We start from the raw sequence: 134,768 nt of genomic DNA on the forward strand, positions 1-134,768 counted from the left end.
TTAGGGGCCTACTAATTGATATTCGGCGTCTACTGAATTTTTAAGTTGAAAAGTTTTGATGTAATATAAAAAATCAGGACCTGCGGAAAGGGTGGGGTGGGTGGGGGGGGGGGGGGTCATAGGGATCTGAGGGGCTGGATGCCCGCACACTGTGGGTCAAGTTGTTCGAAAGTTGCCTCCAAAATGAGCCCAAGGGGGGCCGGGGGGGGGGGGGGTTAACCTCCATGATCCGATTGTATTCATTAATTGTATTATATTGTATTCCAAAATGAGAACATAAAATTATTTCTCTTTTCATGATATGCAAATGAGAAACCTTAATCTTGGAGGGTAAATCGTGATGGCAAATCACAATAAATCAACTTGGTTGTTGGTATTGTATGATTATCATACATTTTTGTGTTTATTTGTATGTATGTGTTCATGCAGGGCCTCCAAGAACAACAGTGTTTAACCCACTGACGGAGCCACCCTGTGAAAATAAAACATATAAATAAATAAATAAAACTTTATATTTAGCGATTGTAACTAATACATGTAACCATTTTGTTATAATTTTATTCCATAAGAAACGTCACTATTATTCACAATGTTTAATGAGTTCTGTTCTTTTCTATATTTCGTATGTTTTTCATCGCTGCATTAGTTTCAGTTTAAGTTTGTTTTATTGTTTAGTATTAAGTTTTGTCCACTTGATACAATAAAAAAATATGGGGCCTAATAGAACAACAATCTCACCATGTAATTACAATGGACTCGCCTATTGAGTGACCGTTACATAATATACATAGGCCTACGCAAGATGTTTAATGAGATGCAGTTTGTTTTTCAGTATCAGTTTATTTGCTATAAAACCCCCTATACTTTTGTGTATGTTTTGACACATATTATGTAGTTTACACTCCCTTGCCCTTGTTAATCTTCATCTAAATGTCGGACATTCCTTATCCTCGAAACTGTGACATATCCATGTTAAAACTTTGTCCTCAGAGGCGGATCCAGGAATTCCGTAAAGGGGGGGGGGGGGGCTGGGCGATACTCTCTGGTAGTGCCACTTTCGGGTTTAATCAGCTAAAAAGAAAAAAAAAGGGGGGGGGGCTCCCGTGCCGTTTCGTGCCACTTCCGGATTTAATCGACTGACCACGTAAGCAAGAAAAGAAAAAGAAAAAGAAAGAAGACATCAACAACAACAACAACAACAACAACAACAAAGGCCTCAGAGCAATTTTCTGGTGCCACTATTATATACAATCAAAAATTAAAGGGGGAGGCGCAAGTGCCCCTTTTGGTGCGCCCCCTCTGGATCAGCCACTGGTCCTATACCGGTTAATACTTCACAAAGAAATTTATACGTAGTCAGACATGATATTCAAAATGAAGACTATCATCAAGACAGCAAGGAAATATCTTGGAGAACTCAAGTGTAAAATCATATAATATCAAGAGTGGATGTGGAAGAAAAGAAAATTCAAGAGGAAGAAAATAAAATAATAAGAGAAAAACAAGTTGAGCGCAAGTAGGCCTATATAGGCAAAAAAAAAAAAAAAAAGAAGAGAGAGTGAAAATGGGCATTGTATTGAATTTGGAAGTAAAATAGAGTCAAAAGGGGCCTGAGCTTTCGATCCCAGCAATATCTTCGTCAGAGGCAAAATGACAAACATAACAGGCAGGGACAGCAATCTTATAAAGACTACACACAACGAGAATAGTCAGGGGAGGGCTATAAGGGATACATAACAAAGAAAACAAAAAGGGGGTGGAGGTCACGGGCAAGGAGCCCAACAAGTAAAGGGAGGGGGATTAGATGTGGACAGACAAAAGGTAGAGGAGTCCCTCCTCTGCCTTTGATGATCCCGAGGACCCGAAGGGCAAAAGCTGAGGGGGGGGGGGGGGGGTGCTTATGAGCAAGCAGCCGGAGCCCTAACCTGGTGTACCAAGAAGCAACAAAATAAAAGTGAGAGTCAACCAACAAAATGCGTAATCCAAGTTATCAAACATATCGAAGTGTACATAAAATAATAATTATTGAAGCAAGACTGGATATATCATAAAACAGGAAAATTTATATGGTTTTGGCTGACACGAGTAAAAATGAGCGAATGTATGAGAAAGAAGGAGACTAACTGAAATGATAAAGTATAAAGTAGAAGGAGTTGCAAGATATTTGAATTGCATGAGAGTGAAAAAAAAAGCATGAGATGAAAAACAAGTAACGACCTGAAATAAAATTTGCAAATTAATTAAGCGGAGTAATGTGGAAGAAAAGACTTTCTAAAAAGTCCTATAATTGCTCGGAGGAGGGTCGAGTAAAAAGAGGGGATGATGAAGAGTGAGCGGGAATGTCATAGCATAATGATTATAAGCCAATAAAAGTTGACATAATAGGCCCTATAATGAAAACCCTTGTTCAAAATCCCGCAACGTTGCTATTTTTATTTACTACCGCGAAAAATTCAAATAAAGTACTGAGATCCCAGAAAAGAGCGCGCCGGCGCGCCGATCGATCAACCACTTAATGAAGCATGCCCTCAACGGTACACTCGAATAAATTAGCATGGCGGTAGCCATTTGCCACCGAGATTTACCGTGGGACAGCTATCAAAAAGGTAAGGTTAATTCCAAAACTTGCTGCCCTATGAGTGTAAGCGTGTCCTGTTTTAAGAGGAAAGTGTTCACTGAAGTGTGTGAAGAATTTCCAATGGGAGATCGAGGTGGGAATCATCTAACGAAGCAGTGGAATTGCTACGTTTATGCCCAGTAGCTGCGCGGTGTCGTGTACCAAGCAAGAGTCGAGTTGCGTGGACGAGAGCGAACTTCCCTTGACCGTGCGATGCGCGGTAGGCCGGTACACGACTCCCTCCATCATCGGATCCATCGTACACGCCTACAGTACACAACACAATTTAGGTACACAGGCCACACAGTTGACAAGTTGTATTGCTTGTAATAATGTAGATTCTAATATGCATTCTTTAGTAGGAGCCTCATAGGATAGGATCTCTTATCCGGGCTGGGGTCGTAGCGTCAGTCAGTCAGTGGTCTAGATTCAAGACCTATTTGGCATCTTGTTTGGCGTAACTCGAATGTTAAAGAGGTTATGTTTTGCTGGCGTTGGTTTGTTTGTTTGTCTATTTGTTCGTCCGTTTGGGCGCTAGATCTAGTCACTGCTACAAGTTTAAAAACTGTCTGTGTATGGTTGGACCTACTAGTACTCATCGACCGCCTAATGTTTATTTGCTTGATAAGAATATTTAACACTGAAATTCACGTACAAACTTGACCTAGGCCTATGTGCTACGTGATTGAGAAAATCCAGCACTATCAAAAGCTGTTGTTCCCTTTTCAATTCGAAGTTTCAGTGCAAAAATATCACCGTCGAACTTGCGTGGCCTCTTTTCAGCTCCCCGTGGTGCCGCTCCTTATTGAGATTGACCGCTGTTTTTGCATTGACAATACAATGCACACAAACTGAATTGAACACTGTGTGGTACGAAGCTTTTAAGAAACTTCCATCATGTCCATAGACAGTAGGCCTACATTGTGATTCGGTTAAAATATTCATTTGAAATTTTGTCCTTGATTAAAACCATGATTAATGAACAGTGAATTTTCGCGTTTTCCCACACATCCTCATCAACAGTCAAACTAAAGGCAATCCATTTTTATGTGCTCTGCGTGCAGTGCAGTGCGTACTGAGCGTTCTATGCGGTCGGTTTAAAAAAGGGTGGTCGATATGTCGTAGAGCTACCATTCTACTACTACTAGTGCTAGAGTAAGTGTTGCAGTTAGCGGCCGTCCGGCGGTTTGCGGCCACTACAGCATATTTGGTTATATAACGCTGAACACAGCCACACACTTTATACATGTATACCACACACTCACTAACACACTATACTATCATTCTACAAAAACCAACCAATAACATGGAAAAAATCTCCAACAAAAGTGAAATTTTCTCACTTAAATGATGACATCTCGCATCAAAAACTTCATTTTCGGTACTTCTTAACATCACAGTTAAGGGTTAAGGGTCTAAGAAACTGGATATTTTGTCGTTTTCCCGATGTTTGCGGATTTTGAATACATGTCCTCATGTAGAAATAGAACTTTCGCGAGCCGATGTGGGCCGTCATTTTTTTCCGGAAGTGGATGTTACGACCGAAAAAATAGGAAAAACATGAGAAAGACAACAATAACACCGCCATGCCTGCTCGCGGTCAGTGCAAGCGCGCGAGCCCTTTTCACGTGCTTTCGCAATGGGACTTGGCGCTTACGCAACGTTCGCGAGCCAAAATGAGGCATTCAGCAGAAGATCGCGGAGCGCACGCGTATCGCATAGGAATTGTACATTGGGCCGCAAACCAGGGGACGCTCTGCCGGATCACGGCCGTGGTCTTTTTTTTTACTATCGCGATGGACAGTGGTCTTGCGATTTTCACAATATTGTAAACTGGAAAGTGGTCAACCGCTATCGGCTATGATATACAGTAACCTGGGTTAAAGCAATTAGCAAGTTTTCGTTTCAGAGTGGAAAAACCCTTATGCGGCCGCAAACCGCCACTTTTACTCTAGTGTACTTTTGTTTGCACCTCCTTGTCAACTGATCTCAAACAAATCTGAGTCTCCAAACAAAGTCCAATAATAGGGTAGGTCTACTGTTGGGAAATCATTGGAAAATCTCAATCGCTTGAAATGCTGCTCCCTGCGCAAGCAATCAGCACAGCGACAGTACGATTCTACGAAAATATCAGATTACATGCTCTAAGCTAAGGCCCAAGGGTGAATCGTTTTGGTCCGAGTGTAGCGATCACAGCGGTTTTTTCTAGATCTATATATGCCACTTTGTGTATGGTGTATCTTCTTTCATTTTCAGGTTTTCCTAAATTTTCCTTTCCTTCCTATCAATCATTTCTTTGTGGGTTTCCTCTTAACTCTTGTCTAACTTTCTCAATGTCCTATCTGATTGTACTTTAAGTTGTTCTTTCATTGTTTCCTTCATGGGTCATGGTCTTTCTCTATAACTGCCTTCCTTTCTATCCTCTCCGATATCCTTTTCTTATGTGTCGTTCTTAATGTGGATTTTATTTCCTCTTCAACTGGTATAATTCTTTCTCTCCTTCCATTGCTTTTATCCAGTTGTGATTCATCTCTCATTCTATTATTCTACCTAGTGATTTTTTGTTTACAATCTTTTTAATTTTCTCTTTGCTTTCCTCTTTTCTTTCCTCTTTTCTTTTCCAATATATCCATCTCTCCCTTGCATTCCTTTAATGTTACTTTTCTTACCAACTTGACTAAAACTTGTCTGTCCTGCAGGTGCTATTTTCCAGAGCTGATCCATGAGTAGACCTACTGTAATATAGCACCGGTATAAACCTGTGACTCAAACATTGACTGGCAGAAGGCGGCGACGGACGTCAATCATGTGGCCGGTCAACCAGTGGCAGATGCAGGGACAATGGGGAATGCAAGCCCAGCAGCAGTATCAAGCTAATGCTGGTGAGTCTAGGTGCTTTTTAAAGGGATGATATAGTATTGGTGGAGATGAAGATAGGGCTTTTAACCTTTTGCAAGGTACCAAGAAATCACTTATGAAATACGCTGTAGTACGGAGCATACCATTCTATCTAAAGAGGAATTCAAATTTCATTTCATGAAAATCAGTTTTGGAATGGCTTAGACGTCCAAAAACAAAGTAAAACAAAGCAACCTGAATAAAAGGTGGGCTCCACCTTTTATTAAGATTGCTCTGTTTTGGATATTTATAATCCAATTCATGTCAAAACCAATTTCCATCAAATAAACATTGAATTCTCCATATCGCATATAGACGATATCCAGCGATATCTGCTATCGATAGCAAAAATTCCCTTCAAAGTACCCGGATGTGCTGGGAAGGGTACTTCCGGTGCTGGCGGGCCAGTTGGCGATCGATGCTTTCTTGCTTTTATACGGCTTTCGTGGCGAGTGTCTCGAGTTCTTGTCGTCGTTTCACCGCATTTGGAACACCGCGACTGTTCAAAAATTCTCTCAGTTGTGGCACTGTCATTCCCTGAAATTCATCCATGATGAATGTGTGAACAGTTCAGAAAAAGAACGATGAAACTTCGCACTTTCATTGAGGATATAACGTTTCAAAGCTGTTACCGGAAGTGAGCTTCCCAGCAAAAATACCAGGATGTTGATATCGATAGCTGATATCGCTGTATATCGGCTATATGTAGTTCGATTCACTGATTCCATGTCATCCAATCTATTTCGTTCAATTACTTATTATAATGTCATGCAATGTAATGTAATATAACGTAATTTAATGTAATATTATGTAACGTAATGTTATATAATTTTATTATGTTTTTCAAAATCCTTATACATGTATTAATTTAAGATTTAAATGTTAAGCGCTTAGAAACTACTGTAATAAGCGCTATATAAATGTACATTATTATTATTATTATTATTATTATATGCGATATGGAGAATTCCTCTTGGAATTACATGCTTTTTCATATTTCGTAAGAGGTTTCTCAGTATCTCACTGAAAAATGTGAGAATACTGAAGTAAGGTCCCAACCAAAACTATACAATCCCTTTAATTCTTGTAGCTTGCAGACCTGTAAAGACTACATAAGGGTCAAGGGTAATACTGTGTAAGCTGTTATTTTCGTGCATTTTGCGAATCACTGTGGGACCGCAAATTTAACAACACATAAAAATGTCGCCATATGCTAGGGTGATAGTGCAGTTACGATAGCCACAGTGTCAATTCGCGAAAACAACATCGCGCAGAAATGTCTGTGACCTCCTCATTTGCGAAAATATCTGTTCACAAAAATAACAGCTTTTTTGGTATGCCGATAGTCCTTTAATTATGCAGTACTATGCATTTACTTCACTGTTACTTTGCATTGACAACATGATTGAAGTGTAATGAAATCCAAAAGAACCCAAATTCAAAAACAAAAACAGTGCAACAAAACAAACCTAAAAACCACAACAAAATAAAACTAAAACCAGAGCATAATATTTCATAGTATTTTAAGTGTTTCATGTCAAATCTCAGATGAAATTTTAAAATCTGATATGAAATGACAAAAGTTTACCTGTCTGCATACAAAACAAAAACAAAAACAAAAACTACAAACTAGGAAATGGGCATGGGCTCAAGCTCAGATATGTCTCCTTAACAGCAGTTTAAAACTTTGATTTTTTTTTTTTTTAGAAATGAAAAAAAAGAAAAAAAGATGCTTTGATATTGAAAGATATTGCCATAATTTCTTACTGCCATCCCCTTCCCAACAGCAACTGACTGGGCTGCCCTGGCGCAGGAATGGATAAGACAGAAGGAGGCTGCAGATGTGCAGCCCGCTGCACCACCGGTCTCCGAGCCACCACCCCTGCCCCCAGTTGGCGACTTCAACAACCAACCACCCCTTCCCCCACAGGTAGGGTGGAAATTAATTGTAGTAGATTGCTCTGTCAACACTTCTTGGAACTGTTCAGTTGTGTTCTTAGTTTTTTCTTTTTAAATATATATCTTTGTAATAGGCGAGTTTACTAGTGTGTTCAGATTTATGATACTTTTCCCTGAAGACTTGGGATCAAGGAATTTAATTCACCTCTATGTGGAAAGTACATGTGCTTTTCAATAGTTTAATTTTCACAAATTTCATTGGGAGCCAAGACTCGTGACAGTAAAACGTACACAAAAGTGTTTGTTTACACAATGCATTAAATGCCTGTGGCAATTTGCAAAAGTTTCATGCTGCCAAAAAGGACATCGGCTCCAATTCGTAAAAGTTTTATGAAGCGAATGTTTCTGGTTTCACAGTACCTTTGTTGACTTTACCAGTACATTGTTTGTAATAACTGTAAACTGTACTATGATTTTGTGATAATGATTCTTCAGTTGTTATCCGCATATTGCAGCTATACAAAACAGGAAGTAACTCTGAGCTTTGATGCAGGGTTGATGAGATAGAATATCTTGGTAAATATTCTAAATGCAAGTATTTACATGTCACAGATACGCTGTACTGTAATTACCATGTTATATGTTGTGTGTGAATATGTTTTCCATAGATTCCCCCGCCAGCCCCACCCCCTCCGCACGATGATGGCGATAAGCAAGGTAATGTAAAATTTTCACCAAATAAGCCAGTTCACAATTATATAGCTCATGGGGTGCATAATGGTATAAATGACCTTAGTTTTGTTGTTGTTGTTGTTGTTGATAGTTGTTCTGCTCTTCACTCATTTTCAAAGCGGGTTAATGCATTTAAGCTTACCTGACATAACAATTTCTACAACTCATGTTCAAACATATGAACTTGCATACAGACGAGGTGACCAGTATGGTCTGACAGTGGACACTTTGGGGGGCATCCGTTTCATTGTTTTGCATTGAATGCATTAACAACCCTTTCTATCAATATTCCCAAATACTTGGCTTGCTGTCAGGTGAATGCGCTAGCAAGCACCATCAAGGTCGCATTGATATAATAATTTACTGGTTCATCACGGATGCCTTTCTCAATGAATTTAAAAAAACCGACAAGCCTGATTGTACAAATTACCCTTTTCTGTTTCTGCGCATAGTCAAACTGTGAACTGGCTTATTCCGTGAAATGGTGCAGTTATTTTCTGTGTAGATGTGTTCAGTCTGTGCGTTTTGTAGCAGAACCCGCTCCACAAAACAAACAATGATGTCTACACCAAGGTGATGATTCTCCTTGTGCATTGTCTTTGACTGTGAGAAGGAGCTAGGCCTCTGCTTCAATTACTGTCCAGCTTGGACATTAATATTTGAGGTCTCAAGTCCTTAATTAGATGCTTGTCGCATAAGAATGCAAGCAATCTGAAAAAAAAAAATGAAATAAAATGGGGAAAAAAACCCAGCTAAGCAAGAATTGGTGATATGTAACACAGTGACAGAAAGTAGTGCATGTTGTGGCACATTACTGAAGGATAACAGCATTTTGACTTCGCAAAGTATACACTTAAAGTTTTTGAGATATCTGTATGGAAACGTGATGTATATGTAAACAAATGCTTGTCGTGCTTGTAAATTTGTATCCAGATATATACATGGTAGAATTACTGGAGCTTTGAGAGAATTGAATTGTGTTAAATTGCAGGGTTTGATCAAATGGCCCATCAACTGCCAGCCCCACCCCCACCACCCCAGATGCCTGACGTGTCTCAACCACCCCCGCCCATGTCATGGGACTGGAACCACCAGGCACCCGCTATGCAGTTCCAGCAGGGCTCTTTCTCAGGACCAGACGCAGACTCCGGCTCCATTGGGCAGGGAGGACGGATGGCGCCCTCGCAGCCCCCACAGCGCTTCGACTATGCCCACGGCAGCGGCCACGGCAGCGGCCATGGCACCGGCCACGGCACCGGCCACGGCGGTGGCGGCGGCGGCTCCGTGCAAAGGTTTGATCACCAGCATGGCCTGGAGGGAGGGGGAGAGGCGCAGGACCAGCACCTGGCCCCCTCCTTTCACCACCAGCCCCCTCCTCCCCCTCCCATGCAGCAGCCCGAGAGATTTGACTACAATCATGGTGGGCATAGCAATGACTATCACCAGGAGGTATGTACCGTACCCCTTTACTCTCTACCCACATCCACTTGTTGACCCTATTCAAACTTCTTTTTTTGTAATTATGATATGATACCAATCAAAGATTCAGAAGTGCTTTCTCATCATTCCATGACACTACCTACTTACTGCTCCAAAATATTGATCTTTGTACATTTATTAAGATAAAGGAGTTAACCAATTTGTCCTTTTTATTTGGTGAAAGGCCTATCACCATGGTTACCAGCCCCATCACCAGCAATGGCACGCCCCGCCCCGCCAGGAATACCAGGACATGGGCATGGGGAGGGAGCGCATGCCCCGCGCTCAGCACTACTTTGAGGAGAGGGGCCACGACAGCAAGAACCACCACCGCGATTACCACCAGCAGCCCGACTTCATGCGGGAGATGCAGTACTCGCATCATCCGTACCACGAGGTGGAGGAGGAGGAGCCACGCCCCGCCCTGGGTAAGATAATGCTCACCAAAAGGGGGAGAGTTCTTTGGGGATAGAAACTCAAATATTCATGTGGATTGAGTGACTGCAGCAATATCACAACACATCAGTGAAGTTTGACGTCACATATGTACAGTGATATCAAGAAAATATACTGTAAAACGAGGAATGTTCGCGTGCATTTTAATTTCGCGAGAGCGGAGTTTTGCGAAATTAAAATACACGCTAAAGATCTTGTCTAAACTATATGCAATGAATGTTAGAGGCAACTCACAAAGATTTCATGCTGCGAATAAATCCGTCGACCCCCATTTGCAAAAATGTAATGCCGCGAAATATTGTGTTTTACAGTAAAGAGATTCCACAGCAAGGAAATGGGGGGGGGGGGGGGTGTTAAAGCCCCCGTCACACTACAGCGTATAAATCAGCGAATGCCTAGCGGATGGGCAAAATTTGGCAAAGTCCAGATACGCTCGAATCCGCTCGAATCTGCAAGCAAAACGTCGTTTTCGAACGTTCGCCTAACGAATGATGAGCATATGCTAACCGTGTTACGAGCGGATTAGGTAGCAAATGAAAGCGAATGCGTACAGTCCGTCCAGCGGATGCTGAGCGGACAAAGCGAATGAGGAGCGAATGCCCAACATATGCAGAGCGATACTGCGGCAGTCACGTGACGGATCTCGACTGACGCACATTTTCCCAAATCATTTTGAGTAGTGACAGTGTCGAGTAACGTTGTGATTGTGAGAATGGCCCCCAAAAGAAGGAAGGAGAAGTCACCACCAAGTGCTGCTGATGTCATTACCCTCGACAGTCCTCAAGATTCCTGTATTCCTTCTGATGATCACGTTGACGATGATGTGGGGAGTCCAACATCCTCCATTACGTCTGGTGCCTCCAACTGTTCCTAGCCTGGACCTTCAGCGAAAAAAAAAAAAGCCAGAGGCAAACGCCGGGACTTTAATATCCCAAAAGTTCGATGAGAAGCTGATTATACAACCCGAACTGCCCTCGTCTTCTGATCCAGGCCCTGGTCCACATCGTTCTTCGATGTTTTCCTCTCCTCCGTTTTCTCTTGTCTTGGATGTATTTGGCGATTGCCAGCTGGTTTAGGTCATACTCATGTTGATGAACAGCTAGAAGATATTGCATCTGAAATCTCTGAGCGTCCTCCATTTCTGATGACCAACTGATAAATGCTACCTGTGCTGTCCAGATTTGCTGTGCGAATTTGGACGAACGGCGAACGAATGAGAAGCGAACGCAGAGCGACCACAACTTTCGATCAGCGGGCGCTAAGCGACCACGAAGCGTATTGTCATTCCGTTCGTCATCCGCTCAAGATTTTGGACATGTCAAAAATCAAAATTTGTCTCCGGCGGATCTCTGCGAATCTCTGCGAACAGCTAGCGGATACAGCGAACGCCAAGCGGGTCACGAACGATGAGCAACGGATGTGAGCGTATCTCCAAATTTTCGGATCCGCTGGGCATTCGTTGGCTAGATACGCTCTAGTGTGACGGGGGCTTAAAGGACACACATGTACTCTGTTTAAGTCCTTTTTCTATGGTTTCCTTCTATATGTGCATGCACACACGTAGACACACTTACCCTGCATATTGTTTGAAATCTCTCCCGGTACCTTTCCTCTCCACCCGCTCCCCCACAGATGCCCAAAAGATGAAGCTGCTCCCCGCCTGGATCCGAGAAGGCCTGGAGAAGATGGAGCAAGAGAAGCAGAAGAAGCTTGACAAGGAGCAGAAGGAGAAGGAGAGACGGGAACGCCTGGAGGCAGCCAAGCAGGCCGAGCAGGACATCGTCAACGAGGCCCGCATCGCTGCCGGTCTCCTCCCAAAGTCAAAATATGATGTGAGTGAAGGCAGAGATGCCAACTTTTACTTTCTGGGAGCAGTATTTAGAAACATCCATATTAAGCGCTTTATGAATGTATTGTATTATTATTGTTATTAGTAGTAGTATTTTATACTGTTTTATTACCAAAAAATACAGCAGGTTTCATGAAGCCTCATACAAGGATATTTTGTTTGGAACCAGCACTTAAACTATACCAAAAGATTTTGACATCATTACTTTGATACTCTGTAGATTTCTTGAATTTATTTTGATGATTCACAAACACTCTATGCTGGAGAGGATTGATAACCAACATCAATAATTGATCATTATTCATCCATATCCCTCGATTTTGACCATCACCCACCCCTGTAAATCGAATTTCAGGATAGCGATGATGAAGCAGACAAAGAAGGAGATAAAGGGCCTAAGGTGAAGGGGGAAAAACCAAAGGAGTCCCCTCCCGCCAGAAAACGATCTCCAGCCCCAGAGTCTGAAGAGGAGGAGGAGGAGCCATACATGACGGAGGAGGAAAAACAGCAGCAGATGGTAAGATGTCATCTTTTATCTGATAACATGCCAGCTACTCCTTACATTCGAATAGTAAAGAGCATCACATTTTCACTTTGACGAGCATTCATATTCATATTCGTGCTGTAGAGCAAATTACCAAAGGCATCCCTTTGTTGTAGATGAAAATACAAGTACAGCAGGACAGTCTAATTTGCAGTGTCTCGTGACCATGTGGAGTTGGAAATTCTTTGAAATTCATTTAATCCTTGTAACCTTAAGAAGAAGAAAACCAAGAGAACAAGTAGTCCAGGCCCTGATTACGACAATGACAGGACATTTGCTCCTGCGACAGTTACTCTGGTCTTATTTTCTCCAAGGACTTAGGTTTAGGATTAGGGTTGTGATAGGGTTTTAGGTTTAGTTTTATGTGAGGATCAGGGTTATGGTTAGCGTTATGCTTGTGGGTTGAATTTATGTTTGGCCTAGTGTGCAGATATTTCATGACAGCAATTGTCGCATGGGCAAATGTCATTGAACCTTGACTACAAGGTCAACAATTATGGTTGAGATGCCACAATTGCAGTTACTCAATGGTGAGAAACCCTTTTCTCTTCTCTCTTTGCAGATGATGAAGATCCGAAAGTGGATGACGGAAATCCTCCTGGAGGTGACCACCCAAGAGATGAAGTCTATATCATCCGAGGTTTATCGCAAAGCAAAGCTAAGGGCTGCTAAAGGTAGGAAGGGAGCGAGAATCCATTCAGAATTTGCATATAGTGACCGTCGTTTGGGAGATTACATTAATGAGTTCATGTCCATAATTTGATTTCTTGTTTATATTGTATGGCACATGATTTCTTCATTTTTTTTTTCCTGCAGCTGTACCTGATGTACGATATCATGTTGCTTTTCTCTCTTTGATCTGTTTTAACTACTTCCAATTGTATTTGATTGAAATCTTACACATTTTGCAATCAGTATATGTGCATACATACTAGAACACAGGTATCCAGCTATATTATATATTATATAGAAAATATATTGTCAAGACAGCTGTTTATTCTTGACATGGTTGAGAAATTAAAAGAAGAAGCTGAAGAAAAACAGAATAATTTTTATCGGGTTCCCTGCAATTTGATTCATCGGATCTGTGATTTCATTTTATTTTGTTATTTGTTCTAGTTGCACTGAAAAATGTCCATGCTCTGTATCTTTACACACACTTTGTCTTATTAACAATTGAAAATACCGTCATAGTTTATTTTTTGTTTTATTTTTCCTTATGATGATGTCAACTCCGGTATTTCTCATTTACAATTCAGAGCTTAAAGGGGATGGCTAGTAACCGATCAGTGGGAGTCAGTGGGAATGCTGGGGGATGATTGTTCCAATCCTTGTGGGATTCATTTAAGAGTACATTATATATCTACTGTTGTGTGAAAATCATTTGCTTCAGAACGGTCTCATATTCAAGTAATTTGCAGATTAATGCCCCGTCACTGACCAGGCACGCTAACCTGGAAACACTAAACTGCACATTACTTGAATATGAGACCATTCTGAAGCAAATAATTTTCACACAACAGTAGATATATAATGTACTCTTCAATGAATCCCACAAGGATTGGAACAATCATCCTCCAGCATTCCCACTAATTCCCACTGATCAGTTACTAGCCACCCCCTTTAAACTGTGCTTGTTGAAGCATCCTGTTTGCCAATGAAACTTATTTTGAATGGATGGCAGAATATTTCTCTGTTTACATTGCTGCACAGGTCCACTGGCACTTTTCCAATAGAATTTGACAGTCTTGTGCGTAAGGGGTCAAATGCCATTGTCCTCTGTTAACGTCAGTTTTTCCTTGGTTTCTAGCTCTCTAACGATTTCACGTGCAACTCTCATGGCGTGTGTTATTTTATAGCCCCAGCTCGCCAACTTTCAAATTCCACTGCATTGGCTTCCATTACTGGCCTCTCTGGTAAGTACCGTATTAAAATTGAGTATAAAACATGCTTTTTTTCGTGTGTGGATGCTGTTTGTTTCTGTAATTAGCTGAGTTCAGTTGTTTAAGTAGCTACACCAAAGATTTTTGCTCCATTCTTGCCCCCACCAAACTCATTAATTAAGATAACTTTTCCAAAGGCCCAGCTTTTTGTCACTCGTATCAATGAAATCAAATTATGTGTAGCTTGTAGAGCTTGATGTAATGGTCGCAGCAAAGTCAGGAATGGTTTGCCCGACTGGGTATAGTAGCTATTAGTACCATAAGTGATGGGAAATTATTAGCATGTGACATAGTTGATTCATCCTTTGAAACTCATATTGCATGTGTGTAACATCTACCACGCAAGACCTTAGAGACAACTGTTCTGTCTGAGTATATGACCTTTTTTTCTTTTTTCTTTTTTTTTTGTGGTAGTATTTGGAGAGGATTTGATGATATGCTATACCTTTTACACTCCACATTGAGAAAAATTTATTGAGAAAGAGAAGACAGGAACAAAAATTCTGAATTTCTTCACAAAACCTGTAGAGAGTTACTTAGGTCATGATGTGTGTTTTGTGAACACTGCAGATCGTAAATGTCAGAGACTCAAATAGAAGAGTCAGGAATGTAATATTGTAAACGAGTGCTGAGATATGAAGTGGTCAACCCTTTGCAGGTCTGACGTCGTACGGATCGGACAGCGATGAGGACAAGAGTGAGGGGGAGGAGGAGAGAAGGGATGAGGACTCGGACAGCTCGGACAGTGACCAGGAGCTTCAGAACAGCATCAAGGAAAAGAAGAGGGCGTGGCATCGCAAGAAGCATGAAAACAGTGAGTATTTGGCCGCCAAGCTTTCTTAGCTTTCCTCGGACTTGAGATGGCTACACAACGTATGTCGAAAATTCATGAAAATTGACTTAGTCACATATTTCAGTTTGTTTTAGTGTAATCTAACTCTGAAACAAATCCGGAAATCAGAACGCAGTCCGTGACTGAGATATGACAATCCCTCCCAGTGGGACTGTTATGATTTTGTTGACAAAACAACGTAAGCAACTTGCCCCTTCTCAACACGCGTTGTACATGAACTTTACAAAACAACGCATCTCCAGGATCTGCATGAAACACATTGTTTTGCCATCTAGTAATAGGCTGCGCGCCGTGTGTGGACCTCGGAATCGTGCACAGTCCATTGTGTTACATATATGTGCGCCATTGACAACATTTACATTATTTTGCTGTAGCAATACTGAAGTAGCATGGTTAGGTTGATGCAGTAAAACAACTTATGTTTCAATTTATGCAAATTATTCTTGAAAATAAGGGGTCTAGTGAAAAGAAATTTGCATGCAATATATTGTTGATACAATTGCTCCTTTTAGGGTAAGATATGAAGTACTATAGAAAAAGAGCTGTACCTATGCAAAACTTTCAACTCAATTTACTGGAAAAGAGGTTGCATGTAGATACACTGTTTTGCCATTCAAGGCTGTCCTCTCTTGTGCAGTGTCTCTATGAAGATGATCACTCTTGGTTGGCTTGAAAAGATGATGAGGATGTTCTTGCCATACCAGTTGTAGGTTTTATGTATCAAGGAAGTGATGACATAGAGTTAACTGTGGCATGTTCTCACAAAAATTGATGTTACTTGGCCAGTAGATCTGTGAAATTCTTGACAGTGTAGGTGTCTTGAAAGTTGGGCCTCGACTCTTATTCGGACCACTTTGCTTCTGAATATTTCAGCCATGTCAAAACCGATTTTCATCAAATAAACTTTTCTTTCCTTAAAGAATTGTATGCTCTTTCATATTTCTTAAAGGACAAGTTCACCTTCATAAACATAAGGATTGAGAGAATGCAACAATATTAGTAGAACACGTCAGTGAAAGTTTGAGGAAAATTGGACAATCGATGCAAAAGTGATGAATTTTAAAAAAATTTTGAGTTGGAACCGCTGGATGAGGAGACTACTACAGCTTGTGAGTCATATGCGTACAACAGTATAAAGAAAATGTAAAGAAAATTCAACATATTATTTTCACTTTATTGCGCATAATAAAAGAGCACTTGACTTGCCTCTTTCTAAAGGCAGGGGGAATAATATTACCCATAACATTTGTCGGTAACGAGTCGGGGGAATGTGTACTTTTTTCAAAAGATGAAATTTTGTGAAATTCTCTTTATATTTTCCTTATACAATTTGTATTGTTGTACGCATGTGACATCTAAGTTATTCACACACTGCAGTAGTCTTCTCATCCAGCGGTTACTGCACAAAAACTTCAAAAATTCATAACTTTTGAACGGATTGTCCGATTTTCCTCAAACTTTCAATGATGTGTTCTACTAATATTGCTACATTCTCTCAATCCTTATGTTTATGAAGGTGAACTTGTCCTTTAAGTAGTTTCTCATTATCTCACAAATAAATCAATAAATAAAATCTGATGCCCCATCTCAACCAAAACTCTACCACCCCTTTAATCATTCATAAAAAGTATCATTATATTGTCCTATGTGAAAAGACAACCTAACTGATGACCTTGCACTACATGTTCAGATATTAGTTGAGATTTACGGATGTTATGCTATAATTGTGTTGAAACTGGTGAATTTAGAAATAGGAACATAACATAATTATATATATATATATATATATATATAAAACCTATGCAGGGAAATGTACAGGAAATCAGCTGTTCCCTGCCATGTGACAATACAGTTCTTGTATGGATAAAGAAAAGGCTCCATCACACTGCGATTAGACAATAGTCATATGATGCATAGTAACAAAGAGCTGTATGTGTTTGTGCATTCCTCTCAGTGTTTGCAGATTCCGATGAGGAGGAGGAATCAAAAGACTCCAGGAGGAGGGCTGAATCTCCTGTCGAGGAGTCCAGCGACCGACCCGCGTTCATACGTCCAAAGGAGGAGGAGGAGGATCCTGGGGAAGGCAGGGGGAACAAGAAAGAGTCCAAGACCGAGGGCTCGAGGGAGGGAGAGGAGGGTGGGGATGGGGAGCGGGATAGGAAAAAGAGCGGCGACAGGGACAAGAAAGACGGGGGAGGGGGAAAGACCAAGCGGTTTGGGAGGTGGGACCAGAAGACCAAAGTGGTTCCAGAGAGCGAGTCAGAAAGCTCTAGCTCAGAGGACAGTGATAGCAGCAGCAGTAGTAGCAGTGATGATGAGGAGGAGGATGAGAATGAGGGGGAGAACAGCAGCGATGGGGCTTCCAGTGAAGTGGAAGAAAAGAAGGGGAGCAGGAGGAGGGAAAGGAGTAGGAGTAAGGAGCGGAAAGGCGGGAGGGACAAACGAAAGGACGCTGAGGATGATGACAGGCATAGTGACAGAGAGAGCAAGAGGGAGAGAGATAAGAAGAAGAAAAGGGAAAGGGATAAAGAAAGAGAACGGGCAAGGGAACGCGAGAGGGAGAGAGAGAAGGAGAAGAGTGAAAAGAAAAGCCATCGCAGTAAGGATCGAGAGGACAAGTATGACGAGAAGGAGAGGAAGAGAAGCAAGAAGGACTCTGAGAAGAGTAGCAGTAAGGAGAAGAGTAAGAGGAAAGACCAAAGGACTAGGGAAGTGGACGAGGAAGAGAGGATACGGGACAGGAACCCCAGTCGAGAGAGGGAGGTGGAGAGGGGTGGAGATAAAAGTAGAGACAGGAGCAGGGAGAGGAGTAGGGAAAGGAGTGTTGATAGAGAAAAGGAGCGGAAGAAAGATCGTCGCAGGGACGAGGATAGGGATAAGGACCGCGAACGCGACTCTCGGGATGGGGAAGTTAAAGAGCGCAGCAAGAGCAGGCGTCGCAATCGCTCTCGGAGCTCAGATAGCAAAGACTCTGCCGATAGTCCCAGAGACAGGAAGCGACGTCGGTCCCGGACTCCCGACGACCGCAGATCGAGGAAGGACTCGCGCCGCAGTCGATCCAAGGAGCGGTCCAGCAAGCGCCGCAAGGAGAAGCGGAAGAGGGACTCGTCCGACGAGGACAGCAATGCGTCCGCGTCGAGGGATCGTCATAGCAGCAGGCACAAAAAGTCCTCATCGAGGCGCGATAGAGACAGGAGGAGATCCAGGTCTGACTCTGAGGAGTCTGAGCGCCGAAGCTCGAGAAGGAAACGACACCGAGATGTCAGCGAGGACTCCTCTGACTCTAGAGCGGACTCGCTGGAACGTTCCCGTGGGAGCACCAGGTCCGGTAAGGCGTCGAGTCGCAAACGAAGGTCTAGATCGTCGTCAAGGTAGCTATAAACTTTTTCTCACTCCTCAGAAGAATGCCTTCTTTGCTGTGTGTGTGTGTGTCTCTGTCACCAATTCTTGATGTCAACCGTTTCATGTCATTGTAGTTTTTACATCAAATTTTCAGTATTATGACTATTGAAGTTCATTTGATCATTTCACTTTTAATGTGAAGATCATCAAATGCTGAGAAATCTGTTTATTTGATGACTCTGTGATGGTGAATTTGCAGTTACCTGAAAACAATTGCTCATATGTTTGAAAATCCATATTCCAAGGGAGAGGTATCCGTGAGAGTAATTGTTCAACGATATTGCATTCACGTGACAGAAGTGACAAAGTGTCTGTTAAATTTGCGCCCTATTCAAAATGTTTTCTCTCTCACGGAGCTTTCCTCGTACTCTCCTTTTGAAGTCAGTATGCTGTGAGTGAATATGTCTTGAAGAGTGCACATATGGATTCACAATGAAAAACATATGAAGTATGCCTGTCTTGACTCATGGTTCTAAATGTGAGATGCTTCTTAACCAGAAATGCTGAGTGATTCGCCATTTTTACACCAACTACTTTTACGACTGTTTATTTTCCATTGCAGTTACTGAGCTCAGTTATGTCAGTTTGGCTTGGTTAGTCAGGTCTTACTCAAAGCACTTTGGTTGCATTGTGAAGGAATTCTTTTAAAGTTTGGTACACTTACTGCATGGTTAGGGCTGTTTTCTTCATATCTTTGCTTTGTCTGTATATTTCTTTCAATTGTAAGAAGAATGCTATTGATATATTACTGCTCTTCAATTTCACTGATTCTATCCTTTGACATGATTGATGTCATTGTGAAAAGCTCTCTGTGAAGCTATCATGTGTCTTCATGCATGAAGAGCATGGGGTATCACAGCCAAAGAAAGAGATATAATAATCCATTTTCCCTGTTTCCTCTCATCTCATTTGTGCAGGTCTCGACGACGATGAGATCTAGACTGTATGGCGACGCCAATTTAATTCCACATGCGTGAGTAGAATGTAAACAAAAAGAAAAATATAAAAATCAGCGTGATATATGCTGTAGAGCATGACAATTCAACATATCAGTATCGAGATAAGCGTTAGGCTATGCAATTTCTAAAAAAAAATGAGAAGATCATATCAAACAGTTCTTGTTGATTGCAAGTGTACCTGTCTCTTTTTCGTTGTGACTATGCTTCTTTTTTTTTTTTCCTTTTAGAGAAAAATGTATTGTTTTCCTTCAGCTGCAGCCAGAAAAGTACCAGGAAATATCTGTAATAAAAACCGGTTGGTGAAAAATATCAGTCATGTCCAGGTAATAGATTAGATAGAAATTTCTGTTTAGGGAACAGTCATAAGTAGCAATGCAAAAGACTGTAAAGGCAGATTAAATTTCAGTATTTACATCACCAATTACTTTCTAATGACACCATTGCACTTGTGTTTTAAGTGAAATATGGGGGGGGGGGGGTGGTGGGGGATGTGAAATCTTGTTCTTGTTTTTTTTTTCCCTTTACATTTAAGTTTCATTAAGTTGTACGTTTAGCTGAAGAAACCAGATTTTTGCTCTTCAAATACAAGCATTATTGCTGAGTTTGTAACACAGCTGGCCAGTTCATAAGAGGAATCTTTGTATTCAAAACATTGCAGTTTCTTTTGTTGTTGTTGTTTTATGTGATGTGGTCCACGAATTTCCCCCTACAAGAGTGATGCACATTGCTGTCATCACATACCCGGTACACAAAAATGATTCGCCACCATCGACAAAGATGTGATTTGTAAGTTCAGAGTAAGAGAGTTATTTAATACACCAATGATATTCTTTTGTTGAAAAAACAACAACACCATGATATGTAGTGTATATGTTTTTGGAAGAACTGGGAAAGGTCCATGGTACAACAGGGCTTGACACTAATTTTTTTCTCTGGTAGCCTGTTGAGGCCACAAAAATCTTTCAATCTGAAATGTTGGTGGCCCCCAAAAAAGGAATTTAGTGGCCCAAACTATAAGGAAACATATTAAAGGGACTGTACAGTACTGGTTGAGGTGGGGATTCATGTTTTGAACATTCCTAAGTGAGATAATGAGAAACCACTTCTGAAATATGAAAGAGCATGTAATGTTAAGAAGGATTCAATGTTTATTAGATGAAAATTGGTTTTCAAATGGCTGAGATATCCAAAAAAGTGCTAATAATAAAAGGCGACAGGCCACGCCTTTTATTAGGATCTCTTTGTTTCACCTTGTTTTTGGATATCTCACCCATTTCAAAACCCTTATACCCCTTAGAATTGCTTGCTCTTTGACAGCTCATAGAGTGGTTTCTGAATATCTCACAAAACGTTTAAAGCTAAATCCTCACCTCAACCAGAACTGTACACACACTTTAATAAGCCATTTTGAATCTTAGTTGCCCAATTGGGCCACCAAAAGATAACCTTTCCTGAAGTTTGGTGGCCAGACATAATTTGTTAGTGGCATCGGGCCTCTGTTAATGTGGAGCCCTGGGTAAAAAAATCAGAACAGGGACACTTGACAAGTTAATTGAGGTGTCTTGAAAACAAATCTTATTTCATCTTAACTGCTACATTCTAAATCTTGGGCAGAACTCAAGAATATCCTGGTTTGCATTGTGTATCTCAGTTGATTTTCCCCAAAGTTTATATTTATTTTGGACAGTTATTATTTTTTCAGCCATTTTTGTTTGTTTTGTTTGTTCATTTATTTATCTTTTTTTGTGTACATGAATATGATGATGGAGTGTTAGCCCTCATAGTATGTCAGTTAGGGTGTCAAGAAGCATACTGACCTGCGAGTTTCAATAAACACACTTATTCACTGAGAAAGTGCAAAAACGCACACTTTTGTGTGTCTGCAGAGGAAGAACCAGAAGTGGGCTGAAAGGCTGGACAAGAGTGGAAGTAGGTTGATGGATCACAAAAAGTCGTCTTGAAATCGAGCATTGTAATAGAGAGTGGAGAACAGTACAAATGTTAATATTCACATGTTATATGTTACTGTAAAGGTGGATATTTTCCAGTGACTGAATTTTCACGCTCAGCCAGGTGAGGTGAGTTGCGCGTCTCTTTAAAGGACAAGTCCACCTTCATATACATGTGGATTGAGTGAATGCAGCAATATTAGTAGAACACATCAGTGAAAGTTTAGGGAAAATCGGACAATCCGTTCAAAAGTTAGAATTTTTTAAAGTATCTGCACAGTTACTGCTTGATGAGAAGACTACCACAGTGTATGATGTCACATGCATACAACGATATAAGGAAAGTATAATGAGAATTTCACAAAATTTTACTTTTTGAAAAAAAGTGCGCACTTCCTCGACTCGTCACTGACGTATGTTAAGGGTAATATTATTCCCTTGCCTCCTGAAAGAGGGAAGTCAAGTGTTCTTTTATTATGCAAGAGAAGTGAAAATATCTTGAGTTTTCTTTATATTTTCTTTATATCATTGTCCACATGTGACATCACAAGCTGTCGTAGTCTTCTCATCCAGCAGTGACTGAGCAGAAACTTCAAAAATTCATAACTTTTAAACGGATTGTCCAATTTTTCTCAAACTCTCGCCAATGTGTTCTATTAATATTGCTGCATTCACTCAATCCGCATGTCTATGAAGGTGAACTTGTCCTTTTATTCTGTGGAATCAAGACATCAACTACTGGAACATATGGCAAGCAAAAATATTTGCGTGCTTTTATTTTCACGCTAGTTTCTGGTTGTGCGAAATGTGCGAAAATTTCCACTTCTACAGTATGTTCTCATTTTGAGAGAGTTTTATGTGGAAGATACTCTACGAACTATCAGGTGACAGCCCAAAGGGCATTAAATTTGTGCAAGGTCCACTGAATTATGTACTGTAGCCCTTGTGTTTGCCTGACTGTATTTCAAGTGTATGTTGATAACCCATCAAACTCTGGTGTAATTTTGTTGCAGAAATTATGGTTTGTTCTGTCCTTCCCAAATGTTGAAACTTGACTAGATGAAACTGGTTAAATTAAATTATCTGCACAAAATGAGAAAAATGCCCCTCAAGGTTTGTCAATACAAGAGAGAAATACTACCTTTAAATCTTCTGAAATTTGTTACACAAGTGTATTAAAAAAAAGGATAATTTATTAAGCAAAAGTAGAACAAAGCATGTCCTTTCACGCCTCCCATTGACCTTATTTTGAGATGACACAGTACTCTATCAGTTGCATGAGGCTTACTCTTTGGGTACCATACAGCTGACCAATTTTGACTTTCAAATATCTGAACTCTCACTTGTTTGACTTTGCTAATGCCTTTGCAAAGTGTTTTGTATTTCTTGTCCGCCTGTACACTGTATTCATTTCTGATTTTCTCTTTCTTTACGTAGTGGTCCTTCTTTGTGAAGGTCGCTCTGGTTGCGTCCCTTTGGTATTAAAATCATGAGCGTTGGTTTGACTTCTTCCATGAAGAGGGTGCTGAGGTAGTGAATAATAACAGGGAACTTGTTGCTGAGCTGTACATGCTACCTTTTTGTTTTAAATGTCTCTGAATAAAATTGCACTGTCCCTATTATGTTGATTGTTTAGGTCTGTACAAAGTTTATACATTAAATGAAATTCAAACACATTCACAAACTTTCGAGCCTGTTTCATGGGTTGATTTGGAAGGAGTGGTGTACTTGTACCAGTTCCATGAAATTTGCTCTTGCAACAGTTGCTCCCATGAATTATCTGCACACTTATCCGAGCGTAAATGCCATCCACAAACATAACCCTAACCGTAATCCTAATCCTCGCTTCAAATTAAACCTGTTCCTTATCACAACCGTAACCCTAACCCTAAGTCGTTGAAGAAAATAAGACAGGAGCAATTGTCGCGGGAGCAAATGTTGTGTCGCCACTTGTACCATGCAAGAAATTTGCTGCTCATTCAGACTGAGCAACCTTCCACCAGTTTCTTTTTATTATTATTATTTTTTAAAAGCAGATTGATGATACATCAACAAGGTCACTTGAACCAAGAGGTAGTCTTGTAACCCAGTTTTTAGGCAGTCGTGACTGAAGCATGCTGGGATATATCGACATGTAGAACTTAAATGACAAGTTCACCTTCATACATATGGGGATAGAGAGAATGCAGCAATACAATAGAATGCATCAGGGAAAGTTTGAGGAAAATCAGACAATCTGTTCAAATGTTATGAATTTTTGAATTTCAGTGCCACCATCGCTGGATGAGAAGACTACTTCAGCTTGTAATGTCACATGCGTAGAACAATGTAAAGAAAATATAAAGAAAATTTAACATACATCAACTTTTCTTGCACAATAAAAGAGCATTTGACTTGCCTCTTTTCAGAAGGCAAGGGGAATGTGTACTTTTTTCAAAAAGTGACATTTTGTGGAATTTTCTTAATGTTTTCCGTATATTGTTCTATGCATGTGACATCATAAACTGTACAATGTGTGTAGTAGTCTTCTCATCCAGCAGTGACTGCACAGAAACTTACAGAGATTCTTAACTTTTGAACGGATTGTCTGATTTTCCTCAAACTGTCATTGATGTGTTGTGCTGAAGCTGTATTGTTGCATTCACATAATCCACATGTACATTCAGGTGAAATTGTCCTTCAGCGAGTTGTGCTCAAGATGATTAAAAAAAGTGAAGAACATTCTGTTCATGTAACCTATTATGTAAATAAGTGAGGAAAGACTTTAATGGCCAGTTCTGGACCAGTTAAAGATTAGGCGTAAAAGAAAGAGTAAAGTTTTGCAGAATGTACATGCTTAAAAGTGGAATGTGATTAAAATTGGATCACAATGTAATGAGGGAAGTTTTGAAAATGTAAAAATTTTCAATTTTTTGCCAGTTTTTGAACAGTCCATATGCATGTGCAAATAAGTAAAGCTGATGATGTAATCACTCACAATTTCCCATTCATAGGCACAATAACATTACCAAAAAAAAAAAGAAGAAAAACTGACAAAAGTTCAATTTTTCTGCCACAAAAGTGTAAAACATAATGTTAATTTCTAGTTTACTGACTTTAGAATAATTATCAGCTGGGTATATGTTGCATTGGGAGTTGAGACCAAATCATAACTGCGTAAAAGAAAAAAGGTAAATGTGAAGATTTGTGCCCAAGCTACTTATATGGCAAGTTATGTGCATACTGTTAAACCTTGTCTGTTTTGTGGAAATGAGCGAAAGTTCAAAATGTCAGTGAAGTCCTGAATTACAATTGTATCTCATTTTGATCAAATTTTCACACAATGTACTTGTGACATTATCAAATTTTACTCTTTCTTTTCAGACTAATGTTCAAGTGGTCCAGAATTGCAGTACATGTACTGGGGAGAATGTGCACTATATATTTCTTCAGAGCAAATGAGGTGTAATTTCAAATGATGACCGCATATGATCCAAGTCGCTTGTCAAACAGTTATACATACACAGATGACCTAACATTAATGGACTCACTAGTTAGGTTCACACGCTGTTCCTAAACTGTAAGTTTAGGTTGAAAACTTAACTCTCGATGATTAGCTTGTAGTTTAGTGCCATGTGGACGCACTCGAAAGTTAGTCGATGATTAGAACCACAAGACATCTTAAAGGTAGGGATACCTTTTACAGACCTCCCAAAATGCAGCAAAACATTAAATATGAACCTCATGGGACTTGCTTAGGCCACTGCTTAGAAATTTGGAAGTCAACAGTTACCTAAAATTTGAATAATGCACAAAACTCAACAACTCGGTAGTTCTGTGTGTCAGCCAAACTTAAAGGGAAGGTAAACCCAAAGAGCAATGTGGATTGAGTGAAAGCAGCAACATTAGTAGAATGCATCAGTGAAAGTTTGAGAAAAATCGGACAATCGATGCAAAAGTTATGAATTTTTAAAATTTTGGTGTTGGAACCGCTGGATGGGGAGACTACTAGAGGATATGACGTATGAGTGGACAACAATACAAAGAAAATATAAAGGATATTCAACAAAAATTCACTTTTCTAGAATTATGAAAGAGCAGTGGACCAACCGATTTCAGAAAGCAGGGGGAATAATTGCTATCCTTAACATATGTCAATATCAAGTTGATGGAATGTGTAATTTTCATGAAAATGGATTTTTGTAGTATTTTCTTTATATTTTCTTGATATTGTAGTCCACTCATACGTCATAACCTCTAGTAGTCTCCTAATCCAGCAGTTCCAACACCAAAACTTTAAAAATTCATAACTTTTGCATCGATTGTCCGATTTTCTTCAAACTTACACTGATGTGTTCTGCTAATGTTGCTGCTTTCACTCAATCCACATTGTTCTTGGGGTTTATCTTCCCTTTAAGCCTTTTTGTTGCATTCTTCTGTATTTGTGATCTATAAACACAAATCTAAAAGTACAAGAGCTGATGTAATAACATATAGAGTGTGTGGCAAGAATGTATATAGAAATGTTTGTAAGTGTTGAACTTTCTTCACAAAATATACATGATGGACACACATGCAGTACATGGGTCTGCAGAGGTAGCCTAGTAATGTACTGGAATTTACGGTGAGCCCTTAAAACAATTCAATTCAAAATCTAACGGTCAAGAAAATGTACTAAATGTTACCTTCCACTTTCAATACTTTATGGGAGTTTCTAAAATGATACTCTCTTCAACATACATTGTACCACTGTATTTATACAACTCTTCATTTAAGGCGTGCAAATGGGATTCCATACCTTTAAGGTTTACGCTCTCTCCACGAGCCACTTGGGGGGGTCCCCACTCATAGTTTCGCTCCGTGCTGTGCTGTTTTCTGTTGGCATAGTCATAGCAAAGACTGCACTTTCGGAGTAATCATTGAGTGGGATTCGCTTATAAGTTGTAACAAAGTTTAGGTGCGCGTGTGAATGCATGTCGTGAATTCACAAGTTTAGCTAATCATCGACACTTTAGACCTAAACTTCATGTTTGGCAACTGCATGTGAACATAACTAATGGCTCACTTCTTGCTTTGGTGTTTTGCCTTTTTTCCAATAATATTTACAGTTGTATCAGTTATAATTTAACCTTCATTCACATAACACAAAGAAAAAAAAAAACCATGAACACATGAGTATGTTGTGGTGCTTGCACAAATTTATTTGAGGTTGAACTGGAGAGAGAGAAAAGACTGAAGCAAATGTTAATGAAACATTTTTCACTGTCACACTGTCTAGCATGTGTCTACATGTACAATGAAATCAAATTGAAATAGTTGTCTACCTATAATTCCTTGAATTATTTCTCCTGCATACAATTGTATGTTCTTGTACTAAGTGTCGCAGCAAGCAAACATTTGCATTCTACATAAATACAGTGTATTTACCCACATGAAATCTGCCTCAATAATATTTGTTTCTGTAAACACTTTTAGCACAAGGGGTTAGTAGACATACCAGGGGTCCTGTGTTACGAGTCTTGCCATGATATCAAATTACATTGAACGCCACCACCAGCAAGTATCTTCAACAGTGGAAAGATATACCATGTGCCGACTGGCCGTTCTTGTGGTAGGGTTGGACCTACTACTAATCGACCGCCCAATGTTTATTTGCGTGATAAGAATATTTAACACTGAAATTCACGTAAAAAACTTGACCTACGTGATTGAGAAAATCCAGCTCTATCAAATGCCGTTGTTCCCTTTTCGATTCGAAGTTTCAGTGCAAAAATATCGCCGACGAACTTCGTGGCCTCGTTTCAGCTCCCCGCGGTAAATCGCGTTTTTAGGATCGACCGCTGATTTTGCATTGACAATGCACGTAAACCAAGTTGTATTGAACACCGTGTTGTACGAAGCTTTTTAGAAGCCTTTTAGAAACTTCCATAGACATTACATTGTGCTGTCATTACGATTCGGTGAAAATATTCATTCGAAATTTTGTCCTTGATTAAAACCATTAATGAACAGTGAATTATCGCGTTTTCCCACACCATCCTAATCTACATTCAAAGCCAATCCATTTTTATGTGCTTTGCGCGCAGAAAAGTGCGTACTAAGTGTACAGTGCGCGAATTATACGCGGTCGGTTTCAATAAGGGTGGTCGATATGTAGTAGGGCTACTATACAGTTTAAATTTGATATAAAACAAGATGTGTTACATAATTAAATACATGAATTGTATCTGATACATTGTACTTGTTACAAGCTACTTGCGACCACTGACATTTACAGCTACCATGTATCAGATTTGAATAGAAAACTACTACAGTGTGTATAGAGGGAATGGGACCTAGAAATTATATCCGGTACAAAGTACCGGTATTATTCAATTCCTTTTCTTTGGTGTCAACAACAAATACCTTAGCTTATTATTGTTTTGCTTTGTTTTTGTTTTTGTTTTTTTAATGTCCCATTTAATGAAAACCTGTGATCAACATGAAAAAACAATGTCAGTCATAGATACCCCCTTAAAACCAAGTACATTGTGCCATTCTTCAATGGTAGGTGTGTGGCTAAGTTAATTAAATGTATGGTAGTCAACTGTGAAATAAGTGTACTTGTGACATAGGCCTCTACTGAAGCTTTGCACGATTTTCATTACCAGTCCATTGAATCACAGATCCCCCAACAGACCTGACATTTAATCGTGGCCTTTTTGTGGTATGCTTGCTCATACAAAATAAATTTCCAAGATTCTACGATATTGACTGGACTCCACAGACAACAAACAAAAAACAAAACAAAAAACAAAAAACAAGACTAAAGTCGATCAACATTTGGTTGCAAGCTCTACTGTAATTAATGAAGGTGAAAGGCAACACTCCATTTTCATGTACTCTTCAAAGGCAAAATGTCCATGATATTTCACCTGCACATATATTTACTAATAAATGTACATTGTATCTTGAAACTGTTGCAACAAAAGTTACATCCATAGCATTCACCTTGTTCCTTTACAATGCTATTAAATGTGCCTTCTTGCAAATAACTGCTAATGATGCACTTTAAACAAGAATATTGATATCTTTGATGTAACATCATTAAGTTAATTTAGTGTAAAAATACATCAATAATTTGTGAGTCATACAAATGTCAAGTATCTACTTCTAATGTGAAACGAGTCGGGTGAAAGACATATAAGTACTAAGGCTGAGAGGCAAAGGCTATAATGAATACAGTAATCAATTGCTCTACCATTGCTACCTACGAGTGTCACACACTTTCAAGTACACTTAGAATCTTTTTTTTTTCATGTAAAGACACCTCTTTTTCCTGCCACTTACACAATATCCTGTGGATGTTTATGTCGTAATCTATAGGTGAATCGCAAAACAATACACTTGTATATGTATAATATATCTAATTCACACAAAAAAAATATATTTTCATTTTATATATTCTAGACAAAATGCTGCAGGTATTTTAATTTTTTTCTAATGCACACAGAGTTACAATTATTACACGATAAATATACTACGAGAAAATTCCACCAATTTGAAGCTGTGCTGCTTATTAGCTTTTCAAATCCATACATGCACACACATTAATCAGAATATGAGATCAGTGCTGCTCTGAATGACACACAGCCAACAAAATATATTTAAATCTAGCAGCTAAGCAATAAATTACTAGTCGTAGGGATCATCTGAAAGACAAGAAGGCAAGTCTAATGTTTGCCGACACGGTTCCTTTCTAACCAACACTACGATAGAATAGACGTTAAAAAGAAAAAGAAGAAAAGAAGAAGAAAAGAAAGCAAAACAAAACCCCCAACAGATATCTCCTACATCGGATCTACAGATGTGGGACTCTTGCGCAGGTAAACGTGTACCATCGAATGCAAACTTGCATCTCAACAATTCGATTTTCAAGTGGTTCTGACACTGCTTTAGGCTTTTAATTTTAGGCTAAGGCACAGACAAAATACTTGTATTATATCACAATTACGTACATTCACAGACGTGAGCCAATGGTGAATCTAAAGCTTCTGAAATACATTACAATGTCATTTTTGCTTGTGCAATGAGTTGAAAAATTGATATTGGGGAGAAAAAAGAACGACGATAAAAACCAAAATCCTCCATTGTTGATGAATGGCTTCTTTAAAAGGTTGTGAAAGAAGCATTTTACACGTACTGGTTTGTATGAATTTGAAACTTTTTTTTGTTTGTTGTTTTTTTTTTCAATTGGCCAACTGGATGTCCCATGTTGATGATTGATGTACTGTTGCAGGATGCAAGGTCTGCAACTGTTTACCTGAGCTGGGAGAAAAGAAGACTTATTCTCTACAAAACAAAGCAACCATATACCACCTTACACCAAAAAAAAAAAAAAAGATTTTTTTTTTTTTTTCACCTTTACAACACCACCAAATCCACTCTACGCTTCTAAAGTCATCCAGCATCAAACACCAAACTTCCATCTACTGTATACACTGTTATTTTCGCATACAGATACTTTCACGAATGAGGATGCACAGACATCTTCGCGAAATGCTGTTTTTGTGAATTGACACCAATGCAATTGTAAATGTACTAATACTTTAGCATCTGGTGACATTTTTGCGTGTTGTTAAATTCGCGATCTAACTGCAATTCGTGAAATTCACGAAAATTAAGCCTTCACGAAAATAACAGCTTATACAGTACTTGTAATTACCAAGCATTTGTAGTACAATGTACAGTTACAGTTTCTTTAAGAATTTGTTGGTTTGTAAAAAATTAAGCCATTCACTCTAATCACTAGCATTCATTTGAAAGCGCAAAAAGTTGCCCTAACCATTACAAATTGAATGTACAATTAATGTCCAAGGTAAAGCTGTTTGGCCAAATAAAAAGACATGTTGTACCACAAAGCTCAGACTGCTTCAGATAAAACACATTCACATTTTCACTTGTGTACAAACATTTGGGATTTAAATGGTAAATACATTGTACCTGTACAGAAATTGATGCAATGTGCATACATATGATTAGCAATACTTGTCAAACTTTCATGATCGCACATATTTGTTTTGTTTTGTTTTTATGTAGTGCAAAAGTCAAGTTCCGTACAATGTACGGAACTTCGCAATAATGCTCAAATTTTCTGAGTGTGCTGTATTGTATACCTTCGTCAACCCTGTTGCAAGTAAATTTTAACCCAGAGCCACAAAGTGATCACATGTAGTTAGTAGCAAACTGACCAGCCCAAGCAGGGCAACCTCTTTTTATAGTTTTAATTTGCAGCCTGTCCTTCTTACACAACAAGCACTTCTATGAAGTATAAATTGATGGTATTGCACATATTGTACAGATGCTAAGGCCTTTTGCCCAATACCTACAAGTTGCACCTCCATCTCTGAAACTTTCAGCAAGTGCTCCAGAATCTAAAGCAATTTTTACACTCTGGCGTAGGCTATCTGCACCAAATATCTGTGACATATTGTCACAAATTGAAATCTTAGCTCAGAGCTTCCACCCAATTCAAGGTAAATTGTCACAAACGAGTAGTGGAATACACAACTTCTTACAGCAAGTCACAACTCAAGTAACGGGACTTGCATACATTCATCAATTTATGAAAGACCGGTCATGAGTACTTAGTGACTATTGAAGTATTTCACTCACACACGACATCCTCCAAAAGCAACTGAGAGAAATTTGTGGCACATGGTTTGTTTTGGAGCAAAAAGTACTTGCCCTATTGCAAAAAATGCTTTGGCCCATTTACATGATTATCATGAATTCTGTCGCCTAGAGATGAATTGGTCTTGGCATCTTGTGATAGTACTTCTGGACTACCTGATATGGACACTTATTTCAAAGGCTGAAAATTGCTCTCTGCTTCCATGCAACGCCACTTTACAAACCATGCATGGAATTTTTGCTAGTTTCACAAAATTTTTGAAGATCGCTCACCTGGCACTGAATCAAGCCAGGTAACACAAGCATTTACACAGCTTGCCCTGTAAAGATGGGGCTTTATTGCTAAACAAAAACAAAGAAACACTTTTAGCACATACAAAGTTTGAACAAATCCTGGATGATCTATATGTGATTTGATAATCCTCAAGGCTGCTTCACATATGAAATCTAAAACAACTTGAAAGACAGTGCAAAAAAAGAGAGCTTGAAGTCTACTGTGACCGCATGTTGCCACTTGATCACCATTCGGGTGGATACTTCATTAGCTTGAGAATACAAATTTCTACATGAGTTGTATTAAGGAGAAAGGAGTTGAAACTACTATGATGGGGGGGGGGGGGTAAAAAGTGAAAATTACATTCTTGGTATAGTTAATTATACATGTAAGTAGGCCTACAGAATATATAGAATTTTGCTGTTGTGAATGTAAGTGGCATTATTTATAGGGGAGAATGCATTGATACGACTGACACAAGAGTTTCTTCAGCAGAACACACGAACAGTTGAACAAATTATTGCAGTTGACCTTGCCTTCTTGAAGATGGTGAAATATTGATTGTCTTTAAATTTATTATCTTTTCTGTTTTCACACTGGGGGTTATGGAGAACTAAATGTTTTAGAGTTAATGTGATCTTCCAATACAACTTTAAATACCATTTCAACCTAGAATGACTGAATTTAAGTACATTAGTGCTCCTTTACGTAAACAAAAACAGTATAAATACATTGTGCAAATATGAAAATTACAAGTGTGAATTATATTAGAGGGTACTCTACTATAAGTATCATAGCCATTGCTTAATTAGAGATGGGCACAATCAAAGAATGCATGATAATCTATCAGTGTGGCTTAAGTTACTCAGTACTGGTCCATGATATAAACTGTATACAACAATCACATTTATACATTTCTTATCAAGCAACATCTTTCACTGAAACCATTGTTAAATACTCCACGTGAATTGTATAATAGAGATACGAATCTTCACAGTAAAAATTACCTACAGACAAAATCTGCATGTGTGTGATGTACAAAACATTGACTCGTCTCTTGAAAACGTACCCGACATCCCTGGATAGATCAAACCAAAATAAACTGGGCTCTAATACACTGAATCTGAATACTGGAATGCTCTTAGTGGAATATCAAGAAAATACTATAACCAACATAGAATGTTTTTGTTTTGTTTTTTTTACTACTTGAATACTCATCATCTTGCCTTTCTTAATGGAATAGCTGAAACAAGATGAAATAACAATAATTGTAAAAATTAACAAAGAACACATAAAAACCCTACTTTATCTGAAAGGTGAGAAAAGGAATACACTAGCTAAAGAATTGATACTGATGAATGTTTTGCATATTTGTATGCAAATATGCGATGAGCTGTACAGTGCAGCTGGTTTTGGTACTCGACCCAGAGTAGTAGTCTATTTGTGCCAGACACGGATGTATCCACTCCCTCGCATGGGTCGTTTCGTTTTGAGTGCTGGCATTTTGTGCAGCGGGAGATAATACTGGACCCCCTTTACATGAGCAAATTTTAGCTGGAGGTCTGGGGTTGGCAGGTTGCAGGGCACACAGGTGCAAGGTTACTATCTGGACTTTAAATGTCTGCGCTGCTCTCTTGCATTACTGCAATTATGAATCTGATGTAATTATATTTATGCTCTATTATTCAGACTGAGATCAGTGTGATGCAATGCTCACAAATCATGTTATCTTTGTGTTGAACAATTTTTTTTTGTGAACATACATCAGCCATACAAGCTTGCTATCCCAACTATACTTACACATATTCCGCATAGTAACTAGCATATTTCAGCACATGCGTATGACGCAATGCTCCGTATACTCAGTATTGTGATACATGGGCGGATCCAGGAATTCTGTAAAGAAGGAGCACCTTTGCAAAATTAATGGGTGGGGTGTGGGGCGCACACACCCCTCCCTCATATTTTTTTAAATTTCTTTTGTTTTAACAAAAAATAAAAGGGGGCGCTCTCCCCTGGATCCGCCACTGTGATACCACCTTGTTGTGACACCTCCAGCGCTCACCAAGAGGTCAATGCGAGGATGTGCAGATGGCGCTCATTAACGCACCTTGAGGCTCTGCGTGGCAAAGGTCGGCCTCGCCTGCTTGTTCTTGATGGCTTTCATGTGGTACTCCCTGCCCCCGCTGCGGGCCCACGGCTCCTCGAACTCGCGCTCGACGATCTCAGCGTTGGCGCGTCGCGTCAGACCGGTTTCCTCCAGGCTCATTTCACACATGTTCTCGTCATCCTTGCCTGTGACACAAGCAGGGAAAAATGAATATCATCTCAGTGTCTAATTCTTTCCTCTTTTTACCTCCGCTAAGGGAGGAAGTTATGTTCTTGTCACCGTTTATTTGTTTGCCCGCGTGCAAAATAACTCACAAAATTGCGAACGGATTTAAATAAAACTTGCAAGAAAGGTTGACAATGACACAAGGAACAGATGATTAAATTTTGGTCTGGAAATTTGTATGGATTTTATGAAGGATTTTCAATATTTTGGCAGGTAAGGTCAATGAACTTGGGAGTTCAAGCTGCACATTTTTGAGGTTTTCATATGTGCACTAAAGTGTGTGCTCTACTGTGAGGTGCGCCGCATAGCCGAGGGTTGATGACGTAACAAAAGGCTTATATGTTGGGAAATAAGGCGATTTTCAGCATGCATACGTATGCATGGAAATCACTGATCTCTATAGAAGAACAAGATCATTGGTGGAAATTATAGATGCTTGGCGGAGGTCTGCGCTCTCAGAGTGCTTCTCTAGTTAAAAATATTGTCATGGTTTCATTGACACAATATCATAAAGCAGAGACAGATGGAACAGAGGGGGAATTTAAATCTCCACAGTAATCACTGTGAAGGGATTATCAGATTAACATAAAATTTAGAGAAATGATCAAAGACAATGGGATTCTGTTTGTGGTTGTAACATAAAATTTGTAACACTTACTGGTAGTTAAAAAGAGTAAAGATACAGCTGATCGGCTTCATATTTAGTCTTTGTGTATTTTCACACAAATTTTCACAAACCTCATTGGTAGAAAATGGAGGAAAGCTAAATCCAAAATTCCACTGCATAGTACTTAAAAGAATGAGACATAAAAAGAAGGAGGAAAAAATACCAATATACCTGCTACTAGTAGAACTGGAACCTTGCTTGGATGCTGTTCCATCTGACGTGCGATCCATTGACCATCGAAGTGGGCGTACCACCAGCCCCTCTGGGGCGGCTGACCATTCACACCTTCCGAGATGGTGAAGGGCACCCGGAAATAGCGCTGGATGTTTTGGGCGGGCGTTGGCCTGGGTGGCTGCGGCGGGGGAGCCAACTGGTTGTACTCTTGAGCTGGGGAGGTTTATGAGTGTGCAAATGTATAAACGTGTAAAGGTTTATCTTGCTTTCATGATGCTTATAAAAATCCATACTGTTTTCAAAGTATATTTTTTCTATACATTTTCATCATCTGAAACTTTTTCGCAACTAATGATGATGATGATGATCATCATCATCATCGTTTCTCTTTGAGTACATTTACAGAAGGCTCATCAAAGCACTGTTACAACATACAATACATATAGAATATTCATTCGACTTCACTGCAATTCCTTCGGTTAGGTTTACTTTCTTTTTGAAAGTTTCTTCCACATCACGCAGATGGAGTTTGTTGTGGTAGAGTATTCCAAAAAATGGATCTAGCATATGAGAATGTGCGTTTGACTGCCCTGGTGTTTGCTTGTGGAATTGATAGTACTGTGTTGTTGTTCTGTGAATGGAGAAAACATCTGGATACTGTTGGGGTGGTTGGGTGGTTAGTAGGTGGGATAGGTATTGTTGAGCAGTATGCATCATGCACTTGTAACCCCGAAGGGCTAGTTTGTAGTCAATATGCTCTTTGATGGGAAGTCAGTGTAACTGCTTCAGTAAAGGAACAGTAGTTAATCTTCTATTTGCACGAAGCACCAGGCAAGCTGCTAAATTTCGAACCTCTTGCAAGGTTTCATGACATTTGCTCCTGCCACAATTGCTCCCATGAAATATCTGCACGCTAAGCCGAACATGAAATATCTGCATGCTAAGCCGAACATAAATTCTACCCACAAACATGTCCCTACCCCCAATCCTAATCCTCACATCAAAATAAACCTAAAACTCTATCACATCCGTAACCCTTTAGTCCTTGGAGAAAATAATAGCAGAGCAACTGTCGCAGGAGTAAATATTGTGTCGCCCTCTTTCAAAGTCACTACAGAGCACATCAGAGTGAAAATCTTCTCAGGTTCAACACTGATGTCTTTAATATGCATCAGAAAATGTAAAAAAAAAAAAAATGAAAAGAGGAGCGATTGTGAGACAGGGATATCAGGATAATTTCATTACCGCTCTCAAAGACAGACTGGGGGGCTCTCTCTGGCCCAGCCTTGTTGCCTGCCAACTTCTTGTTCTTCATCTTCCAGGCGTGGTAGACCTTGAGGCGACGATGGAATTCCTCCTTGCAGGCCGAGAGCAGCTCAATATCTGGTGATGATGGGAAAAGGCAGAGTAGGACAGTGTGTGAGGGACCACAGAAATGTTCGCATGCATTTTAATTTTGCCAATTTCGCGACAGTCAAGATTCGCGAAATCAAAATGCATGTGAAAGCTTCTATTGACACTATGTGCATCAAATGCCTGTGGCAATTTATGAAAATTTCATGCCGTGAAAAAGGCAATTGGTTGAGCTACCAATTCGCGAAAATTTCATGGCGCGAAAATATCTTGCTTTAGAGTACATCATTTGAGTTGATAGAGCTCGAAACTAGACAACCTAGTACCAGTTCTATCTATTCAGAAAACTAGCTCACAATCTGTAGAAATAAAACTTCAAACATACTATTTCCCAACCATTTCTTGTGCATCTGTCCATGACCTCTTATTCACAAATGTATGGATTCATATAATGCATACAAGTGCCTGTGTAACCTTAATTATGCATACATGTGCCTGTGTGCAAGACTTTAAGAACTAGTAAAACCTTTTCATCACTACTTCTAATCAAAATTTTCACTCTCACACAGATGTGCTCTATTATAAAGTCTGTGTGAGGGATTACTAGAAGAAAGAGAGAGAGAGAGGTCTGATCAGAAGACTAAGGAGGGAGGTCCATTTACCAGTGGAAGTATTGATGGTGTCCCTGAGGTCAGCATACTTCCATGTGGTCAGATCCATTGCTTTAGCTGGTGCCGCTGCCTGCACTGGTGTGGCCTCAGCTCTGTGGTCAAGAGACAAAAATAAATCAGCAATGTTGGTGAGAGGACATTTAGGAGTGGAGACACAGCTACAAAATATCTCACTTCACATGTATTTAGTTCACCTGTTATAACCAAGTGTCTCAATATTGTTAAAAATGTCATGGAAAGAGTTGTAGAAGGATGATAGAAACAGATATTAAAGGCTACATTGAAGTTTCAAAACTTGAATTCAGAAAGGAAGGTATCCCAGCAAAACAAAACTCGTACTAATGCAATACTGTTAAAGGTGATGAAACACTTACTGAGCTACGACGGCCTCCTCTGCAATAACCTGTGAGTTGGCCTCCTCTGACAGACGCTGGGCCAGCTCGTAGTCACGCCTTTCTTGTTCCTCCCTGGGATGGTGGAGGAGGGACGGAAACATGTTTGTCACAACAGAGATTCTTCACAGTCCCATGTCATACAAAAAAATGCTCTGATGGCAACTCTTGCTGAATTGGTAAGTATCATGGCAACATAGACAAGAATCCCGCTTCCTGGTTGGCTGTTGCGATGAAAGGCCGCGTTCTAGCAAGAGTTGCTATCCTGACATCTTTTATAAAATGGGATCCACGACATGAATGCAGTGTAGTACATATAAAGAATGATGCTGACTTCTTAGATGTACTTACTGAATGTCCTTTTCTAATCTGTCTGAGGGGGAGGAAGTCACTGTAATATCAGATATTTTTACATGAGTCATTTTTCATGCTCAGGTGAGTAAGATGAGTTCCACCTGTTTTCAATTTTGCAGAATCAGGACATCAACTACTGGAACATACAGCAAGCAAATTAATATTTGCATGTTTTTATTTTCATGCTTTTATTTTCGTGCTGGTTTCTGGTTGCAACAAATGCGCGAAGTTTCCACATTTACAGAAGTAGATATGCTGTACACACTAAACCACTGCCACTCCCGTACCAGGAGGTTCAAGACTGACTGCTTCATTAACATTTACAGTCAGAAATTACTCAAAATCTACATATTTCTCCAATGTCTTCACAGTAGAATTAAAAATCAGGAGATTTTTTATTTATTTTATCTATTTCATTTTTTTTTGCATCTCAGGCAAGAGAAAAGGAGGAGGATAGAATGCAAAAAGGTCCAGTTTCCTTCTCCTCATGCAATTCATCGCTTCAGAACCAGGGAAGAGGGGAGTATGAGAAGTGAAAACTGGGAGTAATGGGAGGGCAGGGGAAAAAACAAACAAACAAAACAACAACAACAACCCTGCATTGTAAAAGGACGTGATGCAGCATGCTATTACTATTATTTTATTTGGGGGGGGGGAGGGGGTTAAGGGGGGAGGGGGTGTAAGGGACCAGATACAATCTAAATCTGGTTAGTACCTACAGGGGAGAAAGAGCAGACCTGTAACAAAATGCAAATCTATTTTCTATCTGATATTCTTAAGGAGGGATGTACAGTATCTGTGATTCTATGGGAGGTTATTCTTGATTTAAACTTGGGAGGAAATATATATAGAGATAATGGTACAGAGAGTTGCAATGTGACAGTCATATTGAAGAAAAAAAATTAAAAAGGAAATTTACTCTGCAAACATTGTACTTGTGGTTTTACAATATGAATAAAATACAGTTATATTCCCATCGTGAACACCATGTGGCAGTTGTTATGTTGTGTTGAGTAATGAAGGTTACATTCAGTGATGCTTTGGGTGGTAGTGTTACTAATAACTTGCAAATCACCTTCAGCACCACAAGATGGTGTAAAGAACAATATAAGAGGACGATATAAGAGGAGGATATTTTTGCTCCGGTATTAATAATAATAATAATAATAATAAATCATTTATTAAGTGCAGAAACTATGTCTATATATTCTACTGCGCTTCAAGAGCTCTTAAATTCCTATGTTGCACAATGCTGCATGTGAAGTACAAAAAGAAATAGGCCCATGCTAAAACAAAAAAGTTTTCACTTTTGATTTAAAACTGTCTAAAGTCTGACATTTCCGAATGGCACACACTTGCCACAGTACAGATTATCATGCTATTTCTCAAATTTTCATGATATAGTATAATAACTACAAGATATCTTGGGATTTGGATCACGAAGCTGAACGTGGCTATTTAATGGGATATTCATGTCCAGATAGGCATAAATCTTGGTCGTGATGCAAGTCTCAAGATTCGTACCCTGCTAATTCGTGCCAGCACGAATCCCAATATTGTACACCAGCGAACATGCAAATCTTACACACTGTTACACACACAAGTTAAATCACCGTAACACATCCATATATATCATGTATGTGTAAGTCAATTAATCTCTGTGGGTTTTGGGGGTATATGTTGTATATAATGGATGGACAAAACCTACGTACAATCGGCGCCTGTAGTCTATCTCCCTGTTATGGATGAATAATTGTCCATTGAAGAGGAAGAGCAAAAGGGAATAACAAATCCATATGATATTAATGACACAAGTTCTGATTCCTGTTAACTGAAAAAAACAAACAAAAAACTTCATGCTACCTAAACATTATTCACGGCACAATTATGACTTAACCATACAACATTGTAAAATAAAAGGCAGAGCGGACGTTGGAAATGAGGTGGAAAAAATATACCAAGAAATAAATACAAAACACATCATCGAACACCTTTTTTATGTGTTAGCTCTGCAAGTGAAAGATCATCTTTACTTTGCTGAAACTTAACACCTCCAAATGAAACTAGTATCAGCATTGCACTTTAACAGGTTTTATTCATCAAAGCTGGCCAAAAAATGACAGTGTATTTTTAAAGGAATATTCAGGGTGTTCAAAACACACAAAACTTAAACCAAAATGATAGCTGTACAATGAATTTATGTGTCTGAATGCTGACTAACGAAATGTTATACAATGAAACGTCGTGTAAGAAAATGAGGGTCAGAGCATTTTTTTTTTTTTTTTGAACGAGAACTCAATGACGAATCACCTTTCTCTCTGTGTCTGGACGTATGGTGTTCATGGAAGAGTAAATAAAATATGGGTAGGGCTTAACCCTAACTTACCGGGGGGGGGGGGGGGGGGGGGGCATAATGGCCCCCCCCCCCACTGCCATCCCGGCATGCAAAATTTTTTGACCGCGCTGTTCGCTGACTTTTTAATTTCAAGTCTCGCGCAACTTTTGAGACCAAATTTGTCACGCCCGGGCATACCATTCCGAAGCCACGCCCATTCAAAAAACTTTCGTCAACCCCAAAATTGCTCAAAAACGTAATTTTGTGTACAAAGTCAATACAAATTGTGTTTTTTCAATTAATTCATATAAAGATTCATACTTTTAATTCTAATGGCTGAAATCAATTTATTTTAGTATAATTATGCTTCAAAAAATGTTTGACAAATTCTGCTGAAAAAACAACAAAAACAAAAGTTCGAAAAAACAAAGAAATACATAAAGCATTGATAAAACAATAAAAAACATAAGAAATTAATTTTGATACTGAAATCTTTTTTACGCACAAATGTTTTGAATGTCATTAGGAATATTTACACCAAAAATCAGCATTCCATAAGCTTTTATAAGCCAATAACAGACGAAAATGAGTTTTTTTGGCATATATTTGCATAATTAATTGATTTAAAATAGAAAATGCAAATTTTTTGAAAATTTAACTTAACAGTCTTGTAGATTACATCCGGCTTCATGTTCAAGCAAAATTTTGCAGCGATCGCGCGATCAACGGCCGAGATCTGAAGGGGGCCATAATGGCCCCCCCCCCCCCCCCCCCCCCCCCCCTGGAATTCAAACTCGCTAAATAGCCCAGGTAAGTTAGGGTTAATGTAAGCACAGGTGAAAGGTGAACTTACATATCATTTCTGAAGGGGCTGGTAGCGACCATAACAACATGTGCAGTGGAAAACAAGGCATCTACACATGTTTACAATGTTTCTTTTTCAATTGGTTGAGATGTGTGTCTGAACAGTCTGTAGGCTATAGGATGAAACATTTTTACATCAAGATTCTCTATACTACTGTATACTATAAAAGCTGTTATTTTCACGCTCAGATATTTTCAGAGCTATCAAGTCTCACTCTGCGTGAGACTTGCGCATTTAGGGTCTGTCTCACAATCTCACACGTGGCACCCATTTTTCCCATGCATAGCTCAAAGGATCAAAGTGATAGTTGCAATTGAAGGTATATTTCCCGTTTGCCTTTCAAAATAAGTAAAAAAATAGTCACTTATGTATGCACCAGATCGCACCATTAAGAGGTAAAAATTTAAAAAGCTCCCTACCGGGGCAGAAGGGTTTCACCCTCCCCCCGCTCGGACGCTTCGCTCCCTCATTCGCACGCATACGCGCGCGCCGAGATGCCGAGTCATGAAAATCTCACTCATAAAATTTTTTTGAACTTGGCATCTCTGTATTTTTGCGAATGAGCAGGTCACAGACATTTTCACAAGATGTTGTTTTCGCGAAATGACAGCGAGACTATTGTAAGTGCCCTAGCAGCCTAGCACATGGCAACATTTTTGCACATTGTTAGATTTGTGGTCCAACAGTGAATCGCGAAATTCATGAAAATTAAACCCTCACGAAAAGAACAGCTTATACAGCATATGGTATTGGAAAAGTACTACTGGGTGGGGATTTACCTAAGCATAGGGGAAAGGTGACCTTTTCGATCATTTGTTACATTGTTCAATTTCCTTTTGCATATTTGTATGTTTGTATACTGTATAGGCTGTTATTTTTGTGAATTTTGCGAATCAGTCGGATTGCAAATTTAACAACATGCGAAAATGTCTCGTTGCACTATACATGGTGTAGGTAATACTGCATTTACAATACCGTTGGTGTCAATTCGCGAAAACAATATCTCGCGAAAATGTCTCTGTCCTCCTCAGGTATAACAGCTTATACAGTATCTGGAGCCTGTCAAGACGATTTTCATGCCTGAGTGTTGACAATATATGACTTGAATCTTGAAAGGTAGAGATACTAACGATACACCAAGTGATTACCTTCTCTGTCTCTCCTCCTCCAGCTGTTTCTGCATCTCCTCGTATCTCTGCCGGTCTGCCTCCAGCTTCTTCCGCTCCTCCTCCACTCTCTTCCTCTCTTCTTCCAACTTGATGCGCAGATCTTCCTCCTCCTTCTTCCGCTTGGCCTCCATCTCTGCTTTCCTGAAGATCGCGGAATGAAAGTGACATTACGTTTGAGGAAGAGCCAGAGCAAATATGATCTCTGTCACTTGTGATTATGCCGGTCACCATTTCCATCATTATCATCATCACCTTCACCACCATTATCATCATCATCATCATCATCATCATCATCTGCATCCTAAAATTGCCACCATTGGTCATCACAACGCACAATTAGCAGCTACTCACTACCACCATTAACATGCTACCGACGTCATTCATTTAATCTTTAATAATCAGCATCACTCCAGCAACACATAAATTGTCATTACCTTTACAAGGACGGTATCACCTTCATTATCTAATATCTTCTAAATATAACCATTTTAAAATTCAGCAAGACAACATCATCACTACAATCACATATGGTAATATCATTAGACCATTATCATCATCATCAGTAACATCATGAGTCAATACACCAATATGATACTAATCTCTTTCACCAAACTGTAATCCTATGTACCTTCATGACCATCAGTTTTAATTAGCACCAACATTTATGTTTCAGCATAAAATATTTTTTCACAAACTATAATTCATTAATATCACAGTGACAATCAGTGCAGAAATTACATTATCACAGCTATTTGAAAATGAGTTTGAGTACAAATGACTATTCTATAGACAAAAATACCCATTCCAAAAGAGTATCAAGTCCCATATTTCCTCCAGATAGATTAATTCTTCTTGAAGAGACGGGCTGGCCTTCAAGTTTTAAGCCTCAGCATCATTTCTAAACTTACAATCTTTTCTCCTCCTCCTCCTGCTTGCGTTTGCGTTCCCTCTCCTCCTCCTCCATCTTCCTCTTGCGTTCCTCCTCTTCCCGTCGTTTCCTCTCCCGCTCCATCTCCTCCTGGATCTTGCGCAGCCGCTCCGCCTCCGCATCCTCCGCCTTCTTCTTGTTGATGAGGCCCTGGAGCTGCTTACGCATCTGGTTGGCCAGGTTGAGGTAGGCGTCCTCCATCTGGCGACGTGTCATGATGGTGGTCTGTCAAGATGGAATGATAGCACATACTGTAAAACACAATATTTTTGCGGCATGAAATTTTCGCGAATTGTAGCCGATGGCCTTTTTCACGGCATAAAATCTTCGAGAGTTGCCTCTAACATTCCATGCATATAGTGTAGACAAGAACTTTCACATGCATTTTTAATTTTGCGAATCTTGGCTTTTGCAAAATTAGCAAAATTAAAATGAACGTGAACATTCCTTGTTTTACAGTAGCTAGTGAATGCTCCTAGAACATACCAAATTTTTCTCCTCTTTAATGGAAGTAATACAGTAACTAATGGCAGCAGTGAAAGTTTATAATGGTGTTCTGCTGAGATGGAATGACAGCACCATATTCAATGCTGGAAGAACACTAGGTGCAATAATCACACTACGCAAAACTATGTGTAATGTGCTTCCCGATACTTCCAGAAGTTTGAGCACACGGTTACATTTCCAACAAAACTCTGCAGAGTTTTTGTTTCGGTTTAAAAAAAAAAAAAAAAAAAGCCCCCCTTATGCAAACACATAGCAGCAGGCAAAAGAATGTGCAATGTGCGTTAACACCATGAATGGATCTATTATCATATCAAAAGCTTCTCAAACTTTCAGTTGTGCATGGTCACACTGCATAAAACTAGGCAAAGTTTCTTGCAAAGTGAAAGACTTCCCAAGTGCATGCAGGAAGTTTTGTAGTAAGTTTCGCAGGAAGTTTTGCTGGTAACCTCCCAAGAACTTTGCAGTCACACTGCTCAAACGATGTGAAGTAAAATACTGTGTAGTAAAAACTACTACGATAAACAACAATCCAATGAATGCCTGCTACCTTCACATATAATACTATGATTCATAGGAGGAATATTAAGAAGATGAAGAAAAACTTTTTAGTTCTTCTCCTCTTACCTTGATCTTGACAATGAGAGCCTCAAGGGCTTTGTTTGTTTCAGCGACCTGCTGGGCAGCACTTTTGTCCTTTACTGTCTTTGCTGTTGGTGATATAATAAAGAAATGTTCCCTGGATGTAATCAATAAAACTCACAAAAGCTATAAAATGGAAATTAAAAGTTTGTTTGCGAATTCCTTCAATACATCAGTGATAATCAAATGAAAATTGTTTGATTTTCCCTGCTACTGATAAATCAAACCTTCAATGACAATAAGGTAAATTCTTACAATAACAAAATAGTAAATTCTTACATCATTCATGAGTCCGCATTTGTATGCAGTAGCCCAAGTATTTTTTCAAGGTCTTCACAAATAGCTTACATGTAAGTCTGTTCAACTGTTCCAAACTAAAGTTCTGTGTTCTCTGAAGTGGCTCAGTATTTCTTCTTCTTCTTTTTAATGTATGCATTCAACACAATATTCAATGAAGACTTTGTACTGGTCAACAAATTTATCGCTAGTGATTTTTGCTAAAGATTTATTTAATCCATAAAGGCCTTGTGGAAATTTTGTTGTAGAAATTATCATCTTGTCTAATATCAAAATAGCACTGTTGAATTTTATTGCACACTACCGGTATCCACTTGGAAAAAGAAAGAAATTTCCAAAAATTTGCTGATTTGAGAGAGAAACAGGAATTTCATCAAAAAAAGAAAAGAAAAAAACAAACAAACAGGGGTGACACTTGATAAAATCTGTTCCAGCACATCTTCTCTCTTCTGCATCAATAATCTTTCTCTCATTGAATAGAATAATGTTGTTTGTGGGTCTTGATTAGTTGATCCTGTCAGACTTATGATAGGTCATCAAATTTATTTAGAGTGATTTGTGTTAGAGTCTTCTTACATATATGAGATTTATCATAGGTCAACAAACTATTAGGACTGATGTATGTCAGGTCGCTGACTTCACAAACGACCTACTGCAAACCCATTTTGACTTTCTAAGGCATGTGAAATGTACACAGTTGTTTACACAGTTGTTTACAGCAGTTAACTCTGACAACAATATAAACACCTGCTTGTTTACTAAAATCTCTCCCACCCTTCCACAGCTGATTCACATTCCTCTTTCCATTGTTTTACCCTTAAAATATGCCAGAATGAACAAGGCTGTTTACATCAAATGAAACAAAAGAACAGCACTCCCCTCTTTGTTAGACTCCCTAACTATGTGAACCTGACAAGTAGGGCAGGTACTGTGCTCCAGCATGCTGGCATGTGAAATGTACACAGGTGTTTACTGCAATTAAGTCTAGCAACAATATCAACTCTGTTTGATATCTAAAATCTCTGTCTCTGCCCCTTTCACAGCTGGTTCAAATTCCTCCTTCCATCGTTTCACCCCTTAAACTATGCAGAATGAACAAGGCTGTTTACATCAAATGAAACAAAAGAACAGCACTCCTTTCTTTGTTTGACTCCAGAAAACTATGTGAACCAAACAAGGCTGTTTACACAGCTAAAAGTAAAATACTAACTTGCACCTGTTTGGCACATTGCCGATCTGTCCAAAAGAATTAGGGAAGACACTGCTACAGTGTGCTTAAAATCTTGATAACATTTAGAAATAAGAGCTGCATACATAAAAGTTGATATAACTGCATGACAGCTAAAAATGGAAACTCTGACTGAATGAATTGTAATCTCATCTACTAAATACAAGAGAAAGGAGAATTAAAAATCATAGAATTTCATAGGATTTTGAAGTAATACTGATTTTGAAGTAAAAATGTAATCGGCTGACTGCATACATCAAAACAAAATGAACTGAGATGCTGTTAGCACAGTTAATTCATACACACTGAATACACAAAAAGATATTGGCATACTATCAAGTAAGCACTCACCAGCATATATGTACCTACACATGTATTACTATAAAACCAGAAATTTTCACCTGCATGAAACTTTAACGAAATTTGTGATTCGGAAAATTAAAATGCACATGAAAGGTATTGTCTACATAATGCATTCAAATGCCACTGACAATTCGCAAAAGCTTGATGTTGCGAAAATGGTTGTCAGCTCCAATCCAGAAAGTTTCATGCTGAGAATGTTTTTGGTTTTACTGTACTGTACATGTAATATACTTCACAAGAATAATATTCCATGAAATGACATTCCTGACTTTATTTCACAAGTGACTACCTGCTGATTGACGACAACAACATCGGCAGAAAGAGAACAAATCATTATCAATTTTCAAGAGAAACTGTTAGCAAATATTAGCGTCACAAGAAGCAATATCTTATGTTCAGATTTTGGTCTCACCAATTTGGGCCATCTTCTCCAGTTCCTTGTGAAGAGTTCGGACCTGGATCAGGTTCTTGTACCTGGGCCTGTGCTTGCGGACAGCAATGAACATCCGGACTGAGCTCTGGATCCTAACCAGGGCCGCTCGTCGGTACAGGATCTTGTTCTTCACTGTGAAATGCAACACACACGAACACATATTGATTCACAACACAAATGATTACCGACTACAGGACTGCAACTCATGAATGAATGCATGATTCCATGCATTGAGTCACACAGATTTTGATTATGTTTCAATAGTAATCACTTCTCTGCTTTTACTTGAAATTGATGTATATTTGTTTGTTTTTTTTTACCATTATTATCTATTACTTCTAAAGTGCATTGAGATATAAGAAAAACAATGCTTCTAGCTTGCCCGAAGTGTAACATGACTCGGTTTCTTGAAAAGGGATGCAACTGAATTTGATGTGATAACAACATTGATCAACATATCAAGTAATGTCATTAAAATCTCTCAGCTTGCTGACTGAGAAAGAAAATCAAAGATTTTTGAGACATTCATTCCTCAAAGGAAAATTCTTATAAATCTTTGTGCATGATATTTTTTTCCTCTATTTCTTTACTAATAGCAGTTCATTATTCATCTATAGGTATAGCTTTATCTACAAATGGATGGATGTATCTATCTAGGTATAGCTTTATCTAAGAATGGATGCCTGAATCTATTTAGATATATAATAGATATATGAGCAGATGTGTATGCTTTGTTGTCAAGGTTACAGTCTCTTTTAACAAGAAACTTACATTTGATGACCATCAGCGTCCCCCACTGGCCTCGCTTCCAGCGAGTGCAGATCAGCCAGCGACGGACCTTCTTGATTAGGATGCGCAAGTTTTCAGGGTCACTCTTCATGATCTGGTCGAACTCGGCGAACTTGCCTGGCCGGAAGAAGACCTTGGTCAGACCAAATTGGTAGTCGTTCTCGTCCAGACCAAGGGCATGGAACAGGGCCTGTATGGGGCAATATGTGAATGCTATTATCATGTCAGCACACCAACTATGTGCACTAATACCCTGTCAATAACTCAGACCGACATTTTATACACAAAAAACATATGGGATATTTCAGATCCTTTTGTCTTCAAAGACTACAAAATCCTGACAAATTTGAATTGTGTCAAACAAAGATGAGTATGTGCTGTGTTTACATGAGCATCAAAGCATCAATACTTAAATATAGGTTACACATATTCTGACCCCCTCCCCCCCCCAAAAAAAAAAAAAACCAACTAAACAAAAAACAAAAACAAGAAAAAGCACAAAACAAAACTTGGAGAACATTCTTTGTTATAGTCTCACTAAGGTTGAAGTTTTCTGACAATCTAAATATCGTAAAAATCTCTCTTTCTCAATCTTAATATTTACAGAGACTCCAACCCTAAGCACCTTCTGATCTGGAGATTCTCCCGCCCGAAACCCCTAGCAAACAGGAGACCTCAAGTTGATGTGTGCGAAGCGCGAAGTTCCTAGGGTTCTAGATGTTCTCTGGTGCTATGTAAGGCTTATTTTTTCAACATACGATAGCAATAAGTAAGAAATCCTTTCCAACGGGAGACACAGAGCCAGGGCGGGAGAAATCAAATCTCAAGCGGGAGAACGGGAGATTTTGCAAAAATGGGCTTTCGGCGGGAGATCTCCCGTCGAAAACGGGAGAGTTGGAGTCTCTGTATTTATCACTGAAGTTTCAAAAATATAATTTCTACCTAAGATATCATTGACTCTTGATGCAAGCTCTGGTACAGCAATCCATTTTGATTTTGGGCACACCACTAGAAACTGTGTCACTGCTTTCACATACCTTGCAGAAGAGCCTTGGATCTAGTCGCACCAGTTCTGGAGGCATGTACTGCTTGTACATGTTGTAGAGGTCCTGGAACTGGGTTCTGGATGGGAAGCCTCCCTGCATCAGGTCCAGGACCGACACCATACCTGCACGGAAGACGACGAGACACTATAATGTCCATCTTCATAGCATACTCAATGCCTAAATCTTATATACTATCATTTAATATCTGATCAAAATTACCCTCAGTGTGGTTTCAATTTACCACTTTATTCTTATCAACAGACAAAACAGTAAGAAAAAATAAACACACTTACACACACACACACACACCCACACACACACATAGACACACACACACACAGAGTGTGAGATGAGGAATAAAGATCTTTGCTACAAGTCGTTTCCACTATGCTGTGCTCAACATAATGATTTACTAGTATCATAATTTTACTGATTAGGTCAAGACTGTTACATTAATATTTCCTTTGTATGATCAGAATCATGTTATGGCACTTCAATAGTGTTACTCTTTTGGTGCAATCACTATGATAGTTGGGGATGTTCTAGGAAAACTAACTCTCCTCCCCCACCCCCTCCCCCCCCCCCCCAAAAAAAAAAAAAAAAAAAAAAAAATGATCTAATTTGCATGGTTACCTGAGCACTGAAGCTGGCTAAGGATCTGACCACCCTCAAAGAGATTATCCACCATCTTCCCATTGGGTTTGATGCAGCGGACAAAGGAGGAACCAGTGCTCTGGAGTTTCTCCATCAGCTGGTTGAGTTGCACCTACAATATGATGGCAATAGGAGATTGCATACATCAGCATACATCAGATACGTATGATTTGGCACGCTGTACCCCGGGGTACGGCATTGTGTTGTGCCATCTCGTGTCCATTATCATACAGTTGTGCAATGTTGTCATGGCGACAATTTTCTCATCATCAGCGCCGGCATAGAATCAGTGCGACGATAACAATCCCAATGCCGATTATGTTGCATAATCGCAAACAAGAATACATTTTTTGTGCATAATAATACTGAAAATTATTTTTACACATTTTGGGGTAACCCAGGGTACAGGGCTGAAAAAAAAAAAAAAAAATTGACAAAATGGTGAATGTTTACCCCAGGGTACCAAATATTGCATCATATATGATATCTCAACAAGTAAGACATTCTACAGAGAGTCACCCTGTATAAACATGTATGTATGGCAAAACAACTTACTGCATGCATAACACTGTTTTGCCAAGTTCATGACCAATGCGCCTTGAGAAGGGGCAAGCATATCGTCGTTTACATTGTTTTGCCAACAAAATTATAACAATTCCCACTGGGACGGGGCCTCATATCTCCGTAGCGGCCTGTTTTCTGATTTCAAGATTTGGTCAAGAGTTAGATTACACTAAAACAACCTGAAATATGTGACTCAGTTGATCTTTATGAATTTTTGAAATATGCTGCTTTGCCATCTCACGACTGTGCCTTTACACTACTTTCAAGAATAGAGGCCTAAATCTTAATAATAAACTTGTTGTGAAAAAATATGGAAAGACTCCCTAGAGAGAACTACAAGACGTACCTTGAATTTGTTGCCAACACTGTCAAAGGCCAGTTTCTGGACCTGGATGGGCTGACCACCACGCCCCTTGGGGAGTTCCTTGGTGTCCTTAGGGAAGAGGCTCTGGAGGAAGGGGTCCTTGCTGTCCCGGATGACCACTTCCAGGGAGGAGTGGAGGGCATCATTGTTCTTCTCTATAAATTCACTCTGTGTGATGCCATAGATTGGATGGGGTTGGATTAGCACAGACACAAGTGACCAATCTCTCTGTTACAATGATGTATTTCAAGTCAGGGAAATATATGAAGTACAGTTACAGTCATCTAAGCTCAGATAGCTACAAACTAGAGTGGCTTGGCTGAAAGCAAAGACCTTTGACATTAGATTAAAAATAAATGGTTTGATATCTGAGATATCTCCAGCCTGAATTCAACAAGAATGTTTGAACATTCCAAGTTTTCTTTTTGTATGAAGCATATTGCTATGCTGTTTTGAATTGTGTTAGAATGCAAAGGCCACTGTTTCTAAACTTCCCAGCTTGTTTCCTCAAAATTTTAATGGAATTTTTGTGAAAATAAATTAGTAATGAAAAAGCTGACAAGTCTGACTACCAGCTAATTTCATGATGCCAATGTGAGAAAATCAATGTTTAGTGACCCCATCAGGATTTAACTTTATTTTAATTTGAGATTTTGCAACTTATCTGCAAACATTCTATCCATGGACTTGTGGTAACATTTATCAAGCAAATATTCAATCCATATATTGAAGTGAGCGTTCATAAAAGAACTTGAATGCTATCACCTAAACAAATTTTGTAGAAACTGAAACAGGCATTAGCAGTCAACAGAGATGATAAGACACACAAACATAAGTGGCACTTCATGCACAGCCATAAATTTATCTGTTGAAATGTGTCACTACCTCCCGCCTCATAGATAACACACACTGTGCTGATCAGATAGTATATTGAAGACATACCGTCTGGTAGCAAACTGCTCCAGCAAAGTGACGTATAAGAAAGCCTTCATCATCCCGAAGGTTGCGGTGTGCGGTAAGCTTGGATTTACGAGGTATCTGCAGAAAAGTCAAACATAGGGTTACAGATTATTCGAAAGTAAACAAAGCTCAAGAAAGATTCAAATGCAACACTTTTGTTGCCACTTTGCTCTCTATAGATCATTTCACAGTTATTTATTTTTGCTGCTATACTCAAGTCAAATCATTCTTCTGATGGGGTGCATGGAATTATGATGAAAGTTGAGAAACGTCACTCAGGAAATTTCAATTTTTCAGTGTATGTATTGCAATTTCTTGGGGCATCAAGTATCTCTGAAATACATTTTTCTCCTTTGTGCTGTCATTCAAATAATTCTAACTGTACCATTTTGCTGCACATACAAACATAATACCAGATCGCTATAAGTGATCACGAGTTCAACGTTCCAGGTGCATGCTGTGGGTAAACTTTAATTTCTTTTCCCTGCTGGATGTTTAATTTGTTTTTAAAGTCTTTCAAGACATTTTGATGCAAACTTCCAAGGCAAAGTTTCCTCAAACTCAACCAAGTAGGTATACTCACAGCCAGCCTGAAGTGATTCTTGTGTTTCTGGTGAACATTGTGGGTGAAGTTGTTGGCACTGGCCTTGGGCAGTTTGCTCTCTTCGTCCAGAAGATCCAGTATTCCGTTTGGCTTGAGCTCCACTAGATCTGAACGATAAAGATGAACATAAGATATTAAAAAGATAAATAGAGGTAACATTTGAGTTAGCAAGAGCAAAAATTCCTTCTTGATATTCAGTGTAACAGGTTCTGGAATAAAACTTTTTCCATCAGTACAAAAACCAAATACATACTCAAACAAAACAAAACTCATTATAGTATATTGTACTACAAAACCATACATGTGTATATGCACTGTTTTTGTTTTTGTTTTTTTATAAACATAATACGCCCTATGAAGTTTTTCTCATCTTTTGCAATATGCTAATATGCTGAATTCACAGTAACAGCTTCAGTGCCTGTACACATTTCAACACGTTCTTATCCCTAACAGTTTATTACAATTACATTGTCAATAATAAGCCTGTTATCCCAAACATGCTACTGAATTCACATATTCCTACTGTATATATGTTAATATCAGGAATTCAGCCGCATTTGCTGTTGCTATGTCAGTCAAGCCTCGACAAGCATTCCCGAAAGGACAACCCTCATTATAAAAGCATTCATAAAAATTTGCATATGAATATTATGCCGGTACACCAGTGTATATTCCACCAAGTATACTGTATACTCCATATATTTTGCAAGGTTTTTATTTTTGCAATTTTGCAAGTCAGGTGTTATTCACAAATGTAAAAACACAAAGAATTACTAACTCTGATCTCAACACGAATGAGGCGTGAATGCTTATATTTCTCCATTCATTACTGTACTCTATGACTGTGAATTTAACTGCTTGTGAGATTGTTTAGAAGTCCCAATGCCTAAAAAAAATTAGACTTGCTAAATATATGGCAAATTCAGTGTTTTTTGTTTGAGTACCTACCGATGCAATCTTGGTTGTCCACATATGTGACAGTGTTCACCCCCAGACTCTCTCTCTCATACAGTTCTTGTTCCTAGGGAGGAAAGGAGACAGACACATTAGCTCTAATATTGTCTGATGCAACAAGGACATCAAGAACTCCGACACCATCATAATCTTTCCATACCTGCAACCTCAAAAGTTCCGTTGAAAGTTTGCAACCCAGCAGAAAAAAAAAATGCAGATTATTGCTTTAAATATAAAAGCCTTTTCCCTCTCATACTATTCTTGTTGCTTTGAGAAAAATGAGATAACCATACTGAGTCTTTAATTTGTCTGTGGCAATAGAAAGACAACTCGACTCAACACCATCACCATCTTTTCATTGGTGCTGCCTAAAAAGCACAAGTGAAATTCTGCTTTACCAGCTATTTAAAGTCATGTTGTTGCTTTTAGATTATCAAATCCCATGAAAAGCTATAAAGCATGTGGTAAAGGTTTGGCAGCTCTGCTATGAGAGTAAACTTGTTACACTTGAATTATTTTGTATTTGATAACTTTATCCTTTTTATGCAGAGTTCCACTGCAATCCAACTTCATGTTGGGATTTTCAGCACACAGTCTTCTGTAAGACTGACGTCCCTTGCGCCGTAACATACATAATCCAACAGATATAAAAATGTATGGCAATCATTCTCAACTTATCTACAATTATAATAATTACGAACACATTCAGTGACCTATGATCTCAAATTCACAATAAATTGCAATCTAAAGTCTCATGTGGAAGAAACCAGCTACCCTACTCTACCTCTTTTAGCACGCGCTGGTTGAAGAACTGCTGTAGCTTCTCATTGCAGTAGTTGATGCAGAACTGCTCGTAGCTGTTAAGCGTGAAGAACTCGAAGCCGGCGATGTCGAGCACGCCGATGAAGTTGGCAGAGCTCTTGAAGGGGAAACACTGGTTTATGCGGGAGACGATGTGGTCAAAGAGGTGGGAGTAGATGGCCTTGGCCAGGGCATCCCTGGCATTGGACGCCTGGTCACTCTTCAGCGGTACCCTGGAAAGTATAGAAAGCACTTTGACATTCAACGGTCCATCCAATCTAAAATGCAGATTTACATTGTTTGAAAAACTGCAATTCGGTTTACTTTGAAACTTTTGACTGCCTCTTTATATCTCTGTATTACTTTAGAATAATGTTTCTTTAAACCTTGCTCACTACCTTCTAAGGAACAACGTACTCGAAAACAATTTACATAAGAATATATGTCCCTTGTGGCCAGAATCTATGAATATAAGATGAATGAGGCTTCTATACACAGTTTGGATGCTCAGGAGTCCCAATCCCATGTTTCCCAAATGAATGAATGCCCCCTACCATATGTTTTGTTTTCATCTATTCTACTTCCCTCTATAAACTTCACAATAATATTTTCAGGACTTTCATTGCATGGCATTAGCGCATTATCATTTAGGACACAACATAAATAGCTCCAGCAGTCATTTGTGCACCCTATTGTTTGTCATTGATCAGTTATACAGGTGAACCCCATTATATTAAAGATGGATACGAGAAAATTTTTATCAGTATATGAAGACAATACTGGTAAAACTGTCAATTCTTGCGGTCCTGACTTTCTCATAACAGCGTTCGCCTACATTGTCTGTGCATAAAGGTTTTATAGTATTGTAAAACACAATATTTTTGCGGCATGAAATTTTTGCAAGTTGCCTTTAACATTCAATGCATATAATGTAAACAAGAACTTTAACGAGCATTTTAATTTCGCGAATCTTGGCTCTCGCGAAATTCCCAAAATTAAAATGCATGTGAACATTCCTTGTTTTACAGTATATGTCTGTGTGTATGGTGCTTCGAGAATTCGCTGATGTATCTAAGACATCTGTGTGAGAGTGTGTGTGTGTGTGTGTGTGTGTGTGTGTGTATGTGGTGCTTTAAGACTTTGCTGATACCTCCAGACATCTCTACACCTGCTGCTAAGGGACTCACTTGATGACGGTACCCCTGGCCTGCATGGTGCGAGAGGTGAGCGACTCGTCCAGCTCCTTGGAGTCCACGCTGATGAGCTGGGCAGTGAAGGCCAGGGAGTCCTTGGACTCGGGTGACACGCAGCAACCACCTGACAGTGGGAGGAGAGTCACATGATGAGGGGAGTCACATGACAAGAAATGGCAGTGTGGAAATCTGAAGGACTACTGGATGTTTAACTCATTTGTGTGACATCACAAATGATTAAATGCATTCCAAATCACATCTTGCACGGATCTCAAGAAAAAAGTATGTGGTAGCTGTCACGTCTTATTTAAATCTCCATTACAGCATATTTCAGCCCATTTCTGATCTCTACAAACTTCAATTGCACTGGCAAACCATAATTCCAGCCCTTCTGCTGTACTTTCATGTCAGTGAAAGAGAATGGAAACCATTTCTGATGTTGGAATTATCATTGTGTATTCAGATGCAAGTAACACACAATATTCTTCTGGACAAGCCCCTTGGATCCTTCCTGATCATCATATGTTTGAATGTTGGCAACCTAAATGTTACACCATGAAATCATGAAATATTCTCACCATCTTGGCTGTCGTTGCCCTTGAAGGCGATGTTGCCGAGGTGCAGGACGAACGCCACGATGCGCAGGATGTCTGCCTCCTCCTTGGTGTTGAGACCGATCTTCCGGAGGGCATCCACCACTCGCTGGTAACCACGGAAATCATCTACCTGGATGTCGAGCAGCGCCCCCTTTTTTCGGTGCTGTATAAATCATAGCAGTGTCAAGGCAGGTAGAGTTAGAGTGGTGGGTGAGAGAAATTCGAAACAGGTTCCTTCACTGTTTAAAGGGATCGTACAGTTTTGGTTGAGACCTAATTTCAGGTTTCTAACATTTTTTTGTGAGATAATGAGAAACCTCTTAAGAAATATGTAAGAGCATGTAATTCTATGAGGAATTCAACATTTGTTTGATGAAAATTGGTTTTGAAATGGCCGAGATATCCAAAAAAGAGCAATTCTAATAACGTGTGGGACCCACACTTTATTACGATCGCTTTGTTTTACTTTGTTTTTGGATGTTTCAGTCATTCCAAACCCGATTTTCATCAAATAAACTTTGATTTCCTCTTAAAATGGTATGCTCTGTACTATATCATAGGTGTTTTCTTGGTATCTCGCAAAAAGTTAAAAGCCCAATTCTCATCTCCACCAACACTGTACCATCCCTTTAATAATATTTTTACTTGTTGAAATCAATAACACAAATACAATTTATAGCAGCAGGTCATTCAATGGGAGAGGAAGGACAAGTCAACAGATGCATACCTCAAGTGCAAGGCAGAGAGAAAAAGGACTAATTCGGATGACACAAAATATCATCAAATGCAATATTTAGCTCATCTTTTCTGGAATACCCAAGCATGTGCTTTATTTGTCTAGAAATAGCGCTAACATATCAAAAAATATTGGGGTGTTTTGACATTATATTCCCTGAATTGTTACTACATGTGACAAACAGAGAGATATATTATATTTTAATAGACATCATATGAATGTGTATGAATTTGTAACTTGCTGTATTGTTTAATCAGATTACATTTGACCATTAAACTTTGCCATGCAACAACAAATACATGTCTTTCCATATCAGACACAAGCAACAAAGAACAAAAACAAGAAATCATGCATATATGTTGAACAAATCCAGCAGCTAAACAATGTTAGGCAACTGCTTTACAGTTGCATCCTTCGTTACAGAAAATATATTACACTTGAATGCAACCACCATGCTACATAAAAAAACAAAACAAAACAAAACAAAGGCATCTGCAAAATTTAGTGTAGTATTAACATTTCTTAGTGAAATCAATATTACCTTTACAGTAATGGTGGGACATCAAAGCCAATCAAACAACATTTGTATTGATACAGTAAGGTATACTCTATTGTGAATGACAGGGAGAAACTCCAAAATAATTTTCTACCAGCTACTGAATGACACTACTGCTTAAACCATCTTTAACAGCATCTTGAGTGAATGTCATGAATGCAAAATTGTAAAAAATAAGCATATAAAAAAACAACAAGTGCTTTTATGGAAGGCAAATCAAGAAACAGAGTCTAAGTGACATAACTGATGAAAAATGATGAAATACAATTTTTGTCTCTGTTGGAGTTTTAATACATCAATACAATTTTCCAAGGAACACTCCAGCGAGGCTGCCATTTGCTGGCACACAAATCTTAATATCTAAATCGTGAGGTCAAGCCACTACCTACCAAAGTTCCAATTTCTACATGTGGGTGGACTGAAGCATTGATTATTTTGCATTGCTCAAAGAAGATGCGAGGATACATTGGCCGAGGTAGAGCTGAATCTAAACCCAAACCTTGGCAAACACCAAAACAATGTGCAACAAACTAGACCATAACATTTCTAATGAGGGCTAGACATACAGTAGCAGCTTGTAGTCAGACAATGCCTATGTGGCACATGTGAACCGTACAGTTGTACAGGCTAAACTACTATGAATTCTCCTGTAACAATGATCATAACAATAATCAACATTGATAAAGCACTTAATATTCTTCCCCCCCCCCTTTTTTTTCGGCTATTGTTAAAATTTTGGTAAACAAAAAAATAAAAGCTGGAATTTTCTGTTTAGTTTTGCCAATGAATTCCCTGCACCATTTTATATACTGGATATTTGTTTCCTAATGAGTGTAACATCATACATTTTGTTGACTAGACTGGATCATGGTAACAGAGTGCTAACATTTTAGAAGTCTGCTGCCCTCTAATTATAGAGGGATACAATTCTGTGAAAAGTTGTAACTGACTGCCATTGAATCAGTCATCTGGTACAGATTTACGTTATTTCACCAAAACTCTTTGCTATTTCACCAAAAACTCTTTGCTCACCAAACTCTTTGCTCATCAAAGCCTTGAATTTCATTTACAGCAGTTTGAAAAATACAGACAGAGTTTACACCTAGCCGTAGATTCCTTGTGCACATGCATTCTAACAAAATAATCAAAAAGAAAACTGAACAAACTAAAATCAAATGGGGTGCACCTATATTTGATGTACATGACATGCAAACAGAAAAATTGTGCAGAGTATTAACAATAGGCACTGATTACCCACAAAAACTCACCCATAGTTAAGAGAGCAGGTCAAAGAAAACAAGTAAGTAGAATTTGTGGTGGATACATTTAGGAAGTATCCAGAAAAAAATGTTAAGGTGTAGAAAGAGAAGGGTGTACATTATAGGTTTGTCATTGCAAGAATATATTCAAAGTATTACTTTATTTTGTCAAAAATGAAAACATTGAGATCTACCACATGAGAAACGACAGAAGGTAGTAATTTATCTCAATTTAGGTTGATACATACTGGAGTACAGAAGAAAAAATTGCAATCAATCAACTAGCAAAAAGTTGTACAATTTAGGGACAGATAATAATCTATTGACAAGCACATAATTCTACTTCGATATTAAAATGTAAAGAGAGAAGCACAAGTCACAATATGAGGGAGTATCACTTGAAAGTCATAGAAAATATGGTTAAACATGCATGATATATAAATTTGATAGCTTATATTTCTAACATGTATGACTGAAGTAGAACAAAGGTTGGTGAACACTGACAGGGTCTGGTAAGTTTAGAACACAGCAGTATACATGGAAAAGAGTAATCAAACTTATTTGAATGAAAAAGTTTCATGATTAGTTCTTATACATGTAACTAATGGCTCCAATGCTATGCACATGTATTAAAGAAGAAATAATCTATTGTAAATATTGCAAGGCCTGAAAAGTTCACATGTTTCCCATTATGGGTAGTTGTAAGAGAAAAACATGTACAAAACACAAGTCTCCATAACTTTTAAACCAGACTAAATACTAAAATAATTCAGTTTTATACTACCATCATCATTATCATACTTACTTTTTATTAATGTGTATGCCTGGTTTAACAATATTACTTAACTTTTTTTTTTCTGAATTGTTCATCTATCACTGCAATTAAACAAATGATTGTAAAAGACCTATTTGATATGACATAATGCCAAAAGCTTCTACTATGAACTTACCGTTTTGCTTTGTCTGTTGGCTGGGAGTTGTTTCTGGGACTCTTTCCCTGCAAAGTACTGTGTTGTGCCATTCTTTAAGTACTGAGAGAAGAGGAGAAAATTAGAGCTGATTAATTAAACGGAAAGAACAAAAGCTATAAGGGAAATTGTACAATACGTGCAGATCAGTGAGCACTGCTATGATGCCTGGGTTTAAAGGGAATATATAGTTCTTGTTGAGACTTATTTTCAGGTTTATAACATTTTTGGTGAGATAGTGAGAAACCTCTTATGAAATATGAAAGAGCATGTAATTCCAAGAAGGATTCAATGTTTATTTGATGAAAATTGGCCTTGAAATGGCTGAGCTTTCCAAAAAAGCGATCCTAATAACATTGACAGGCCACAGCATTTATTAGGATCTCTTTGTTTTACCTTGTTTTTGGATATCTCAGTCATTTCAAAACCGATTTTCATCAAAACTTTTGATTCCCTTTAGAATTGTGTGCTCTCTAACACAGAGTGGTTTCTGAATATCTCGCAAAACATTACAAGCTGAATCCTCACCCCAATCAGCACTGTACAGTCCGTTTGAATATAATAGAAAGTGTATTTGAGTCTTTGTCAACTGGACACCAGTTCAATTCTAGTCAATGACATTTCCAAAAGGACCGCCATTAATTTCACCGTGAAATGACTGCTACCATCACTGCTTCACATCAAAGCACACAATCTAGATAAATATTACATTCTTAGTCAGGTTAACAACCCTTTGCACTGTTCAGTCTCACTGATTTCATTCTCTATACTTGAGTCTTAAACAATGAGCGGAATTTCATATTAATGTCCCACCTGATAGTCATCTGGAGTCTTGATTCGAAGCTTGGCTCGGAGGTCATCCGGGGCCCCGGCGCAGAGATAGTAGAAGACGTGGTAGTTTCTCTCCTCTGCATTCTGCCAACAAACTCGGGGCTTCTCCAAGAGATAGTGGGATACATGGCCTCCTACCACATTGTGCTGGATAAGACACAAGACAAAACAGTGTCACATGACCACAGGATGTGTGACAAAACAAACATCACATCACCCAAAAAAAAAAAAAAAATGAAATGACAGAACAAAACTACTAATTGACTTCTTGTACATGCTTCATTTCGCAGTGCTTTCATCAGGAGCACTTCTTGTTGTGTTTTTTTAGCATTATATGTTGTGTTTTTTGTTTTTTTTTACTACAGGGAGTGTGGAACATTTCTTTTTCGGGGGGGGGGGGGTGGTTGGGGTGGAGAGCCCTCTTCCTTGGTGGGCATTCAGAAGCATTTCACACTTGGTCTTGAGTGGAACCATGCAAAGAACTGGTGATATCAGCATATCTCAAAAATAGTTGATATAGTCACATGATGGTAACTCCAGAATGAAAATACTTGATGCTATTCAGGTTTGTTCATCTGTTTTAGTTTGTTAATATCTTTGGTCTGTAAATTTCTGGACCACGATGAGGTACTGAAGTATAATTCCTGGTAATCCAGAACCTCAGTGATAGGAAAGAGAAATGCATGATATCCCAGTTTAAGTGGCAAGATAAGTAATTTCTGACCTTGAAGACATGAAACAAAACAAAGCAACCTTCACTGTGTTTAGAAGAAGCAATATTATGTGTGTGTTGTAAAGTTTGTGATAATGCATAGCTGACTTGCAAAATTCGCAAAAAGAAAACTGCCAATGACACATGGCATCCATGCTAGTCCACAAACTCTGGTATCTAGGACTAGGCAGAGTGGTAGAAAGACACCCTGAGATTGACCGTGACAAGAGTTTTGGGACAAAGTACAGAAGTACTTGTAGATAGATAGCTGGTTGTAGTAGCCTTGTACGACAATGTCAGTGGCCTAACGGCAGTCATATCCTACAACTGTGCAAACAGAGAATGAACGCCTCGTCACGCACGACCTGTACTTCGAACTCTGTGTGCAGCAGGGCAGACCAGAAGGGCCAGCCTACTATCTATCATACTAAATGCCAATTACGTGGCTTTCAATAATAAGATGCTGAAGCTGTACAAACTAAAATTAGCTTGGTGCATGCCTACATCGCTCTGGAGGGGCATGCCTAATGAAATTGAGAATGAAAACAGTTGTGAGGGGAGGGGGAATGAGTTACTCCTTGAAGATATTGTCAGTATCATGAAATGATATTGACGTTTCAGCTAAAAGGAAAGCTCAGCTAGATGCATGAAGCATATACAATATGTATGTGTAATTTCTGTTGGAAAAAAGGAAATATTCTGATACATAGAATTCATGAAATGCATTTCCAGTGACAATTTCTTGCTACACATAAATTTCTGATATGGTCCCTGTGTATGATGGTCATCTTTTGGATCACCTAATTTGGTTTTGTGTTGCATAGAGACTACTGGATTCAGGATACATGTCTGATGATATGTCGTCAAATCGAATCGGTTACCATCCTGTCCATAGTGGCCACCTGTCAGTAAAGGCCATGTGTTCACCACAGGTGTTGCTATTGACAGGCTTGACTCCATAAATACTATGATGATGGTATGCATTATATGAGCATTCATTATCAGTACTATTATCATCATCTTCATCATCATCATCATCATCATCATCATCATCATCATCATCATTATTATTATTATTATTATTATTATTATCATTATTATCATGATGATCATATGACGATGATGAGGATGATAAAAATCTTTTTAATCATCTATTCCTTTCTTATTACCAATTTACAGGACAGGTATATGAATGTCTTCTTACCTTGTCTCCAAAGTGCATCTCCATGAATTTCCCAAAGCGACTGCTGTTGTTGTTTCGGACTGTCTTGGCGTTGCCGAAGGCCTCCAGGAGAGGGTTGGCCTCAATGATGCGCTGTTCGATGACGCCCGCACTCTGGCCATGGGACTCTGTCAGGTACCTGGGGGTTGAGATGGGTCAAAGATGGAGCACTGGTCAAAGACAAAGCTCTGGCCAAAGGTCTGATGAGATGGACAATGACTTCCAAGAGCAGATCCAGGATTTTGAAGAAACTAGAAATGTCGCTACAGCGACTGGTTATACCCCCCGCCAAACATTTCATAAGCTTTGGTCAAAACAACATTTCATAAGCTTTGGTCAAAAAACTGAGGAAGTAGTTAAATCTGCAAGATCTTTCCTTGATCTTCTGCCATTAATATGCCGTTACCATGGCAACGTACTTTCGGGTACTGTCGAAAAATGCGTCTTGCACATCTACAACCAAAGGCACACATCTGTACCAAGTTTCATGGAAATTGGGCAAAAACCGAGGAAGTAGTTTGCAATACAAAATTTTCCATCATTTTGGCTCATAATATGTGAGCTGTTACCATGGCAACATACTTTTTGTCACTGTCAAGAAATGTGTCATGCTGACCTATATCCTAAGACAAACATTCAATATGAATTCCATGAGAATTGGAAGAACACTGATGAAGCAGTTTTGCCATGAAGCATTTTGCCCTATATTTTACCAATAACATGCCGTTACCATGGCAACGCACTTTTTGCCACTGCGGAAATATGTGTCTTGCACATTAACATATTCAGATGAACATCTGTACCTAATTTCATAAAAATTGATCAAAAACTGTGGGAGGAGTTCGCGACGCAAGATTTGTACCCATTTTTGCCCATAATATGCCGTTACCATGGCAACGTACTTTTGGGTACTGTCAAAAAATATGTCTTGCACATCTACAACCCAAGGCACACATCTGTGCCAAGTTTTATGGGAATCGGTTGAAAACTGAGGAAGTAGTTCGCGACGCAAGATTTGCAACGGACCGACCGCCCGACCGCCCGACCGACCGCCCGCTGATTCCTATATACCCCCTTCAAACTTCGTTTGGCGGGGGTATAAAAAAAGGGGGGGGGGGTGCCAGCAGTGAGGAAGCAACTACATTGTATTAATCCACTGAAAATATCCACCAAAAAAAAAAAAAAAGTCTGGCAAAAATAAGGGGGCGACCCCCTCTGGATCTGCTACTGCCTTCAGCTATGACTACCAGTCAAACCAGTACCATTGGCATGGAGATGCACATCACATAAGCGTTAGTTGCTTTCTGATCGATAAAAGGTAGACTGATAAGGTAAGGTTACTATATTTCTTCTTGTCATCTTTATCCGCTCCTTTTCTTCTTCTTCTTCTTCTACCTCCTCCTCCTTCTCCTTCTCCTCCTCATCATCCTCCTCCACCACCTCCTCCTCTTCATCCTCCTCCTACTTCTCCCTGCCTCAATGCCTCTACGAGGAAGTATTAACCCTTCACCCAACAAACAACGAGTACTACCCAATCCCCCCCCCCTCCCACACACACACACACACTCATACATTCTAAAAAGTTAATGTTTCGCATCCTCTGGAAGGTAGTCTCACCTGAGAATGTATTTGGTAGATTCTGTCTTGCCTGCCCCAGACTCCCCACTCACAATGATGGCCTGGCTCTGTTTACTGGTGATCATTTCCCGATAAGCCTTGTCAGCTACAGCATAGAGAGAGACAGTGGGATAAAATGATAAGTAATACTGATGGTGACAGTAATAATGACAATAACTAATAACAATAACACAAAATAATAACAGTAAATATAAATACCCTTACCAGGCCTGCCAACATTCAGGAATTGAAATCAGGGAGACTCCCAAGAGTAGTCAGGGAGATACTTGTGTGCTGCATGCTGCATCTCAATGGGCCATAATTCCTGAATCAAGATTTTTAAATTCCTTTAGCTAAACATGAAGAGACATTGAAGTTTTCAAGACACCTCCTCCAGAATTAGGGAGAAATTATAGCTCTGTGGCAGTGGAGTATTTATTCAAAATTCTATGATAATCGCATGTCATCATATCACTACAAATGTATGTTGTTGTTTTACGCATAAAGTTCATACTACAGCTGAATCTGACATTTCAAAGCTCCACATTTACTTTCTCAGTTCTGTCTTTGCAATTGTTTTATCATATTTGCCCCTCATTCCCCACAGCCATTGGCATAAGAATTTAAAGATTTCTTATAAGGATTTATAAGAAAGCAAATGAATAATACTGGTTTAATTATATCAATTTCAAAGCTCTGCACTTGTACTATTTTTCATCAATTTTATCATTTACTTTTCTTCTTGTGAAATGTCTTTGTTTTAAGCTTTTGATGCCAATCCCCTATTCTAAACCCATACATAAAATAAACCAATACACATTTCTAACAAATATTGTACATGTACAGTACCTTACGATACCTGGTACACGTGCATAACATTTGCCAATACAAATAAAGTTCATTAATGACATGCTGTCAGAATTTATGACCAATCAACTGTGAAATGCACCCCATCATTAAACCAGCCAATATTCCCACGTAAGTCATATTACCATGGAACAACATCATGTGAGATAAGTCAACAAAGATGACTTTTCTATTTAATATCTAGAGTTATTACCTCTTACTACTGAAGGACAATAGGATAATCATTTTTGTCTTGGCTTTGATCTTGACTTTTTGTATTCATTGCTTAGGTAACAGGTTTCTGAGGTCAAAGTCCTTACAATGTGTTTTTTTACAACTTCGGTACAGGGTTTTGAACAGGGGCACACAATGTATGCATTGACTGTGCATGGCAAACTCACAAACGGACATGTAATGGTGCTCATTCACATGAACCATAAGGTGATTTTACAATGTGCAATGAGATCATCTTACTCTAACACTGACAAATGTGCCCTGTATTCAAGGAGACTTTTAATAAGAATAACAAAATAAAACATACAGAAAACTATGTCATTACAGTGATTGAAGGAGAAATCAGAAAGTTACAAATTTTAGTTACAAAAGTTACAAAGTTGAAATGTTTCTTTTTCAATGGAATGGTGATATATTATGGTCACATGATATGCAAATGATGAAACAACATCATCACTGTGTGTCAGCGCATCATAGCGTGGCCAATAATGCATTAAATCTGAACATTTTCATTACTTCTTACTCTTTGTCTAATATCACTGAAAGTTTTACTGGCCCGTCAGTTTTAATGTATTCTTCTTGATATTAGTCAACTTGAAAACGGAGTGGAGTTTTCCCATTAAAGTACAATTTAGCTTTGAAGAAACAAGACCCAAGATTTAGAATCTCAGTCATCATGGATATTGTTATAATTCCTGTTTAAGTTGTCTTTGATAATCACAGCTAAAATAAATCTGAATACTGTAGATGCATTTAAGTTAAAACTTTATAACAAAAAGAAAAGATTAAGAACATGGCTATTACTCTTAACACATGAATAATCAGTGTGTATTACATATGTCAATGAAGGGCAACTTGTCAATTAGTTGAAAAAACAACAACAACTTGATGCAAGAGTCATTAATCTGAACAACAAGAAATTCATGGAATTTTTAAGGCTTTTAACACTTTTACAAAACGGTTTACTATTCAATATCAGTTAAAATCACAGGGTAAATTAGATATGGTGCACATTTTAATCACCTCACATTGGTTTAATAGCAAAAACAAATCTTCATGTACCAGGTAATTTGACCATTCAAGTACAAACTGAATATTATCATGAAGTCATAGTTTTCTATAATGTGGGGGAAAATTTTTGTCTGACTCAGAGCTCTGAGGGTAGAGTAAACATCAGTGTAACGGCCAAAGTCCATGTCCGCTGAACCCCAGGGTAACGCCTCATGCTGCTGGGGCGTTACACACATGCCCCATATATGTGTATAGCAAGAAACCACCACCACATGCGGCGTATCTTTCGCCAGTTAAGCAAACAGCCATCAGCATCTAAATGAGCACATGGCCAGGTAGATATTAATTGAATTTGTGAGATCAGAGGGCTCGCAATGGGGAGGAGGGAACGATTTTTCAGACAGTATCATACACCTGTACGTTACACCACTATTACATGGTACATATTATTCACATTCCGTAGGCCTGTATGTGTGGGTGTAAATGTGTATGTGGGAATGTGTGTGTGTGAGTCTGTGTGTGCAGGATTACATTACAACTACAGCAAAAGCACTAACTCAACTTATTGAAAAACCTTTAATTCAGGCAATTTTCACCTAATCAGTGCAAATCTTGATTTGAATACCTAATCACACAATTCACATTAAAATCAGCATACATTTGTATGATTCTTTTGGTGAGTACAACATCAACAACAAAAATCACAAATGACCTTCAATTGAAGCGTGTAATTTGAATTGTATTTCCAAATCCTACATGTATGAGTTACAGGCCTATGGAAATATGATAACCTTGCTAATCAAACAAAGATATATGATGAGAGAATTGTGCATAATGCTTGGCAAACTAATGTTTAAAGCAAAACAAACCAGCACAGATCCCCATAATTCCCCCAAACCCACTACGATACTATGCTCCGTATCTATGGTGTATCTCTGCACACTCAGTAATCAGAGAGTTCGGAATCCACACTAACAGTTTGAATCCATTCTAATCCAATTTGAAATCAAGTCAACTATTCTACATTTCAACAGCAATTTGGTAGTGCTGTGAACGTAGTGTGATATGCAAGTATCAGACTAACACTCAAATTGTATTATTACTTTTGATCAGCAATTTACAGGACTTATAAAATATCTCTGACAAAAGTCTACCAGAAGATACGTAATTTTATAAGATTTTATAAAAGACCTTCCGGTGTCTGCATATGCTGCCAAAAGTGCAAAGAACGTATTACGTAATCCACACAGACACACATATACACGCGCTTTAGGCACACACACAACTACAGTGTAGATGTCCTTGCATGGATGTTTATTAAAACCAGATCAAAAATTCACCTTCATAAAATTGCTATATAGTTTAAAGTATGTATGTTTTGACTGCCATATTGTAATGTGCGGTGGAGTGTGTTATTATAGTAACTACACAATATGGCAAAAATCCTTTATTATTATCGATGAGTGACATAAAAGTGACAAGAAGAAAGAAGACGGAGTGTCCACATGCCAGTAGCTTTGTACCCATTACAAACCCAGGATGTGAGCATCATGCAATGAGACAGAACACAGCAAGGGGGGGGGGGGGGGGGGGAGGGGGAGACTTCAGTGAAGGCAAATGTTTGCACAAAATGTTTGGTATCAATTTAAAGCTACAGATAGGTAATATTTCAGTACAATTTCAGTACAGTGTTCAATATAGATTTAGTTACAACAACAACAACAACAACCACCACCACCAAAACAAACCCTGCTGCATTGAACTATGGGTAATCAAAAATTCACATTCTTTCCTATATCATTGATTGGTTGGACCAGCACAACTGAAATGGAGTTCCACCAAGCTTACAAAGAGTATGACAAGAACATTAAAAAAAGAAATAATAATAATAATTGATAAGAAAATGGGTGTGTGGGAGTAATGAGATTTTCTTGAGCTTCCCTGTGAAGTGCTTTTCTATTAAAGGTCCTGTTTTAAATACCTTTGGGAACAGTGAAATAATTTTTTTTTTATTTTTCTCAATAAAATCTGCATTTTTCTCAATAAACCGTAACTATAGACGGTTTTCAATAGTCTGGAAACATTTTTACTACAAATATTGTTCACATTTTGTATATTTAACAATACTTAAAAGCAGAGTTTACCATTTGCAGATGAAACAAAAACCCAGCATTAGTGCTTTAAAATAGTTCTAAAATGTGAATTAGGGATAGGAACCACTGTAAAAATTTAAATCCATATTATTGATGTTAAGTATTGTTAAATACACAAAATGTGAACAATAGTTTAAATAAATATGTTTCTAGACTAAACCATCTACAGTTATGGTTTATTAAGAAAAATGCTGATATCTCCTTTTATTTTACACTTTATTGCAAAAATTTTTATATGGAAGGATGTTTTGTGATACAACAGACCTACACATATGCATCAAATGTGATATCTTGAAATTTTTTTAAATCACTGCTCCCACAGGTAAACTGGACCTTTAACATCGATTTTACTGATTAAAATTTTTACAGTGGTTGCTTCTATCCCTAACTCACATTTTAGAACTATTTCAAAAGCACTAATGCTGGTTTTTTGTTTCATCTGCAAATGGTAAATTATGCCTTTAAGTATGGTCGGGTTTCAAGCTGTGACTGACCTATGGCAAATACATGGGGTGGCAGGACACCGAGGGACTTCCCCTGGTACTTCTTGATGGTTGCTGAGGTGTAGAGATCCCCCATCTGTTTGTACGGATTCACGGCGATCAGGATGTTTGCCACGTAGGTCTGAGGTATCAAAGGCAAACAAGACAGGGTCAAAACAATTGTGATCAACCTGTGGAAAAAGAGTCTACATTCTGTCAATATGTGATAATAAGATTACTAATGTAAACCAATCAGGACTAGACATTATACTGCTTCATCTAATACTGTACTTTGATGCTACACAATAGCAAGTTCATCTTTCCTTGTGCTCTTGTGTAGTTTAACACTGAAAGTTGCTGAAATGTGGTACTGTCTGTAAGCAGAAGAATTTAAATAATGCCATCTTCTTATGGAGATGAAAACTGAAAACTGATCAATACAGACAGGAAAATATCGATTATAAAATCATTCAGGACTTGGTCTAAAGATGTTCTAACATGCAATTCAGCTATCTTTTTTAAGACAAACTACAGTGTGCTTCAGAAATGGACATAAATCCAAATTCTAGCATTATAGATTAAAGGGAATGTACAGTACTGGTTGAGGTGGGGATTCATGTTTTGAACATTCCTAAGTGGGATAATGAGAAACCTCTTATGAAATTTGAAAGAGCAGGTAATTTTAAGAAGGATTCAATGTTTATTTGATGAAAATTGGTTTTCAAATGGCTGAGATATCCCAAAAAGTGATAATAATAAAAGGCGACAGGCCATGCCTTTTATTAGGATCTCTTTGTTTCACCTTGTTTTTGGATATCTCAGCCATTTCAAAAACAATTTTTCATCAAATAAACTTTTGATACCCCTTAGAATTGCATGCTCTTTGACATCTCATAGAGTGGTTTCTGAATATCTCGCAAAACGTTAAAAGCTAAATCCTCACTTCAACCAGAACTGTACATACCCTTTAAAGCTTTTAGCAATACAGAAATTACCATGTATCTTTCATGTATATGTTACTAAAATTTTGCTGCACAAACAATTATTTGTGGTAGAGTAAAGGGATCGTAACATTAAAAACTTATGACAAATGCACGTAAGGACAAAACCGCAAGTATTGCTCTATTTACACTATACAGTTCCAATCTATTAAAGCTTTCCTACAATAATGCATTTTTCATTTCATATTTCACTTACACATGAACGTGTATGTGACATTCATTGCAGATGTACAGATGTCTCACATGTTACAAACTTTGAATTTGCAGTTGTAGACACAAAAAGCATTATTGTAACTGCAAAATTACTCCCAGCGCAAAGCCAACCATTTAAACCTTCTGGTGTCTCATCACACATAGAGTCATGAGCTAATACTGGCTCAATCCTACCAGAATTATGAATAATCAAATAATCAAATAGAATCAACGCTGACCTTAAAAAAAAAAAATAAATAAAAACAAAAAACAAAAAAACTTAGCCCATTGTACATTGTATATCCAGTTAATGTAATTTCAATCTTCACTAGAATGGCATTTTCTGATCAGAGCTGATTTGAGTTCAATTCTCCATGAAGAACATCCCTTAAAAGCCCCCACCCCCACCCCCCCCCCCCCCCCCCCCCCCCCCCGGAAAAAGAGAGAGAGAGAGAGAGAAGTCATGAAGGATGATAAATTAGAAATTTTCTGATGGTGACAACATCTTTTGTCTTGCTGCCATGGCAACACACTACTTACATAAATCTGGTTTTTCTTGTAGCGTAGCCTGAGGTTGTTGAGAAGAGTGGCCTCATTCAGGTACATCAAGGAACCTGCCAAGAAAGTGGCGAAATATAGAGCATATCTCACAAATTACGCAGAGTCGAAAGGCGAAGTAATGCTTTAAAAAAGAGATCTGCATCGTGATATGACAGAGGCCTGTTTTTGTACGAATATTGTACATTAGTCTCTAAAACAATAAAATAAAGAGAAGTGAGTCTGGAGGTTGCAAAATTTGGAACAACAGCATGAATCAAATTTATGTTTAAACTGTTGGGATATGAAGAAGTGGTAAATTACAGACTTTTTTCCATCCATTTTTAGAGTTCTTTCAGTGCATACGGTGCCATTCATACACTATAGCTTTTAAGACGAAAAGGGCCTTCACTCAAGGCATAGAATGACACTATCACCATAGAGTGTATGTTGATAAATGACACAGATGGCTAAAATTTGAGTCAATAGGACCTGGACAGGACTAGACATGTATTTTTCTGTTATTTATTCTGCAAATTTTACTTGTAGTCATCTAGATGATTATTCATCCATCCACCTGTTCATTCATTCTTTTCTTCTTTTTTTTCTATATCAACATCTATTAATATATTCACTCATTATCTATGATATGAATTTTCTAAATCTGAACCGTGCCTACAAGTTGTTGAAAGCAAATCCACTGACAAGTCTGTCTTGCATTATTCAACAACCACAAGGACAAAATCAAATGGAATGGTTCGATAGAAATCTACCCTCAGAACAGTTGATGGGGATAAAGATTTTATGGTACTCACACACAGGGAAATCTACTCATAAAATATTACCAGTACTTTTCGCATAAAACATGCTGCATTATCAATAACCACTGTTACCATCGTAACAATCATAAAATATTTCCAGTACTTTTCACATGAAAAACAGAAAGCGTATTAATGGTTACTCATAATGAATGATATGTATAGTTCCTGTTCATTTATCAAATTGTACAATTTTGAAGACATTTGTGTGTGTGTGTGTGTTTGAGTTAGGTTTGTATGTAAACTCTATAATCATATTTCTGCAGGGTAAGTTCTGCATACAATGTATATCGTCAGCTGGGGTGACAAAACCTCGTATCTCAAAATTGTCAAATGTTCAAGAGAGCGAAAAAACATGGCGGCCAAAGCACTATAGTGAATGGGAAAGCCTTCTCTTTGACATGTCATGGTGGCTTCATTTTTGGAGTAAGACAGTTAGGATTTGGCCAAGACATCACTTGACCCATTATTTGACCATTAAGCTAAAAAAATTTTTTTTTTGACATTTTTGAGATACGAGGTCTTGTCACCCCAGCGACGATATGACCAATCTTCATACATATTCTAGATAGATTACCATGAACTCATAACAGATGTGTGTGAAATACAGTATATTAGCATTGATCTCTTTCTCTTCTCCAGACATACATGTACAATGTATCAAACCATCAAATCAATATGTGGAGCATGCACAAAATCAAAATAACAACAGGATCAATAAGATTTTTTAGTCTTTTTTTTTAAAGGTATATTGTATTATATCAAGACCACTACCCACTTTTGAACTACATGTACACATGTGTGCCATGTTACCTACAGTGTTCTGTAAATACAGTTCTTTTCTGAGCATTTTTAACGTTAACACACACCATTTGTGTGTATGATTAGTCATCAGTATGAAAATAAATGCCAAGTTCAACTTTTGAGCTGTGGTGGTCCAGGTGAAAGCCTAGTTAATCATGCATGCCACTTCAATTGACATTTCTACCATTACCATTATGATTCCAATACACCACATGCACAAAGTTCTATGCAAGGGTCCCTGCAGTATGATAGCACACAGATTTATTTATATTACACACACACACAAACACACATGCATGGCATACACAAGGCAGAAAATCAACAGATGCATATAAAATGTGCATATCACCTGTGAAGGACGGTGATGGTCAATGCCAGGCACAATAACTAACAAAATAACTCCGACTTTCATTTTTTTTTCAATTCCTTTGTGTACAAGTATGTGTGTGTGTGTGTGTGTGTTTGATTGTCAAATACAAATTGTAATACACGGTGACTCTAAAGATGGTATCATTCTGTCGCACTGCTGCATTTTCCTATGATGACAGTCAGTGATAAAAACACATCAGTCCTGATCTCAGACATCTGGAATGTGGATCTCACACATCTAGCACATGAACAATCTGAGAATACAAATAGAACTGAAGTGGATTTGCATTTATTCTGCAATATGGTCTTGCTGATAGGATTATTGGATATTATGGATATTCCATGCACTGAAAGGTTCTAGTCAAAATGTTGGATTCAGAGGCTCTGAAGAAAATTAGGGCAATTTCTGTCACCGAGGAATCATAATTTCACTGGTAGCATGAAACAGTGCATGTATGACAAATATATTCCTCCAACAAATCTTGAAAAATAGTACAAATTTTGTTCTTGCAACAAAGATGTTTACATTGTATTGCACTGAAGATGAACAGTGTATTACTGCAGTGGGCATGATTTACAACGTGGTCTATGAGACCGATACCCAAAGCACTCGACACATGGTGGATTAAAACTACACTGATCAATGGCATGATGACATTCATGATATACATGTAATACACGATATTGTAAATGTTGTCATAGTATACACGGTGCAGCAAAATTTTCTTTATTGGCATTTTGTTTTTATAAACATCACCACTACAGCAATGTTATGAATGGTCACAAACCATACTGACCAATCATTCTGTAACTGTTTGAACAGGACTTTGTTTATTGAGGTATCAACATTCAAAATGTAATTTTACACATTCACTGTATCTTCACAGAGTAACAGACTTGTCTAACCTATGATACCACTCTTTTTTATTTGTTTGTTTTGTTTGTTTGTTTGTTGTTGTTTTTTGGTACTCACAGTTGTCGTCCACCGTCTTGGCTTCATCATCCTCTGCTGGAAAGACTCTGTCATAAGCAGCACTGACAGCCTGAAATATAGGAGGATAAAACACATATCAAAAAATAATATATAACAATGACATACTGAACACAATTGGACAAATGCAACAAGGTATAGGGTGAGATTGCACCACAGTACTATGCATGACCAAGGAGGTTCTAGAGAATGGAGTCACAACCGTCTTTATTTCCTTTGCTAGATGTTCGAAGCCGCCGCTCAAAAATATTTGAAGCATGTGGCAAACTGGATCTGCCGCTCAGATAGGAAGACAATTGACTCGTATCTCACTGCATAATCACCAGCCACTTTCAAAGGAAGATATGTCTTTGTGATGGTAATTACTTTTCGCTATCCCTTCTTATAAAAGGTAGGTGGTAGGTACAGACACGAGGATGCGCGAATAGAAATTGAGCAAAAAATGCTGAAATAAAGATGAAAATTACTCGACTGGGCATACCCAGGCACTAATCTGATATATCTATTTCGAATTATACTTGAAGATTATTCTATATTAGTTTCATTTGTGGAAATTAAGCGGAAAAGTGATAAAAGCAGCTTTCCAGGATGGTACAGTTTTAAACATTTTCACATGATACAGCTCTGATTTACACTTTTGCGCAAATTTCTGGACGGAATTGGCTTTTGTTTTACATGCTTTATCATTACGTAAAATTTCATTTCATTTAATAAATAAATAAGCAAAATATGGCCAACATAATGATAACGTTCAAAATGAATCTTCAGATTGCTCAGCAAGACGGCGGCTTGGAACATCGATCATCAGAGGCACAAGTGCACCTGTGGAATTCTTTTGTACATGAATAGAAATCTGACAACTGTTTGAATATATTGCAGCCAGTTGGAACTCTAATGTATTAAACCTCCTTGGCATGACCAACCTTTGACAGGCTTATTTGCAAGATTACTCATGATGGAAAGAAAAGGTACAAGTGTACAATTGAAATGTAAACAATCAAATTTACAGGGCTCTGTAGACACAAATTGACAATCAAAATGATTGGTACTGTTCTGCTACTGTACAAACAGAAATGTTGCTGGCATGAAACTTTCACGAATTGCAGCCGACGTCCTTTTTCGTCAAATGAATCTTTCGCGAATAGCTGACCATGAAAAAATCAAGAGTGTACTACATTTGTACATGTACGAGCATTCGATGCATTGTGTAGACAAAAACTTTCATGTGCAATTTATTTTTACTAATCATGGCTTTGATTAGCAATGGTGATGATAATTACTAAATGCTGGTGTTAAAGGGAAGGTAAACCCAAAGAGCAATGTGAATTGAGTGAAAGCAGCAACATTAGTAGAACACATCAGTGAAAGTTTGAGGAAAATCGGACAATCGATGCAAAAGTTATGAATTTTTAAAGTTTTGGTGTTGGAACCGCTGGATGAGGAGACTACTAGAGGATATGACGTATGAGTGGACAACAATACAAAGAAAATATAAAGGAAATTCAACAAAAATTCACTTTTCTAGAATTATGAAAGAGCAGTGAACCAACCGCTTTCAGAAAGCAGGGGGAATAATTGCTACCCTTAACATATGTCAATATCAAGTTGATGGAATTTGTAATTTTCATGAAAACTGGATTTTTGTAGTATTTTCTTTATACTTTCTTGGTATTGTTGTCCACTCATACGTCATAACCTCCAGTAGTCTCCTCATCCAGCGGTTCCAACATCAAAACTTTAAAAATTCATAACTTTTGCATCGATTGTCCGATTTTCTTCAAATTTTCACTGATGTATTCTAATAATGTTGCTGCTTTCACTCAATCCACATTGTTCTTGGGGTTTATCTTCCCTTTAAAGACAGCTTGCTATCAAAGCAGGCCTTTCCCTCTTTCGATTTGCCTTTATCACCTGTCATAGTCTTTTTCCTCCGAGGAAAGATGAACAATAAAGACCCATACACTGACATAAATATTGACCATGTGCTAACAGCCAATATCATACACATGCCTAGAAGTTTCATAATGAGAAATTAGAAAAAAAAATATTAATGACATGAGATACTGAACACAAAGATAACAAACATTTCTACAAAAGACAAAGTGCCAGACTCAATGGGAGAGGGAGGGCAGACCTTTGAACAAAAGAACTTTGCATTCCTTGAGGTGGTAAACAGCTCACAGCTTGGGGGGGGGGGGGAGGGGAACAGCGATGAAATGTCTAAGAGCTATGGTCTAGTAAAAGTCCCTTGGCATTATTGCAAATATGTCATGGCTCTATGTTTTTGTATAATTCTATAGGTGTGTAATTATTTTTGACCAAAGATATCGGACTAATCTTGCCCAGAATTATCAACATAAAGGTGGGTTTGGATTAGGCACGGGGCCTTATTGTAGATTCATGCTGATGGGCCTGATGTTGACCTTGCTGCTTCAGTTTCACAATCTCATCTCAGTGTGCCTTGCTTTCTTTCTCTCTGTCCTCGCACTGTCATCACTGTTCTTATCCCAGTGAATTCTCAAATTTAACATCTCAAAGTCTAAATGCACAGTACAGCTGTGTACATCAATGTCAGAATTTGATACTTTGATGGTTACCAGAGAAAGCTGTCGACATGAAACACATTGCTCACAAAGGCAGGCATACATGTATAATGACCTTGTGTCAGCTCGCTGAAGATACATGTAGGTGCACAAGAGCAAAAATGTGCAAAGAAAATCAGTCAGTTTCGACTCGCAATTTCTCAAAAGCATGAATATTTTCAAATATATCATATTGATATAAAACCTGTTTCAGGAGACTTTCCCTTTTGCTACAAGTAAAAAACCCATTTTCATATGATTTTTATCAGTTTTGCCAGTTGTTACAATTCCTTTCATAATGATAATTACAAAGCTTGCCAAGGTCTATCCAACAATGCAACGAATAATTCAATCCATCATGATGCATTTACTGTAGAAGAAAAGCATGAATGGAACACATGTAGCTCATATTACTGAGTACAATGAACTACAGGTAGGACGGTAAAAAATGAACACCGGTACATTTAAGCAGCCAGCCTACTGGGGGAAAACATATCATGGTGTGGACTTGTGACATAATTAGTGGCTGAAGCCTGTGCTCCTAATCTAGAGATAAAATCTATCCCTCAACTTCAAAAAGCAGAATGGGCTTTACTATTAAATATAACTGCCTTTTAAGATATTTTGAGGATAAATTTTTGATCCAAAATATAATGTCCATACAAATCTAACAGTCCTTCAGATCTACAAGATACTGTCACAATGTTCTTCTTCTTCTTGTCAGTAGTCTGCTTCCTTCATACTTAAAGATTCTTGCAGAACTTGGTGACAGTGTGTGCCATAGGGATAAGGTGCATACACAATGTGCCAATAATTAACAAGGTGCAAGTAAAAAACTGCCTCGAAATGTTGAAAGATACCATAGAAGCTACAGTGTACAAATGTACATCAGTCAGAGACATGTTCATTCTTTGTGGAAGCACTGAAATTTTGTTTGACAAGCTTTGATTAGATAGTTTGTATGTTAAATCATTCTTGTTTTTTATCGATGTGAAAGAGGAAATATGTTTAGACATGAATGCAGCAGTAAGGGGCAAACATACTCATACAGGTCTATATATGGTATGTACAGTTTTGTATAATCACACTGTAGACTCCAACCTGTAAGTATGCAGTAGCACATAATATGTCTTTTCCCAATGGTAAAGGTGTGTACATTTCTTAGCCTGTGTGCACATAAGAGCAACATAATAACCGAGGTTGCTAGGATTGCATTAATTCTGCAGTTGCCATGGAAACTGAGCTGTCTTCCATCACCACCATGGTAAGACGCTCCTCTCTCTGTCTCTCTCTCTCTCTTCTTGAAAATCATTTTCACCACCATACAGTCTCCTTAGTAAGGAGTCTATTGCCACACCTTTAGTACAGGTATCGTACATGTTAGTGCACGTTGTCATCTGAATACGTGTATGTAATTAACTCTCGACTCAATTCCAGGTAACTCAGGCTGAAGTCAACGCAAACACTTGTATTTGAAGAGTTTCATTGCAAAATGGGCTAGGCATCATGTTGAGATCAACATAGAACAAAATAAAACCTTTCTTCTGATACCCCACCTGTATTCAGTTAAAGATAACAAAGAATATTTTTGAAGTTACAGCTGTATGATTAAAAATATACCTTTTTTAGCAGCTTTAATCACAACTTAACAAAAATGCAATAGGTTGTTTTGTGATAAAACCCTTCATTTGTACATTTACTGAAATTAAAACCTCGTTGACATTTCGTGGATATACTTGTGTTCAGTGAAATATGATTTCTTACAGGAAGCTACGGTACTAATGTTCTGCCTATGAAGCTAAACATTAAATTAATGTCCTTATTTGCAAACTGCTCTAGCATTTTCTGTTAGTTATGGGATTACAAACTACTGTACATAAAGCAACAAAGAACATTAGGATTACACTAATTCATGTACTTGTAGGTAATGAGCCAATACACACAAAAAATTTTTAAAAATGTGTTTGTCGACACAGACAAACGATCTTCATTGACTATACAATGGTCTTCATTATCACAATTATGGCAATGATTACACCGTACTGTACAATAAAATGCACCAAATGGGGATGTAGAACATCACATCTGCTTCGGTGCATTTCTGGGATACATTAATAATTATTTCAAGGATGCTGATATTGTTGGGGATTCTCATTAGTCTGATTAGTATGATCAGTCTGAATTTTTCAAAACAACATGTACAGTATGTGATCATTAAGCCTGTCATCTTGCCCTAGGCCCTGCATTGTCCATGCACTTAGTAAGTCTTATACAACAAACGATGTACAATGTGCAATGTACATTGTATACATGTGTTGAGTTCTGTTCTATTAATGTTCAAAAACAATTACCATTAAGATGGAACTGCAAAAATTAAAGGCATTGTCACTACCCAGGTCAAAGGGATATTTAGAGAGCTCTTACATAATTATACACATGTTTGTACTTCCTTTGAGCAAATTGAGTCCTGTTTGTACACCATCATCATTTGGAAATGTATGGGATATTGAAGATATTTATTTCAATGACTAGATCCAATCATGCTTTAACGTTACGCTTTTGCTGATCTGTGCTTGAATTTTCATACCAATTACAAGCAAAACAATGTTTCCTTTGACTATTAAAGGAGGCAACACCCCCAACCACCTCTGAAACCCATGACACAAAAGCACCAAGCAGGTGGATTCTCTAGTTGCATGAAGTGTTAACACAAAGTAGGAGGGAGCGTCACCAAAACGCAAATTATGCCTTTTGGACTTCTCGCCACGTCTCTCAAAGCCATATGCCCAGCGAATTCTAGATCAAGCCCAGTGGGTGTTTACCCTAGCCAAATGTAAACCTTGTCTGAAGAGTGAGGCAAACAGCCGCATGGAATCAGACTATTATACGTATGCACTCCTCACTGAAAACTATTTACCATCATTCCCTGCATACATGATTTAGTCTTGTGTTTTTTTCGGTCACTTTGTTGAGAAGTTTACCTCAGATGGTCAAATGTAATTTTCACCATGGTCAAAATGGTCAGAACAGACCAGAACAATCAAAGCCTACATTTGTATGTTTTGCATGGGTTTTGTATGTACACATGAGTATAACTCTAAGAGTCGGCTGAATACAGATTCAGTTTTGCATCATGTATTTGAAGAAAATGTTCAAGTACCGGTACTTTTATGTACATCTGCTGTCTTAACAATGGTGTTTAACATAGTGTCGTCAGCAAATTTTACCACCTTCACCCGTTGAGGATGGACTGACTTTGCTACAACATGCATTTCCCGCGTAGACACCTGCCCGAGAATACTCATCGTCTTCAACGGGTTAAAGAGGTTTTGTCACCATGTAAATTTGAATTTCTGCATTACAAGTTGCTCTACAAGCAAGTAATATTATATAATTTTACCCAGCTTACATTTTAGAAGCTTATTTTCACTTTTCAATTTCAGATCGTTTCAGGCTAATAGGTTTCTTGAATGTAAAAGTTGCACAGGGTGCCACAAAAATGACAATCCCGCAAGAATTCCTGATACTGAATACGATGTACTTCGTATTCATGAATATTCAGATATTGAACAAGCCTGATGACTTTCTTCACTTGTCAGATGTTATTGATTGGTTGAACTACAATGTATGTTAAAGGTGAATACTAGTGCATGTCAATCAAGTTAGGTAGCACAGAAACTGGGAAGTGATACCAAGACACTCATTGAAAGTGCTCAATCATTTCTACAATGTCAGTACATAGTATGTATGTATGTATGTGAAGTGTGATATCCCCACCCCCCCCCCCCCCAAAAAAAAAAACAAAACAACAACAACAACAACAACAACACACACACACACATGCACACACACACACAAGACAAAACAGAAACAAAACAAAAAACTGAGGTGGGTGAAGCAAGATAATCTATCAGTGGTCTTCCCACGCTAATGTCATTTCCAATGGCTGTTTGCAGGGTGGATAATATTCGCTACAACCAGTTGGACAAATATTATTTTTGCTCTTTGTTTTATAAATAGTTCCTTGTTCTGCAGGTTGTCCATTGAAAACTATAACATACATAAGAAGAAGAAGAAAATGAAGAAGAAAGGGGGAATGTCTTGAATGGGAGCTAACAAACCTGCCACTGTTGCAACTTCATGAAAAAATAAAAAAGACGCACACAACACACTAGTGCTTTATTCTCCTTTTAATCTCTGAAAAAAAAAAAGACTTTAAACTGAGTAATTGGTTTACCCACTCACTTTCTGCAGCAAAACACCTAAATCTTTTTTTAGGGTATTACGTACAGAGTACATCTTCACCGTTTCTTCTCTTTGCCATAAAAACAAGTTGAAATGGATTTTAACAGGCATGAAGCAAAGACACAGAATCCTTTGTATATTTTGCAGATTTTGATTGTTTATCCACATTAAACATCCATGTGTGTCTTTTGATAATTATTTACAAGTGAATAAAAAATGTAATCAAAATGGGACAGTGGTGTACAGCTTTACAGTGTATGGCAAACCAAGTGATATAAACCCAAAGCCATCTTCCAGTTGTATAATGAGGGTATTTCAATGACTATGAATTGCCATGACGAATAATCCAAAGTTTACTAAGTAAACATACATCAAAACTTCATCATTTATAGTTAAAGGCATAATTTACCACTTGAAGATGAAACAAAACCCAGCATTAGTGCTTTAAAATAGTTCTAAAATGTGAGTTAGGGATAGAAACAACCAAGCGCTGTAAAAATCTGAATCCATATAATCGATGTTAAGTAATATTACATACACACACAAAATGTGAACAATAGTTATAATAAAAATGTTTCCAGACTAAATTGTCTACAGTTATGGTTTATTGATAAAACTACTGATATCTCCTTATATTTTAGGTTTATTGCTAACTTTTTTTATATGATAGGATGCTTTGTGATACAACAGACCAAAATGCATCAAATGTGATATTTTGAACATTTTTTTTAAATCACTGCTCCTAAAGGTAAATAGGACCTTTAATACATTGGTTTGAAACTCTCAAGCATGCTTTACAAATGAGAGTCACAAGTTTTCAAGACCCCCGCTGTTCATGATTCATCGGCTGTGTGGTCAAGGAAGAATACCGACACATGCAGTCAGTACCATTTCCTGCCGACTGATATAATGTAATCTTTTAACCGCAATTATGCCATGGGGCACACAGCAGGTGTAAGGGATTTATGCTTGTTGAAGGGAAATATACCCCAAATGTTTACTTGAATTTACTGCATGAAGAAAAAAATAGCAGAACACATTATACAGAGATAAGATTTTTATTTTTCTATCATAATAAATGAGCATTTGACTTACCATTTTCAGAAAGCAGGGGTAATGGCATTACCCTTTACATGTACTGTATTTGTATCAGTAATAAGGCAAGGAAATGTGTACTGTTCATTTGCAAAAACAAAATATTTTGTAGAATTGTCTTTATATTTTGGCATCGTTCCACTACTGCAACATTACAAATTATAGTTTCAGCCTTCTATTAAGTGATGACAGGCACACACACTTGACAACACTTTTTGAACAGACTGCCCAATTTTCCACAAACTCCAGTGTGTATCATACAAGTACGTAGATTTCTGCACTTACTGAATTCACATGTTAGGGATGAATTTCCCTTTAATCTGTGTGCCATGCACTGAATAGACCTGCGGCTAGAAGCAGAGGTAACAATGGTACATCTTTGCCACTAGCTCTCTGCATTCACTGACTAGAATGAATATCAGTGAACGAGTTACACTATCCTTCAATATGCTACACAGCTTCAATAAGATGTATCGACGACGATCTGTAGTTATCTCAGTAACCATAACAGGGAAACAAAACATTGATCAGTGGAATAATTAAGCATCATAATCCTATCATAAGGTGTGCTTTGTCAAAATGATGTAAGACAAATGAACTTTCATAGAGCTGCAAAATGCACATTACACTCTCAAAAGTGCCTGCTATAGATAAGGATCATGCAACTCCACCTTTAGCAGCAAAAGCTGAAAGATGAATGTATTACGACTCTTCAAAAGATGACCTACCTTTCCCGTTTCCGGTTGTACAGTGATGCCGTCGACTCCGATGTCGATGATGCGCCCCAGCTGGAATCCATGCTCCAGGTGGGGCACCCACACCTTCCGGTTCTCGTCAAACATGGCCGACGCCCGGCGACGGAGATTGCTACTTCAAGCTGTAGGGATGCTCAAGAAGTTGATAGTATGTTTCAGTGCTGCTCTCTCTCTCCCTCAGTGCTCCTTTACTTGACAAGTCTTTCTCCTGTATCAGGGCAAAAGAAAAGATGAATCCATGGTGCTGCATAAGCGCTTGCCTGATTGCCTGGGTCAAGTGAAGATCAAGTCGGGAAAATGCTTTGGAACAATGAGAAAAATTGCAGAGACCTCATATCATGCTCTATCATAGATTCCTCACTATCTGTTTGAAAGGTAACACCATCAAATTTTCATAACTTGCTGATTTTAAGTCAAAATTTGGTCAAACTTTTTTTCATATCCTCATTCCCTCACTTATCTTGGTCCGTTTTAATAAAAACAAACATATTCTATAAGGGTGGCCTTCCTCTTTAAAGTGAATATTTATTGACATTGAGTGTTGTTCATGGATATTGCCAGTTCATCTACCCCCACCCCCTCCACACACACACACACACACACACACACACACACACACACACACATCCACAACATCAACTAGACACACCTCCAACCACATGCACAAAATTTCTTAATTGAGGTAATAATTTCAGAAAGGTGAAATATAGTGCATGTGATATGACATACATGTGCTTGTACATGTAAGTTGCAAGAGAAATCATTTTACTAGAATATTAACCAAAAACTGTTTCTAGATATCAGGTACAAAAAAAAAAAAAATCAAACAAAGAAAATTCTTTTCAATACAAGTAGTCATATCAAAGCAGAACACAATGGATTTCATTGTTGTTGTTGTTGTTGTTGTTGTTGTTGGCATAACTTCTTAAAAATACCCTCAAATCATGAGTTAATCAAAATGTTAATATTTCATCTGACATGACAGCTGTCGACTTCTTGGTCACATGACTTAAGATGTAACTCCACTGCAGCATTTTCTGAAACTTGTTAGTTTAATACCGTACTGACAACTGTTTTAAAAGCTAGTGGAAACCCTTGCATCTGATTGGCTGAGAGCAAATTTGTCTGTGAAAATCACTGACAAAACACATTTATGAAATGCCCCCTCCCCCGATGTTAACCACCTGAATAATATTGGTGCTTTCCACTGTAAGAAAAAAAAAGAAGAAAAAAAAAAAGAAGAAGATAATAATAATGATGAGTACATAATTAAATAGATAAATAAATAAAAAAAAAAGAATATCCTACATGTACATGTACATTGAAGGTTTTCAAACACAGACTGTAGAATTTCAACAGTTGACTGAAATTTGCCAATTAAGAACTTGTGAAAAATGTCTGTGTCGCAATGAGATGAGCAGTATGGCAAGTCATCACTTTGGTAAAAAAATACCCAAACTACACATTTGACCTGACAATGAACAACTTGTGTTTAACTTCATCACTGTGGTTCTCGATTGCAAATTCAACAACTTTATATTTTTTTTTAATACAGTAGTCCCAATGAATTAAATATAATACTTTGATTGAAAGACTATACATTCTGGTGTACTTTTCAAAACAGCATACAGAATGCTTTTAAAGGATTCAATTTGGTACATCTGTAGCATGATCAGTATAAGACATTGTATCTCACTTTTCCAAGATACATTGATAGACATTATACACTGTAATATCTGGTCAGATTTATCCCTCCATCTCCCCCCCCCCCCCACAAACAAAAAAGGAAAAAGGCAAACTCAGTTGCAATAATAGGGAGCTTTAGATTTTGACGCGCAGATGTTTGAGCCGACGCTTGCGCTGGACGTTCTCCTCTCCCTGCGTCGTGTGGAAAAGATTTAGATTACGCTGGGACGCAACGTATAAAAAATAAAATCGCGCCCCCATATGATCAGTGCATGAAGAAGCTCTCTACGTCGCAAACTTTGCGGATGTGAAAATAGCCCAGTACGCATAGTGAAAAACTCAGGCGACGCAAGCTAAAAATAGATTGACTTTTACGCGCGCTACTGCGCACGCTCAGAACATGTTTTTTTCCTTTGAACGTCCGCGCGTCTAAAATCTAAAGCTCCCTAACACTGCATTTCTATGACCTTAACCCGTTCACTTCGGGAATCTGGCGAGCTGTGTATTAAGTCTATGAGGATTTAAGAATTCAGTATGGAAGGGGTTAAAAAAGAGAGTACTACATGTATTTGTTCCCTTTTACCACTATGAGACGTCTCAATAACTGACAATCAAACATTTAAAATCAAACATACAGGTACCTCCTTCAAAACAAAAATATTTACACTTTAATATACTTTTCAGTACACTGAACATAATAACTATGTACATCTTACCTAAACATCATTTGTTGCAATGAAACATAGGCTAAACAGTGAAGTGAAATTTAAATGACGTCTGTCTATTTCTTTAAAAAAAATAAAATAAAATCAAGTGTGGGGCTGTGGTTCTACTCTGCTGGAAATATAGTCCAGATCTTCAGCCACAACAGGTTTTTAATTGCATAGTACACCAAGTGTAGTGTGTATAATCCCAAGTTGAGTCATCAGTTGTGTGAGCCATAAATGGCACTGATCCCTAGGACTAGAAGCCTAAGACACTACGAGTTTTCCCTATGTTCTGGTACTACAGGACCTATTGTACATCACTTCATTCACTCCTTTTATGCTTCTGGCTGTGGGTTTTTAGTAGGGCCTTGGTGATTAAATCCATAAAGCCTGGCCCCGCCTCACTGAGCTGGCTGCACACATGGCATGAGAAGAGTTTGAGCCTGTCGGAAGTGGATTAGGAAGGGTGGCATCTCTCTACTCGGTAAACTGATCAGAAGACATTCTACACGTGCTAGTGCAAATAATGGCAGTCATTTAATCGCAAACTGGGAATACACAAATGAGACTGAGCAGTAAATGTACACTTGCCTCTTTTTATAATGACAGATTTTCGTCACATCACAAAAGATCAACATTTATCCCACAGGAGACATCATTTTTAAAGTAAGCCGTCATTCCAGAATGATGGCCTTGGCTTGTTTGAATGCCAGGGCTGCAATAGCTCTAAATGACTCAATTATTAGTTTTAATGGAAGCTTAGATAGCCTTTGGTAAAATGATGACACTCATATCATTTATTCACTTTATATCCACCTAGCATTAGTGCCACTTAAAGGGGAAATCCAGTCCAAATATAAGTTAGTCTGATAAGAAAGAATAAAATATTACGAGTTCAACGGTAATAATTTTGATCGAAATAGGGTGAAAAATAAAGAAGTTATGACATTTTGAAGTTTCGCTAATTTTTCAAGAAATAGTTCTTGAATGGTCAATATATGCAAATGAGCATATCATCCCCTCACAACTTGCAATGTAGTTTGAACATAAAATTGTGAAATTTCCAGTTTTTCATCCAAATGCAATAATGCCTAAGGGTCAAATCCTGGTATCTATTAAACTGATCACTATTCTAAAGTTATTCAACCAGGAATAACATCATGTTTCAGACTTCAATGATAGAAACATTGAATTTTCATCATTTTTTTGTACACGATCAATGGAAAATTGTGAGGTTATGACATGGTTTAATAGCTCACTCATTTGCATATTCATATCCATTGCACAAGAACTGTTTTGCAGAAATTAGCAAAACTTCAAAATGTCACGACTTCCTTATTTTTCATTCAATTTCAGTCAAATTTTTACTGTTGAACTCATAGATTTTACTCTTTTTTTTTATCAGACTAACTTATATTTGGACTGGATTTCCCCTTTAAATGTGTAGCTTGACATGCAGATGAATTATTTCGTGTGTTCATCGAATGAGCCTGTGCAGTATTTCCAGTGTACAAGACATATTTTTGTCTTTTCAGTATTGCCTATAATGGCACTGACATTCAATATTGGTATATAAAACATATGACTGATCATTCTAGGAACATCTCAGCTTCAACATGGCCTGCAGTGACCCTTGACCCTGTCCTGGGTCACAGTATGTCTGGTAGTATTATCGTGTGTCAAGCAATGCTCTATGACCCTCATGGCAATTTTAATAAACAGATTTACAGAAGAAGTCTCACTATACGCAAGTACATGTACAATGTATGCAATACCGCTTTGCACTTGCTGCTTTGATACACAGACATTTATAATACAGGCATGGTATTACCGGACAGCATGGTAATTCTGGACGCGCACACTTCTGCGTACTAATGACATTTAATACGCGTGGGACTCCGTAGACTAGCTTCACAGAGCGTTGTACGGCCAAAATCGCAAAAAAAAAAAAAAGCCACAAATATGTACTAAATGTTTTATAGAGAAGCAATTCATATTTCATCTCAGATTTCACAGAAGACATTGATTTATCACAAGTTTTTTTGTTTTTTTTTTGCGTAAAGTGCTTGAAATATTCATATTAGACCTTTTACAGTACAATACAAAATTTGAGAATCATTTGCCGATTTTCTCTTTGTCGACCACTTTGTACAAATGTGTGCAGTGAATAATGGGTATGAATTGTGATTCTAATGTATGGACAAGATGTGAAAGATGTCGATTATTCTATTATGAAAATTGTGTCCGGAATCATAATGCGACTTTACACCGCGCTTTGTAAAAGACAAGTAATTTTGTTCAGGACTTTAAGAATGACTAGTGTTATTTTTTGGCTGAAATTTCATGCTCTGGCCTCTGATGAGTACGGAATGCAGAGCCACGTATTAAAAAAAGAGCATCCGAGGACGGTGATACAATCCACTCTCCTCCAACGCCATACACTCTAGGCATAATGACTTGACATGCTGCAGCTTCTGATCACATTTCCCAAGACATGCAAATTCCACACATTCAACAAAGAAGACTGAAAAGAAATGAAAGCTCAGTCCTAGGAGGTTCGAGAGATGGAGTTACAACTGACTAAAATTATTCAATCAGCTGTCAGTTTTCTATGGATGGACAAAAGAATTCCACAGGTGCATTTGTGCCTTTGATGTTCGATGCTTGAAGCCGCCATCTTTCTGAGCAATCTGAAGATTCATTTTTAACGCTAACATAATATCGGGTATATGCTGCTCGTTTATATATCAAATGCAATGAAATTTCACCTAATGATAAAGCATATAAAACAAAAGTCAATTCCGTTCGAAAATATGTGCAAAAGTGTAAATCTGAGCTGTATTTTGTGAAAGTGTTTGAAATTTTACCCTCATGGAAAGCCGGTTTTATCACTTTTCTCCTTATTTCCGCCAAATAAAACTAATATGGTATCATCTTCAAGTATAGTTCTTTATAGATTAATATGTCAGATTAGCGTACAGACACGTACATTCGAGTAATTTTGATATCTATTTCAGCAATATTTGAGCAATTTCTATTCGCGCACCCCCGTGCCTTTACCATTGTCTACCGCCCATCTTCTGTAAGTAGGGATAGCGAAAAGTAATTACCATCACATATATCTTCCTTGGAAAGTGGCTGGTGATTATGCAATGAGACACAAGTTAATTGTCTTCGCATCTGAGCGGCAAATCCAGTTTGACACATACTTTAAATATTTTTGAGTGGCGGCTTCGAGCATGGGATCAAAGCAAATAAGACTGTTGTGACTCCATTTCTCGAACCTCCTTGCTCAGTCACTCATCACACGAAATCAATACTATGACAAGAGCGCTTACCATTTATAAACAGCACTCACATTGTTTTAATTCTTAAATGAAATGCCATTAGGTTTTACCTGATTACTTGGTCATATGTGAAAAGTAGATTCCCTAAAATAAGCATGACCCTTCCAAAGGTAAACTAAAAGTATACTGTACAACCAAATGGCAAGACAACTAACATTTCTTCTTACTCTTTAACGGTTACTAGCTTTGACTTGTACTACACTCTGCAGTTGTAATACTAAATTGTGTGTAGCCCCTATATATCGCCATGTTCTCAAACCACTTTAGATTCTAGATATTATGTAAGAATCACCATTCTTCATTAAAAAAAAAAATGTTGTGATTGACGTGTAGAATCTACACATGTAACAGAGAAAAACAGAAACTGTGTGAATGAATGGCATATAACGCATGTCAGTGACTTTTGACACTAGAAACGCGTCCTAACTGAAACACGCACAGTCAACAGTCTACGTAAGTACAACCACTTGTTGAATTTGTGGTCAAATTTCACGGCTTATTAATAGTCGTTACAGTGGCTCTATACATCTTACATGAAAAACGTTACAATACTGACATCAAACAAAACAACAATATGATGTGACATGTAACAGAAAGAGGAAAAACAAAGCAAAAGTTACCTACATGTAGTTCCCGATTATCAAAGCACGGACTCACGGGCGAACTCGCGCCGGTAGGAAGCTTAGGAAGTCCCTAGTCACCGCAATGCCTGTATGCTAGATCAAGGCACCGTGTGTGTATAATTGCTCCGTACTGCATGTACACTGTACGAAGTGTAAGCATGCGTAGGCGAGTACAACTGAGTTCCGGTTTCGACGATGACGTCATTTTCGCTCGCACCGTCGTCGCCCTGTGTGTGCTGGTACTGCGTACCCCACCCCAGTCATCATGCCTTTGTTACACACTGCCATGGGAAGATACCTTCTAGCCGAATGTGTACTTATTAATAATGGACCCGCGCCCACCATAAACTCAGTAAAATATTATATTATGTAAAACTTTTCAATGATGGGTGGTACGTGCGGAGGTCCGTTTAATTCAAGGCGGCTGAGAAGAGAGTGGGCGGGGTCGAAAAAGAGGGGTTGGGAAGCACACTGCTGGACGCGTAACGGCACCCACAAAGGCGAAGTCTCTCTTATTCACGAAGGTGACAAAATGCCCTTTTAAAAGTCCGCTTAACTGCCCCCCCCCCCCCTCTAGAACCACCTGTGAGAAGTACAGATGTATTACAATGTACTTGTTTACCTGCGAATCCAACCAATGGATATTCTTTCCTAAAAGGATGGTATACTATATAGTATTGGTGGAGATGAAGATTGGGCGTTTAACTTTTTGCAAGATACCAAGAAACCACTTATGAAATAGTACAGAGCATGCCATTCTAAGAGGAATTCAAAGTTTATTTGATGAAAATCGGTTTTGGAATGGCCGAGACATCTAAAAACAAAGTAAAACAAAGCAATCGTAATAAAGGGTGGGTCCCATCTTTTCATTAGGATGGCTTTGTTTTGGATATCCCAGCCATTTCAAAACCAATTTTCATCAAATAAACGTTGAATTCCTCTTAGAATTGCATGCTCTTTCACATTTCATAAGAGGTTTCTCATTATTTCGAGAAGAAATATTAGAAACCTGAAGTTAGGTCTCAACCAAAACTACAATCAAAGTCCACACTCAGTTTCCCAATGTTCCACGTCAGACCTTATAACAGTAACGCGTTAATAGGGCCTACTGCCACATGCATGCACGAGGTGCATTCGTAAACAATTAAAAGAGAGAAAGATGCGTTTCTCCCGTCGATTCTAATATGCTTACACACATTTTAAAAGAAGTCATCCGGTACCGGTAATAATTTATCTTTAAAAACATATCGACGTTCATACCATGTAAACGCTACAAATTCTGTTTGCTCAAGACCAATAACATAACAATTAAGACAATTATGATATTTACATTAAAATCAATAAAAAAATCCCTCTAATCAGACTCTACGATAGCGATTACAAAAAAAAAAAAAAAAAACCTTCACGACAACAGCATTGTTGGACATTCATTCTCGATGAGCCTGTAACATTTCAGTTGCTGTAACCAATTACAGCAACAAATCCAACAATCAGCTTTTTCGAATCGTTGTGAAAGTTTCCCCTAATGATGGCGTTGTTCAAAACGGGAGTATATCGTGCTTTGACAATGCTCTATCCATTGCATGAGGTACGAAGGGGTCGCCCGTACCTCGGGGTTGATTAGCTACAACACGTAACTCACTACAGTATATGAAAATATAGTACACGAAAGAAAAAAAAAAGTAAACAAAAAATAAAAACAACACTCTAAAAACGCAAATATTGAATCAACATTTAAAAGGGCCGAGGAGTGACAGCATTTTTTAAAGTGTTGCATCCAACTTTTAAAATAACATTTTATATGTTGAATCTAGCAGGAAAACAAACACTTTCAAAATGTTGTCACTCCTCGGCCCTTTTAAATGCTAATTCAACATTTGTGTTTTTAGAGTGAACGTTTGCTCCACCACTTCCCCCAAGATGCAGATAATCTAAATTCAGGTGTTGCTAACCGCCTTGTCAATATATGGGTGAGAGAAAGATAGCATATACTATATAGTAGGCCTACATGCGATTCCATATTCCTGGGGCCTGTCTTATAAAGACTTGTGATAGAAATCAATCACAAGTTTTTTGTGTGCTGCAATGCAAGTTGCGATTGATTTGGGGACTTGTGATTGATTTGAGGGCTTTATAAGACGGGGCCCTGAATTCATTAAAATTGAAATTTTCACATTTATCGGTATTTTATCATTCTTTGGTCTCTTGCCTCTGATCACGATCAGCAATAGCGAGCTTTAGATCTGCAACGCAAACGTTATAAAGACGTAATAATTACTAGTGCATAGGCAAAAAGTGGTGTTTTCCACGCACGAGACAGCTGTTTCCATTGTCCAGCCAAGGGAGGATGCGTCGTAAGCATTCACGTTGCAGAATGTATTTGAAGCTCGCTATTGTAATCTACTCCTTGTGTAGATAATAATAATTTCCTCAGTGTCCATAAGGATGTGTGAAAGTTATGCACCTTCGCAGAAAGGTACAAAACCCAGTCTTCCCAACCTATAAGATAAATTTGAATTATGACGAATTTCAATATACACAATGACAATATGCGCTGATTTATCAATAATAAAATCAGTAGAATGATATTGTTAATCGGGCCGGCCATCTTTTCAAGCAATGCTTATAATGGCGGCCCTCTGCATAATCGTTTCTGAACTATAAATGCTATTCTTATCACTGCTGCATAGACATGCATATTGTATATTATATTTCTTTCATATCGTTGTTTATGCAAGTCAAAAGACTGTGTTAAATTCATTTTATATATTTCCTACATGTTCATGATTATGTACTTATATGTATCGCGGTTTATGCAAGTCAAACGACTCTGCGTTGAATTTACTTTGTATACTTCCTGCATCTTCATGATCATGTAACTTATGTATATTGATTTGCAGAAAATAAAGTATCTATCAAACAAATCAAACAAAATTTAGGTAATTTTGCTTTTCTTTTCTTCCCCAAACATCAACAGGCAAAGGAGGATCCAGTGATTGCTAACCATACGACAGTACTTGGTTAGTCGCTTCTGTAGTTCTCAACTATCATGGAGGAACAAAAGAAAATAGCTTAACAACACGATAACAGTAACTATCAAACCTATATTTCACTACTGCGCACTTTAAGTGAAAATTGTGAAAACTAATTCTAAATGTGTGTTAACGAAATTATAGCCATAGATACTTTTTTCAGCTTGCCTCATAAATCCATTTTATTGAAATACAATATGAGGCCAGTTGTTACGTATAATTAATATTCAGATCTGTTAACTATCACTACAAAGATAACCCGTATAGATTTATTTCAATTTTCAAAGTCAATCATCATGCTTGCAAAGCCAGTACAATGTGTCACAAACTTTATAATAAACCTTAAATGGAGCAATATTATCATCTATACCTTCATACAAGAGGTTATATACAACGTGGATATCACAATGTCGATGCATGTGATCATGATACATTCTGACTTGAATTAGGCTATCATGAGACGTATTATTTTATAGGAACCAATCCGATGTTTACGGCTGTAACATGATGGTAAAATAATGCAATAAAAGTTCATGTTCAAGTTTCATAAAGGTCAGACAGAGAATGGGGCCTGACGTTATTATGGCATTCTACAGTTTCACAAAAGAGTGAATTGGCCACGATCGTCATCTTCAAAATGTACATGTGTATAACCCACAAATATTAACTGAATTCCGCCCTCTCTTGTTCTTGAATGAAACTTAAAGGGGCATTGTAGACAATTTTCATAATTTCACATCATGTATACATGAATCGACAGCTCCATAAATGGTATAGACTTGTGGAACTTATTGTGGCCCTTGAGCACAGAAACCAATACTAGTAATCTGATAATCTCAAACAAATTACACTGAACAGTGTTGATGACATAGGAGCCGCATATATTTTCAGAAATGTAGCAGTGTAATTCCATTACGATACCGCTTGCTTGACAAGTTCACATGTGTAGAATCTATGCACTCCTTCTTCTTTTGTTCTGCTTCCTTGAGCCCCAGCTCATGTATTCTTATGGTGAGGTTGCATGTCATCATCCTTGTTCATTGCACTTTGTTATAAATTTGGAAAACACTATTATTTCTCATCCTAGTCACTATAAATTCTGAAACTCTGTACTCAGTATGACTTATTTGTAGCTGTTCAAATGTTAAAGTCTGAAGATCTTTTTAAAACAAGTGCGATTTAATCTATGAAAATCACTGTATTAGTCCCATACAAAGGGAGAACATGCTAATAACGTGAGGCGTTATTCCTTCTTCTCAGAGCCTTTCGTTTCTATTGTTCAAATTCCCTTCCAAAGATCATCTACAAATAATACATTAGAGACGACCAAAGTTCCAGCTTTAACAGATAAGCTTGTCGGTAACACATTATTGTGTTGACATTCCTCGCAACTTTTGTTTTTTCAGTGGTATCTAATAACTTAAGGCACTCTGCAATATTTCTAGAGCTCTGTGCGGAATCAGTGTTTACTCTTCGAATTTACCTCCGCCCGTACAGTTGAAACCTACACGGCCGGCGGAGGTAAAATCATGCTTTTGATTCCGTAAATTGGTCTATCTGTTTGTCTGCCTCAGGTGTATCTGTTTGTTTACAAACTTTGAGGGGTGTGTTCATGATGAGGTAAGAAATAGACCATATAAGATTTGGGGGTTATAAGGTCAAAGGTCAAATGTCATGATTGTTTGTTTTTTATTTCTGCATTCAATCAGATGCAGTTTGAATACAAACTTCAAAAAGTACAAAGAACAAAGAATAACAGGTGCAGTGAAATAAATCGATAACAGTAAATAGATACACATAGGTGATTGCATTGAGCAATGTAGATACACAGAAACATAAAGTAAGATATACAGCATTTTTTTCAGTAAACAGCAGAGATCAATGAATGCAGGAGACCACCATCATAAGCGATTAAGCTTGAAATGGATGGAGGCCTCATAAAATGACTATCCAACGACATAACTCTCTTGGAGGAAGGTGATCAGGGGCCCGTTTCATAAAACTTGTCATCAGTGACAAGCTGTCATAGATGTGACAAGCTACTGAAATCCTTGCATCTGATTGGCTGAGAGCAAATTTGTCACAGAAATGTGGCAGTTGTCACTGATGACAAGTTTTATGAAACGGGCCCCAGGTGAGTGCAGTGCAGTTGCAGGTGAGAGTGCAAGATGCAGTTGAAGGAAGAAAATAGAGATTGACAAACAGATGACAATCATTTACTATAAATATTTGTTAGCTTAATTGGTTTGGAGAATATAATTGTATCAAATATCGTTTTCTAAAGTGAGGCTTTCAAAGAATAAATACTTGAACAGGACTTTATATTATCCGGGAGATTATTCCAAATGTCCGGACCCGAATGTCTTATAGATTTATGTGTCACTAATAATTTGGGATTCAAAAGGTGGAAATTTCTACATATACGAGTAGGGTACGAATGGACAGAAGTATTAAACCTAAACATGTTATCAAACGATGATGGAAGTTGATTATGTATATATTTAAACATAATTACTGCTACTTGAATAATATTCAAATCAAAAACCTTCAATGTTTTAAGCTCATGAAATAAAGAATCAGTATGAGCCAGAAAATGCGATCCTGTACAAATACGTATATATATATATATATATATATATATATATATATATATATATATATTTGTAATTTGAATATATAATCTATTTTGGTAGAGCCACAAGTACCCCATACAACATTGCAATAACTTATATATGGGAGAATTAAGGAATTATATAATAGAAATAAAGTTGAACGAGGAAGAAAGAGCTTCAGCTTGGAAATTATCCCTATATTTCTAGAAATACACGTTGTAACATAATGCAAATGCTCATTCCAAGTCAAACTTTCATCTATATATACTCCCAGAAATTTTGAATTCGTTTTCTTTTCTAATGGGATATCATCAATGTTAATATGTATCAGCGTATCTTTATTATGAGAATGAAGTTTGAAATAAATGAAATGAGTCGTTTTTATATTCAAAGAAAGTTTATTAGACTTAAACCAATTTGATACTTTACTAATTTCAATATGTAAAGTATCATTTAAAATCTTAAGATCTGCATGAGAATAAAATATATTGGTATCATCAGCAAATAGAACAAAAGAGAGAAGAGAGGATGTATTAATGATATCATTGACATAAAGAAGGAATAATAGTGGGCCCAGAATTGAGCCTTGAGGAACACCACATTTAATTAATAGGGGGTCAGATTCACAACCATTAAAAGTAACATATTGTCTTCTATTAGTTAGATAATCTTTAAGCCATAAAAGTGCTTGTCCTCGAATACCATAATGACTAAGTTTGGAGAGTAAAATAGAATGGTCAAGAGTATCGAATGCCTTACTCAAATCACAAAATATACCTGCAACATGTTCTTTGTTTGCCGAGGCACTCGTAATTTCATCATAAATTTGTATTAATGCTAAATCAGTTGAATAATTTTTCCTGAAACCATATTGATTGGGAATAAGTAAATCATACTTATTAATAAATTTAAGAAGTCTATTATAAACAATTTTTTCTAAAATTTTGGATATACTAGGCAACAAAGAAATGGGACGATAATCACTAATTTCATGAGGATCATCTTTTTTATGAACAGGATTAACTTTCGCTATTTTCAGCAGATCAGGGAAAATACCTTGTGATAAAGAAAGATTATGGCTTAACGGTTCTGCGAGTGGATAAACTATTTCTTTCAATAACATCATACCTATTTTATCAAAACCACAAGATTTAGAACAATTTAAAGATTTAGTGATAGTAATGATTTCACTGGGACTCGTTGGATTAAAATAAATAGACTCTTGATTTTGGTCAAAAAGATAATCTGTAAAATGAGCACTAATTTTAGTAGCAAATTCCGGACCGATGTTAACGAAAAATGAGTTCAATGAGTTAGCATACATGTTGGGATCATTTATTTTGATGCCGTTTACTGTGATATCATCCGTTGGCGGAGAATCAGGCTTTTTACCTAGGACCTCTTTGATGATTTTCCATGTTGCATTAGTATTCGAAGAAACCTTTTTCATTCTATCAGAAAAATATAATCTACGGGATAAACGAATCAATTTTGTCAATTTATTTCGATAGACTTTATACATACAGTGTATTCAAATTAAATTCAGTTGGGTTACGAATATGTAACTTATGCAAAAAATTACGAGTGTTTATGGATTTCAAAATACCTTTTGTAATCCAAGGATTTCTTGGTTTACTTCGGTTACTTTTTATTCTACATAAAGGAATATTATTTTCATAATAATGCAACAATTTATCATTAAAACATTTATATGCCAAATTAACATTATTAATACTATAAATATCTGTCCATTCCTCTAAAAATAAATTCTGTTTCAATAATTCCACATTACGTTTTGACTCTTTATAATACCATATTTTATCACGTAATTTGTTACGACCCAATTTACATTCACAAATTGAGAATATTGGTAAATGATCAGAAACTTCAGAACATAATATACCCCCAGTAATTGTATTATTATACACATTCGAAAATATATTATCAATCTGAGTTGATGAGTGCGGATTTATCCTGGTGGGTTTATTGATAATCGACATAAAACCATATGAATACATTAAATGCATAAAATTAAGGGAATTATTGTTGTCGGATGTGGGGGAAAAGTTAATGTTGAAATCACCAAAAATAAAAGCATGTTTACTTCCATTACCTATCTTATAGAGATATAAATCCAATTCATCACAAAATAATTCACAATTCAGATCAGGGGGTCGATAAATTAAACCTATAATAACATATTTAGAAATTGGGTTATCAATTTCAATGAATAACGTTTCTGCATATCTTAACGTGATCTCAGAACGGATTTTGAACTGTAAATTTTGCGCAATGTAAAACGCAACACCGCCACCCCTTTTTCCTTGACGATCAGCCCTAACTAATTTATAATTGGGTAAATTGTCATAAAGAACGTAAAATAAAGAACGTAAAAATTGGGTAAATTGTCATAAAGAACGTAAAATAAGCTCAAATCTCTCAATAACTAAAAAAAAAAAGTTAATCGGATTTTCACGAAACTCCCAGACTGTGTTCATATAATAAAGTAGATCTAAAAAAAAAAAAAAAAAAATATTGAGTCATAAGGTCAAAGGTCAAAGGGGGGTCATAAAGGACACAAATTAAGTTTACTCTCCCAATACACTTTCCCTATCCCAGGGCTCCACACTAACTTTTATTTTTGGTGGCCCAAAGGAAACATCCGACCGTTTTTGGTGACCCGATCAGGCCACCAAATTCTTCATTTCTGAAATTTTGGTGGCCCGACGTGCGTTTTTGGTGGCCCCGGGCCGCCGGGCCACCGTTAGTGTCGAACCCTGCCTATCCTATAGTTGTTGTTGTTGTTGTTGTTTTTTAATTATTGCGTTCGGTCAGTTACCCTTTTTTGGGGCCTATTCTCAAATCAAGGAAAGAAAGAGAAACGACACCAAAGACGGCAACAAAAGATGATGAAATAACTAATGAAAGCAACGTAATGTCACACACTATATAGTGCACTTTCAAAGGATTAGTACAGCAAAATAATGGCTGCGAGACTAGTACATCAACCCATTCATATGGACTGATCCTGAGAGGCATTTGTCCTAGAGGGAGAGTTCTAGCGAAAAAGAGCATGCAATAGATAAATGAATGAATAAATAAGAAAATAAATAAATAGATAAATAAATAAATAAATAAATGAATGAATGAATGAATAAATAAATAGATAAATGAATAAATGAAGGGTGAAATGAAATGAGAAATTAATTGTCCTGTTGCAATATCAAACCTTGATACAGCGCAAAACGAGATACCATTATTTATGCACCAATTCAGAAGAAGAAGAAGAAGAAGTAAAAGAGAGAGAGAGAGAGGGGGGGGGGGAACAGAACCGATGTACATCGAGGAAACAAACAAACTTTGGGTATAAGAAAAACGCATGTTTTGTCAAAGAGATATAATAAATGCATGATTATGTGCCATAAAAATTATGGTACGTGTCGAGACACTGCAAAGATATGAAAGAACAACAACAAAGTAACAAGCAATCCAGTCCAGATAAAGGCGTGTGCTCAGTAAAGGAAACCCAAACCCAAAGAGCAATGTGGATTGAGTGTAAGCAGCAAAATTAGTAGAACACGTCAGTGAAAGTTTGAGGGAAATCGGACAATAATGATGCAAAAGTTATGAATTTTTAAAGTTTTGGTGTTGGAACTGCTGAATGAGGAGACTACTAGATCATTATGGCGTCATGTGTGGACACCAATGTAGAGAAAATATAAAGGGAATTCCATAAAAATCAATATCTCATGAAAATTACATGCCTTCCATCAACTTGATACTGACATTTATGTTAAAATAATAACTCCCCTGCTTTCTGAAAGCGGTTAGTCAAGTGCTATGTCATTATGCTAGAAAAGTGATTTTGTGTGTGAGTGTGGAATTCTCTTTATATTGTCTTCATTGTTGTTCACACATACGTCATAACCCTATACGGCAGTTACACGTTAATAGATATGTCGTATCTAAATTTTTGATTTTTGAAATAAGAAGATACCATTGACGAGCAACCTCCCCGAAGGATAATAATAATAATAATAATAATATAAAATATTTATTTAGCGCTTAATACAACATGTTTCTAAGCGCTTTACAATGCTAAACAACCAAACATACAAATCAGCTTAGAATAACAAATAATTTACTACAAATGCATACAGGGCCTACATAATCATTAATTCTGCTCTAAAAATAAATGAGTCTTAAAGGGGAAGGCTAGTAACTGATCAATGGGAATCAGTGGAAATGCTGGGAGATGATTGTTCCAATGCTTATGGGATTCTTCAAGAGTTCATTGTATATCTATTGTTGTGTGAAAATGATTTGCTTCAGAATGGTCTCATATTCAAGTAATGTGCAGTTTAATGCTTTCAGGTTAGCGTCCCTGGTCAGTGACGGAGCATTAATCTGCACATTACTTGAATATGAGACCGTTCTGAAGCAAATCATTTTCACACAACAATAGATATACAATGAACTCTTGAATGAATCCCATAAGGATTGGAACAATCATCTCCAAGCATTTCCACTGATTCCCACTGATCAGTTACTAGCCTTCCCCTTTAAGTTTCTTTTTGAAGATGTCAACGGAGGTGGAGGTCTGAATGTGAGTAGGGAGAGTGTTCCAAAGAAGGGGGGCACAAACGGAAAAAGCACGGTCACCATAACGATTGTGGGTGCGAGGGCCAAGTTTAAGTTGGGTTGCAGATGATGATCTTAGGTTAATGTGTGTATCCGGTCTGGGTTTTGATGAGATCAGGTCAGTTAGATATATAGGTGAACGGTTATGGATGATGTTGTAGGTGATGAGAAGAATCTTGAACTTGATTCGTTGTGGGATTAACAGCCAGTGCAGATTGCGGATGACAGGGGTGATGCGATCATACTTTCTAGTACAGGTGATGAGACGGGCAGCAGTGTTCTGTATATGCTGAAGTGGAGCGAGATGACATGCAGGTAAGTTGATGAGCAAACTGTTGCAATAATCCAGATGCGATGTTACAAGAGCATTAACAAGTCGTTCTGTGGAGCTCTGGTTGAGGTATTTCCGGATTGTCCTGATCCTGTAGATGCCAGAAGAAGCAGCCCGGCACACCTTGCGAATGTGCTCCTTTACATCCAAGGAGTTGTCCACGATAACGCCGAGATCTCTGGCAGATTTGGACGCATTTATGACGGCTCCATCGATGGTGAGGCTAACAGACTCAATTCTTTTCCGAAATTGTGACACAATGTGGACGACTTCTGTTTTGTATTCGTTTAACATCATGTTGTTGCCACGAGCCCAAGCCTTTATGTCCCTCACACAGTCTTCCATAGATGAAAGACCGCCAGCTAGATGATTACGTGGATCACTGTGACGTTTGCTGTCAGATGGACAAATGACCAATGGGAGACCAATTAAGTTGAGTTATAACATTAAGCATGACATAATAGTAGGGCCTAAGATATGGGAAGACCGATCGGTGACATTAGCGGGAGTTTTGCAGATTCCGTAATTCCGTAAATCCGTTTTCACAATATTTGGGGGGAGGGGGCAAACGTGGATTGGAATATTTATGGTAGGGATCGGAGAAACGGGGGTGGGGGAGTGAGGGAGGGGGTTTTCCCACAGGTATACCCCTCCCATGACGGAACTGCATCATTTTGAAGAACTGAAAGGAAAATATATCGTAAGCAAGAAGAAGAAGTGGAAAGAAATGAGAGGAAAAAAGTATATTGTACTGACTGCTGATCATCTCAGCAAGCCTACCTTTATAATGCTGCGCTATTATGTTACCTCCGTATAATCTTCTTTATAACATGGAGCCAGTACCTTTGAAATATTCACAGACCACCGACCCGTTCCATGCCACTAGGTTCATCAAAATTCGTAAACGTATAGGAACCTTCATTCTATTTTACCATTCAGTCGTGCAACAGAAGTAGCTCGTGTGCTGGTGTTATGACACCCAGGGACCATTGCGTAAGATCGGGGTATATAAGGATAAGGGGAATTACTTTTGTTTGATAGATACTTTATTTTTTGCAAATCAATATATACATAAATTACATAATCATGAACATGGGAAACATACAAAGTATATTTGAAACAGAATCGTTTGGCCTGCATAAACAACGATATAAAAGGAAATTAATGATATAATATTACTTTCAGCAGAGGCTGATAGGAACTTTGCCATTACGCCACCACATGGTCGAACTGTGAAGGCATGGGCATGACTGCGTTGTGAACTAACCATATCACGGTGGTATGGGTACACCATCGATTTCTATAGAAAGTGTCTGGATATCTTATATAGGCTAATCACTTTGAAGCCACCGCGCCGCCGCCTTATCATGCCCGTCGTCCATACAACTTGTGCGTGCAGATCCCCTGGTGGTGGCGAGGTGGTTGAATTGGCCAATGAGATGTCCAGATACTTTCTAAAGAGATCACTGTATGTATACAAAATTGTTGCCCCTATAGCCTATGTTTTCAAGGCCCATTATAATAACTACTTCCCTGTATCGTCCCTGTGGTCTTTTATGCATAACAGTATTACGCATAGTTCTTACAGTCTTTGTATGCATGCATTTTTATCAGATGTGGAAATAAAATGAAATAAAAATGTAATGAAGTGAGATGAATTTCGCTCGTGCAATGCGTTGCATTCAAGACACAAGTATTCACGGAGAATCGCACTGACTAATCAATGGAGGTTTTCGTTTTAAAACATTGTTTATTTATTTATTGTTTGTTTTTGCCTTGTCCACAAAACATGAACACAAGGAACCAGAAAATGGTAAACAAAATGATAATCAATAGTGAAGAAATATTTTAATTGTTGTAAAGAAATCTTATGAGTCGTCACCACATTGGAAGAATTACTCTTTTGAATACCACATTACATTGCAACGATTGCTGTAACAAACAGAGACTATTACTCACTGAGGATGGTGACCTAAAATACTAATTAATCCCAGATTTTAACAAAATCAAACATTCACGACAAATTAGTATCAGTTTAAAGAAGTATATAAGATTATATTATACAAAATGATACTCAGGATAGAGTGGATCGGTGAGAATTTGATGCTCGAGTTTAACTTTGGAACTGTTTAAACCCACGAGCACAGCGAGTGGGTCTTAGACTGTTCCAAAGTTAAAGGGACATTCCGGACGATTTTCATAATTTCACATCATGTAGTACATAAATCAACAGCTCCATGAATAGATTCGTGGAATTTTTTGTGGTCTTTGAGCAGAGAAACCAATAAATTGAAAATCTTAAACAAATTACACTGAACAGTGTTGATGACATCAGAGCCTCATATATTTCAGAAATGTAGCAGTGCAATTCCATTACAATACCACTTGCTGAACAAGTTCACCTGTGAAGAATCTATGCATGCCTTCTTCTTTTGTTCTGCTTCCTTGAACCCCAACTCATGCATTCTTATGGTGAAGCTGCCATGTCATCATCCTTGTTCATTGCAATTTGTTATAAATTTTGAAAACATTCTCATTCCTTATCCCAACCACTATAAATTCTGAAACTGTGTACTCATTTTAACTGATTTATAGTTGTTCAAATGTAAAAGTCTGAAAATCATCCGGAGGTCCCCTTTAAACGGGAGCATCCAATTCTCACTGATCCACGAAATAGGCCTGTGCATCATTTGTGTTATAAAATGGGTCCGTAAATTCATGAAATACAACCATTTTTCCAATCATGCGTCTGGTATCTGTACAAGGCTTGAGCCATGCGTTCGGATTTTGCCGGACGCATGGCTCAGTGTGGATCAGTTAAAAAAAAATCAATGCATGACAATTGACCAATCAGATCGCAGAGATTCTAAAGCCCATTTTACATACAATATATATATATATATATATATATATATATATATTTTTTTTTTTTTTTTTTTTATATAGTGGGATATGAGAAAGGAAGGAGAAATCGGAGCATATCTAGCTTTGACATCATTATTCCTCTTACTGTTCCTCCTTTTGCGGAAAAGTGCAAGAGTTGAAAGATATGTAACCCCCCAAACCCCTATTTGTCTCAAGGGGGCGACCAATTTAATGTTGTACAGAGGCGGATAAATGTTGGTCTGGTCTGTTAGCTTCTCTCTGTACTGGTCGGGGTTAGGTAATCACATAGACACCAATCATCATCAAATTTCCAAACGTCAGAAAGAGGCTAAATATTTCTTCACAACAACAGTGAATATAAAATGCGGGAGAACGATAAGATTTACATGGATAATGTTAACTGCTCACAACGTATTTATTCACCGACCTGCCTTTTCGTAGGTCTGAACCAAATACTTAATCACAAACAAATTTCGTTTCTTACTGCACAATGGAACATATCACTTATCTACTTAACTCTTCTACACCTTTGGAGACCATCACTTCTTTAACACTTCTTTAAGGGAAGGGGAGGGGTTTTGTTAGTAGGGATAAATGATGTTAATGGGTGTGGCCACTTATCTCGACATCGGCATGGTCGCGGGATGAGGTTCTGCCTTGTCGAGGTTTCTGCCATGTCGAGCTCGTCCAAGGAGCTGGGGTGTCTGTTGACCGGTCTGCTTTCACTGCTTCCTTTAAACAGTTCGTCACCATCGCCGTCCACGTTGTGGCAATCTGACAGGACGCTTCAACATCTCTGATGACACCAATTGGCGATTTGGAATTCGTTACACCCTAGATTGGTGTAAACCAAAGTTCTGTCTTGTGGTGATGTACCGTTTCTCGACTTGTTGTTGTTCACCGGTTAACTCATTAACTCTTGGGCAGTCCAACCGAGATCCTCGTCACAGTCACAGCGGCGATAGAGTTTAGTTGATTAATATGGAGGGGAGCATGATGTACAAGGAAGGGGATCTCCTGACTCTATCTCTGTTGTCTCAACTATTCAAAGTACCTCAAAGTTACAAAATATTCTGCAGCCTTTGCTTCACTTCATAGTGTGAAGCCGCTCCCATGATGCTTGCCTCGCTTCCTCCTCTTCTCCTCTTCTCACTCAAACGTGGTCTTTTATAACAAATTTTCTATTGGTATCCTTTCCCAAAAAACATTTCATTGGCTCAATCTTATTTTAGGGTGTGATCTTCAATGGAAATTAATTTCTTATTGGTCAGATCTTTCATTAGCTCCTCCCATTTGCTTCCGTGAAACTCCATTTTCTCTGATTTATTTCAATTTCTGATTAACTCGCCCACTGTCTTTTAGTTTCTTTATTTCCTTCTTCTCTGTAACCACTGGTCAATGTTTCTTGGATAATAAAATGATAAACCAAATAAATGCTAGTGTCCTTATGACATCTAACGTCACCGACATCGTTGTTCTGAGTTGCTGTCCCTGAATTTGTCTTTGGAATTCCTGTCTGACCCACTCCAAAAAATACATTAAAATAAAAGTGAGAAATTCCGGCTGGAGAACGACCTTCTAGCCCAGAGGGTCAGTTCATGTTTAGGGATCAGAGGGCAAAAACACGTCATTCCCGTAATTTGGATTGGGGCTTTGGTAGTCCACTTCCTGGACTGTATTCGTAGCATCACCTCCCTGCACTGACATGCAGTGACGTACGGACGTACGTTGATGGTGTCTGTATGTACACTGTATTACACAAGATCACCCCTCCTTTTTCGGGAGTACCAATTGAGTCCAGCGGATATAGAGCATATATAGGGTGAATCGTGCACATTATGGTAAAAGCACCATACTTGGCACACATGTACATGATGCCAATACAAGTCATTTCTGATATGGAAGCCACTCTGATTCTCCCTTTGGCGGCCGTGGCGGCCATTTTTCAAAATGGCCGCCATGTGATATAGCAATGCTGTGTATTTTGGAAACTATTAGTCTGATTGTCGTGATTCTTGTACCAAAGTATAGGTTTTGAGGGTCAAGGATTCCAATAAAATAGTTCTTGAGAGGATAAAACGATGGCAACCTACTTATTAGCGGCCATTTTGAAAAAATATGGCTGCCGCTGTACATTCTATTCATATATCTTTAAAACCAATGGATGCATATTCATGATTCTGGTACAAAAATATGTTTTTGAGGTTCAATTATTTAAATGGATACATCTTTTCGTGTATACAACCATCACATCCTATGTTTTGGCTGCCATTTTAAAACATGGCCACCGCAATATATACTATACTGTACGTCTTTGAAACTAATTGGGGTCAATGATTTTAAACAAGCATTTGTTGATGAATAAAACTAACACATTTCGTTTCCATGTCCATTTGACTGCCGCACTAAGAGTATGCACACACACACACACACACACACACACACACACATTACATACAGTGTGGCCTAGGATTAACGGAAACGCGAGTTTTCGCAAATATTTGCACATTTACATTGCTTTGATGCCAAAATGAATGACATAGAGTTTAGAGAATTTATCTAGAAGAAGAATGACACCAAAATCATCCGATTTGGTTGGGCGGTTTTCATTCCACAGATGTTTTTGTAAAGACGGGTCGAGCGTCACATTTCTTAGCTCAATTCAACAAATTTCAGCATCGAACAAAAGCCACTGCCCTGGGAGACTAACAAAGAATTAAGGCCGCACATCACAATGTGGAATGCTTGAATAGGATTATTGTTGAAAATTGACCTTCAATTGTTGGGTAGTCTCCGTTGCTGAGCTTTGATTAAATAAAGTAAGAAATTAATGATCAACAAAAGCATATCTAGAAAGAATACTCAACCAAATTGGACAATTTCGTTTTGGTTCTGAAAAAGATATTCGTTTTCGTTTTCTGAGGGGCCACCCTGTACATAAACATATATGTATGTATATATATATATATATATATATATATATATATATATATATTTCATTCATTTCATTTCATTTATTTCCACTTTCATAATTGGTTTACAAACTTTGCATTAAAAACAAACAGACAGGCAAACAAACAAACAAAAATACATGGTGTCAAATATGATAGTGGCGGAATCATGAGAAGCACAAAGTAGGCTTATTGAAAATGATCCCTTAAGAAATATTGAGATGTAAATATGTGTAATAGTGAAATCATTTATGATCATTGGTTTGTAACTGAATTGAAACAAACATGAATGCAAAATACGATAAGATTTACAACTTCAATCAATAAAAGAAAAGATAAACGTGTAGATATGAAAGTAGAGAAGAAAAGAAGAAAACTCCATATTTAACTATTCGTCAACTTGTAGCTTGATTGCATCAAAAAAGATGTTGTTTATATAATCTTTTAAATTGTCTTACGGTCTTACTGATCCTGAAAACTATATTCAAATTATTCCATTAAATAGTACCTTTGTAAAATATTGATGAATGCGTACAAAATGTGCGATTTAAGTGGGGATGAATACTCAGAGCATTTCTGGTATCATAATCATGAATTGAACTATTGAGGGTAAAATAATCAGAGAATTCATCAGGGGAAAACTATTATTAAGTTTAAACATGACTATTGCAGACTCTAATGAAATTAAATCTTGAATGGGTAATATTTAAGTTTCTAAAAACAGAGGTAAACTGGGGAAAGCATAATATGTTGAATTGGTTATTAAACGCACTCCCCGTTTTTTGGTAATTCATGTATTCGATCAATATTCTTATCAAAAGAGAATCCCTATACAATATTGCACTAATTAATATGTGGTGAAATCAAAGCATGGTATAGCATTAAGGACATTTCTAGGAAGATACTGTAATTTATACAAAACCCCTATGTTTCTTCATATAATACTGGCTATGTAATCAATATGATAATTCCAAGATAATCTTTCATCTATAATTACTCCTAAGAATTTTGTGCTTACAACTCTATCTATTTTCATATTCTTAAAATACAATAGCAAATTGTGGTCTGTTATAATTCGCATACCAAATGAAATATAATGAGTTTTATCTGTATTCAAAATCAACTTATTGGCTTCCATCCAATCCGCAATTGTCTATTGATCATCAAACAGATCATCAAACAGTTTACACGGATCTGAGCCTTTACAAAATACACTGGTATACACCCTCACTGCCATATGTATTGTCCCATTGACAAGAATCGTTCACCTATTATTGGTAAATGAACCTCCTTTGTTGTTCTTTATTTTCATTGATTGTTGTTGATTGACCATACCTCTATCACATTCACTATTCAAGTAGGTATAGAACATCACATAAGTACAATTGTTGCATACCCGGGCCCTGTTTCATAAAGTTGTTCGTAAAGTTACGAACGACTTACGAGCGACTGGTGATCAGTTCTTGTGGTGAATTATTTAAATTCTAGTAAGTATAGCACATCGCAACTGATTACCAGTCGCTCGTAAGTTGTTCGTAACTTTACGAACAGCTTTATGAAACACCCCCTGGAATACTAAATATAATTATGTTGAATATCAAAGGTAGAATAAATGGTGAGAATGGAATAGAAGATCCCCCCCCCCCACACACAATTTTGGATGCATTGACAGGAGAGTACAATTAGTGTACTGTCATTGTTTCCAGCCACAAAGACATGATTATTGCAGTCCTACTGATTTCTAAAGTTTTTTTTTTTCAGTTCTTGTTCATTATAGTATGACCTTGTCAAAACTGTTACACAAAATTATAAGGAATCATATGAAGGATACGAATGAACACTGACAATCCCAAACAATTATTGTTCCTGATCGTCCATTGATGAGCGGTAATGAACGTGAATGCAAAGATGCAGGTGCGCTTTAGAGAACGTCTTCAGTATTTCTACTGGTGCCGGTAAGTAAGATCGATTTACTGAATATTATATTCTGCAGTTTTATCTTCCAATAAATATGAACCTAAAAATTTGTATTTCTTTGAGGTTTTCCTTAAATTCATAAATTAGCATAATCTTTCTTGTAGTTTACACTGTAAAAACATCGGTGTTAGATTTAACACCACTGGTGTTAAATCTAACACCGATCAAACTTCAATAAAGGACCACACCCACAGGTGTTAAAAATGCACTGTGATGGTGTTGAAAAGTGTTCACCTGACACTTCGTGGTGTTAATTTGACACTGTACCTGGTGTTATTTTGACACTGTACTGGTGTTAATTAAAAAATGACACCACATGGTGTTGATTTGATATTTGCTGGTCTTAATATCAATGGTTTAACACCCGTCCAGCTTCAATAAGGGACCACACCAGCTGGTGTTACTTTGGTGTAAATTTATTTTCACATTTTTTCAAAAATGTAGTATTTTAATGTAAAATTCTTGATCGTCTTGTTTAAATAATAAATCAACAAGAAGTGCAGTTACTAAGAAACTCTTCAAAAAACAGTTTGAAATTTGAAAATGACACCCGTAGGTGTTAATTTAACACCATAAATGAGCACCGAAAATTTAACACCAGCTCGGTGTTCACTATTTAACACCGGACTTTTTGCAGTGTATATTTTGCTAGTAGACTCATATGGAGGGCGGTGAGTTGGCTCAGTCGGTAGCGCGTCTGCCTCACGATCACGCGACTCGGGTTCGAACCCGAGTCTGGACTGAGCAATGTTGTGTGTAGACATACCGTCCCCTCTAGCAAGAGGCAAAACACTCTGTCCCTCGGATAGGACATAAAATGGAGGTACCGTGTATGAGAGAGTCACAGCTCATGCACGTAAAAGATCCCGCTTCATTAATTCATCGCAAAGAGCAGGGTGTCTAACCCGGTGAAGTGGTCCCACCCCACAACCAACTGGGCCCCATGGAAGACCAGTTCAGTGTAGCTGAATATGGGCTATCCAGCCATCTTCACAGATGGAAAATGAGCAACAACAACAACAACATGGAGCTGCAAATGACAATTAGATGTAAACCTACAAAGATATATTGTATAATACCTATTATATTTACTTTATCGTTTGATGTATAAGATTCAGTGTAGTTGTAAGTATCAGAACAGCCTGGTCAATCATGGATTTTATAGACGTACATAATGTGTTTGATGTAAGTGACCCAAGAAGTTTTAGAAGTTTTAGAAGTTTTCTCACACTTAGTGTCATGTTTCCAAAGAAAACAGATGTACTATATTGGTTGGAAACTATGATTTTCATTCCATGGTCCAGGGACCAGAGAAAGCGAGAGTCTATATTTCCAGAAAATCTTGATTAATATGTACTTCAGACATGAAATTGTGAAGATCATGTTTTTCACATACACTGTACACACAGAAATCCTACAGAGGAAGTTGAGCATATTTTCCAAAATGGTTACAAAGTTAACTATGCCCAGATGTTCCACATTAGAATATTAAAAATGAGTGAATAAGTAATTGTTGACCCCTAACACAAACGCTTACACCAGAATCAATCCACAATGGGCATCCCGCTTTCATAACACTCGTACGTTATATAACTGGAGGGAGGCCCTAAATGACCGCCAAACAAAGGATTAGATGAACCTATTCACTTTGCTAAAACATCATTATATTGAAAACCTTCACCCCAAAACTATACTTTTACACTTGAATCGTGATTATATATCCGTTTAGTTCGAAGATATACAATATTCATTATCTGTTGTATGGCAGCCATATTTATTAAAATGGCCGCCAAAACGTAGGATGAAACGATACATATTCACTTATAGTTTAATTTATCGGAATCCTTGACCCCAAAACATATAAGTTGGTACCAGAGTCATGACCCTTTGTCCATACGTTTTAAGGATATGTTATATCTAGCATGGTGGCCATACTTTTTTCAAAATGGCCGCCAATCATAGGTTGCCATGTTTTTATCCTCTCAAAAAGTATTTAATTGGAATCCTTGACCCTCAAAACCTATACTTTGGTACAAGAATCACGACAATCGGACTTATAGTTTCCAAAATACACAGCATTGCTATATCACATGGCGGCCATTTTGAAAAATGGCCGCCACGACCGCCAAAGGGAGAATCAGAATGGCTTCCATATCATAAATGACTTGTATTGGCATCATGTACATGTGTACCAAGTATGGTGCTTTTGCCATTAAGTGCATGATTTTTTTCTATATCCGCTGGACTATTGGTGGAGTGTCGCACTCAGCGGTTGGGCGCATTGTGTGGGTGCATGCATGATTGTGTATGTGGGGAATGCGGACGATTAAAATCGTCCAGTATCTGGACTAGGGCTTTAGGGATGGAGAGTGCGGGGTACTGACCACTAGCAGGAGAAAGTATAGCCAATGCCAAACTCATAAATTCCTAGGACCAATAACTTATCCTGGGAGAGGAGAATGGACAAAAAAAAAAAAAAAGGAAGCCTAGCTGGAAGCAAAATAAAGGGTTTCATAAACTCCAAGAAGGGGAAAAGACTGATTCATATTGACGTCACCGGGTGACCTGGAGAACAACTGTAATACTTCTGTTTTCTTTAACAATCCTATTCTATTCTTTTCTTTATCATAATATGCTAGTAGCCATCTGGGCTACATTCATATATATATAATGTGAGAGATAGTTCCCTGGGTCCCGAACGTACGCGGTGCCGCATTGTTGGTTGCATATAATTGAAAGAAATTGGACTGAGGTCCTGACGAAGGCCCAATGACGGGCCGAAAGCTTGACAAATAAAAGGGAGACTAAGATCGAGAGCAACGTCCCGCCTCAGTCCAATTTCTTTCAATTATGTATATATATATATATATATATATATATATATATATATATATATATATATATATATATATATATATATATATATATATTATATATATTATATACGTATACAAAGAAGGATACAGTAGACAGATAGATAGATGCATTGATTGATAAAAAGCCAGGTAGACAGTCAGAATGAGAGACTATATCCTAGAATGGTTTATGGTGTACTGTTTTCGTTGATTTTCTGGTTACAGATGATACTCTGTTGATGACTATGTGCTTCGCTCTCCTTTTAACGTATAAGTTGTCCATTTTAAACTACATCTTCTGATTTGATGGAGAAGGTTGAGGTTAAAGAACTGAAAATAGAGAAAAGAAGAAGAAGAAGAAGTTGAGAAATAAGTTGGATTTAGAAGGGATTTTCTTTTGATAGTACACATAGGTAATAATTATCATAAGTGAACCAGTAGTGGCATGCAGAGAGAGGATAGAAATATTTTTGTATCGAAATTCTGAAACAAAATATTGTAATTTATATTTGTTTTCGATCGATAAAGTAAATTCATTGTATCCAGAAGGGTTTTTTAATAGTTTTTTTCATTCTATTTATTATATATGCGGAATAAGTAGAAATTGTAATTTGATATTTGTTTTTATAAAAGGTTCACTTTATTGTACAATGTTCAAGATGGATTCATGATACTTTTTATTCTTGTTTTGTACACATTTCAGTATATTTAAATGTGTTTTCATGACAAAATGTATGCAATTCATCCTGCGGCTTCTCTGGATGATTTTTGATAGAATACCGTTCAATCAATCAACCAAAACGTTATCTGTTTTTAATATATACAGTTTCAAATCTAAAATCACTCAAATTTCAAATAAATTTTGATTAAAAAAGTATAATATGCCTACACATGGTGAACGATGAGGGTTTAGAGAAGGTCAGAAAGCCAGGAATTGTCAAAGCCCAATATTTACATGAAACAGTACAGCATTAACTTTTACGTTTTACTTTCATTTTATGAAGTCAAGTGCATTTTTAGTCTTAACGACTTAATACTTACACACCTTAATGGCATACCAACCTTGCCCCCCCCCTCCTCCCTCTCTCTCTCTCTCTCTCTCTCTCTCTCACTCTGTATGTGCAGAATGTATGTCTCGGCCGGCGCCACGTTTTTAAAAGAGTGTGTGAGAGTGTGTGTGTGTTGGGAGGTGTGTGTGTGTGTTGGGGGGGGGGGTTATTTCTAGTGTCACTTCCGGGTTTCATCACCTAACAAGCAAAAAAAAAAAAAAAAAGGCCTTTTTAGCGCAACTTTCTGGTGCCACTTCCGGGGTTAAAAAAAGCGTGGGTCCCAAGTGGTTACACCCTATGAATTACTATGTATTATGCAAAAAAGGGGCGAGTCCTACCCCCGTATGTATCTATCACTGTACGACTGACAGACTCCGGATCCGAAATAAATCAGAATAAACATGTTTGCTTCAGATCCAAAGTCTGCCAGTCGTGTAGTCGTGAGTCGTACAGTGTGCTTTGGACTTTATCAAAAACGACTTCACGTCCACAGAAATAGGGGTCTGTGAACAATAGCCTAGCAGTCCACATGCCTCTCTGATGTATGAAAAGCGATGGCACGTGTGTGTCTGCTGAACTTTACCTCCTCGGATAATGTTGCAGCTCCGTGGTTGCGGCTCCGCGCGTGGGTGCTGCTCGCGCAGCTGTACGTGTCTCCATGATTATTTTTCTCTCCGATTCATGTACTAGTACATCAAACGCTCATTCCATTTTTACCATTTCGACGCGGCAGCGTACGAATTCTCATTCTCAGGGACGTTTGAGCATGGACGTGGTAGGGTCCATGGTTTGAGCAACAAGAAAAGAGTGACGTCGTTACGGGTCCAACCTGAAGAAGCTTGTGAGCTCTATCTGGCTTATTTGACTATACGGCAGGTACGTTTTAAGAACTGATGTAGCTAGCTATCAAATTCCGAAGCCGCTATCGTTACAATTAACATTAGAGGTGGCCCATCTCCCGAGGGCCCGGCCTGGTCATAAATATTATACCGGCGCATCTCATAATGCCGGTACATTCAGTGGCAAATCCAGAGGGGGGGGGGGGGGGGGGCAACCGAGGCACGCCCCCTGCATTGACATGCATTTTGCCGGTGTCGCTTATTGTACCATGGAGCTCCATGATTGTACCAGGGAGGTCAGAGGAACCAGGGAGGTGCCTCCCTGGAGGAACTCCCCTCCCTGATTGTACTGTGCCGGTTTCATTTTATATTGGACTGCGCCTTATATAAGCCGGTGCGTCATTTCAAGGCCATTTAATGTCGGCGAGTATTGTGCCGGATGTACAACTTTATACTCATTCTCTCCCAACGGAATCTAACACATAGTCCTCGTTGAGATGTTACCTCATGCATCGTAATTGCGATAAAAACATACCTCGGAAGATGAGTTTAATAATACAGCCTTTAGTCTTATCTGTAGAGTTTAAGGCTCAATGAGAATCGTTCTGATTGATATATATTTGTGTATATTAAAATATGTCTCTCAAAGCATTTGTGGATAATGGTATTGACATTTGAGAATGTAGGTGTTTTTTTTTTATAGCAACCATGCTTATTGTGACAATAATAAGTAGTTTAAACGATCGAACAACATGGAGAACAATATATTAACAAAATGATCTCAATATTAATGAATTGACTATGTCTTGTGGCAATCTATGTCTTGTACGTTTTGATCTGTCATGACGATGTCACAAAAGTATATAAAGTGGAGCTATTGCAGTATTGTTTACATCTGATTTTGGTGTGGTGTATTTTGGCGAGGGAGTGTAAAAACGCGAGCTCAAGAGAATCCTTGCTGATCGTACACGCTTGCTGCAGGCAGGATATTTGGTGCGCTCACTGCCCTCTGTAACCACACGACTATAATGCAAAGGTGCACGTGTAGCAAGAGACTTGGCATAAAATAGGGATCATGATATTTATGACAGCGAGTTTGGGAAAATCATTGCCTATAACCATAATATCGCAGGAACTTATAATTAGTGGCTTCTTGTTTACCACTCACATTTAGAACGTGATCGACGCTGTATAGGCCTAATCGATGTCCGCAATTGTAAAGTTTGTCTCTGCGTAATCTTTGCAATCATTATGACTCACGTATACGTCGAGCTTCCGAAGACGGTTGCTATAGTACAGGTGTTTAGTTCAGAGCTAACATTAGTGGCGAAAAAAAATGTTTTTAATTATCTATCCTTCTTGCCCTATCCACTCAGACGAGTGCCAGGTTGTTATTCCACTTGCCTGAGTGTTTTTATTGTTTAATTCCCGATTTTCCCAATTTTTTTCTTTTTTATTACTTATTTGACTAGATAAAAAAAGAATGAAGAGAAATATTTTTTTCCTTGTTTAAATGAATGGATAGAACATAATGTATTATTCTTTCCTCATAGAGACAATAATATATATTATATTCGCTGGTGTTTCAGAACTAATGCTAATGAGCTTGTGGCGAAAGAAACCTTCATTCCAATCTACATTATGGAAGTGGAATATTGTGTAGCAAGAGGGTAAATAAAAACAATGTCTTCACGTGCTTCCGTTTTTCTCTTCCGATTCTTTAAAGGACAAGTTCACCTTCATAGACATGTGGGTTGAGTGAATGCAGCAATATTAGAAGAACACATCAGTGAGAGTATTTGAGGAAAATCGGACAATCCGTTCAAAAGTTATGATTTTTTGAAGTTTCTGCTCAGTCACGGCTGGATGAAAAGACTGCTATAGCTTGTGATGTCACATGGTGTATACAACGTCATAAAGAAAAAAAAAAAGAAAATTCAACATAAAATATTCCGTTTTTCTCGCATAACAAAATAACACTCGACTTCTCTCTTTCAGAAGGCAGGGGGAATAATATTTATACCCTTAACATACGTCAGCAACAAGTCGAAGAAATTTGCACTTTATTCAAAAAGTAATGTTTTGTGAAATTCTCTTTGTATTTTCTTTATATCGTTGTACGCATGTGACATACACTGTAGTAGTCTTCTTATCCAGCAGTGACTGCGCAGATACTTTAAAATTTCATAACTTTTGAATGGATTGTCGGATTTTCCCAAACCTTCACTGATGTGTTCTACTAATATTGCTGCATTCTCTCAATCCTTATGTATAGGAACGAAGGTGAACTTGTCCTTTAACAAACAAGTGTCATCGTGGTTTGGTTTTCTCCGTTTCGCTCGGTTTCCTACCCCAGCCCCTCCCCGCCATGTCGCTTTCCACCACTGTCATCGGAAGCTACTGTAAGCCCGAGTGTGTTGATACGCCCTCGTGGTTCGACGAGAAACCTGGACAGAAGCCCAAGGAATGCCCAAGCCGAGATTACGACAAGTTCGCTGCAGAAGTTGATCACCAAGGTAAATACCGGATACTAATAAATGAACTTATAAGGTACTGTTTACCATTGGGAGCAATGATTCAAAAACTTTAAATGTGCTCGAGTTATCACATGATTTTGATACATATGTGTACAAAACATATCTTCCCTTTAAAAAAAAAAGGATCGTGATAGATCCAAGAAAATAAGAAGATATCACTATTTTTCTCAATAAACCATAATTGTAAACGGCTTATTCTAGAAACAATGTTATTGTCACTATTGTTCACATTATGTATATTCAACAATACTTGACGCTGAATGTACTGGTTAACATTCATACACTACTTGTTGTTATACCTAACTCGCATTAGATTTAGAACTACAGTCAAACCTGTCTTAGCGGCCACCTGCTTATAGCGGCCACTGAAAAATCCCCCGCACGAAATTGCTATATCATAGACCCTTTATATAGAGGCCACCTGCCTAACGCGGCCAGCGGCCACTCATTTTGTATCACCTGTGGTGAATATCTACCTGGCGTACCTGCGTATAGCGGCCACAAAAATTAGCAAAACCGTTAAATCAGCCGTGAATACGATGTCTTTTATGTTCATTGCGTGAATTCTACCGATTCCTAGCTCAGTCACAATCACACAGACACGACTGACAAAATTAATACAGCTCTTTGCCACGTAAAGTCGTCTTACCACTATATAGATTAGATCTAGGATTCAGTAATGCCGCCCTGAATAGATGCTACAAAGGCAAATCAGACAACTCCTATACCAAGTAAAACATCGTAGAATTTTACTAAAATGCCGGCTAGTTAGTGTTTAAGTCCCTATGAATAAGGACAATGATACTTGTCTGGGTATTGTTTTTTGTTTACGTAAGCTTCACACATGATCATGAATCTCCATCGAACTCAGCACTCGTGAACCCCGTTCATGCAAACCGGTACGAACCAGAACATGCAGTTCCGGCCTCAGGCCCGAAATTTTCGTGTTTTTTTTTTTTTTTAAATCAAAAGAACAGAAGAGGCAAAGAAAAAAACAACAACATAAAGTGGAGTGAATAATCACTACCCCACCCCACCCCTATATACATGCATACTAAAATCAACACGCAACATACATGCTATCAAAATATTGCATATGTATTTCCTACAGTGTGCGTGCGTGTTTGTGTGTATGTGTGTGTGCATTATATTGTACAACGAAAATCCCCATAATAGCTGAACATGCAAACTTATTTGATGGTTGTTGTGGTGTGTGTTTTTTTTTGTTGTTGATATAAGCAGCATGCGGCATTTTCTGCTATTATGAAATGCAAGTATTGAAATTCAAAATGGCCACCTGTCTAAAGCGGCCACTTTTGTTGTTTCCCTTGGGTGGCCGCTATAGACAGGATTGACTGTATTCTGAAGCACTAAAGCTGGGTTTTTGTTCCATCTGCAAATGGTAAATAATGTCTTTAAGGATATTAAGATCTAAAGACCAAGTAAGAGACTCCAATTCAATCCCCTCCCCTCCCCCTGCCTCCCCCCTCCCTCCGCCCCTTCCTCCTCCTCTCATGTCGCATCCTTATCACTCATAATATTACAGGCAGAGTGTTGTGCCTACGATGCGTCCCTACCAGGATTTACAGAATATATAATAAATCTGACTTGGTTATATCAATATCCTTGGTTATATCAATGGTAAACGTATCTCCCGAAAGACGTTCATATAAAGAGCTATAGTCAGAACAAATACGAGGCTACTCGATTTTGCTGATTCTCATTTGATCCATGCTTCCCCATACAATTCACCATAACCCGATGTAATTCACTGATCCGACACCAAAGAGATTTTACAGTTTTCAGATCTATAAAATCTCTTCGCCCGGACACACACAAACACACCTACACGAACCCCCGTTTCTCCTCTTTTCCCCCTTCCCGTTTTCGAAGTATACAGAGCCCATTGTCACTTGCCTAACTTTTACCCCCTGACTGTTCCAGTACACGTATATAGACCATCAAGCCTTACTCCTCCCTTTGATTGAATTGTCTTCATGGTTCCATGATGTTCAAACATTCACACCATTCTTCCCGCAGCCCCAAAACAGATAGCATTATGGGCTGAAATTTATTCTTAGACACATTATCAAAAAACGACACCCTTTATTGATCATGCCGCGAGTTTTGCGGCCATGTAATATAAATTTTCATGAAGTGCCAGGTATAAATGTAAATAGCTATGTTTTCATATGGCGTAACGGAGGTATGTATATATATATATAGCAATCGTAAACATTGCAGTGCTTAATATTGATACATAATCTACTATAGTATAGAACAGGGTATAGATATGACGAAAGTCTTGTATTTTGTACAAATAGACATATAATTCGTAAACACTGCCTACGCGCTTGTATAACTATGAGAGAACCATCGAAAGGTTTGATAAACGATATGGGAATGTAGCAGAACAATATGGAAATAATGATAATATTAAGGTTGCTTTTTGTGATGAAATTCCAGAAGATAGACAACAAATTTATTATGTGAGATTCAATTTTCATCCACTTTGCTGCCAGCGAGTGTCCGCTCTTCAGCACTCACGCCCCCTAGTTCAGCCAGCTTCATGACGATCTTTCTTATCTTCATCAGAGATAAAAGTTTGAGAGTATCAAACGCATGCGAGAAAGAAAAAGAAAACGAAGAAAAAAGGTTTGCTATCTGACCCTATTATACACGATTAAGTTGCTGAAGTTTGATAAGTAAGTGTATATCATGTGTGTGTGTGTGTGTGTTTTTTTTTTTGTGTGCTCAGTATACAGTATACTATAATAAATTCGGGCACTTGGAAGGCACCATGAGTTGGGAGAGGTCAAAACAGTATCTTGACCATTAACCATAATAAAGCCCAAGCTATTTTGACTCTTTACAGGCCCAAGGGGGGGGGGGGGGTGGGGGCACATTGTTCCCCCATATAACTTTGTTATTGCTTAATGTTTCATCGTCATATTTGGCACATGGGTAGAGAAAATCATACTCTACATGACCGCATATTTGATTTTTCTCAAGGCCACCCATAGAAGGCGCTATTTACCAAAACATAAAGAAATACATAGGAAATATGCTAAAAACATGTCTTTTCTGTATAACTTCTTTATCCAAAGTATATATGTTTAATTATAGATCAATCATTTTCATATTTGCCAAACTGATGTGCAAGTCGAAGCTCAACATTTTTGTTATGGTTGAAATTTCTCAAGGTCACCACATGGGGGCGCTATTCATAACAACATAAAGAAATATAATATTATGAGACCTGTGATGCATTGTTTTGGATAGATACATGCACAGTTATCACAGTTCATATTTCCATAATATTGGATTTTTAACTTTGCAGTTTGATAATCTGATAAACAAATGATATTAGAGTTATAACTTGGATGAATGAATCAAAATGACACAAAATAGAACGGCAATCTTTGGAAAATATTGTTGTTTTCAATTATTTCTATTATATCCATTGTTTTATGCCGTTGTCACATAAAAACAAAGGAAATAATAGGAAAAACATTTTAGGGCCATAATTACTTCACATTTTGGTTCTTCAGCAAATTTCAGTCAAGAAACGCCCATTTCATACACTATAATATTGTTACTGGAATTGGAACAGAAAAATACGCAAAATCTGACTGACATGGTTGTCAGTTTATGGTTGTCATGGCAACCAACAATATCAGATATAGCTAAATTATATATTGAAATGTTTTGAATAAGATTTTAGGAAAAGTCACCAAATTTGGTTGAAATTCGATTAAGGGCGAAGGAGTGGCGAATGAAATCTGGTAGGGGCACATTGTGCCCCCGGGCTTTAAAGGAATCGTATAGTTTTGATTAAGACCTAACTTTAGGTTTCTCACTTTTTTGTGTGTGAGATAATGAGAAACCTCTTATGAAATATGAAAGAGCATGTAATCCAAGAGGAATTCAGCGGTTTTTTGTTGTTGTTGAGAAAATTGGTTTTGAAATGGCTGAGATATCCAAAACAGAGCAACCCTAATATATAAAAGGTGGGACCCACCTTTTATTAGGATCACTTTGTTTTACTTTGTTTTTGGATGTCTCAGCCATTCCACTACCGACTTTCATCTAATAAACTTTGAATTCCTCTTAGAATGGTATGTTCTGTATCCTTTCATAAGTGGTTTCTTGATATCTCGCAAAAGGTTAAATGCCCAATCCTCACCTCCACCAATACTATATACCATCCCTTTAAAACATTACTGTATACGTACACAGGTCCTTGATTCGTGCACCCTTTGATGAAAAAAAAAAATCAACAATTAAAAGTAACACACACCGCCATTTGTTGATTTTTATAGACATCACATTTTCCTTCATTCTGTTCACGTGGTGAATATATGCATCTAAAAGTTGTCTGTTAAAGGGGAAATCTAGTCCAAATATAAGTTAGTCTGATTATAATAAAGAATAAAATATTACGAGTTCAACGATACAATTTTGATCGAAATCGGATGAGAAATAAGGAACTTATAACATTTTGAAGTATGAATATGCAAATGGCAAAGTGAGCATGTCATGCCCTCACAACTTACCGCATAGTTTGTACATAAAATTTTGGAATTTCCAGTTTTTCAACTTCAACTGATCACTATTCTGAGGTTTTTTCAACAAGGAATAGCATCATTTTTCAGACTTCAATGACAGAAATATTGAATTTTTGTCACTTTTTTTTTTGTACACGAGCAATGGAAAATTGTTACGTTATGACATGGTTAGCTCATTCATTTGCCTATTCGTATTCACTGTACAAGAACTGTTTTGGAGAAATTAGCAAAATTTCAAAATGTCATAAGTTCCTTATTTTTCATCCGATTTCAGTCAAAACTTTACCGCTGAGCTCGTAAGATTCTACTCTCTTTTTATCAGACTAACTTATATTTGGACTGGATTTCCCCTTTAAGTGTTAGTCAGTCATTCAGTTCTGAAGATGTTCTATCATTGTGTTGTCATTTTGTTGTGCAGTAACGTCTGCCTTGCGGCGCCTGCAAACTACAGTGATCGGAAGTTACCCCAAATCGGCTTATTGCGAAATACCAAACTGGTTCACCAACCAGGGCGATTTCAATCCTTTGGAGCTGGAAGAATATAAGAAGAAGCTTTCTTCCAGAGGTAAATGGATTTGATAATCATTTGATAGCCGCAGAAAAGACTGACGCATCCTGATTATGTTTGTGTATGAAGACTAATTTGGTTGAATTATAAAATGAAAAGGGTTCACAAAATACTAATGTTTACTAACTGCTATCCTGTATAGACAGACACACAGTACTTAACAACGCAGCATTGCCTTTATGGTTTTTCCTCCGATGAGTTAATATCTTTACTGATCACTTTACAGACATTTCCAACCACCGTTTTCGTTTTGTCAGACGATTCACCCCATCCATGTGTTGTGATCTTCATTTTTCTTGCGATACCATAATTTTGCATAACTTACTGACACTCATTTTGGGTCCACGTAGACATGTTTTCTGTTATATCATAACACGATTATTTAATCATTGTTCTCGTTGCACGATGTAATCACACATGGTGTAGAGGTGTTGTGGAAACCTCTCTGGTTTCTGTCATTGCTTGACAAATGCTTGATAAGGGGGAATTCCGATCCTGTGAAAAGTTAGTCTGACAAAAAGAGTAAAATCTTATAAGCTCAACTGTGAAAATTTGAAAATTGGATAAGAATATATCAATGAAGTTTTGTGAATTTTTAATGAAGGTTTGTGAAAAGTTTTGTGAAGTGTCGCTAATTTTCACAAAACACTTCTCGAACAGTCAATATGAATATGCAAATGAGTGAACTGATGAGCATTGCCTCACAACTTTCCAAACAGTTTGTACACGCAAAATCTTGAAATCTCAATCTATTTTTGTTCAGACGCATTACCCCATCAGTCTCAAATCCCATAGTATATGTTAAATCTCATAATTCTGAAATTTTCATCCACTATAACTCATCCATTATGAAGTTATTCATCCACTAACTAACTCACCTTTGCACTGATGCGTTTTTTCTTACCCCACCCCCGCAATGAATTTAGTATGAAATGATTTACAATGATGACAGGTTATACACGCAGCCATTGCATGTACTATTGTCAGAGGCCGTCATCAAAATAAAGCTTCCGCTCAAGATGGCGATCTCCTGCATTTTTTTTTAAAATAATATGAACGATTTTCCACTTGTTCGCCTGTCACTACAATTTGGGCATACTATATGATTGATATAGGCTCCTATAGTATATGGTATATATAATGTACATTGTGTATGTGTCACTGTCTGTGTTCATATATAGAGTATGAGCAGTCTATCAATCGAGGTCTGCAAGAAATCCTGGACGAGCAGTGCGAGATCGGCATCGACGTCGTAACAGATGGCGAGATCAGAAGAGACAACTACATCAACCACCTGTGGTAAGTGTGCACAGAAGAGTCTATTTAGGAATTTCATGGATATACTGTATGCACCCCCCCCAAAAAAAAAAAAAAAAATACAACAATTCAATTCAATTCAATTTCAATTTTCGACAAGAACATATAAACATCACTTCTTCTTTTTTGGTAACCGAAAATAAGGTGCGTAAAACTATGTAGGATGAAAAGAATATAAAATGATTGTAGCAATAATTACACATTATCATAAAACTCAAGTGATTTGAAGTAAGTAAACATTGTGGATAATTTGAAAAATGGAGGGACCCACTAAAAAGACAAAGCTTGTAGAATGTGGGCCCCTCAGAAGAAAAACATCAGTTGAAAGCAAAGAGAAGGTCTTGAAGCCCACTAGAGAGACAGATCAACAACGGGACCTTGTGCACCGATGACTTCAAGATGACTCCAAGATAGACTTCAAGATAGTGAATCAATCCAAATGCATTTTCAGGGTATGAAATTATAACTTATTACCCACATTTCACAGAAAACCCCATTCGATTTGCTTCCGAGGTCAAAGAGAAAGAAGGATTTTTGTAGAGCATGTCAGGAATCCCTTCCTTCCAAGTTCTGTCCATTGCGCTCACACATTGATATGGACTTCCAAATTTCTTCAATACCCGTACTTTGGGTGACATAAAAAAAAAAAAAAACCACAACCCATTGTCATTGTTATTGTCATTGTCAATAGCATCCAAGTGCTTAACTTGGAAGAGTCAGACTCATGACATGCTGTAAAAATAGGATCCACGTTTTTCTGTGACCATTCAGACATTCAGACAGTTTAATCATATTGGAAGTTATCAATGCAAAAATCCGATTGTATTCTTTTTTTTTTTTTTGGGGGGGGGGGGACATACTGTATACAGTCTTTGAAGTGGTCATTATGGAACGGTTTCATGTGACGGGTCAATGGATTTATTTCCTGTGCTGCGTTTTTGTAATGAAGTTATATTTGTATCTTAGTTTTTGTGAACACAAAGCGCAAATGAATTCATTTCAAATCAGATCAAATCAAATCAAATCTCTAGGTGCAGTCGTTGGCATGAGACATAGACCAATATGAATATGTTTGATTTGATTTGGTTTATTTCTGCATCGTCTTTCTCCATGTACAATGACATATCAATAGAAAGTGATACAAAGTATATGCAAAAAAAAGTAAAACTTTTCAAATCAATACAGAAATCGTCAATTTCATAACAACATTGTCCCTAATGCAATTCAAAGCATACTGTAGTGGTATGTCAGAAAAAGAGAAAGCAATACAGGGGACCATCATCATAAGCAGAGCTTGACGTGGATGAGGCCCTTCCAGGAACAATTGCATGAAAACACCAATAAACCTACACATATAATCAAATTAACTTGACTTCATGAACTGAAATGAAATCAATGAAATGGAATTCATGAAATTAATTTGACTTCATGAACTACACCATCATAGTTCAAATTCTCACAATGTGCCCATTTTACACATGAGTATGATCTGTTATTTTTTTTTGAAGGTAAACTTTCATTTTTGTTTCCAAACTTCAGCCGTCGTATCAAAGGAATCGACTTCGTAAACCTGACGAAGAAGTCATGCCGAAACGGAGCCTGGGTAGCCTACGTGCCGACGATACGCGCCAAACCAGGTGAGTTTGCGGCTTTTGCATTAACGTGGCGAGTTTGTACTCTCTGAACTGATCTTTGATTGTTTTCGATTCATATATATATATATATATATATATATATATATATATATATATATATATATATGTATATATATATATATATATATATATATATATATATATGTATATATATATATATATATATATATATATATATATATATATATATATATATATATACCCATTTCTCATACATGGGATTTATTGGTATCGTTCATGCTTCGTAAAGAAACCTGGCAATTTGACTGTTTCCTGATTATTAATTATTGTTTCTATCGTGTCATTCTCGAGAAATGATACAAAATGATCCAAGCACTATGTCGTATAACATCAAGCTTTTATTTGATGTCATAATTTCGTGAAATATGCATATTCCCTTGACTCGTTAATAAAGGCATAGAAAGCCACTGTTAACAATACATTACTTGTAAGGTTCTCGATCAAGTATACTCTACTTCTTAGGAAAAATGATTGTGTTACTATGTGTGTGTGTGTGTGTGAAATGTTGTTGTTGTTGTCGTCGTTGTGTTTTTTTTTTGTGGCCGATTGCATATCTTCCTTTCCGTTCAATTTTCCTGGCACACCTGGCCCCATAGTGTCTGTGCCACAAATGTGATATGTTATCATAGTTTATACGTTTGCATCCTAAAATCCTAGTAAGTATTGTTCATAGTATCAACATCATTATATCAATGAGTAAAATGTACAATAGCATATAGAAGAATTTAAAATTAATATGTCTTATTGGTATAACAAATTGGTGCTGTTGTTGTTTTGTTCCAGTGTTCCACGTTTTACAAGCGTGGCTTTTTTAGTGGAACACTGTTTTCCATCATTGTGATTATTGACTATTTTTGTTGCCATGACAAAGTGCATTGTTTCTTTTTTACGACATCATTCGTGTATAATATACTTTGTATTGTATTGAAAAAATCCTTTATCGGACGAGTGTAAGAGAAATGAAAAAAAAAATTGTATCACTTTGGATTATGTCAACTTTTTCTTTTCTTTTCTTTGTGATGATGGAAATAAACTATTGAAACTGAAACTGAACTGAAATATTTCCTGTATGTCTTTCAGTATATATGTTATTATTATGTCGCTATGCCACTGCAACGGTGTTACTGAGTTCCCGTGGAAATTACCCAAATCATGAAGATTTAAATGCCTTGAATTAATGATGGTCAGTTTTTTCTCTCAAAAGGTCAATATTGATACTACAGTGCTTATTTAACCTTTCCACAATCGCTGAACCCAAAGTTAAGAGATATACCTCCCCTATTTAAGACTAGGAAGATGACGCTGAATTTACAAACATTATTATCATATCAGCAAGCTAAAAATAGTTGTACCAGTCGCATAGCCTGGACTTTGTTTAGCAGGCATTTCCCGTGCCATTGTTTAGCTTCATGTTTTCAATGTAACATTTTAAAGGTCACAAATGTTTTAGCGGAATTAGATACTGTTGGAATTATACATGCTAAAAGTGAGGTGATGAAACAGTGGTTAATCGTTGTATGTAATGTTTGTCATCCGGGGGTTTCTGTGCCTAATTTCTATAATTATGCAGAGGTTGACGGTGACATCAGCTGGATCGCAAAGGAATGGCAGGACGCACAGGTAAAGTATTTGCTCGTGAATGAGATAGGCATATAAACGGGAATGTGATTTGGACGTTTGTTTTTGTTTGTGTTTTTTTCAATTCTTTTCCCCCTATTCGAGATTACAGCAGGACCAGCACAATTTATACATGGTAATGTGCTGTGCCAACATGGACGTTCTATATACCTCTTTTTATTCTTTCCCCCTTATACGAAGTATGGGCAGCAAGCACAATAATTTACATTTTGTGTTTGTTGTTTGTGGGTTTTTTTTTCCTAAATGAGCAAGCTTTCAGCATTGAAGTTCAAAAGATTTTCTAAGTGGTGGAAAAAAATAGAGAGTTATGATTATGCATATAGGATCTATCGAGCGCTATAATTCCTCAGTGGATATGTAGGATGTGTGATGTAAGAAATAGATTTACAGACATTGATGCTTTTCATATCCCTGTATAAAGTTGCCATTGGTACCCTGCTCCTGAATGTTGCATGAGTGTATATCGAAACGAAGGAATGTTAGTCTTTCTTGTGCTAACTTCCTGACGGGTAGCTCCTTACCCAACATAAGACGGTTTCATTGGTTTGTGAACATGAAACGGCGCCAAGAGAGACACATAATTCTCTATCTCCCGGTGACATCTCCAGAAGGCGTGACGGTGTCGTGATTCTATACAACAATAGGGAGCTTTAGATTTGCGGCGCGGACGTTTGAGACGACGATTGCGTTGGACGTTCTCCTCTCCCCTTGCGTCGTGCAGAAAAGTAGCTTTAGATTACGCTGGGACGCAACCTATAGAAAATAAAATGGCGCCCCCGCATGAAGTAGCTCTCTACGTCGTGAATTGAGCGGACGTAAAAATAGCCCAGAACGCGTCGTGAAAGAAACTTAGACGACGCGAGCTAAAAATAAATCGACTTGATGCGCGTTTCTGCGCATGAGCAGAACATGTGTTTGTTTGTTTTTTTTCCTCTGAACGTCCCCGTCGCGAAAATCTAAAGCTCCCTAAAGTTGGGGTCGACGGGTTACATTGTTTTTATTCACAGGTTTTATGACATACAAATGCATGTTGATTTGTGTGGATTCATGATACCCTCAACATCACTTTTGCGGTGAAACGAATATCTAGAAACATTTCATTTATTTTTAGATAGGGCCTAATGTTTCTTCTGTTTTTCTTCAGATTACTTGGATACACCCACAAAAAAAAAAAACAACCTTCCAAACCAAGATTCTGGCTGTGACCTCATCTGTCGATCATTGCTAAAGTACTGATATGTTAAACAAAAGACAATGGAATGCACCTTCTCCTCGACTCAGCATAACTTGCATGTTTCTGTGATATTAATGTGACTAACAAAAGACATGTCGAGGGAACATGCAAGTTACTCGGGGAGGGTGCATTCCAATGTCTTTTGTTGATCATATTAGTACTTTAGCAATGATTGACAGATGAAGTCACAACCAGAATCTTGGTTTGGATATATATATATATATTTTTTTTTTTTTTTTCTGTGGGCGTGTCCAAGCAATGAAAAAAAAAAAAAAAACAGAAGAAAAATTATTAAAAAATATATGGAATTTTCAGATATTCGTTTCACCGCAAAATTGATGTTGAGGGTATATCATGAATCAACACAAATCAATATGTATTTGTACTTCATTAAACACACGGCTTTGTCTGCTAGTGGATTTGACGCACCATTTTCCCAGTCAATATTTTTCTACCTTTATCCTTCAGAACAAGACCGAGAAACCCGTCAAGGCCACGGTTCCGGGACCCATGACTATCATAGGATCCACTGCAAGTATGTTTCACGTTTTGCTATGACGATGTATTTACATGGCTAAAATTCCAAGAACAAGCAGATGCCTATAATATTAATCATTAAGCTTGTGATTTGATTTGATTTGATTTATTGATTCCTGTATCATCATTGTACATGAACATACATGCACATAAACTATTACATACATTGTTGGAGCCATACATATACATAAAACATCAGTGGCTAACAAAATACTTTTTCTTCATTGCCTTTACACAATGTACAGCAGAAACGTATCAGCAATACAACCGTACAATGAATAATGCAGTAGCTTGATATGCGTGCAGCCCTCATACATAATACACATTGACAAAATAGGAGAGAGGGATGACTTGCGTCGAGATAGGATAGTAGGCAGGAGAAAGGGAAAGGATAGGTCTGTCTGCTTTCACTAAAGGCTTACACAAATTTACAAATTTACAAAGTTAATTCACCTGGATCAGTAAGGCATGACAAAATATTTCTCACCGACGTATAGGTGAACAGTGACAGTTCATGGTTGTTTACATGATTACATAATAGATTACATAATAGATGAAATGCGGTTGGGTACTCTAATCTCTAATTCCAGACACAATTGGAGCCAGTACTGTACATAGGCGCTACGATGATGAGATAAGATTTGTGTTGTTGTTCTTGTTAAAAACAGTTAATGGCAAGTTATCCAAGAGACAAAAAAAAGAAGAAGACAAATTATGACTGATTCTACACTTCACGTATCCTGCAATGACGTGGTCGGTCTGCCTACGAATTATCAGCGCTGTCGATCGATAAAAATGTGGTATAGAAAATGGAGTTGTCTAAGTTATCGTAGACCAGGGGGCGTTTCATAAAGCTGTTCGTAAAGTTACGAACAACTTACGAGCGACTGGTGATCAGTTCTGATGTGCTACACTTATCAGAATTTCCATAATTCAGCACAAGAACTGATCACCAGTCGCTCGTAAGTCGTTCGTAACTTTACGAACAGCTTTATGAAACACCCCCAGGTTGTTTTGTGAGCTCTTTACGGAGATCCTCATGTCCCATAGAGGTCCAGGGTGAAGATGACCTCATTCTTCCTCGATCTAGATCGATTCCAGGGTCGGACCCTTTTACTGTACGTACCTGGTCAACGCTGGCGTAAAAACAATTAATCGTGGGCCCTATCCTCTATTCGATTTTAAAACTTAGATCTGCCATAACTGTAGGGGGTTTCCAAAAATAGGAATTAAAGATTATTCACTTGGTTGTACAATGAAGTAGGTGCATTGGTACATGAGTGCATAGAGTAACTATAGGCATTTGTAATCCCCCCGTTATGGTTAAAAAAAGACATTAGCATTAAAAACAAAATAGAAGTAAAATGAACCACCCAAACGGAACAGGTCTAAAAGTAAGTTTTTACAACCGTATTAAAATGATGATTATGATTACAAATTTCATTATTATGAATTACTATTATTATCACTATTATTATCATTAGTACTAATAGTAGTAGTAGTAGTAGTAGTAGTAGTAGTAGTAGTAGTAGTAGTAGTAGTAGTAGTAGTAGTAGTAGCTGCATAAGAAGTATATTTGTTGTAGTAGTAGTAGTAGTAGTACTAATAGTAGTGGTGGTGGTGTTCCAGATTACCGGTATTATCATCATTGTGATCAATACGATTAGTAAAGTCATTTGTGCAGACTAGGTCTTTAGTCATTCGTAATATTCATTATCATTGGAATTATTGTTGTTATTCTTAATTTTGTTGTATGTCTGTCATCCAGTTTTTCGTCAATGACTGGAACAGACTTGCTATATGGAATAAAAACTAGGATACAAGGACCCAAATGAAACGTAATAATCCTGCCCTCTGCAAAAATTCAATAGTCTCACCAAAGACCATAATCTATCTTACTTTTAGTCCTTCCTTCTCTCTCTTTCTTTCTCTCTCCCTACCAAAATCAGATACGGCCTATGATGACGTCAGAGAACTCAACAAGGAGCTCGTCAAAGTCGTGAATGCCCATATCAAATGTTTGGCCGATGCAGGTGAGACAAAAAATACATATTAGTGTACTTTGGTTATAACGAAAACGGTTTTAACGAAATTCTCGTTAGGCCGAAATAAAACATTCAGCTCCCGAAATTATTATCTATCTTTACATACCTTATACAGTTTGGCTGCAACGAAATTTCGATATAACGAAAGAAACGACTGGTCGTGAGGACACAAGCCAGTGGCGGATGGGGGGGGGGGGGACGGGGGGAGAGCGCACCGGACGAGTTTTTGTTAAAAAAAAAGAAATAAAAAGAAAAAAAAAGTGCGCCCCCTTTACTTTTTTAAAGGCGCCCCCTTCTTTTACGAAATTCCCGGATCCGCCCCTGCAAAGCAAGATGGTTGCAGCTGTGTTGAACGAAGACGGCTGGATAAAAAGGAAAACAGATGGTCTGTGGTGATGTAAGTATAGTAGAAAGGGGTGCTCTCACATTTTAGGCAGTATCCATTTCTTGCCAACCTTGAGATAAGAGGTGATGTCGTGACTAAACACGCTTTTTATTCATCGTGTCTTCGCAATGGAGCAAATCGTAGAATGTCAGTTTCGTAGTTACCGAAAACATACTGTTGCTAAGTAAAGTTGGTCGCCTAAAAACCTCTTATGCTTGCAGAAAGGATCAGTCTCACCACAATCACGTGTCCTCCTTCAGTTCTTCAATAGCCAAAATGTAGTTACTCTTTTTTTTTTTTTTTTCTTCTACAATTCCGGTTTACTACGTGGAGATGGGCGAAAATGACTGTCGCGACAAATCACGATAGCGCCCTCAGCATCGATACCTATACAGTTTATTGTAACCCCTTAGATTTTCCTTTCTTTCTGTGACACCTCTCAAGATACTAGTAATACAGCAGAGTTAAAGGGAACCCAAACCCAAAGAGAAGTGTGAATTGAGTGAAAGCAACAACATAAGTAGAATACATCAGTGAAAGTTTGAGGAAAATCAGATAATCGATGCAAAAGTTATGAATTTTAAAAGTTTTGATGTTGGAACCGTTGGATGAGGAGACTACCAGAGGTTATGACGTATGTGTGGACAACAATATAAAGAAAATATAAAGGGAATTCCACAAAAATTTATTTTTCATGAAAATTGCACATTCCATCAACTTGATACTGACATATGTTAAGGGTAATGATTATTCCTCTTGCTTTCTGAAGGCGGTTAGTCAAGTGCTCTTTCATTATGCTAGAAAAGTGATTTTTTTGTGGAATTTTCTTTATATTTTCTTTATTTATTATTGTCCTCACATACGTCGTAACCTCTTGTAGTCTCCTCGTCTCCTCTTCCAACACCAAAACTTTAAAAATTCATAACTTTTGCATCGATTGTCCGGTTTTCTTCAAACTTTCCCTGATGTGTTCTACTAATGTTGCTACTTTCACTCAATCCACATTGCTCTTTTGGTTTGGGTTCCCTTTAAAGGTAGGGAATCCCATTTGCATGCCTTAAATGAAGAGTTGTATAAATAGGCCTACAGTGGTATGTTGAAGAGAGTATCATTTCAGAAACTCCCATAAAGTATTGAAAGTGGAAGGTAACATTTAGTACATTTTTATTGACCGTTAGATTTTGAATTGAATTTTTTTCGGGGCTCACCGTAAATTCCAGTACATTACTAGGCTACCTTTGCAGACCCTTGCACTGCATGTGTGTCCATCATGTATATTTTGTGAAGAAAGTTCATCAAAACTTACAAACATTTCTATATACATTCTTGCCACACACTCTATATGTTATTACATCAGCTCTTATACTTTTAGATTTGTGTTTATAGATAAAAGATACAGAAGACTGCAACAAAAAGGCTTAAGTGTGGCTGACACACAGAACTGCTGAGTAGTTGAGTTTTGTGCATTATTCAAATTGTAGATAACTGTTGACTTCCAAATTTCTCAGCAGTGGCCTAAACAAGTCCCCTGAGGTTCATATTTCATGTTTTGCTGCATTTTGGGAGGTCTGTAAAAGGTATCCCCTACCTTTAAGGCCTGTGTCAAATACACATGCTTCATCAGTGATTGATGCAGATTGTGATTTCTGTCCAGTAGGGGAAGTGTGGGAGAGTTGAGCCACTTTTTACATTTAGTGATATTGTTCAATAACTATACACAATTTATGGATTATTCGTTCGCTGGTATATACTACAACTATTTAGGCATAATATGATAGCCCAATAAGACACCTAGCACAAACAACTTGGGGGTGACACTTCAACAAAAATATTTTGCAAAATGGCTCAAGTCTCCCTTGATGTGGTGAGAGTTGAGCCACGGGGTTGGGAGAGTTGAGCCACTATGCTATAGGCCCTACTATCATATTAAGAAGTTCAGGCTTATAAAAGAAAATGACTATGGAAACATATCTAAGGAAAGATGGTGTAATGGTAATAGAGGGGGCGGGGCATCTGTTTGACTTACGGGTCATCAGATGGATAATGTGGATGTTGTTGGGGTCCACCTACGATCACATGATCAGGATTTCTAGATGCACCCTGATTGGATTTACGTAATAAGTCAACTGTTGGTGTTAGGAAGAAGAAACCGCCTGTAGGGCGTCACCACTGGCGAGAACACCACATACCTTTCCAATATTCCTCACCTCATCCAATTGCAGACCCGTTTCTTTGACCAAAAAATGACACCCATTGAGCCACTTGAAGGGAGGGTTGAGCCACCTGAGGGCTGAGCCATTGGAATACAGGGTTTAGCCATGGCACAACTCTCCCTCGACACGTTGGCACAACTCTCCCCACAGTCGCTATTTAAACTAACCCTCAAAACCTATGAAAGTGACCACACCAGACATGTTGAAATTTGCTGAAAGAAACAAATGATATACAGACTATCTGCTACTCCAACTGATTCGCACTTATCCTCTACCATAGGTGTGAGAGAAAACCACATATCTGACAAGTGGACATTCACTTTTGGTGACCAAAAATGGGTTTTCTTTGACTATTTTGTCATGCTTCGTCCAACGTCGCTGCCTCATACACTGGTATATAGTTAATCATAGGCATGAACAAGAAATGGCAGCAGCTGACTGCTGTCAGTCACTATGAAGATGTGAGGTGGCCTGGATCAACTCTCCCAGTGGCTCAACTCTCCCACACTTCCCCTATCTTGTTGCAGTTGTTTCCTGTCCATTATTTCAAGTATATGGCACACTAACTTGCTGACTATTGCTAGTCACCTGGGGCGAACCCTGTACTTCCTTTACAGGCTGCCGGCATATCCAGCTCGATGAACCCGTCATGATGCGCGAACCCGACGTCGCTCTCGAATACGGCATCGATGACGCCGCCCAGTGCTTCGATGGCGTCGTACCGGAAGTGACGAAAGCGGTTCATCTCTGCTGCGGCTATCCGCTGTACCTGGTACAATCTTCGCCACTTTTAAATTATTATGTTTTGCAATATTCTGTAAAAGAGAGTTTTCTAGCTTATATTCAGCCTTTTGTTTAAAAAGTAGTGCACGGGGCAGTAGTTATAGCTTATATGTACAATGCATGATCATACTATTCCATGACATGGTAAGAATAAGTGAGTCAGCTCTCCTGATATTGTGTGACCTTGTACTACAAAAATTATCTCCACCAAGGGGGTTATATAATATGTTTTTCCCGGTTTTGATACGTTTGTCTGTTTGTTTGTTTGTCTGTCAGTCTGCCTCTGGCAAAATAACCCCAAAAGTTTGGAACAAACAGGGATGAAATTTGTAGGAAATGTTTATAATGACAAAAGGAACAGCTGATCGTGATTTTGATAGTAATCTGAGTCACAGTCTTTATCCATTTTTTTTTCTTTACTACTACTTTGTATACTACTGTATTTCTAAAAGCATCTTTATCATTGATAGAGCCCATCATGAACGCTAGTTGGCGCGCTTGCTTTTGCAACCATCAGAGCCATTGCGCAGCATATGGGTCAGAAAGTTCGGCGGAAGCAGCGGCAGCTGGGCAGCAGGAAGGGTACGTTTTGATGGTCAAGAAAACAATGCAATAGTGCCTACGTTGCCAGGGTTGGCATAATTATGCTTTCTGGCATAATTTTTGACGCTTCAGCACCGAGCATTATGCTAGGCATAATTTTATCTGTTTTTAGCATAATTCTGGCATAATTGCTTACAGATTTTTTTTTTTTTCGTTTGTTTGTCAGCAAAAAGTTGTTAAGACCTAGTTTTTGATTGAACTATTTTGAAACTAAACCGTCAAAGCACTATAACACTGCGTGGGAGAATAGGCTCCACTGTAATTCAGTGTGCTTGGGCTTATTGGGTAAAAAATAATTCATTTTCATCAAATTTACGTATTCACAGACCCGCTCTCCTACAACTCTGGGTCGTTGTTGAATGAAAAGCATAGTGATGATGTACTTTTTTTCAGTTCTATGTCTCATGGTATATACCCCGTGTGCACACAAAGTTGGGCTTAGGAGCTCTCTTGAAGCGCCTCAACTTGATTTCGTATTGCATACTCTTGTTGTTGCTAGATCGGGCAATTATATTCACTTATTTCACACTTCAAGGACGCTTGATCGTGTGAAAGTATGAACGCATTTGAAGACCTATATGTAAAGGCATAATGACTAGAAAAGCACTCAGTGAGCGCAGTCCTCCGCCAAGCAGCCCATTTCCGCCCACACTGTGATTTCCACTCTATATCAAAGTCCTGCATTGATATCATCTTCACTATGACCAGCGTGAAATCGGCTGATTGGGAACCACGATTATAAAATCTGATGGGGCACCATGAATTGGGCACCAAAATTTATAGGAAACAATGTGAGAATGTTTGTTTTGTTTTGTTTTGTTTTACTTTGTTTTTATTTTTGTTTATTTGTTTGTTTGTTTGTTGTTGTTTTTTGCGTGGTAGGCGATTGTGCAACACAATCGGTTGATATGATGTGACATAGTTTCATGGCAATTTAGCATACATGTAATTTCAGCCGCCTCAAGCGCAATGCCCTTTTTTCACGCTGGTCATTGTGAAGATGCTATCTCTAGAAAACATGTTGTTCCCGCATTAAAGTCTCTTTTGATCCAGATGCATGTACGGATATACACGTATATCACCTGGCAAAGCTGTGGTAAAAGTAACAACGCGTCTATACCTTCAGTAAAATACTATGTGGTTAATAAAGTTAAAAAATCATCAAAACCCCTACTCCTGCTTCCGTGGCCCCTTTTACAATGCTGTATGATAACGGATCAACAAAGAAAACTGGTTATTCTTATTTTTGATTCTTTTTTTCCATATCGTAGGATCAGAAAGACTACCAAAAAGCCGACAAAGATGCGTACATCAAGCTGGCGGACAAACTTGATTGCGCGGGCTTCGATCAGAGTAAGTGGTGTGCAAATGTATAGACTATCAAATTTGTTATTGATATCGCTTTGCTGTTCACGATCTTCCCTTAATTCATCATCGTGATCGTCGTCGAGGTGCTATTCTCCGTCTCAGAAATCTGCTTTTCCAACTTACCACACCTCAGGTTTCCTCTCAAGCGTCTTGATTGAAACCTGGTTTTCAAGGCAAAGAACATCCTTCGTGCATGTGCTGAAAATGTCGGCATCGATCAAAGAGCATAGATCATCATATCAGATCACCACAGATCACCATTAAAAAAAAAAAAACGGTCCATAATCTCGACTAATAATTGTAGTAAGTGCATAATATATAGAGTGCTTCAGAAAGAGATATTCTACTAGGCCCTATTCATTAGGGTAAAAATTTATGAAATTCTGCTAATGCTATACCTTTTCTGAGCTAAAAGATCTTGATTCCGGCTGACTCATTTCAAAAGCTCAAACTTTTGCTGACTACTCCTGTTATTTTGATTTCATAAACTGACATGTTTATGCAGGCAAATTAGTGGAAATGTCTGGCAACGTGTTTATTACAATAACGATGATTAAGAAAAAGATTCAAGAGTTGTCATGATTTATTCGCATAGATCATGACATTGAGATAGAAAGATTGTAGCTATTTCCCCACCATCCGTAATAAGATATATCGTTGATTATTTTTTTTCTTCGCAGTATCCATCGAGGACACCCACCGTCGAAACGATCTCGCCCTCTTCGACCGCTTCAAGAAAACCACCATCGTTCTGGGATCCGTGGCCATCGCTGACAGCCGCGTCGAAACCGTGGAAGAGATCCGAGCGCGTCTGATCGACGTCCTCCGACACCTGCCGTCTCCGAATCGGCTGGTCGTCGCACCCGACTGCGGGCTCGGTTTCCTCCCCAGAGATATCCTGCGCGCCAAACTAACGAATATGACTCGTGCAGCCAAGTCCATTCCTGTGTGAGGGCGTTCAGTGTTTCTGAAGCAGCTTTAAGATATAATAGGCCAATATGATCTTCACTCCAGACCTATTAGCGAGTGGACTCTGATTTTTTTTTTTTTTACATTTTCTTTTTATTAGCAACTCCATGGAAATTCTTGTTCTTGCGAATACTCATTTCACCTCCGCAAGATGTCATTTATTGATACAGTGTATGAATTTCAGAAAAATATATTTTGCACAATAGAATTGAAGACAGCTGGGGCCCGTTGCATAAAAGTTATAATTATGGTAACTTTGCCATCCAGTGGTAACTACCATGGCAACAATACTCAACAGCCAATCAAAATCAAGAATTCCATGGAAGTTACCATTGGATGGCAAAGTTACCATAATTGTAACTTTTATGCAACGGGCCCCTGGTGATCAACGCGAATTCTGAGTGATATATATATATTTTTTGTTGCATATAAGAAGACATAATTTTTCTTCTTCCAATAAGAAGCTCACGTATAACTCAGGATGAACGAAAATCAATTCAGAATGCTGCAGAAACAAACAGCGAGATCGTCGTTAATAATTGCATCATTCATTATCCTGATAATTGTGCCAGTGTTGTTTTTGCAGGGTACTGTGTGTGTGCTTTTGCTATAGCTTTTGCAAAGTTTACTTCAAAGCTGAATTTCATATCATTAAATGACTGCGTGATGGTGCAAAGAGACCGAACTTGCTAAAGGCAATGTCAAATGGCTGGTAGTATTTTTCGCTCCAGATTTTATTTTTCCTTTATTGATAATGATTAGTGTTAAACCTGAAAGCCTTCTAAAAAATCTGGTGATGTAGGTGCCTGTTGCTCTGCTGCATTTTCAACTTCCTCACCAAGAGTTTCATAAATTGACGAAACTATTTTTAATTGGCTAATGAATTTTCAAGGGGGCCGATCCAAACTGCACTTGATGAAGTGCTCAGTTCAGTTCATTTATTTTCATTCTCATTTTTCTTCCAACCAAACATAACACAGAATAAATCAGGAATTATATCATAAGCATATATACAATAGAATGTGCGAAACGAAAAGTATTAAACAAATAGAAATATAAATACATATCCGCAAAATATTAAGTTATGTTTGGAGGGGGAAAAGAGAACTGAGAGGTACACTAAAAAGCAATGCTTGTATATTGTGAACTATATTTCTCCAATTCACAAATAATTGTCATTCCTTTAATTACATATACCAAGTAAGAAATAATCTCACATCCGCATCTGGGAATCTGCACCCTACAAGCAATGGTTCTATGTAGATTCCTCATATTTCACATGTTTTATTCATCCAGGCTTTTGTATTGTGATGTTTATGTTTTATGTATTTCTTGAAATGTGGAATATGGAACAATAAAAAAAAACAAACAAACTCAAGTCTTTCTTTAAAAATACTTACTGTAATTAACTGTGGTGATGGGCTGAATACAAGTCCTGCTATATGCGTCAGTCTCATGCTGTCTTGCATGCTATAAAGCTTGCTTACGATCTTTAAATCACTTTTTTGTCTTTCAATAATAGGAATGGGTAATGTCACACTCTCCTCACATATCCTATCTAATGTAGGAAGGGTGACGAAATATCGTATACGTTTCCCCGTCGTACCTTTGATGATTGCTGTCAAGGAAAAACAGTTTTTTTTTTTTTTTTTTTTTTTTTTTTTTAGGAACGATACTATGCTATTTAGATCGGTTTGACTTCTTATTTTTTTTCTTTTAATAGGCAATGTATTTATACGAAAATGTTGATACATTGTACTTGTATGAAAGCATCATATCCTTCGTTTGAAGGCAATCGTAATGCGACAAACGAACATTTATTATGAAATGTATGGTCATTAAGATGCTTCGTACATATCCGTTATTTGCGGAAGACTGAATATTGAAGTCGAGCAGATATACTAAATTGGTATAATTCATGACGTAATCATGTTCGGATTGTGACGTGATTTATGGTGTCATGATGAGATGAAGACTATGGGAACTTGAACTCAATGTTTTTATCTCGAGACAACCTGCTGTCGCCCTCTAGAGA

The 134,768-nt window shown here is 37.8% G+C and overlaps 3 protein-coding genes across 3 annotated transcripts; 2 read left to right on the forward strand and 1 right to left on the reverse strand.

Annotated features, from left to right (window-relative positions):
• Positions 1-5,378: 5,378 nt before the first annotated feature.
• LOC140242418 (uncharacterized) lies at positions 5,379-19,807 on the forward strand. Its single transcript, XM_072322155.1, has 12 exons — positions 5,379-5,499; positions 7,303-7,445; positions 8,083-8,131; positions 9,138-9,595; positions 9,810-10,053; positions 11,714-11,913; positions 12,286-12,447; positions 13,037-13,148; positions 14,334-14,390; positions 15,076-15,231; positions 17,225-18,641; positions 19,590-19,807. Exons 1-12 carry the CDS (start codon positions 5,424-5,426, stop codon positions 19,603-19,605), a joined length of 3,090 nt encoding a protein of 1,029 aa, XP_072178256.1. The 5' UTR covers positions 5,379-5,423; the 3' UTR covers positions 19,606-19,807.
• A 13,711-nt stretch (positions 19,808-33,518) lies between these two features.
• On the reverse strand, positions 33,519-80,934 carry LOC140242222 (unconventional myosin-VI-like). The gene is made up of 27 exons (XM_072321965.1): positions 80,730-80,934; positions 72,062-72,131; positions 69,101-69,174; positions 67,380-67,509; positions 62,642-62,747; positions 61,007-61,163; positions 59,073-59,237; positions 58,242-58,322; positions 54,723-54,903; positions 54,139-54,268; positions 52,935-53,184; positions 52,145-52,217; positions 51,176-51,303; positions 50,575-50,670; positions 49,615-49,800; positions 48,684-48,816; positions 48,042-48,172; positions 46,987-47,194; positions 46,195-46,347; positions 43,880-43,962; positions 42,729-42,973; positions 41,800-41,961; positions 37,080-37,172; positions 36,697-36,797; positions 35,927-36,064; positions 34,679-34,894; positions 33,519-33,800 (listed from the first exon to the last, which is right to left on the reverse strand). Exons 1-27 carry the CDS (start codon positions 80,841-80,843, stop codon positions 33,607-33,609), a joined length of 3,798 nt encoding a protein of 1,265 aa, XP_072178066.1. The 5' UTR covers positions 80,844-80,934; the 3' UTR covers positions 33,519-33,606.
• Positions 80,935-112,660: 31,726 nt separating this feature from the next.
• On the forward strand, positions 112,661-132,716 carry LOC140242419 (5-methyltetrahydropteroyltriglutamate--homocysteine methyltransferase-like). Its single transcript, XM_072322156.1, has 10 exons — positions 112,661-112,808; positions 117,816-117,962; positions 119,147-119,264; positions 120,822-120,919; positions 122,529-122,578; positions 124,299-124,365; positions 126,317-126,400; positions 129,628-129,782; positions 131,668-131,749; positions 132,445-132,716. The coding sequence occupies exons 1-10, from the start codon at positions 112,661-112,663 to the stop codon at positions 132,714-132,716; spliced, it is 1,221 nt and encodes a 406-aa protein (XP_072178257.1).
• Positions 132,717-134,768: the final 2,052 nt, after the last annotated feature.

This window comes from Diadema setosum, chromosome 19 (genome assembly GCF_964275005.1).
Source record: "Diadema setosum chromosome 19, eeDiaSeto1, whole genome shotgun sequence".
Lineage (NCBI taxonomy): Eukaryota > Metazoa > Echinodermata > Echinoidea > Diadematoida > Diadematidae > Diadema > Diadema setosum.

What these genes read in the sequence shown, in the direction of transcription:
- LOC140242222 (XM_072321965.1), bottom strand. Translation starts at nt 80,843, where the DNA reads ATGTTTGACGAGAACCGGAAGGTGTGGGTGCCCCACCTGGAGCATGGA. An exon ending in CCAACAGACAAAGCAAAACG is followed by an intron (nt 54,904 to 58,241) that starts GTAAGTTCATAG and finishes TGATTTATACAG; the next exon opens with CACCGAAAAAAGGGGGCGCT. An exon ending in CTCTCATTGTCAAGATCAAG is followed by an intron (nt 42,974 to 43,879) that starts GTAAGAGGAGAA and finishes CCATCTTGACAG; the next exon opens with ACCACCATCATGACACGTCG.
- LOC140242419 (XM_072322156.1), top strand. Translation starts at nt 112,661, where the DNA reads ATGTCGCTTTCCACCACTGTCATCGGAAGCTACTGTAAGCCCGAGTGT. An exon ending in TGCAGAAGTTGATCACCAAG is followed by an intron (nt 112,809 to 117,815) that starts GTAAATACCGGA and finishes TTTGTTGTGCAG; the next exon opens with TAACGTCTGCCTTGCGGCGC. An exon ending in GAAGAAGCTTTCTTCCAGAG is followed by an intron (nt 117,963 to 119,146) that starts GTAAATGGATTT and finishes GTTCATATATAG; the next exon opens with AGTATGAGCAGTCTATCAAT.
- LOC140242418 (XM_072322155.1), top strand. Translation starts at nt 5,424, where the DNA reads ATGTGGCCGGTCAACCAGTGGCAGATGCAGGGACAATGGGGAATGCAA. An exon ending in GCAATGACTATCACCAGGAG is followed by an intron (nt 9,596 to 9,809) that starts GTATGTACCGTA and finishes ATTTGGTGAAAG; the next exon opens with GCCTATCACCATGGTTACCA. An exon ending in AGGAAAAACAGCAGCAGATG is followed by an intron (nt 12,448 to 13,036) that starts GTAAGATGTCAT and finishes CTCTCTTTGCAG; the next exon opens with ATGATGAAGATCCGAAAGTG.